The sequence below is a fragment of the Saccopteryx bilineata genome, chromosome 3 (assembly GCF_036850765.1).
Source record: "Saccopteryx bilineata isolate mSacBil1 chromosome 3, mSacBil1_pri_phased_curated, whole genome shotgun sequence".
Lineage (NCBI taxonomy): Eukaryota > Metazoa > Chordata > Mammalia > Chiroptera > Emballonuridae > Saccopteryx > Saccopteryx bilineata.
Genome location: NC_089492.1, coordinates 245205899 through 245350077, shown reverse-complemented (window position 1 = coordinate 245350077; position 144179 = coordinate 245205899). Strand labels below are relative to the sequence as shown.

General features: G+C 45.1%; 2 protein-coding genes and 1 non-coding gene across 3 annotated transcripts; 2 read left to right on the top strand and 1 right to left on the bottom strand.

Moving 5' to 3' along the window:
- Positions 1-11287: 11287 nt before the first annotated feature.
- Positions 11288-11363, top strand: TRNAA-CGC (transfer RNA alanine (anticodon CGC)). Its single transcript has one exon. It is a non-coding gene; the product is annotated as a tRNA-Ala (tRNA).
- Positions 11364-26787: 15424 nt separating this feature from the next.
- C8A (complement C8 alpha chain) lies at positions 26788-89127 on the top strand. The gene is made up of 11 exons (XM_066269079.1): positions 26788-26973; positions 39660-39762; positions 44522-44666; positions 46025-46172; positions 49889-50078; positions 53612-53812; positions 55820-56060; positions 79443-79574; positions 80710-80867; positions 84917-85139; positions 88711-89127. The coding sequence occupies exons 1-11, from the start codon at positions 26897-26899 to the stop codon at positions 88860-88862; spliced, it is 1770 nt and encodes a 589-aa protein (XP_066125176.1). The 5' UTR covers positions 26788-26896; the 3' UTR covers positions 88863-89127.
- Positions 89128-99333: 10206 nt separating this feature from the next.
- C8B (complement C8 beta chain) lies at positions 99334-138231 on the bottom strand. The gene is made up of 12 exons (XM_066269078.1): positions 138042-138231; positions 132425-132581; positions 128710-128851; positions 126606-126747; positions 123920-124052; positions 121531-121728; positions 117694-117934; positions 115996-116124; positions 112408-112571; positions 104917-105070; positions 102372-102440; positions 99334-100196 (listed from the first exon to the last, which is right to left on the bottom strand). Exons 1-12 carry the CDS (start codon positions 138131-138133, stop codon positions 100045-100047), a joined length of 1773 nt encoding a protein of 590 aa, XP_066125175.1. The 5' UTR covers positions 138134-138231; the 3' UTR covers positions 99334-100044.
- Between the last annotated feature and the right edge of the window lie 5948 nt (positions 138232-144179).

Below are 144179 nucleotides of genomic sequence, written 5' to 3'. Positions count from 1 at the left end.
TTTTATCCTGGAGGGGGAGGGGTCTGTCTCTGCCCAGAAGGTGAAGAGAGGGCTCACAGTGGGAGCAAGGCTTGATCTTAGTTCTAAAATCATCAAAGATGGTGCAACTCAGGGGAGAAGACAGCTTGTGCAAAGATCTGCCTTCCAGAGTAAAGTCTCCAACGTAGACCTTTTAGTGGGAGAAGCGTTTTAAAAAGCTTGGGTCTCTGCTTCCTGGAGTGACTGTGGCTACCCCGAAAGCAGCCCCACTGAATGCACATCCTCCCCTGCTCTCGTGTCTCTTGCCCAGCCCTCCAGCTAGGTCATCAGATCATCCAAGCGGCCAGCAGCTCAGGCTCCACAGCGGAGAGCTGGCGAGACAGCTTGTAGGGAGGTGAAATGTGGCCAGGCCCCTGGTGACAGATCTCAGTCAACTCTGAATGACAGTGTGGATGGGACAAGCTGTTGGGCTTTGTTCAAGTTACAAAATGAGAGCCTTTTGTCATTGAAATAAAGGACTTTCTGAGAAGACCATGGCATGTGTCAAAGAGATCTTGTTCCCCACTGTTTCCAGAGCAGACGGGAGGGTTCCCCTGTCCTCCCAGAGGATGCTGCTTCATTCAGGCCAGGTCAAGGTATTTATTCAAAGGCATTTGTCACTGTGGCATTTAATCACCTATGAAAATATTTGTTGAATTAAATTACTTCATGTGATGCTCATAGCCACATAGTGAAGGAGGCAGGGCACTTAATAAATCCCCATTTTACAGATGAGAGAAGAACAGCTCAAAGAAGGACTTGAAAGGATTTGATCAGAACTAGAATTTGGGGGTAAGGCCTGTAGGGGAGGAGAAGGGAAGTGGGAAGTGTAAAAAAGACTGTTACAAGCAAGGAACTTTGAACCTGGAAGCTCCATGCTTGACCTGGGCGCCCAGCTCACCAAGACCTGGGCTTTCTTGTGGCTTCCACCTACATCCTGTCCATGACCACATCCATGTCTCTAGCCCTTGGCTTATTCAAACAGCGTTTACCTAATCTCTGCTAGGGGTTAGTTTATTAGACCAAGACATACAGTGAAGAACAAAACGCATACTGTCTCCACCATCACAGAACCTGCAGTTAGCGAGTCAGGCATTAAACAGGTGAATCGTTACATGACTACTTATACCCATAAGTGCTATGAAAAAAAAAAAAAAGACAGGGAATAAATTAACAAGGGACCCTGCTTTGTAGAAGGCAGTTAAGGAGTCTAGGTCATACCTGAATTCCAGACCCATTCACTCATTTATTCACCCTACAAATATTTATCGAGCATTATGCATCGTGTTGAATCAGGCACTGTTGTGTATGTTGATTCATAGATCCAACTACCTGCTGTACTGCTTGCTCACATGGGTGTTCCATGGACACCTCACCCTCAAAAAGGCCATAACTGAGCTAATAACCTGACCCTCTGGACCTACGCAAGTGGCTCATCCACTTTTCCAAGCAGAGATCTTAGATATTTCTGACTCCCACCAATCTTTCATGTCTCAGATGCAACTGACAGTGCCTCATTCAATAACATCCAGCAAAACCTCTGTGCCCACGCCTGCGTTAGGCCCCTGATCTCCTCTGGCACAGAAAAACATACAGTCACTACCATCAGGGGCTTACAGTGTAGTTTCACCTTAGGAAATGACTAGACTACTCAGAAATAAGCTCTTCCATTAAGTTGCTTCTCTCTGTCCCCTCTATAATAGGGGCTGGAAGTTGAAGCTAATGGGGCTCCTACATCCAATCTCCCACCTCACACCAAAAGAGCCTTCTTATCCGAGTGATCTTCCCACAGAAAAATCTGACCCTCTAATGCCACAGGGCAAGTCCAGAGCCTTTCTCAGGACACGTAGGATCTTCTGATTTTGTCCTCAGGTCCTGTCACTCGGCCCCCTATCCACCTGCTGCATGGAGTTTCTTCCTTTATGGGCTCACAGTGCCATTTTTTCCTCTGGATACTTGTTTATCCCATTTTCTCTACCTGGAATGCTGTTGCCAGCCCACCTCCTATCCACCTGGGCATTCCTTCTTCACCTCCCACAGCTAGGGCAGTTGACGCCGGCCTGCAGCCTGTCCTGATGACCACAGGCAGGTGACTTACTCAGTCTTCTGTTCTCCCAGTTCCCTCATCATTTATCCCATAACCCGACTGTGACTATATAACTGGTCCTGTTTATATCCAGGTGATAACATCTCTGAGTTTTCTACAAAGTTATCACAGTTCCTGGGATTCCTGAGGATCTTCCCAAAGGGCTCTCCAGGAGCCCACCAAACAGGCCGTCAGCTGGAGTCACCACGTGGCACTCACCATGGCCTTCCTTTCCAGCCCTGGCTCCTCCTCGCGATGTCTAGGGCCCACGAGATGTTGGAGGAGCCTCTCTACTGCCAACATCCAGGGTGCCCATCATGACAACACTGGTGTCCTTCAGTTTACCTTGCATGAGACATGGTATGAAGACCTTTCTTCTGCATACACTCATTTTCTACTCAGTACAACTGTGAGGTAGGCACTAAATCCCCTTTTCCAAAGAGAAAGCTGAGACTCAGACAAGTCACACAGATCAAGGTCACCAGGCTAGAAAGTGTGTGACCTGGGATTACCCCCCGGCCTTCCTCACCCAGAACATGTGTTCTTAAGTGCTATGCATGGACCACAGATAGAGCCTCTGGGCTTTGGTGCAGCCCATCAACCTGCCTTTGTCCCTCTGTCCATGTGCCTGTCTCCTGCATGTAGACAGTGGGGCCTTCGAGGGCAGGAGTTGGTTCTTACTCATCCTTATCTTCTATATTCAACTCAGGCTAGACCTGCAATAAATGTTTCCTCAATAAATGTGCTACCTTTCAGGTGAGCTTCCATTACTGTGTACTGTTTCCCGTTCTCCCGGTAGTGCTAAGCTTCTTCTCAACAGCTAGTCAGCCTCATTTACAGCTAAGCCCAGGAGAGGTCAAGGTGATCTGAGAGATGTGAGGGGCAGAAAGGTGGGCTGCATTTTCCTCTTTACTGCAACAGAAGCTCTAATTTCTGGCCATTCCCAGATCCCTTCCAAGTGTATTCATTTGGCCTCCAGACCATGGAAATAAAACAATGTTCTGGGCAGCATTGAGGACACCATCCAGCCGTGCGCTGGCCTCATGCACCGGGGAGCACTTTAGCAGCCGGGCTAATACTCGCATCTTCTACTTTGGCCACAAATGTGAATCTTCCTTTTATCTGCAAATTGCACTGGGCTCCGGGAATAACTGTAAATTGACCTGGCTCTGGCTTAAGTCACATATCGGACCCAAAGAGTGGAAAGATAATGAATCCTTCACCATTGTGCGGTAGGTCCCGGCCAACAGGCTTGATTATTTTGGATTCTGCAACGGTTCTAACCTCGATGACCTCACTCCATACCCAATGTCTTCACCATCTGTCAGTGACGCACATGCCCAGCCAGGCCTGAGTGTGGCTCAACTTGAACAAGGGGTTTGGGGTTGGGAATTCAGCTAAGAAAAGTGGATAGGGCTCGAAAAAAGATCTATTTTGGCCATAGAAGAGAAAAGAGATTGCTAGGAAGTGCCATGGAAGTGTCTTAGAGAGTGGAAATAAAAGAACTACGTAAGAGCAGTAAACATGTTGTCTGTTTACCCAACCATTCTCAGCTACTGGCCGGCGAGAGCTGATCATCAGGCAGGGGCCAGGTAGGAAAGCCGACCTCGACACATTTGAAAACTGAAGGGATTTAATACAAAGGGATTGGTTAATACCTGGGACGGCAGAGCTAGGGGACCAAAGTGGGGGCTATCAGGAAACCCAGAGAGTAGCAACAGTTGGAAGCCACAAGGCTGGAGGGACAAAGAGAAGGTGATGTTATCAGGACCCAGGAGCTAGAGCCACTCAGAGGAAACTACAACCACGGAGAGACAGGAATGGCCGCTGGCACGTATACTTCTGGAGGCTTCTACAGCAAGGAGGAAGCTCCCCGGCTTCTCCCCTTCTCCCACCCTTCAGTCTCCTTTCTGCACCTCCCTCTCTGGCTAAACCCACCGCCTGACACAGGAGCCTGAGCCATGCAGTCTGCAGGGGTCAGACACGGACCACACAGAAGAGAGCAGGACCAGGGGGGAGAATGGAACGGTGGGCAATCTCTCCTAGGCCAAGCACAGTGATAAATAAAAATATAGCAAGAGAACAAATAAGTGCTAGCATAGCCTTTTTTTTTTATGCTCCAAGATCAAAGAGAACAACAAATGCCTTCTTGTGCAGGAGAAGGGTCAGAAAAACTGGCAGAGATGAGAGATGAGTGGAGTCTGAGTGAGGTGTGAAAGTGTGAAATGAAAGCAGGGACTGGGCACTTCAGAAGAGGCAACAGCATGAATGGAGCCATAGCTGCTGGAGGGGTCTCAGCACTGCCAGGGCCAGGGCGTGGAGAGCCCTGCAGGAGTGCAGGGCGTGAGGGCAGGGAAGCAGCCCCCCAGAGGAAGCAGCAGGATGGAGGGGAGGCTCAGGGCCTGGGAGGCATGCTGAGGGGTTCACATTTAGCTTGCTGTCCCGGAGAATCCTGCTGTTGGGTAGTTAAACAAGGGCAGGTCCTCTCTGTTGTAGAGAAAAGAGTAAATAATTCCCCGGGATCCTCTCTTCTATTATACAAATTTAACACTCATGTGTCCTCTTGAGTGTTCACTCTTTACCATTTATTCAACAACATTTTGGGAATTCTCCATTGAAAATTGTCTTTAGATCCCAAGTTATGTTATTTGAAAAGACAAGTGATATTTGTTTTGGAAGATAGACTCAGCCCCCCACCCTCCCACCCCACCCCCATTTCTTGGAAAACTTAACCAGGGATTGGTAATCAAATCAGATGCATAATAGAATTTGAGCTATGGCTACATCATTGGGATATGAATATCACCCTCTAGGTGAAAACTCAGAAGAGTAGTTCTCATTCAGCTATCTAAGCAGTCCATTTAAAAATCAGTTGCATAGGCCCTGACTGGTGGCTCAGTGGATCGAGCATTGGCCTGGTGTATGAACATCCTGGGTTTGATTCCCGGTCAGAGCACACAAGAGAAGTGACTATCTGCTCTGCTTCTCTCCCGGACCCTCTCCCCCTTCTCTCCCTCTTCATCTCCCGCAGCCAGTGCCTTGATTGGTTTAAGTGTCAACTCCAGGCACTGAGGATGGCTCATTGGTCCTAGCGTGTCAGCCTTAGGCACTAAAAGTAGCTCAATACTTGAGCATCAGTCCCAGAAGGGATTGCAGGGTAAACCCTGGTCAGAGCACATGCAGGGTCTGTCTCACTATTTCCCCTTCTCTCACTTAAAACAATTTTAAAAATAAAAATCAGTTGCATAATTGTATGATTAAGCATCATATAATTCACTTTAGGCACATGAAGAGTATGTAGAGTTAATTAAAAAACCAGTCCCTCCCATTTGTGTAGCATCTTATGCTTTTAAAACACTTGCACAAAATCAAAGGGAAATAAAGAGAGGAGAAGAAAGAAGAGCAAGAAATTATTCTTAAGAGACTTTTTTTTTAACACTGCACTGTCAAGAGAGACAAGAAGTCAATATCTGTGTATATTTTAAGAAGTTGATCATATCTGAGAATATTTTAGGAGACTCATTGTTAGGAGTTAGGAAGTTGAAAACTATAATGTCCAGTTAACTTACAGATCTCAGAAAGGTTGGGTGGTTACTTTGAGTGATCACAAAATAACATTTATTATCTATTTCTACAACTTGTTTTTGCTTCAAGGAAAATACCATTATAGCACACCCTTTTAGTAGCCTATTTAGCATTCATTTTTCTCCTGATCTTTCATTCTCCTACTTAAAACATTCTTTTAAGTTTTTTTTATTTACTTTAGAGAGAAAGAAAGGGGGTGAGAGACAGACAGAAATATTGATCTGTTCCTATATGTGCCCTAACCAGGGATCAAACCCACAACCTTTATGTATCAAACAACTCTGTAACTAACTGAGCTATCTGGCCAGGGCCCAAATCTTTTTTTTTAAAAGTGTGCTTTCATTCTTTCCCCACAATCCTATGTAATTTAAGGAAAGTTGAGTCCACCCCTAGCTCCAGATATGGGTCCTGATTGGCAAGTCATCAGCATATGCTCTCCACCTCAACAAAGTGATTGGTTAAGGAGTGAGCATGTGATCTAAGCTAGTCCAATCAGAAGAATCAGAGGATTCCTTCTTAGAACACTGGACTGAGATTGCCTCTTACTGTCAAAACAGTCTAGGAACATACAGTAGCAGAGCTGTCAGCTATTTGAATATTAGGGGTGTTAGTTTCAAAACGAAGCTTACCAGGGAGAAGAGCAGTGGAGACCAGAGGAAGAACCTGTGTCCTTGAGCTTCTGGATGGATTAATCCAGCCCTAAGGCTTTATCTACACTTGGAGCTTCTAGCTATGGGAGCCAATAAAATCCTCATTTGGCTTGCTGGTTGGAGTTGGGTCTTCTTTTTCTTGCAATAGAAACCTGTGTGATAACAATAAAAATACCCCTTCGGAATGAAAATATAGCTTATGCGAGACACGATTGCTTTTTAACCAGCATTTATTGAACTCAGCGTCTGTGCCAAATGTTTTCACACACATTATTTCATTAAATCTTCATATATCATCCTTATTTTTAGTTGAGGAAACTGGCTCAACGAGGTGAACAGAACTGCCTCAACAGTCAGGGTAATTAATGCTAGTGCTATGAAAACAATTGCCCTCAAACTTCAGTGGCTCACATATATGTTTATTTTTTACATCACAGTTTGATGAGAACCAGATGGCTCTCCTGGGTGAGTGTCCTTTAAGTGATGACTTACGGATTTGGCTCATTTCCTTTGTGTGACCCTGACATCTTGCATTATTTCATTTCCATTGGTGTGCCCACAGAGACAGAAAGTGTGTGAAAAAAATCACTAGGGCTGCTTTTGGGTAAGGTCCGGGAGTGCCATAGATAATATCTCTGCTCACATCCCACTGGCCAGAACTCATTACATGGCTCCCAATTGCAAGGAAGGCTGGGACACAGAGTCTTCCAGTGTTACTACCTGTCCCCCTTGTGGAGCGCCATCTCAGGACGCTGCGACCACAGCTTGTCAGTGGGGCCAGGATGCTAAGCTAACATTGTATTTCCATGGCCTTCCATTTCTCCTGTTTCTCTCTCCCCCGCAGATCCCCCAGCCCTATATACACTTACGTTTTGTTAATCCCCTCGGTAATCAGTTACCCTGCTTATGTAAAGGTCAATTTGTATTTTTTCCCCTCGGTATTTTCTTAAGAAAAGAAGAAACTCAGTTTCCCTGACATTAGGTAAACCACAGAAGCTGTTACTACCTCTGAGAAGTGTTCCCTGCATAATAATGCATATGAGGGATTGATCAGTTACTTATCCCCAAAGCTGATGGACTTTATAGGGAGAAGTACTCTGGAATGCAGACATGACTGTGAAGCATAAATCAAATTTCTCTGTGTACTTAGAGGAGAAAGAATTATTCAAATGCTGCGTCTGCAGCTTGAGGTCCATTTACTGAGCCTGCAATCCTGCACAATGGCCACCAGGAGGAGTGCTCGGCCCATCCCTACACAGGTATTTTTAGAGGCTGCTTCTAGCCTCCAGGAAGAAGCCTAAGAAATTAAAGACTGATATATATATTTTTTTCAAACCAGACCAACTTATAAATTATTTGTGAGTCCAATAAAAGGCAATTATCAACATTTCCTACTATTTCAAGAGTAATATATTCTATGTTAGAAAAAGATTCAATTTATTCTGTGGCTATGATTCAGACAATGGAAATTGGAAGGAACCACAACCAAAGAAAAAAGACTGTAATCCTGTGTAAATCTCTCTTTAAAACGTAAATCAGAGGATATGAATTCTGGCCCTGGTGGGCATGAGATACTTGCCCTGAGGCAGTGAGGAATTTGATGGGCTTGGGAAGGTAGCTGGAGGAGAGAGAGAGAGAGAGAGAGAGAGAGAGAGAGAGAGAGAGAGTGTGTCCATCCACACAACCACAGTGAATATTACTCATTCTTTCCAAGAACATGGGAGGTAAACTAAAATAATGTTGTCCAAGCTATTAAATAATGAACGTTATAGAATTAATTAGGAAGTAATAGTTTTATTACTTGCAACTCTAAAGACATACAATACCATAAAGCTCAGAAGATCCTGGTTTTCATAACCAGAATGTTGTGTTAAAAAGAGCCGCTGCTCTCCCCAACCAGTCCAGTGAGCAACACTCTTTTGCTAAAGCAACAGCCTGGTGTAATGGGACAAGTGTAGTTTTTGGCTCCAGAGAGAGCCTGAACCTTGCCCCCATGAGGCCACATAACTGAGACTCTGGGCAACTTCCCCTCTCTGATCTTCCGTTTTCCCCACACCCGTCTCACAGAATGGATGTAAAGATGAAATGAAGTCGTTTACATCAGTACCTAGCACGTCATGCGGTAGTCAATAAATACGAACTTTCTTTGGTAAGTTCTCTTGTTTCCTTAAGGATGGCAATGAATAAACCGGAACTGAGTCTGGTTCTGTGTTTCCACAGTTCTGAGCCCTTGGGTGTGGGTTCCTGAGGATGTGCTTTGAGGCCATGGCAGAAATGAGCACTGGCTGAAGGCGAGCCCACCTGGTGTGAGGGTTCTCTCACGGATCCCTTAGCTCTGAAAGGGGCAGGCTGTGGAGTAGGGGTGTGCTCTCCCAAGTTCTCAGCACTCACCTGAGCCGGGAAGTGCTTTCTCCAGGAGCTGGGACAAAGCAGTGGAGAGCGGGTTGAGAACACATACACCCCGCACTCTCCAGCAGCTGCAGTGTCTGCTTAGAACCCTTCCCCTGACTGTGGGAACAGCAGAACTGCAGGAGCTGATAAGGGTGACAGCTTCAGCTTGTACCTGGGGAACTTGGAAGTGCAAGGCGTCGGGCTTGGAAGGAGGGTGGGCTGCTGTCATCTTGCAGGTTGCCAGGACTCTGAGGGTCAGATCAGCGCAGAACTGAAAGAAAGCTGATGATGCTAGAAAGACCACTGTCAAGCCACATGGTGAGCCCAACATCAGCTCTCCATTGACAGAAGTGGACCTGGACACTCACCTCTGCTCACTCCTATCGCTCCTGGGCTCAACCCTGTTTGTGACCGGGCTCAAGTCTAAGAGCACGTGCTCATCACTGCCTCTTAGTCTTAGTTCCCTTCAACACCCCCTCCTGAGGCTCTCGGTCTTTCTTTGCGTCCTGGGAGGCTGACGCACACAGACTGCACCACCTGGATGGGTCCCAGCACCCTCCTCATGGTCCTGTACACATTGGGCTCCAGTCATAACCTTTCTTCCCCTTGGTCTCCCAACTAGTAGGGGTATAATGGCTTCCTACTCTTGCTAACCTCTGGGTACCACATCGCCCCTTGTCAGCTCCCTCAACCCTGTCCTTCATGAGCAGTCCTGTTGTTAAAAATCTCTCCTTTTGAATTACCCAGGGTAAAGTCTGTTTATTACCAGGACCCTGACACATATCATTCCTTTGTAAACATTCATTTATATATTATCTTGTCCTGGAAAGAAACTTATAAGGGTATATAAGATATTAAATCGCTAAAATTAAATGTGGGGGGAAAAACCCCATGGGAATAAAGGCATACCTTGGAAGCAAAAGCTAAGAAAAGCGCATCGCATCATAATCACTCCACTTGGTTATTGGCAGGCCATCCATGTAGCCCTTGTTTTCCAGATATCCACAGATAAAGTATAGCATCTATTTAAGTTCGGTCTATAAAATACAAATAAGCCGATTACCCTGCACAAATACAAGTGTGCAGAGAGGAGGACTTTAACAGCCTTCTCTTAGTTGTCATGAAAAGAGACTTATGCACAAAGCACAAGAAAAGGAAGGAGGAGGAGAGGGTGTCACTGTAAGGATGGCCTTAGCAGAGGGGAGGTCCCAGGAATCTAAGAGCAGGAACCAGAGTGTGGTTGCCTCTGTGAGGCAGTAAAAGTTCGGCTCCAGACAATTTACTTAATCTCTCTGATCAGTTTCTACAACACTTGTCTTGCAGAATGGATGTAAAGATGAAATGAAGTGGTTTACACGAGTACATAGCCTACCATGGGGTGGTCAATAAATATTAACTTTCTTTGGTAAGTTCTCTTGTTTCCTTAACAGTGGCAACAAATCCATTTGAACTGAGTCTGGTTCTGCATTTTCACAAATTCTGAGCGCATGGGCCCAGATTCCTGAGGATTTGCTTTGAAGCCACAGGCAGAAACGACAAGTGGGTGACGGCACCAGAGGGCAGCCGGCGACAGGGCACCTCCAGGGACCCCAGCTGAAGAGTTTGCAGAATCTCCATCCTAGTGTTGCCATTAGCACAGCTGCGTGATCGCCAAGCACTGGCTTCTCTCTGCTTCCCTTCCCACCAACAACTGGCTTCTCCACGTGGCTCTGGTCTTCCCCAGGGCTCCTGCGTGTACGGGTTTCCGCACTGTTGCCACTTCCATTTGCAAATCACACCCATGTATTCAGCCACTCTGTTCTACCTCATAGACTTTCTCTGGGCATTCAACCAGCCTCAGTGTCTGCTACCAACAACTGGAACTGTCCTCACGTCTTTCAATTCAGGATCCCCAGAATGCAAGCGTGATTGGCCACGTCATAGCTGGCCTTCGGTCAGGTGTCCCCACCGACTGCAGTTGGGGGCTGTCAAGGAGTCACATGCTGAACAGTATCCCTTAGAAGAGGATGGTGGACAAACCCAACACTGTACATTATATTTGCTCTTCATAAAATATTGTGGATGATTTTTGAATGTCTATTGATTCTGGTCCATTGAAGCCCCTGGGAGTCTCTAGCCTGGTTTGATGCTCTGTAAGGAATTCTCCTGCTGATGGGCTCTGGCCCTGACAGCAGGACCCAGAGGGCAGGGGAAATATGGCCTGAGCCCCAACCACAGGCCCTTCAGTTTGGTTAGGTTACTGGTTCCCACGCCAGCTGAGAGTGAACTCAAGGGTGCAAGGCAAATGCTGGTAAGGACAGAGCAAGACCCTGGCTTGCCCTGCACTGACTCAGGACAGGGGGAAGGTGAACTATGAATGGAGAGCCTGGGCCAGGCACGCACGCCCTGTCACTTAGCTGATCTGCATAGCACGCTCCTCTAAAATCGGACAGCCATCAGATGGGAACTTTTCTCAGCATTTACAATGGTTAAAGATGGCACAAATGAAATTCTAATTCTGCCACTTAGTAGCTGTGTGATCTTGGGCAAATTATTTCACTATTAAATGTGTTTCTGGGCCCTGGCTGGTTGGCTCAGCGGTAGAGCGTCGGCCTCGCGTGCGGGGGACCCGGGTTCGATTCCCGGCCAGGGCACATAGGAGAAGTGCCCATTTGCTTCTCCATCCCCCCCCTCCTTCCTCTCTATCTCTCTCTTCCCCTCCCGCAGCCAAGGCTCCATTGGAGCAAAGATGGCCCGGGCGCTGGGGATGGCTCCTTGGCCTTTGCCCCAGGCGCTAGAGTGGCTCTGGTTGCAGCAGAGCGACACCCCGAAGGGGCAGAGCATCGCCCCCTGGTGGGCAGAGCGTCGCCCCTAGTGGGCGTGCCGGGTGGATCCCGGTCGGGCGCATGCGGGAGTCTGTCTGACTATCTCTCCCTTTTTCCAGCTTCAGAAAAAATACAAAATAAAAATAAATAAATAAATAAATAAATAAATAAATGTGTTTCTGCATATATGAAATGTAGGCAGTAAGATCTACCTTTTGGGGCTAGAGCATGAAATACTTTGATATTATGATAAGTCCTTGAAGACTAAGCTCTCAAAAACAGATACAGTAGTAATTTTTATGATTATAATTATTGATGGAGCTGCTGACCTGTTTTCTAATATTTTCAATAAAATTTGGGCTCTCAATGACTTGAGAGGAAAGTAATCTTTTTTTTTTTAAGTGAGAGGAAGTGAGACCAACTCTTGCATGTGCTCCAACTGGGATCCACCTGGCAACCCCCATCTGGGGTGGATGCTGGAGTCAACACAGCTCTCCTCAGCACCTGAGGCTGACAAGCTCAGACCAACTGAAGTATCTTCAGCACCTGGGGCTGACACTCAAACCAACTGAGCCACTGGCTTTGAGCAGGGAAGAGGGAGAGAAGGGGGAGGGGGAGAGAAGCAGACGGTCGCTTCTCATGTGTGCCCTGATCGGGAATTGAACCCAGATCATCCATACACTGGGCTGATGCTCTTTCCACTGAGCTAACTGACCAGGTCTAACAGTAATCTTCCAAACCAACATGGGGAACTGTGCCATCTCTGACAAGGCAGCCACAGCATCATTAGGCAGACAGGGCTGGCTGGGCACTTCACTCAGCTCTGTTGGTGTGGGTTGAATAATCTACTGCTTGCATTAAAAAAAAGTAGCAGTACAAGAAAAGATAGTTCTCCCCAGAGGCAGAGCAGGCTAGAAAGCCTTTCCTTGTGTAGAGACACAGAGATGGCTCTGTCCATCATAGCATTACCCTCCTCTGAAAGCCAGGAGGATGTGAGGGAAAGCGCAGGCAACCTTAACCTCGGATTCCAGCCACCTTTTCTCAAGACAGCCCTCCCGCCAGAATCAGAGGTCCTTTGTTAAGTGAGAATGTGAGCCAGAACTCACTGAATTCCTTCTGCAGTGTCTAGGGAGGGCTGCAGGGGGCGGGCGGCTAAAGACCTCTCCTGTCCCGGGTGGGAAGAGACTGTCCCTTCCGCCCAGGGGACCATTGCTCCAGCCGGAAGGCGGGGAGCTCCCCCCTGGTCTTGTGTCTGGCGCAGGCCGCTGGATTATCTGCAAGAGTGATTGGAGCCTGTATCGGGAAGTCCGCGAGGCTGTAAAATCGTTTCCCTGAGGCACTCCAGCACCCAATTTGGAGATGAGTGAGGATTTACATGATTCAAAGGAATGCTTCTTTCCAGCATCGGGGCTCAGTCACTCGTGAAGGAGGAATTTGTGAGCAAAGCTTACTGGCTGTGGCTAGAGCTTTGTTCTTGTCTGGAGGGGCTGCAGAAGTGACGGTGAGACGGGCCGGATCTTAAGGAGAGTAAAGGAAACAGTCCTCAGGAGTAGGCTGTGTCTGCTTCAGTGTGACCCTAGGGAGCCTTCTCTATGGGGTCAGGGGGGTGAGCAAAGGAAGCTCTCCCACCTCTAAGCCCTCAATGTAAGAGACACTGAATGTATTGAATATTTATTTTGGGCCAGGTACTATGTGAAGTCATTTACTTAATACGTCCTCATTAGAGCCTCACAACAAATTTATGAGGTTGGTATTTCTGTCCTTATCTCACAAATGAGGAAATTGAGGCTCAGGGAGGTTAAGTGATGAGCCCAAAGTCATGCAGCCAGAAAGTTACTCAGCCGACCCACTGCCCTAGGGGCCACACCCTGAAGTTACACCTAGAACTCAAACCTGGACGCATTTATTATCTCCAAATAAGCGTCATGCAACCTGAAGACAGAGTTAGCGGGTGTACTTGCTTTGAGCTCACAGCCCATGCAGGGTCTTGCTAGAAAAAGGCTAACAGGTGGTCAGGAAGCTAGAGAGCAGTTGTCTCTGACTCACTGCCCCATGGTTTAGTGACAGGAGGGGATTGGAGACGTTTTCTAGATTGAATCCGAACTCATGCTCACCCCCTTATGAGGGATGGGATCTCAGGCAAGGCATTTACCGTTTAAGAGCACCGGTTTCTTTGTCTGTTTAAGTGGATTGCTGAAATGACTCTCACTGTAATGGCCTTGTGGTAGAGTAAAGGCTTCACAGATGTCAGTTCCCCTCTTCCAAGTATGTATTGCTATGTCACGAACCACCCCAAACACAACGGTGTAAAACTGCAACAATTATTGAGTTTGCTCACGGCTCTGAAATTTGGTCAGGGCTCAGAAGGGACGTCTCGTCCTTGTTACATGCAGCATTGGCTGGTGGCTCATCTGGGGACTATCTTCCAAGATGGCTCACTCCCAGAGCCGGCAAGGCTGCTGTCAGCCGCTCTCCACGTGGGTCGCTCCACAGCGTGGCTTGGGTTTCCTCAGAGAATGGTAGCTCGGCGTAAAGACCTGACGTCCCAAAGGACAGGAAGTGAAAGCTGTCAAGTTATTAAGCCCCGGACTTGAACCACTTCTGTCATATTCTATCCGTCAAGCAGTCCCAGAGTCCAGATTCAAGGGCCAGGGCCACAGAACTGCCCTGTTAATGGAAAGAGTATCAACAAGTTTTGGGGTCATGTTTTAAAATGGCCATGCCACAGTCTGCCCTCCGGCTACAAATTAGTTATATAGTAGTTTTATATATTGTACTGGAAGATGGCATAGCACAAGGTATTTGATAACAGAGAGTTAAATTTGAAATGCAACATCTGCCAATAAATTGGGCATGATAATATTTATTTCACAGGGTGGATGCAAGACTTGAAGTATATGAAAGGGATTTGTGAACTGTGAAGTTTTATGAACAAATAATGTGTATGTTTGTTTCTTTTCTTAATGCCCATGGGCTGTTCCCCCGTCAAGGCCCCAGCATCAGCAGTGTAGGGTCCCCTTTCCCTGGGGCTGGTGACAGTTTGGTCTCTGTGGCAAAACTAGGAGAGGGAGCTGCTGGTTGGACATTAGTCAAAAGTCATTAGATGTTTCCTTTCCTTTTATGCTTGCCTTTGTCCTGGAGTCACCAGATTGCATCGACATGGGATTGCGTGCACATCAGTAATCCAGCTCTCTTGGTCCAGGGTAGATATCCGGAATGGGTGAGCAGACTAATCTGGACTGGGGCCAAGAGGTCAGAGCACCAGACCTGGTAACATGGTTTCTGTCTCTGGGAGACAATGATGAAGCAGAATGAGTATGCTTTTAGAATCAGGAAGACCAGGGTTCAGTTCCTGGCACTGTTTCTTCTTGACTGAGTGATGTGGAGAAAGTTCTTTCCCTCACTGACTCCTCAGCTATCTCATCCGATAGATGGGGAGATAATCATCCCAGGTGACAGAGTTGTGAGAAGGCACTGAGGTGACACATGTAAAAGCTCTTTTAAAAAAAAAATTTTTTTTTTTTCATTTTTCCGAAGCTGGAAATGGGGAGGCAGTCAGACAGACTCCTGCATGCGCCCGACCGGGATCCACCCGGCACGCCCACCAGGGGGTGATGCTCTGCCCCTCTGGGGCGTCGCTTTGCTGCATCCAGAGCCATTCCAGTGCCTGAGGCAGAGGCCACAGAGCCATCCCCAGCGCCCGGGCCATCTTTGCTCCAGTGGAGCCTTGGCTGCGGGAGGGGAAGAGAGAGACAGAGAGGAAGGAGGGGGGGAGGGATGGAGAAGCAAATGGGCGCCTCTCCTGTGTGCCCTGGCCGGGAATCGAACCCAGGTCCCCTGTACGCCAGGCCGACGCTCTACCACTGAGCCAACCGGCCAGGGCTTGTAAAAAGCTCTTTTTAAAGCCCAATGCAGGGGTCGTGCCCAACAGATGTTGCTTTATTATTATTGGAAGAATGTGACATAGTAAAATCCACCTACTCTGCTGGTGTGAGGATTGGATAAATCACGGGCAGAACGCTTCCATAGAGCTGGGCTCGTAGGAGTGCTCAGGAAATGTTCGTCTCTTCTGCTGCCGCCCTTAGTAATTTTAATTGTAGCAGTAACAGCATTGATCACATGTCTAAATTCCTAAGATTTCTTGAAAATCTCTGTAGGCTTGAAGACAATATTTAAATTATGCATCTATAGATTCAAATTCCATTTGAAAGATTTCTCCTGACAAAGCCAGGTACGTAAGCCATAGGTTGGCATGAAGCAAGGAAAAGAAAACAGAGCCCAGCGCCCAGACTTCAGCGGGGGTCCAGGGGAGGGCTGCACAATGCAATTTCCATTCTGCAAATGACACCACTTTTTTTAGGCAGAGAGAAATACTAAGTTGGGTAGAATTATTAAATAATTGGAACTAGGGGTATAAGCCATATAGGATTTTACTTATTTTCTAGTCACTGTCTTCAGATAAGCTCTGTTCAAATCCACTTTCTCACAGCTTCTTGGTAAATGCACTGCTTTTTGGTTGCTTCTAGCAATTAGGTTATATCAAGTCATTGTTTTAACTTTCTTGTCCCAACCATACTGCTCTTTGGTCCCTCCTCTCTTGGTCCGCAGCATGTCTCCTGCCTTCAGGATCCAGGAGAGAAGCAGGCACCAGTCTCTATGTTTTTCTAAATTCCTAAATGCCAAGGGCCCCTCTCTCAAGAACTCTCTTGCTATATTCCCATCCAGATCACCATGGCCCTGGGCTGAGACTTCAGATTCTACAACTCTACAGCAGACCGGGAAATAAAATGCCGTATCATATAGCTGTTGTTACATAATGCTGCATAACAACTACCCCCAAACTCAGTGACTTAAACCACATTTTCTCCCTCACAGATCTGTGTCAGGTTAAGCAGGCAAAGCAGCCACAGTGTGTCTGGATCGAGCTGAGCAGCTCCAGTTCAACCTGAAGCTGCTTAGCTCGTTGAGTTGTTCAGCCTGCATGTCTCTTCTCTGGCACTAGTGGGCCACCGAGAGCACATTCTTCTCACGGCACTAACAGAGGTCGAAAAGGCATCTCTGAGTGTTATGGCCCCATCCAACTATGTCCAAAGGCAGGACGGGAGACGAGGATTCTCCTTGCATACCTTCCCCATTTCCCCAGGGTCAACAGGCTTCCTCAGAAGCTACCCACGGGTCTCTCTGCAGCTCACCTGCCAGAACTGGGTCCCCTGTGCATCTTCAGTCCCTGGGGAAGGGGAAGAAATCACCATCATGGACTTAGAAAATGTTTGTTGAGTGAACAGATTCTTTTTTTTTTTTTTTTTTTTTTTGTATTTTTCTGAAGCTGGAAACGGGGAGAGACAGTCAGACAGACTCCCGCATGCGCCCGACCGGGATCCACCCGGCACGCCCACCGGGGCGACGCTCTGCCCACCAGGGGGCGATGCTCTGCCCTTCTGGGGCCTCGCTCAGTTGTGACCAGAGCCACTCTAGCACCTGGGGCAGAGGCCAAGGAGCCATCCCCAGTGTCCGGGCCATCTTTGCTCCAATGGAGCCTCGGCTGCGGGAAGGGAAGAGAGAGACAGAGAGGAAGGAGAGGGGGAGGGGTGGAGAAGCAGATGGGCGCTTCTCCTGCGTGCCCTGGCCGGGAATCAAACCCGGGACTTCTGCACGCCAGGCCGATGCTCTACCACTGAGCCAACCAGCCAGGGCGAGTGAACAAGATTCTTATAGAAATGAATAATCCACCTTTAGGTTCCAACATCACTTTTAGAAATAGCAAAATGCATACCCAGTTTTGGGAAAATGACAAAAAAAAATTAGTAGAAGAGGAGACAGAAAAATTCAATGTCACATTTTGTTGCTGACTCAGCTACTTGAATGCATTGTCTGATTTTAGTAACACAGAGGATTAATATACACAGAGCTTGAAGGATACATCAGTGCTTCCCTAATAATGGGGGTTTTTATTTCATAGTCAATAAAATACAGGTGTTGCAGTGAGAAGCTTAATAATAATTATCATATGTTATAATTAGCTAATACTAATAATTAGCTCTTACTAATATTTAAGTAGTATAACCTAAGTCCCAGGCACATCTCTAAGTGTTTTACATATATATATTCATTGTATGGGCTGCTCATGAAGACTGAGGTGACCGCCTGCCCTCAATGAATCATATACATCCTGGTATAGATAGCCTTGAGTGGTCCCCTCCAACACTGATCCCGGGCCTGGCCATGAAACTTGCTTTGTCAATGGGACATTAGCCAGCATAAGACAAGCAGAAGCATTCTCTTGTCAGTGGCTGGGCTGGAAAGTAGCCTGGGATAGACTACAGCATGATGGGAGGACATGCAGAGAGGAACCTTGAAAGGTAAGAGGCCATCATACATGGTCCAGCCCTGATTGTGCCTTCAGCTGAATATAGCCCGTGGGTGACCTTCTACAGAATCCTGAGAAATAATAAATCAAAGTTGTCTTCAGTCACTGAGTATGGGGCTAGTTTGCTATGCAGCAAGAGAGGTGGAAAGATTTGGTACAACATGTGTATGCAAATTCCTTGGACACTTTACATGAAGAACTTTCTTTTCCTTTCCTACTATTTGTGATCAGCCATAAAAGCTAAGAGGATGATGATGAGTATCCTATGATTCATTCATTCATTCCACAAATGTTTAGAGTGCCTGCTGTGTCCCAGGCAGTGTTCTGGGCTCCAGGGATGTCCCAGTGAAGACGGCCCTGCCTTTGTGATGTGTAGTTTATGACATGAACTCTTCACCCTGCGATGCCCTATACAAAGCTTAGTAGAGCTCCTCCAACTACATCATTTGTTCTCTTCACAATTACTATATATCTGCCCCTCATCTACATATGACTTCGATGTGCTTGTAATTCCAAAGACAGGGAGCATACGTAGACTTCAAAGTCAGACTAAGTTGGCCTGAAACCCTCTCTCCTTCTTCCTTCCTTCTTCTGGTCTCAGTTTCCTCATCTCTGAACTAGGTAAAATAATTCTCGTCTATAATTAAAAATAAAATTTAAAATACAATGTAAAAAAGGTATTTGCATCTAACGTTCCTGTAATGTTTACAAGCCAAGCACAGGTGCTCGTAAATGTTAGCATTCTTCCCTCTGCCCCATCGCGGGGAAACCTCTGTCCAGTTTCAGTCAGAGGGCTATTCCTGGGCATCAAGTCCGTCCCCCTCCTGTTTTCTAGGCCTCCAATGCTGATGAGAATTTTAAACCTACTCTCCTGCGTGCTCTCCACCTGCCCTGAATCTCTGACCCTTTGCCCAGCACAGCTGAGCCTGTGATCCCTGACGCTGTCCGCTCGCCCACAGAGCTTTGCCAAAGGCTCTTCTGGGCATTATCTCAATTACTCTTTCCAGCAGGCCTGCAAGGTGGGTGTTCTCAGCCTCATTTTACAGTTGAGATACCTGAGGCTCAGAGAGCTGAAGTGACTTTGGCAAGGTTACAAAGAAAATGAGTGGCTGAACGTGCTGTGACACTCGGGAGCCCTATGTCCTGCCGTAGGCCCTTCCTAGCTTCTTTGCACGCCTCCCTTCTGCTCCCCCTGCTCCCACCATGCCCCATGCTTTGTCACAGAGAGGCTTGCGAAGGGAAACCCACAGCATTCTCAAGAAAGGGAGGCACACACGATTATTTTCTTGCAACTGGTGTACGCTGGAGCCATTAGTATTCACCCAGGAGCTGCTGAAATCCACTCAGCTGGAACCGAGACTGGCGAGAAGGGGACTGACCAAATTTGTTTACAGTAGGCTAATCCGGCTCTGTCTCTCACTCCACAGGGCTTGGCTTTATGAGTGGGGAGAAAGTCTAATTACAGACTGACAGCCCAGAGTGTCTCATGGGAAGACAAGTCCCGAATAAAAGTATTAAGAGAGACTTGAACAGTTGGAAATATATATATATAGGAAATTCATTTCCTAGACCTGTAATTCTAAGGGGATGCCTTAGATCAAGATGATAGAAGGATAAGATTTCAGAGTGGAGGAGGTCGTGGAGAATGAGCCAGCAGTTGGGCGTGGACCCTGAGATCTCGAGAAGTCATAACTGTCCCAAGGTCATGCAGTGCAGAGGTCTGACTGTGGAGCGCCTGAGTGCCCACCGCTTCCGCTGGCCCCACACGCCCCCCGCCCCCCGGTGTGTCAGGTGCACGGCGCTCCAGCCCCTGGGAGTCTGCCTCTAAGCTGGGTCTCAGCCTTCTCTGGTCCATCCTCCATGTGTCCCCCCGAGTGCAAACCACCAGTCTGATCAGGGGTTCTGCTGCTTCAACTTGTTCAGTAGCCCCTCCACATCCTTTGAGACAAAACCTAAATCTTAGTCTTGACCCAAGGAAAGCCCTTTGCTGTGGCCTTTTCCTGTCCTCTTGCCCTTCCTACTGGTTAGCTGCTTTATTCCCCAAATAGCCATGTCTCTTTGTACAATCGTGGTTTGGTGCGTGCCGTTTCCTCTATTTGGAATGCCTTTTCTTGCTCTCTCTGTCTAAAGAAACTGCTATCTGCCCACCCTGCCTCCTTCAAAGCCCAAGCACAGATAAGCAGCCTTTTCTGGATGCCCCCAGGGTGGCCCCTGCAGATCTGCATGGCAGTCCACCTGGGCTGGGCCCTGTGATGCCAGGAGCTGTGTTCGCATCTCTGAGAGTTTGCTGCCCACCACAGCACCTAGCCCAATCCTCAATGAAATGAGTGCAATCACTAATTGATCATGGCACGCAGTAACTTTGTGACCCAACAAGGAACAAGATGGGTTTTGTCAGCCTTCCAGAGCTTATGTTTTGACTGGTCAGTCTGTTGGATCACTGTGGGTTTGAGGCTTAAAAGACACAATAACTTTTAGAAGCCCCACTTAAGCAGTAAATACCAACAGACTGACAACATAAAGATGCCTAAAACACAGAAAAATGGCACACTCATTGGTCTGCTGCCTCAGTTTCCCAGTGACCCCACCTAACCCCCTCATCGACTCCTCAGATGGCACTGTGAGCACCAGCGTGAACAAGCCTTCACGTCACGGTCCCAGACCGGTGTTCCTGGAACAGAGGGCCATGTCAGAGAGGGCACGGAGTGAGAGGGGTACAAGGCAGAATACCCACTGTGTTTTTGCCTGGAAATGCCCATTAATTCAGGTAAATTCGCCATTTATTACTCATTAGGTATGCATGTGTCTAGATGTATGTGAAATACACGCATATGGAATTACCATCAAACCCATTACCCAGGAGGGGCAATTAAGGTGGAGTGATGCAATAACTTGTCTAAAGTTGCACAGTTGGTTAGTGGTGGTGCTGGGATTTCAACCCAGGCATGTTAAATGTAAAAGATACACTCTTCCTGCTGGACTGTGTAAAGCACAAGTATGGAGTACCTACCGTGCGTCAGCACTGGGGACACAAAGGTGATATGTAACACAGCCTCTGCCTTCAAGAAGCTGCCCATGGAGCGCGGGAACAGAAAGGGACCAGAGCTCTCAGTGTGGTGCTAGAGGAGAATGGAGGGGAGAATGCAGTGGGGGACGGAGGTTCCACAGACAGTTTAGAACCGCCTCACATGGTGTTCATACAAAGCCGACCTACTTCTTGTGGATTTCAGTGTGATTTTGAGTGTCTGTGCACACCGCAGTCCCTCGCTACCTGCATGTGGGGCCCAGGAGGTCGGTGGGGCTGGAGTCCCGTGGCCTGACTCTCACACAGCTGGGGCGCAGGGACCCTGGGCCAGTGCAGCCCTGCCGTCCACACATTCACAGAAATCACAGCCGAGATAAATCTCAAACCACCAAGCTGGAGGTCTTCCAGGGAGGGAGTACCTGCACCATGCTGTGAGTAGAGGCATCAGGCATCAGTGGCTCAATCGATGAAGCCTGGACAACTTGCTCAGGTGTAAAATGGGCTCTGGTTATATTGCAGCCACATTTCAAGAAGAATTTCCCAGAGGACCACCTGGATCTGGCCAGTGCTGCCTACAATGCTTAGTGCCTTCTTTGAACAAAGGTCTTTAATTTCTACGCTTATATAGAAATGAGCCAGATACTGACCCCCTTTCGTTCCACCCCTTCTGTGTACATGCAGAACTCCATGCAGTCGGCATGCACTAGCCCATCCTGGTAAAGCCTCAGACTGAGACCAATTACTTACACCAGCCCCATTTGATTTTCCGCCAAAAACCCACTGCTACTGTCTGTGGGCCACAGCCTGGGACTGACGAAAGCAATCAAGAGGAAACACAGACATCATAGACATGCAATCTTACCATCGAGAGAGGAGGTGGGGAAGGCAAGGCAGTGGATGGAGGATGCTCATCTACTGTCTGCAGACTTGGTGGTTTTGTGTTGAGTATTTTGCAGTCTTTTCCAGCAGGGAGTAAGGGAGTAGCCCTAAGACACACACACACACACACACACACACACACACACTCTTGCTCTGGAGAGATACCTCAAACAAACTCACAAAACTGCTCTGCTATCCATGTGGACTGCCAACAACTACGGTTCTTGGAGAAGCTTTCTTTGCCTTTGGCCATCAGGAGATTGGCCACGTCCAAGCTGAAGTTGCTACAATGAGTTGCTCCCAAACTTTTCAACCCTTGAGGTGCTGGCATGGTACTAAAGCCTGGGAAGACATGGAGAACTGGGCCCTTCACCACTTTGTCACCTGAGCCCCACAGCTGAAACCATTCTCTCATCTTCTGCTGGCAGCGTCCTCCCTCCAGGAGGCCCCCAAATAAGCCCAGGGCGACTGGACATGAACCTCCCACATTCTATCCTCCGCCATTGTTCTCTTTGCCAGGCCCCTTCTTTTTATGCTTACTCCCTCACTGTATTAGATGGAAGCACCCATGCTTATGAAGAAGACGAGTAGATACTGCGAAGGAGGAACAGGCAGCAGGGGAAATTGAAATAAATGAGTAACAACTGTTCAAAGTTCCTAAGGATAGATTTCCTTATTTAGTCTTCAGCTCTTCAATTCTAACCTGGTAGATATGGTTTTATCCATTTTACAGATAAAGAAACTGAGACGAGGAGACATAATTGGAGAGTGGCACTTTCTGACCCACAGCTGTGTTCTTTCCAGTCTAGCAAATTACCTCCCTTTACATTCGATTTGCAGAATTTTGATCTCCTCTGCACTGGGCAAGCTGCAGGCCCAGTACGGGGGAGATGTGGTGTTGAATACTGAAGGCTGTTCAGAGAGCACAGACCTGGATGTCCCTGCAGTGGCAGTCTGGGACAAAATGACACACGTTCTACTCTGAGGCCATAACTCACGGGCTGATTTAGATAGTGGAAAGCACATCCCTGAGACAAGCAATGCATTTTCCAAATGAATTGGCATTTTGCTGTCTCTTCTGTATGGTATTTTATAACTATCTGTCTTTGATAATAGAATGCTACAATTAAGGTGAAATCCATGTATGCAAACCTAAAAATGTTTTGGCATTTCCCATTCATCTTAGAACATCCTGGCTCAAAGCAGACAAATGCCCTAGCCCCTATTCCAAGACACACACACACACACACACACACACACACACACACCCTGCAGGCACATTTAGTCATAGAGGCATGGAATAATCCCATCTGATTTGGGTCCCTCTCTTTTGATTCTATCCTATGATTATCCTTTAATCACTTTATTTTGCTTTCTTTGTTCCCTGGAAATGATTTCATTCTCTGAGCTGAGGCATAACAGACAGACAATTGGACTTGGAGATTCAAGACCCAGGCTTTAGTTCCAATATACCACTTGGTAATATAGTAGTTGTGTGACCAGACCAAAAAATATCTCAGGTTTTGAAGGTGAACAGATTATAAATCCATGACTCTGAAACTCCCCAGCTATGTGATTGCAGGCAAATAACTTAACCACTCTGCAAGTCAATATCCTCATCTTCAAAATAGCTCTATTATTACTTACTGCCTTGCAAGATTACCGTGGAGACCTGGCCAGAGAGTTTGGTTGGTTAGAACATTGTCCCAAAGTGCAGAGGTTGCTGGTTCGATATCCAGTCAGGGCACATACAGGAATGTTTCTATGTTCCTGTCTCTCCATTTCTCTTTCTTTAAAGTCAATAAAATAAACATTAAAAAAAAGATTACTGTGAAGATTAAAAATTGTGTAATGGGGCAGGCATGGGGCCACCTGTGTGTCTTATCCCATTTTCTACCTTAGTCCCTATCTCTCTCTCAGGAGTCTCTTCATGATAATGACATTTATCTCACAAGGTTATTCTGAGGATTAAATGAGACACTACACCTGAAAATATTATGAAATAGTAAACTATTTTGATTGATTCATTTGCTAATTCACTCAATCAACAAATATTTCTTAGTAAAGATTCACTAGTAAGTGACATGGGTGTTTGTAAAGAAGAACCAGACGCGGAATTTACCCTAAAGAAACTGTCATTCTCAGGACACACCCTACTTCCTTAGGAAGACATAACATGAGGCAAAACCCAAAAGTGCTCGTAACGTGTTCATAAGGTTGAAGGTAACGGGGAGAGGCCTCCAGGACGGAGTCATCAGTCAAGGATCAGTGACAGACTTGCAGGTGAGAAGACACTGGGCAGGAGACTGGGAGACAAAGGTAAAGGGAGTCCAGGTGGAGAGTCCCACAGGAGCACCCACAGCCGAGAGGAAGTGTGAGGAAGGTCAGGGGAGCCGGACTGTACTGTGGGGGATCATCAGAGGGCTGTGGTCCATCAGGGTGCACAGAGGGGTTGGACTCGTTTATGGATGAATTTGGATTCCTCATTTTATAGACAATGGCAGCCACTGGAGGTTCCTGAGCAGGAGAGTGATGCTGTCAGAGGCAGCTTTTTTGAAGACGAATTCAGCAAAAAATGCCCAGAGAGATGTTTAGTGAGGGAAAACAGAGGCCCACTAGGAGTCTCTTTCAATCGCTTCGGAGAGCTGAGGCTCTGAAATGGATCAAAGGCAGTGAGAATGGAGGAGAGAAGCTTGGAAGGAAAATAGTGCAGAGGAAATATAATAGAATTTGTGACCATGTATAGCGGTGAAGGATGAGACAGGTGAGCAGAGGTTAAGAATGAGTGAGGATGCAGCAGAGAGCTTGGGTGAAGACAAAGACATCAGAGGAGTCTCAAGAACGAGCTGGGCTAAGAAGGAAGGCAACATAGCCTATGTGTAAACAAGGAGAAAGTCAATCCACCAGAATTACAAAGGCCAATGGCAGGGACCCAGACTTCTTGTGAGGCAGCGTTTCCCAACCTCACCACTACTGACATTCTGAGCCAGATAATCGTTTGTGGTGGGGGTTGTCCTGTGCATTGCAGGATGTTTAGCGGTGCCTTTGCCAGTGATGGGATTCAGCTGGTTCACATTGACACCTAACTTTTTGCTGGTTCGGCAGAATCGACACCTAACTTTTTGTTGAGTTTGGCGAACCAGTTGTTAAAATGGCACCTGTAATCAGGGTTCTCTCTAAGGTGGGCGCCTGGGCAGCCACCAATGTGGAAATCACAAATTTACATTCCTTACACTTTTTAATATTCCTCTGCACAACAGCGTATTCTAAGCGCCTGTAGTAATAATGTTTATTCCGTCCATAGGTGAAAAAAATTGCAAGTGAGGATGCCAGTCAAGAAGCAACATGGAAATATCTTAAATAAGTTTTATTGTTTTTTAGGTATTATTTAATATTTTTTCATTAATATTTTAAAACTCATAATCCAGTTTTGTGTACCTCTTTTATTGTTCTTTTTTTTTTCATGTCATTGAAATGAGTGGTAATTTTTTTTTTCTCTGAAGTTGGAAACAGGGAGGCAGTCAGACAGACTCCCGCATGTGCCCGACCGGGATCCACCCGGCACACCCACCAGGGGGCGATGCTCTGCCCACCAGGGGGCGATGCTCTGCCCAGCTGGGCCGTTGCTCTGTTGCAACCAGAGCCATTCTAGTGCCTGAGGCAGAGGTCATAGAGCCATCCCCAGCGCCCGGGCCAACTTTGCTCCAATGGAGCCTCGGCTGCAGGAGGGGAAGAGAGAGACAGAGAGGAAGGAGGGGGGGAGGGGTGGAGAAGCAGATGGACACCTCTCCTGTGTGCCCTGGCTGGGAATTGAACCTGGGACTCCTGCACGCCAGGCTGACGCTCTGCCACTGAGCCAACTGGCCAGGGCCTTTATTGTTCTTATTTAAAGTATTAAATGCATAGAATAATAAACTACCTTTTGGTATATTATTTTTTTTATATACTTAAAACGGTCATTAGGGCAGAGAATCAGTTGTTAAATTATTTAAATCTCACCACTGGTTTCTGCCTCTACACACTGAATGCAAGTAGCACCACTCCAGAGTTGTGACAACTGTAAATGTCTCTGGTCATTGCCAAATGTCCCCTGAGGGGCAAAATCATCCCCAGTTGAGACCACTGTTCTAGGGAGGGGTCTGTGTCCCATGAGAAAAGCAGTAGAACTGGTGGAGGATAACCTGAGCTCTACTCCCCAGGGGGTGGGGGGATCCTTGTATCAGGAACTTGGACCACAGATACGACAGTCAGGGAGGGTAGGAGGAAGTTGGCTAGGGAGTCTAGGGAATTGGTGGGAAAAGTGGGTTCCAGATGTGCCACCCCAAGCTGCTTGAAGGGTATCCAGATATAACACACCACACGACACCACATCTGCAGTGAAAGCATTATGAAAAATGCCCATCATGACTGGAAGATCAGAGAGTATAGGTAGGTATGGTACCATCAGTTCAGGTGTGTAGCTGTTACTATAATTCTAGAAACTGCTTCTGGAGATATCCACGTAAGGCATCTGGTCCCCTTAAGACATCAGTATATTGGATTCTAATGATATCCTAAGTCTGGATAAAGAGTGAAAAATCCATTGAATTATCTACATTTCTCGGGCTCTAGATGTTTGGCGGTACACTGTAGAACCTTCATGTAACTGTTAGCATTCTCTATGTTTTGCTGACTGTTTACGGCTTTACTAGCCTTTTTTCAGTTTTGCAAAACAAATTTATCTGATCTTACAAGTTCCAAGAACCACTAAAAAAGACCATGAGTTCTGGACCTGTATCTTAATTTGACTTATGCCTCCTTCTGAAAATAAGATCACTTTGCTAAGCTGGTATTGGTTAAATAAATATCTTCTGAGTATTGTTTTTCAAAAGGTCTGAAGGACAGTGGTCTTTGGTGTTCAGGGTTTTAGGGTGTTTGGCTAATCAATACCCTAGTTACTAATTAACCACTTCTGAATGAGAATCAAGGGAGTTCTATTAGTGTCAAACATTAGATCTTATGGATCCAGGCCTGTTGACATCTTTGACTCCAGCTCCCTGAAGAGATCATTTAATTCCTTCTAAGGATATAGGCTGGTGGATTCTGGATGAGATGTTTGCTGTGGCTTTCTTCATCTTGTTTTTAATGACTTGTCAGCCTGGGATAACCATACAGGAGAACGTGAACCGGTGAGTCGGCCACATGTCACTGCAAAATTTGTACATGGGGATTACCAGGTGGGGAAAGTAGACACTTGCCTGTGTGTTAGAGGCTATTTTAGGCTGGAATGTGACCTCTTTTCCTGCTATGACTAATCAAATGAAGGACCAGTGGACAGTGAGAAGAGTGTGCACTTGGAGTCGGATGGGCCTGTTTGCAAATCACAGGTGTCCTGTCTGGGAAATGAGCATAATAATGCCTCTTCTATAAGAGTTAATGAATAGGAAATCAGATCCTGGGTATATAATATACTTAGCTTAATATCTAATAGTTCTCTTGAGTAATGTGGTATAATTAACCTCTACTTATCTGTTTGTGAATCATAAGAATATCTGTCTCATAGCATTTGGGGAAGAATAAGATCAGGTAATCTACAGAAAATCATTTGGGAAAGGCAAGAGACTATCAAGATTTTCTAGACATGAATCTACCTTTTGCTGTGAGATAATGAATGGAGGTGATATTTTCAAACGTACGTTGCGCTTGGCCCAGACCACCTCCTTGAATTTTCTAACCTGGTCTCACGTATTTTTATATCTTCACATTAAGCATTTTGTGGTGCTTAAACAGCTCCTGATTTCACCTTTGGGAGCAGCCTCTATCTCCCAAGCATTGAAGATTGTAATTAGAGTTGTTTTATTCAGTCTTATTGGATGATTCCATTTTAAATCATTATTGCCTTTAAATGCTAGAGCAAGAGAGATTTTCTTTAAGTAACAGTTCAGAAGGGAGGAAGGCATTTTTATAAGTAGTTCATTTGCAACTTGTATTTAAAGCAAACACAATTTTGAACAAAATCAGAAAATTCATCTCTAATAATTAGAAGATAAAGGCAAGGGAACCGTGGTGAAGGAAGTCTCTGCTGAGATACTCTTAATTATAAAAGCTTATCATTGTAATCCTTTTTGAAAATGAATAAAGAGTCCTGATGTTTGATGAACTTATCAAATAAGACAGACCAGTGAAGAGGCAAATTTGAAGTCAAGGCAAAAGAGAACCAATTAAATACTTGACAAAGTGCTGAAGTAGGAAATCTTGAGGTCTTTGCGTCTACTGCTGGTGTGTCTAACCCTGGCTTTGAAAACAGAAAACCACGTGGTGAAATAAAGTTATGGGTCCAAATTCTGGCACAAGTATTTTGTATTTGTGTGACCCCAGGAAAAGGAAGTTTTCTGAGCTACAAAATGGGAGGAAAGTAAGAGGAAGAACGACATATGTGAAAAGTACTTAGAACGGTGCCGGATCCTGAGGAGACGTTTGCGAAAACTATTGCCAATGATGATTGTTACTGTCGTTTTGGGGCATTTACACTCTCTCTGATGGTTGATAAAAATTAGAAAAAAACTCATAATGTGCCAGTTGGCATGAATTTTTTTGCTCAGTCAGTGATTTCAAACATTTCAAAAGAAAATTTCACAAAGGCACTCCTTTTAGTTTTCCCCCAATTCAAATCTTACATCATCACTTTTGTTTTAAAATATTTTTCTAAAAAAATCCCATTTTTCTATTAAGCAAATGGTAAACCTGAGTTAATAAAAGTAAAAGTGTATCATTAAAATGTAGAAGAATATCATACTTTTTAATGTGAGGGTCCATAGAATAAAATTCTATTAACTATTCCAGATATGCTAGGTGCTATGGGGTGAACTACACCATAAGGTCCCTACCGTCAAGGAGTTTATAGTAGTGACAGAGTCAGCCAAGAAACAGGCAAACAAAACATTTCAGAAAAATCTGTGATAAATACTACGAAGGGAAAAGTAGGCTCCTTTGTTAGAGAATATCAGAGCCATCTGACCAGAGGATGGTTGGAGCGCAGCGCTCTGCATGGGTGGCGTTTAAGCTGAGCTATGAAGCAGAATAAGGAAACTATTCTACGAGCAGGGGAGAAGGGAGAGATCAGCAGCTATTACAACCCTACTGTGGAGAATGGCAAGTCATGTTCATGGACCTGAAGGATGGGAGGAGCATAAGAGCGGGGGACTGTGCCAGGAGAGGATGTCAGATAGGTGGGCAGAGGCCAGACCACAGAGCACCTAGAGCACTATGATGAGGAATTAGTGTTTCAGTCTATGTGTAGTAAAAGCAAACAAACAAATACTGGATGGTCTATAAGAGAGGGGTAAGGGGTAAGTAGAAGGTCTTAGCTCACTGGAGGCCACAGCAATGATCTGGGTGAGAGATAAGAGTGCCTTAAATTAGGACAGGGGCAGCCCAGGGAGATGGGAGGGAAGATCACTGAGATACATTTTGAAGGGAATATGGACAGAAATTTTTCAAAAACTGGATGTGAGGGTTAGGGGAAGGAAGAAATGAAAACCACTGCTAGGTAACTGGCTTGGGCAACAGTGTGTTACGGTGGTTCACTTTCTGATGTAGGTAAAATTGAGAGAGGAGCTGATGAAAAGGAGAAAATTAACAGTTTATATTTGGAGCCATTAAGTCGGGCATGCCTAAGAGACCCCAAATGGAGATATAAAATGGGCAATCGGATAGACAAAACGGGATTTCAGAGGAGTGGTCCAAGTTGAAGGTCTACATTTAGGAGGCAGTAATAGAGATGATATGTGAAGCTCAGAAAATTGATCTCACTTTCTCAAGAGTGAGAAAAGCAGAAGGAGAAAAGAAGAAGTCAAGATTGCACCCCGAGGAATCCCAGTGTTTAGAAAAGTCAGAGGACTGACCACTGATTAGGAAGAGAGCAGAGGAGTGTGGTGTGAAAGAAGTCCAAGACAGCTGTTGGGCAAACAAGTGTGTCAGGCTTGCTCGCTGTATATAAAAAGTATATACTTTGCCAGATTGGTGCGTGAGCAGGGGCAGCACCATGTGTGTAGTCTATGTGAGGCTGCGGGTGCTTGCCCTCAGGGCAACAGATTGTAGATTGCAGATTGCCTGCTGCCACTGGGAGGGGCCATAGTTTGCCGGAGAAGGGGTCATGCCCCCCCCTCCCCCGTCTCGCCTGTTTTGCTTGTGAGTCTAGAGAGAGGGAAGCAGTTTTTCCTGTCTGCTTGCTCGTTCACTGTTGTGAGATTCTAATAAACGGAATGGTCCACTACCCTCCGGCCCCACTGTTCCTTTATCCTCTGCCCAAATCCAAAGGGAACCTGCCCGGCCAAGGCCCCCAGCCTTACAACAGGAAAGATTTTTAAGGAAACAATGGTAAACAGAGGGCAAGTAAGACCGCCGCAGAAAACCTCCCACTGGATTCAGTAACAGGGAGGTTGTTGGAGATTCAGCACTTTCAAAGTCAAATTTAAAATACTTCAGCTTCACAATGTACCATATTTCCCCATGTATAGGACACTCCCATGTATAAGATACACCTAAATTTTGGGGCCCCAAATTAAAAAAAATGTATTACATAAAATGATTGAACTCAAGTTTTATTCATCATAAAATTCATACAACTCCTCATCACTGTCAAAACTCCCATCCATTTAGCTCAGTGGTAGTAAACCTGGTCCTTACCGCCCCCTAGTGGGCGCTCCAGCTTTCATGTTGGGTGGTAGCAGAGCAACCAAAGTATAAATAAAAAGATAGATTTAACTATAGTAAGTTATTTTATAAAGATTTATTCTGCCAAACTTAGCGAAAATCTGACATAAAGTACTTGGTAAGTAATTATTATTATATGCTTTAACTTGCTGTAACTCTGCTTTATAAATTTTATAAAGTAAAGTTACTTCCCTACTTTATAAATCACCATTACTATGGAACAGGTGGGTGGTTAGAAAATTTTACTACTAACGAATACAAAAGTGGGCGGTAGATATAAAAAGGTTGACTACCCCTGCATTAGCTTGTCCTCATTTGTGTTTGATGACAAATCACTGTCTTCAACAATGAGCGCAAAAACAAGTGTGAAAAAGTGGGAAATGCAAGTAAAAAAACTACAACCACTGTATATAAGACGCACCCAGCTTTTAAACCTCAAATTTTTTGAAAAAATTTACATCTTATACATGGGGATATATGGTAATTTCCATGAAAATGAATGGTAATGGCTCAAGATTATATAATTGGTGACAATCAGCTTGGAATACAAGCTGAGCTAACTGATTAGGTGCCCCCTGGCAGTAATCAGGGTTAGGACTTCTGACCTTCTAGTTGAGGATTGGTAGCTAATTAATTATTTTGTGATCTAAATTGCTGAAGTGGCCACAATCTGGGGTGGAGCATTGGACTTGCAAGTTGTATGTTCATCTCCAGGTTTTATGCCCTCTGCCCAATATCCCACCATATTAAGAAGGCAGATGGGAAGCATCTCACCAGCCACAGCCCTATAAAGAGCAGACATTCAATACATTCCGACAAAGATGGAGAGGTTTGATGAGCACATACGGGATTGAGAAGGTTAGAGATAAGAAACTAACTTGTATGTTAGACTTACGCTTAGGGCTTTTATATACATGATTTCACTCCATGTTCTAAACACTTTCAGGAATCTTTATTTCCCAGTTATTGAGCTATAAGAAAACTGAAGATCAGTAAGTAGCAGAAACTGGATTTAAATTCATGTTTGTTGGACTCTAAACCCCTTTCTGTTTTATCAGTGTTTCTTCAACTGTGTGACATAGTCTTACAGATGTTACATGAAAAAAGTGACATGTCAAAAAGTTCAGTAAATGCTGGGTGTTGGTCAAATAAGTTTTAAATATGACATTTATGTTTGCCCGCTTATAGTTTGCATTGTGTGTGGGGGACAGGCTATAAGCAGGCCGGGTCATTGTAGCCTAAGGCTTAGTTTTAAAACTAAGCTTTCCCCCACACCCTTGACTGATTGCATGATGTGGGGTGGTGCATTCTCATGAGGAATCCCATTATGCCTCAGATAAGTGACTTTGTATCAGAGACTTCCTTGTTTGTATATTGGATTAAAAGTTTGGGTTTCTACACTATAAAGTGGGGCAGACCGGGAGCTTGCTCTCTCTCGAGTTCCTGAGATTAGCATTCGAGAGGAGAGCAGAGAAAGGCCATGTGGAGGAGGCCAGGAGAAGCAGCCAAGATGGTGGAGTGCTGAGGGAGAAGCCAGTTTGTGCAGAGTTTGTGCAGAGAGAAGGAGATGGGAAACAGAGGTGAATAAGTCTGGTGAGCTAGAAACCTTTGATTCTAGGAAACTTGGATAAGTCAGTAGCTTTGTGAGCACTGAATGAGTGGGTTTTGGAGCCCAGTGTGTGTTTTTACTTGCCTGCCAGGTACAAGCTAGGATTAAAGCTAATGGCCCACAAGTTCTTGGCTTCGTTGTTTCTTTACCGACTGTCCGAATCTAATGTGAACCTGCATGGGCCAGGAGGCTGTGATGGTGGCCGTGCCTACTGGCTTTACACTGGGTTAAGTAAATTAAACTTAAGAACTTCTCAGAGCCGTTAATATGTCGTTGGGTATTTTATATCTCCAAAAGTAGCATGATGGATGCAATTTATCCAAACATATTTGACCGGGAAACTTTCTGTTCCATCTCAGGTGTGTCTCTCAGGAGCTAGTGCTCCACAGAGTACACTTCCAGAAACCCTGCAGTTGTGCTATATAGACTTATGTGATTCTACAGAGGAAAAAACTAAAAGCCAGATAGTTAGATATATTGATAGTTGCTTAAGTAATTGAAACATTGATACAATTCTTTTGGAAAGCTGTTGGGCCATATGTGTCATAAGCTTTAAAATCACTTCTCCCCTTCAACTCAGCCATCCCATTCTACAGGATACATCTTCAATAAATAACAGAATACAGAAAAACTCAGAGCTCAATAATCTAATTATTTGATGTTAGGGGGGTGGAACAATCATCAGTAGTTTACATTTCTGCTGCAATACCAAGTGGTAAAGCAGGATACAAAATGCAATACTCAGGATGCCCTCAACTATGCTATGAATATAAAGAGTGAAAGGAAATATGGAAAAAAGATTAATGTCAGTAGGAACTGGGGCAATTTTTTTCTTTCACTATCTGTTCTGTGTTCTCTTTAACGAGAATGTATTGCTTTTATAATCAGCAAAAAGTAAACTATATTAAAAAATTCCTTGGAATGCTGAGAAAATGCTAGTCACATTGATATTGGCTAGAAGGTTGGAGCCCTGTAATGACTTAATGAATGGTCCTGTGTACCGTTTGTACTCTCGCTTCAGTGATAGCATTACTGTGTGTGCCTCTGTCTAGACATCATGTCACAAAGCTTTTAAAACTACAGCAACACAGTATTGCTCTTGCTTCCATCCATTAATACTGTTTCCTTCCATCCTGACATCGTAATGCAGTCTCTGTGGGCTTACAATGACATTATCTTGACAATTCTATAGTCAGATGCAGAATTAATGCCAGAGACATTTTCTGCTCCCAAACCTTCTCCCACCTTTTGATGATTAGAACCCTGTCTTCTCCGTGTTCCCATGCTTCAAACTTTCATTACTGCAATCTATCGGCAATATGACAGATGAACCAAACCGTGAGCCGTTTGAATATCTAGGTACCAGAATTATTTAATTGGAATCTAACTGAAAAGTAGACTCAAATAAATCTCAGAAAACTTCCCACTCTATTTTCTCAGATACTGTTCTCATTCTTTCCCATCTCTTCCTTTTCCTTCCTCTCTCCCTCCCTCTTTTTATTCCTCCCTCTTTTTATTCCTCCCTGCCCTCCTTCCTTCTTTTTTCCTTTCCTATTTATTGAGCACTTCCCTTGGGTCTGGCATCGTGACAGGTGCTGCGACTTCAGTAGCAAACACACAGACAGTACTTGCTCTCAAACTGATGGAGAAAACAGAAATTATACAAATATTACAAGCATAATTATTCAGTGTTGATTAGATGTGCGGAGCTTGACCAAATCACATGAAAGGAGGTATCTACATCGTCTGACTAGTGAGCAATGTTTCCCTAAAGAACTAATGTTCATGATGAGACTGAAAGAAATATAGGAGTTAACCAGGTAAAGAGGTAGACAGTTGGATTCATTCAGGATAGGCTTCTACACGTAGGTATATGATCAAGGGAACAGTGGAATCCCGAAATTTAGGATATAGTAAAGATTTTAAAATTACAAATCATGTTCTCAAAACTAGTTATAAATGAGAATAAAAATATGAGAGGATCTTGTTGACAGAGAGAAAGCTTAGGAGTCAAGAGAATGGAGACCTAATGAGGTCCAAACACAAGTGCAGTGGGAATCCTTGAGCACATAAGACAGATAAGAAGGCTGTAGAGCCCTCAAAGAACTATTCACAGATGACTCGTGAATTAATGATTTGGAGGAGAAGCTGTTTCAGAATGAGAATGTCTAGCATGTGACCATGATAGATAGAGAAGTGGGGAAAAAAAGCCATCAGTTGAGGAAAAGAAGCAACTGAGAGGGCAGATTGATGAATGCTCATTTGTAGGGATGAAGAGGTCTGCCAGAGCCATGAAAGGTATCAAAATAAAGGTTAATAGCAATGTGGCCCTGGCTAATGGCTCAGTGGATAGAGCATCAGCCCTGCATATGGACGTCTCAGGTTCGATTCTGGGTCAGGACACACAGGAAAAGCGACCATCTGCTTCTCTTCTCTCTCTCTCCACCTTCTCTCCCTCTTCCCCTCTTGCAGCCAGTGGCTTGACTGGTTCAAGCATGGCCCTGGGAGCTGAGGATAGCTCCATTGGAGCACATCAACCTCAGGCACTAAAAATAGCTTGGTACTAGAGCATCGGCCCCAGATGGGGTTGCCAGATGAATCCTGGTCAGGGCACATGCAGGAGTCTGCCTCACTGTCTCCACTCCTCTCACCTCAAAAAAAAAAAGGAATAATATAAACTGAGCACTGAAGTTTTTCTTTGAAGAGATAGTATGGGTACTGTTATATGTATACTACCATCAGTTTGTAGATCAGAATTTCTCTCAAAGTGTGATCTATAGGCCCCAGGGAGTCCCTAAGATCTTTTTGAGGGAGGAGGGTCTTGTGAATTCAAAACAATTTTACTATAATACTAAAACATTTGCCCTTTTCACTCTGCTTATATTTGTACTGATGGTACAAAAGTAATGGCAGGTTAAACTTCTTAGGCCTTGGTATGAATTAAGGGAGCAGCAACTAACTCACAGAAAAGAAATTGAGTTTTACTTTACAAAGTCCTTTTTGAAAGAAACAATAAAAATTATTAATTTTACTAAGCCTCCATCTTTGCACGTCAGTTAAATATTTTATGTGTCAAAATGGGAAAAAATGCATAAAGAACTGCAGCCGCACTGGAGTGTGGTGGTTGTCTTGTGAGAAAGCAATCATTGGAGTTGTAAGTAAAAGTAGCCACCTTTTCCCTGGAACATGGCTTTTACTCAGCAGGATAACTGTCCAACTGCAGTTATTCAGGCTTAGATATTTGACAGACTTTGGCCTAAAAATGAACAGAGTCTATTCCTTCAGTGAAACCAAATAACATTATTGTTTCCAATGATCGAATTGGAGCCTTCAAACAAAAATTAAAATTTTGGAAAACATATTCACTACTATAAGCTTGAGGATATCTCTAGCAATCTTAATAAATTTGACTTTTTATATTGTATAATAATGTGTTAATATTTTTGAAATATGCAGAATCAGTGAACCTTTATTTTTCAAATTTCCAATGCCTAATCACGTATGGGTGCCAGATCCATTCAAAGCATACAAAGATTAATGAATTTGAATGTAACAGGGCATGAAAAAATTCTTTGATGTGCTTTCAGATTCCACATTGCAACTAATATTTAAGGATTACTCCTTGTCAGGTTTTGGTGTAGTATAAAAGAAAAACATTCACAGTTATCTGGGAAAACTATTAAAACATTCCTCAACTATATAATTTTTCCAACTATATTAAAAAATGCTCAACCTTACTAATCATTAGAGACATGCAAATTAAACCCACAATGAGATATCAGTTCACACCAGTCAGAATGGCGCTCATCAACAAAACAACACAGAATAAGTGCTGGCGAGGATGTGGAGAAAAGGGAACCCTCCTGCACTGCTGGTGGGAATGCAGACTGGTGCAGCCACTGTGGAAAACAGTATGGAGATTCCTCAAGAAATTAAAAATCAAACTGCCTTTAGACCCAGCTATCCCACTTTTAGGAATATACCCCAAGAACACCATAGCACTGTTCCAAAAGGAAAAATGCACCCCCATGTTTATGGCAGCATTGTTCACAATAGCGAAGATCTGGAAACAGCCCAAGTGTCCGTCAGTGGACAAGTGGATTAAAAAGCTTTGGTACATATATAGTATGGAATACTACTCAGCCATAAGAAATGATGACATCAGATCATTTACAACAACATGGATGGGCCTTGATAACATTATACTGAGTGAAATAAGCAAATCAGAAAAAACTAAGAACTATATGCTTCCATACATAGGTGGGACATAAAAATGAGAACCAGAGACATGGACAAGAGTGTGATGGTTAGCCACTGTGGAAAACAGTATGGAGATTCATAAAAAAATTAGAAATGGAACTGCTCTTTGACCCAGCCATTTCACTTATAGAAATATATCCCAAGGACACCATATCACCAACTGAATAAAAGAAATGCACCCTCATGTTTATGGCAGCATTGTTCACAATAGTGAAGATCTGGAAACAGCCCAAATGTCCATCAGTGGACGAGTGGATTAAAAAGCTGTGGTACATATATACAATGGAATACTTTGGGGCTATGAAAAAGAAGAAAATCTTACCTTTTGCAACAATATGGAGGGACCTGGAAACTATTATGTTGAGTGAAATAAGCCAGGCAGAGAAAGAAAAATATCATATGACCTCACTCATTTGAGGAATCCAAGGAATAATGAGAACTGAGGAATGGAATTAAAACAGAGGAGAAATAAAAGGGACCAGAGGAAAAGAGGACAGAGGGAAGGGAGATGATAGGATGGGATAGACCTGAAGGGAAGGGGGGAGGGCATTGTAGGGAGGGGGAAGGGAGATGTTGAGGGGAATAGGGGGGAGAGGGGATGCATTTGGGGTGACCCTAAAATCTATGTAAACAAAATTAATTAAATTTAAAAAATGTTTTTAAAAAAAGAGTGTGATGGTTACTGGGGGGGGGGGAGGAAGAAGAGGGAGGGGTGGGGGGAGGGGAGGGGCACAAAGAAAACCAGATAGAAGGTGACGGAAGACAATTTGACTTTAGGTGAGGGGAATACAACATAATCAAATGTCTAACCTGGAGATGTTTTCTCTGAACCTGATGTACCCTGATTTATCAATGTCACCCCATTAAAATTTTTTTTAAAAAAGGTTGGATTTTTTTTTCATAGCGTTCAACCAAAGCGACATAAAGCAACATGTTGAATGAAGAAGCGGAAATGAGAAACTAGCTGCTTTCTATTAACCAGACATTAAAGATATTTGCAAAAATGGAAAACAATGACACTTTCTTTAGTATTGGAAATATATTTTTAACAAACTATGTTATATATGGTAACATGTAATGGGATGGGTTTGTTATAGTACTTTTAAACTGATAAATACATATTTTAAATTTTTCTCAGTTTTGATTTTGAGTTTTATGAATATCAGTAGTTCTAGCCAAAGTCTCTTTGGAGTCCTCAGTGACATGTTAGAGTGTAAAGGGAATCCAGGTTAGAGTGTCCTGGAACCCAAGTGTGAGAACTAGTGTTAGTCAGTTTTCTGACCAGCTCACGGCTCCCTGTCCACAGTTTCAGCCTAGGTGTCATTGTTCATCACGAGCAGCAGCTCTGATATAATTAGCATGAGATCTGAAGCACTCTTTTTTTAATCCTACACTAGGGAGATAGTTGTTCCACTCATCATAGAAGAGGCTGCCTGGTTCTCGAAGGTCATGGCAATTCTGGTGGGAACGGACAACCTTCCGACTTTGTCCAGTGGCTGACCAGGCTCTGAGTCTCTAGGAGCAGTGGTGACGCTATGGAAAGAGGGTCAGGCTTGGTGCCAGGTGGGCCTGAGAGGAACAGAAACTGGGCTCTGCCATCAAACCAACTAGTTCAACTTCTACTTGTCACCCTTGGGCTAAGACCTTAGAGGTTTACTTACCTTTTAGGAATCTTGACTTTCTTATATGCAAAATAGGACCCATAATATTTATCTCTTCAGATCATTATAGAGATTAAGTGAGAGAATTCATGTAATACTAAAATATAATTCTAGCATGTAATAATAAAAGCCAACCTTTAATAAACACTTCATAAGCATTTTAATGTGCTTTCAATAACCCTATTAGGTAATATTATTTTTTAACATAGTTCTATAAATGGGAGAGCTGTAGGTCAGAGAAGTTAAACAACTTGCTCAAGTTTTCAAGGTCAGTAGGTGTCTATGATTCAAACTTAGCCCCCTCCCCCTGGAGCCCACATACTTAAAAGAAAGCCCTAGGCTTTCTGCTACTCTTCAAAAATGTTAGTTAGCATTCTTCGATATTTGTCTCTCTATGAACAGGATTTATATAGACCTGAAAGAGAGATTTTATATAAACCCTTTACCATCATACATTACTGTATACACTAGAAGCACAATAAAATTTTCTTAAAAGTGTAATGACTGTAAGGGAAATGTGCACAGCTTTTTCCTTTGCTTGAATATTGCATCTCAAAATTGATACAGGGAGATGAAGAGTTCTGAAGATGGATGGTGGTGACGGTGGCAGAACAGTGTGAATGTACTTAATGGCCCTGAACTGTGCACTTAAAAATGGGGAAGATAGTAAATTTTATATCATGTGTGTTGTACCACAATAAAAGAAATTGAAAAAAAAGAAAGGGCAATAGGCCATGTATCTTTCATCTTAAAAACAGCACATGTAATTCTTAAGAAGAAAGATAAAATCACTCAAGTGTTGGAAGTATCCCTAGAGCCAAGCCTTCCGAGTAAGAATAACAGAGCATCGGCGGACGTCCCCTCCTCAACGTCCACTCCCACCTCCACATAACCTGCGGGTTGATATCTGGCCTTGAGTTCTGTTGCTATGGGTACCCAGTTGCCCAAATAAGTGGGCAAACTTTACAAATTAGAAAATTCAGCTTATGTTCAGCCCTTAAAAAAAAAAAAAAGGAAATCTTGCCATTTGTGACAACACCTGGATGAACCTGGAGGACATTATGCCAAATGCAAAAAGCCAGACAGAGAAAGAGAAGAGTGCATGATCACTCTTATGTGTGCAATCTAAAAAAGTTGAGCTCACAGAACCAGAGAGTAAGTGATAGACAGCAGGGGGTTACCAGGGGCTGAGGAGGGTGAATACGGGGAGAAGCTGGTCGGGGCACACAAACATTTGGGTATAGCATGAGGAAGTTCTGGGGATGCAATGCAGTGTGGTGACAATAGTTAATAATACTGTGTTGTGAACTTACCTGAAATTTGCTAAAAGAGTAGATATTAAGTGTTCTCACTGCCTTCAAAAAAAGGTAAGTGTAAGGTGATTAATGTGTTAATTCGTTGTGATAATTATTTTACAATGTATATGTATATCGAGCTATTACATTGTACACCAAAATAGATATAATTTTTCTCAACTGTATCTCAATAAAACTGGGAAAAATTCAGACTCTGTTTTCATGTTATTAAGATGCCTTCATATTAAAAAAACCATTTTGCATTTTTAATAACAAAGATTAAAATTATCATAATAAAAATGTTTAATTGAAGCGGAGGTCCTTCTTGTCTTTAGGAGAGGAAGCCGGGCTGCGCAGAACTCCGCCCCCCCGGCAGTCAGCTGCCGGCTGAGCGGCTGGTCGGCGTGGACAGACTGCTTTCAGTGCCAGGACAGAAAGGTGAGACGTTTGTGACCAGTTTGGGGGCATTTGGTATTTGAATTGTGTACTAGGCATTCAGATAGGCATAAGCAGCCAGGTCTATAAATATGGAGGTCTGGAGAGAAACTGAATCTATAAAGAGGTATTTGGAAGTCATGGTCATGTGGATGGTAGTATTTATTTTTTGCCTCTCCTGATTTTGTTTGTAAGGTGTTATTGGGTGAGGCTGTAAAAGATGTATGTGTTATGGTGTATTTGCAGAAAAGTGGTTATTTGGACAGGGCCACGCTGATCCCTGATGGCCTCTCTGGGTCCTAGCCAATCTATTACCTTCTAATGAGGGAATCTGGAGGGGCTAATGGCTTAGTGACAAAATGCCTAGCTGACCATGGCCTGTGGTGAGCTGAGATGAACCAGAGCCTGCCACAGAGGGTGTTCCTGAGGATTCCACATTCATAGACTAACAAGGCTAACACACCCAGTGAACAGATGTGTGCCTATCTTGCATGTCTAAGTGTTTTTTGAATGGTCCAAGATGGTGAGTAAACTCAGTGGTATACCAGGGAAGGGGGATGTTGAGACTCGCCACCACTGTTTTGGCAGAGAGGGACATTAAAATTCTACTTTGTTCAGAATCACTTTTATTTAATAATAAAATGCAGACCAGCTTCTATGCTGTTTCATTGCTGTTTTAAACCCTGTACAGACAGCACAGGCCTTTGCTGTATGCACCAAGGGCTTGGTCCATCCAGGCTCCCGCCCTCTGCACCCATGTACACTGCTGCCTGAACCTCGTCAAGTGAAAACGTTTAAGCTCTGAAATTAAGATTTAAATCCTGTCTTTGAATCATTTTTTTGCTATGTTTCTTTGGGCATATTTTTATCCTCTCCCTGTCTTCTATTCCTTATCTATAAATGAGAATAGGAATAGTGCTTACAATAGTTATTGTAAGCATTACATGAGTAATGCATGCAAAGTGCTTTTCATGGCATCTGGAACATGTTAGCTGTTTTTATAACTACTGTCTGTGCCCTCCTCTCCAACCCCACTCCCACTGCTTGAATCAAGTCCTGCCCTTCTCTTATGACAGCCTTTGCAGTCGGCCGATGGTCCTCCCTACTCCAGACCCACTCTTCAGTTAGGTGTGAAAGTGCCTGTGCCTGTTTGATGAACTGGTCAAAACCACAGCATGTTGGAAACACAATTTGGACCTGATTTATGCAACTTCAAAGCCTGAACTTCATTGTTCTGCCTCTCCCAGTTTTGAGATATGCCAAAGAATCCTAGACTTGCTCCTGTTTTCATCCTAGATAGGCCCCCAAATGCTCATCTTACTTTGAGATCCTGTATTAGTTCTCTGGGTACTGCTCTGACAAATTGCCACAAACAACAGCAGTGTATTCTCTGACAATTCTGGAAACCGGATGTCTGCAACAAGGGAGTCAACGGGGCACCCTCCCCATGAAGGCTCCAGGGGAGGATCTGTTCCTCGCCTCTTCCAGCTGCTGGTGGCTGTCCACCATCCTTGGCACATGGCTGCATAACTCTGTGGCCACACTGCTCCCTTCTCCTCTGTGTTTCTCCTCTGTGCATCCGTGCAAGACCTCTCTTGGCCTTATTCTCATAGGATGCTGTGATGGCATTCAGGGCCTACCTGGACCATCCATATCATCTCTTTTTTTCAAATAAAGTAGCACAACTTTCAAGGGTTAGGACTTGATATCTTTGCGTGACCATTAGTCAACCTATTATGTATCCCAAACTATATTTTTCTCATATGTTGCATTCAGATAGCATCTAGCACAGGTGAATGACTCACATGCTAAATCGGAATTGAATGACTTTCCTTAAGTAATCCTTAAAATAATTAAATCCTGTTATTTACGTGAAAGACACTCTGGTTTCTTTTTTTATTGACATGTTTCTTCCCCTCAAAATCACACAAAGATGTGCATTTCAGGAAAGAAACATCTACTAGCTAAAAAAGAAAATTATGTCTTAACAATCTCAACCACAGGCTACAGCACGGAGAAGTTCCTCAGGGAATGTCTGTACCAACCTTTTTGCAACACAATGTCTTCATTATTTGATAACAACCTAGAAAATAGGGAGCCGGTGGGAACCAACCTCAAGTTCGCATCATCATTCCCGGTATAGGAACCACAGGAAGGATAACGATGGCATTGAAAGTCACTATCCATTAAATAATGTCTACATACCAGGTGCTGTGCTAATGCTTCAAATAAATGGTCTTATTTGACTTTCACAGCCAACTGTACATGACAGATATCATCATCCCCTTTGCTTGGGTCGCCCATTGGGAAAGTGGCAGAGCCTAGATTTAAAACTTGATCAGTATGATTCTAAAAAGCCCACGTGCCTGACCACTTCACTCTATGGCCTCTCCCAGAACTGTATGTAGAATGATAATGATATTCACCTAATCCAATTCTCACTCAGTAATAAATCTTTCCAGAGCAGCCCAACAGTTGGCTACAAGGAGGATGATGATGTTGGTAACTATGACTGTTGACTGTATACCAGCAACCAGGCAAAGTGCTCATTTCTTTACATGTATTATCACTCATCTTCGCAACACTCTCAGACAGCTCTCATTTTGCAGATGAGAAAACTGAGGGCCTGAGACACTAAATAACTTACCCAGTGACACATGTATAGTAAATGGTAGAACGAGAATTTCAACCCAGTTTAAAATGGGATTCATAAGAGTATACAACTTTCCAAACTTTTGAGGATTTATGAGCTAAAGACTGGAAGAGTCTGACCAATAATAAGCACTCAATACATGGTAGCTACCAGCACCATTACATCATGTTGGCAACTGCAAGTCTTAGAACTCGGATGAGCTTTTTAAAGAGTAAAAAGAGAACTGGCTCTATGTTGGTGTGCTGAGCACTCCTTTGCTTACTCCATTGTGGGGCACACTGTGGGGAGAAAACAAAAACACCCTCATATTTGCAAATCAACCACTAACTCTAATCTCTTCCACAGAGTTTACTAATCTCTGCTATTGTTAACTGACAGGCAGAAAAGGCACACAGACAGGTGTGATCCCAGTTAGGGAGGTGGAAGTGGGCAAGGGGGGAGAGGCGGGGAAGCGGCCCGCTTGGCTCTCACCCGCCGGCTCACCAGGAAAGGACTGCATCAAGCAAGGCGATGATGGGGAGACCACGCCTGTTCCTGCGCACCAGTGACGCACCAGGCGAGGGGCCTCCTTGAACTGTCTCTCACAGACGAGTGTCATCACATCCACGTGACACAGCAGAAACCAGAAACCCAGAGAAGGTAGATGACTTGCTCAGGGGCAGTTGGTCAGTGACTCTGGGATCTAAACCCAAGTGGGTCTAATTCTCATGAGCACGCTCTTTCAAATGTAGGACACGGTGAAACAATCCTTAGTAATTGTTAGTGAAGTCAAGGAGGCCAACCACCTCGTTTTACAGATGTGGAAACTGAGGCACAGAGTACCAAGCACAGCAAGTAAGAAATAGGGTCAGGTCAGAAACCCGTATCTGTTGCCTTCCTATTGACTAATATTCTTGCAGGCGGGGCCCGAGGGTCTGATCCAGGGTAAGAGGCAGCAGAAATATGGGGCTACACATCGGCTTATTGCACATTCTCTGAGGAGCCCTCCAGACAGCACTGCATTGTTATCTATTTTATCTTCCCAACTGGACTCTAAGCTCCTTGAAGGCAGGGATGGGAACTAAGTATCTCCAGCATCCTCATGTCCTGCTCCCTCCTTCTCATGAAGCCGGAGAGCTCACAGACTGGTGTGCATTTTTACTCTTTCTGTCCTTCTTTTGCCCGTCTTTATTCATCTACTGTCAGAGCTGGACACAGGGCCTCAGATGATGTATCCAGAGTTCTCTTTGTCCATCTCTTGGATGGGCTTTTCTACAGAGTAGGCAAGATGACCACTCAATGCCCACAGTTTCCAGCAACTTCAGGAAGAAGAAACGGTCTTTTCCAATAGTTCTGGCAGAAAATCCTCAGAGGGGACGCTGATTGCCCTAAGTTTGAGCCATGAAACAACCTCTGAACCCACTGCAACTTGGCAGATCCAGATCTCTGGTTGCCCAGCCTGGTTCATACCCAGCCACCCCTGTGGCTAAGGGGATGAGGTCATCCCCTCTGAACCATATGAGACATGTCTCAAGGAAAGAGAGGATGCCATGACCAGAAAGAATGCTGCAAAGGAAAAGCAACAAATGTCTTCTAAAAGTGCCTCCTGTGAACCTGACTGTAGGTCAAGTGGACAAAGCCAAGTAAGACACGGCCCCTCCTCTCTCTCCCCTTACCCCCTACACCAGTGAGAAAGTTAACAAACAAGCAATCACAACTTTGTATGATACAACCTAGGAAGGGAGGAACGCACAGGAAACTGCAGACTATGCTCCTTAGTTAGGAAAGCCTTTCAGAGGAGCTAAACCACAACAAACCTTGAAAGGTGAATAGGAACTAACTAGTTGAAGAAGGAGGAGGAGGTTCTTCCCAGCAAGTAGGAAGACGCTAGCAACATCTCGTTCAAGCCTTTCATTTGTGCTTGGAGGCCTCATTCCGCATTCCAGCTGGTGGCTGTGCCTCCTCTGGTGGAACTTCACTCTGTATGAACACTGATCCCTTCCTCAAAAGACAGTCTTTCGGGCAGCTTTCCCTCAGTACAGTTATTCCCGACATTGAGCTGAGACCCGCTTGCGCAACTCTTGGTTGATTGATAGACAATGAATGTGTCTGGTTCAAAATCTGATTTAGTACCGACACCGGAGCCTGCTGCAGCCAAACAAGTTTGGGGGAACGATCTGCAGCGGGGATGTCTGGGATGAAATCAGCTGTCAGAGACCCGCAGCGTGTGTGAGGCAAGCACAGTGTGGACAGGATTTCCAGTGTAAAGAGTCAGGTGAGTAGCACTCGAGCGGGATAACAGATGTGCTTGTCAAACTTAACATGCAAAACACTTTCTAAGGAGCTTGTTAAAAGGCAGTATCCCTTAGAAATTGTCATTCTGGAGGTTTAAGATGGGGCCCAGGAATCCGCATTTTAAGCCAAGCTCACAGCCCAAGTAATTTTGATGTAAGTTTGTAGGAAAGTCTGTTGATTACATTTAGAAAAACAATATATAACTTGCTCATTCTTCTTTTCATGGAATAAATAATGATTGGGAACAGATTAGATGCCAGGCAGTATGCTACCTGCTGGTGATATAGAGATAAAAAAATAATATGACCAACCTCAAGGTACTCCTAGTCTCTCTGGGAGAGAGACCTACAAGGAGTTGATGACAATGTTGTGTGACAGCCAATAGAATGGGCATTAGTACGTGGTCCTATGGGACTGCCTAGCAGGGCGTACATACATCTGCTTTGGGGGATCAGAGCGGCTTCAAAATGATACTTGAACTGAGACTTAGAAAATAAAGAAGAGTTTCCAGGAAAAAGAATGTACAAAAGCACAGAGATTTAAGGACTCGCTATCAGTTCGGAATAATCGCAGGTCAGGCCTTTGGGAAGGGGTGGGGGGATAGGCCAGGGAGGTAATTGGGGGCCAGACTGTGGAATCTGAAAGAGGAATGGGCAGCCACCGGAAAATACAGTTCAGGGGGATGACAGGGCCAGATTGGCATTTTAGAAAGATCACTGGGCTGAAAAGTGGAGGCTCAATTTTAATTTTATTTATTTATTTATTTTTTATAGAGACAGAGAGAGATTCAGAGAGAGGGATAGACAGGGACAGACAGGGATAGAGAGATAAGAAGCATCAATCATTAGTTTTTCGTTGCGCGTTGCAACACCTTAGTTGTCCATTGATTGCTCTCTCATATGTGCCTTGACCACGGGCCTTCAGCAGACCAAGTAACCCCTTGCTCAAGCCAGCAACCTTGGGCTCAAGCCGGTGAGCTTTTGCTCAAACCAGATGAGCCCACGCTTAAGCTGGCGACCTCGGGGTCTCGAACCTGGATCTTCCGCATCCCAGTCCGACGCTCTATCCACTGCGCCACCGCCTGGTTAGGCTGGAGGCTCAATTTTAAAAGGGAGCCTGGGACAGGGCCTGAGTTGGGAGGCTGCAGGTGGGAGACAGTGAGGCTGCAGGGAGGCAAGAGGCAGGGAGGACAAAAAAAAAAAAAAAGGATGTAATCGGATGGAGAGAACTGAGGGCGATTCAGAGGTGGGGTGGATTTGGTGACCAGGCACGTGGGTCACGAGAGAGGGCGGGGCAATCTGGCAGCTCCAGGAGCAACCACAGCCTCTGCTCTCCCAGGGCGCTGCCTGAAACGCCACCTCGTGTGTAACGGAGACCAGGACTGCTTAGATATGTCTGACGAAGAGAACTGTGAAGATGTCAGGAGTTTTGAAGACGACTGCAGCCTGTATGAGCCGATTCCAGGATCAGAGAGGGCAGCCCATGGGTGAGTCACTGCCTTCTGGCTGTTTGGAAGCAGGGAATGTGAATACTATTCAATTGGGAATATTAGTGTTGGAGGCAGAGAGGGTTTTTTGGGGAAGATTCCTCCAGAGAGTGCTTCCTATGAGACAGTCGTCATTGTCCATCTAAGGTGGTGACTTAGTCCGAGGGGCTGTAACAAAATACCGTACACGCAGTGGCTCAGAAACAACAGGGATGTGTCTCTCACAGGTCAGGAGGTTGGAAGTCACCGTGGTCAGGTGAGGGTCTTGTTTCAGGTCTTGTATCCTCACGTACTGGAAGCGGTTAGGGAGTTCTGTGGGGTCTCTTTTCTTAGGGCACTAAACTCATTCATGAGAGTTTCATCCTCATAATCTAAGCACCTCCTTAAGGCCCCACCTCCTAACACTATCATAGTAGGGATTAGGAATTTAACATATGAAATTTGGGTGGGGGACACAGACATTCAGTCCATAAGAGGGCGCTTACCCAGTCCTGCCTCCATGACACCCTTGTTTTCCCCTCTATGTCTCCTACTGAGAGTCCTCCTCTCCTTTCTCCCCTGCCCATGCTATTGCTCACTCCTCTCACCCCAGTTCCATTGCCAAGGCCCATCTAAGAGGTTCCATGTCTTCCATGAATGCATCTCTGAGGTCTCAAGAGAATAGCTCTTCTCTGACCCAAGTGCACTTCCCGGGAGTCCTGTTCACATTCTGCATTGGGCTGTCGTTGCCGGGAGAACTGGGGATAGCAGAATAGCACAGTGCGAAGGAAATGGATTAGGTGACGTGGGGACAGGCCGTCTTTTACCAGTGCTCACTCCCGCCTCCCAGGCCAGTGTCTTTATCTGCTGAGATTCAGTCAACCTTGATTCTAACTTTCTTTATCATATACATCCTGCTCTGGTTCTGTTCCCTGAATGCTTCACACTCTTTTTTTATGAGACTTACTACATTTAATTTCTTCTTACTGAAATGTCCTTTCCCACGTTTCTAACCTGCCTAACTTCTCACACAGCATTATAAACTAGATTTTGTCCCCCTAAAATTTGTATGATGGAGCCCTAACCTCTGTGTGACTGTATTTGGAGACCCTGCCTTTAGGAGAGGTAATTCAGGCTCAGTGAGGTCTAAGGTGAGGCCATAATCCAATAGGACATATGTCTTTATAAAAAACCCCAGAGATCTCTCGCACAACATGCAGAGAAGAGGCCATGTGAGGTCCTAATGAGAAGGTGGCTGTTTGCAACCCAGGAAGAGGTCTCACCGAAAACCAATCCTGGCAGCACTTTGATCTTGGACACTTCCAATCTCCTTTACTGTGAAAAAAAGTTTATTACTTGAGTCACCCATTTTGTAATATTTTGTTATGACAGCTCGAACTAAGACACCTAGGCATCCCCTCCACCACCTACTCTTCTTGACACAACTTGACTTTCCTCTCTCATGGCTCCCAGAATCCTCTCTGCTTCCTGCCCTTGCAGCACTTATCCAACAGGGCTGGGGCATCTGTTACAATGTCCTTCTGCCCCTGCGAGGAGCCCCTCCCCGTCTCTGCTTCTCCGGCACCGGCGCAGGGCCACACTCACGGAGACAGGCAGGACTGTTAGTTCCCTCGCACTTTGACTTTGCCCTAGATCTTGTCCCTTAACTTGAAGGCGGACTTTTTGAAAGTGGAGGCTGCTTCTGACTCATCTCTTTTGATCAGCTGAGCCCCGATGTCAGAGCTTTTCCTATAATAGCCTCTCACTAAGTATTGGTTGAATTGGAACAAATCAATATGATCAACTCGATCTTTAGAGATGAGGGAACAGGGAGATGGAGTAATCATCACAAAGTGACCGGCCCTATTGCAGCCCATGCAGGGTCAGGGGAAGGTGCTGTGACATGCAGCTCTCGCTCATCACGGCCTAACTGCCCGAATATCACAGCTCACCTACCAGATGGGTTAGAACCCTGTCCATGCATGGAGATGCTCACTTAGGCAAAGATTGTAAAATTCCATTTTTGTTTTCAGACTAATAGTATCAGTTTGCTAGGGCTGCCGTAACAAAGCACCACATACTAGGTGGCTGTAGTTTATTTTCTCACTGTTCTGGAGGCTAGAAGTCTGGGCCAGGTGTCGGCGGGGTTGTTTCTTCTGCACTCTCTCCTTGGCTTGTTGATAGCCATCTTCTCTCTGTGTCATCTCATGGTCTTCCCTCTGTGTGTGTCTGGGTCAAACCTCTCCCTTTTTATTGGATTAGGGTTCTACCTAATGACCACATTTTAAAAGGGTTACCTCTATAAAGACTTTACAACCAAAATTCAGTCAAATTCTGAGGTTTTGGGGATTAGGATTTCAATCTATGAATGTTTGGCTGGGGATGCAATTCAGCCCCTTCCCCCAATAAAAGGGGGTTGTTGTAGATCCTGAAAGTGACTGTGGGGTGAACACAGGCAAAGCATAAAATATTGAGGTTTCACTTGAAAAATGATTATTTTCTTATTGGCCAAAAGATTGCAGACCATGACCTGATCCCACGTGGTACAATCAGGAGCATTTCAAACATGCGTCCTGATTGCTTTGCCCACACTAGACCCTGAAACCAGTTGGAAGGCTCCTTCTCCACTCCTGACAGCTGACATTTTGATGGTTTTCCTTTTTTTTTTTTTTTAACAGTTTTTCTATTTAAGGTGTTAGAGGCCTTTTCTGAAATCATATTTTTTTCTCACTGAAGCTTTCCCTAGTCTTTAAAATCTATTTGTTGTTACAGAAGTCACACGTTTGAGGTAAAACCTGTGTCTTCCTTCACCCTCCCTGCCCTGCGCCCACCCAGTCGCCCTCTTCCACTGCCCCCCTGAGAGCTGAGCCCTGCTCATGGTTGGTGTAGGTACATCCAGATCAGGGGAAAATGCATTGACAACATGCACTGTTAGGGAGGGAAGAATGTCAATAATATGTGCTGTGCATTATAGACTTAAGTATATTTTACATAAACAGGATTATATGATACTACATGTAGTTTATAACTGGCTTTTCTCACTTAATAACACATTTTGACGATTTCCCACATATTTCATATTATCTCTATGTACCATAATTTTCTATAACTATGTTATAGGTCAGGCAAAGTATGGCTTGAAGGCTGTTTTCAGCCTGCTGTTTGTTTTTGTAAATTAAGTCGTATTGGAACACAGCTTTTGCCCTACAAAGGCAGAGCTTAGACCATGATGGCGAACCTTTTTATAAAAACCGCCCACTTTTGCAGTGCTGGTCAACCTGGTCCCTCCTGCCCACTAGTGGGCATTCCAGCTTTCATGGTGGGCGGTAGCAGAGCAACCAAACAGCACTGCAATTTGTCTAAGGTCACACAGCTAGATGTGGCAGAGATGGGAGACGGGTTCAGACTATCTGGTTCTTATGCTTGGACTCTTGACAATTCTGCATATTCTTCTTTAATTTATTCAACAAGTGTTTAGGGGTGTCTCCCATGTGGGAGGACTGTCCTAGATGCTGAACAAAAGCTGTCTTGCTGCTCTGGTTAAAGAGAACCTCGTGGCCCAGGCCCAGCTCATCCATTGTTACCCAACATGACCTATAAGGTACTTTGAGGGCTCCACAGAACACGATTTGAGAAACCACTGCTTAGACGACCAGCTACAACATCTTCTAGATACTTTAGGCCACCTTGGCCTTTCCAGTGCTCTCTCCCAGAAGCTGCTTGCTTTTTCAATATAGGTATAACATCCTGACCCAGCAAGAAACTCTGAGTGTGTACGACGCCAAATATTATGGGGGCCAGTGTGAGACAGTGTACAATGGGGAATGGAGGGAACTTCGATACGACCCTGCCTGTGAGCAACTGTACTATGGAGATGATGAGAAGTACTTCCGGAAACCCTACAACTTCCTAATGTACCGCTTTGAAGTAAGTCTCCACAGGGGCACTCATAGGCCACAGTAGGGTGGGGGCAGAAAGGAGAGGCCTGTTGGTGGAAATAGATGCCTTGACTGGGAGACTTTATTTCTTGTAGAGCTTGCTGGTGGTGGCAGGTTCCTTTACACCTGTCCCACACGTTCTCAGTGGTAAAGGGTACTGAGAGTCAAGGGCAGGGCTAGGGAGCTGTGTAAGATGTGATCACCCACCTGCTAGATCTTGGCTCCATTCCAAAACCAAAAAATAGTTTTAGGCCCTATTCTCTGGGCCACTAGTCAGAACTATCTCAAGTTGTGGAGCCGTTAGAATATAAGAACAGTTAGACCTCTGTATTAGCAGGTCTGCATCTGTGGATTCAACCAAACATGGATCCAAAATATTTGAAAACATAAATGCTACATTGTTGCTGATGTATACTGTGTAGTTAGGCTACCTATGATGGCGACATCTGTATAGAACATGTACACACTTTTTTATTCTTTTTTTAAAAAGACAGAGAGAGAGTCAGAGAGAGGGATAGATAGGGACAGACAGACAGGAATGGAGAGAGATGAGAAGCATCAATCATCAGTTTTTCTGTTGTGACACCTTAGTTGTTCATTGATTGCTTTTCCATATGTGCCTTGACAGCGAGCCTTCAGCAGACTGAGTGAACCCTTGCTTGAGCCAGTGACCTTGGGTCCAAGCTGGTGAGCTTTTTGCTCAAGCCAGATGAGCCCACACTCAAGCTGGCGACCTCGGGGTCTCAAACCTGGGTCCTCCACATCCCAGTCTGACGCTCTATCCACTGCGCCACCGCCTGGTCAGGCCACTTTTTTATTCTTGTCATTATACTCTTAACAACACAGTATAACAAATATTTATATAACATTTAAATTGTATTAGGTATTATAAGTGATTTAAAGTATACTGATGATATACGTGGGACATATGCAAATGCTATGCCATTATAAAAGGGACTTGAGCACCTGTGGATCTTGGTATCCATGGGGTATTCGGAACCATCCCCCACAGACACCGATGAACAAATGTATATAGGACCTTGAGCAGCTCATTGCCGCTGCTTGGGCCCAGTTTCCTAAGCTGTAAAGTTGAGGGCAGGACAAGAGGTGGCTGGATAGGGTTCTGAGACCTATGCCCCGACCTTCCCAAGAGTGGCTCCCCACTGGTCTCCTTCATATCTGGGTATTCTGCATGGATGGTCTAATCATATTTAGGTAAAGATCATGTTAAACAGGTAAAACACAGTTTCAATTTTCTTAAAAGAGAAAGTTAACCAAAACATTTAGAGTTGGCTTAGCGTTCCAACACCTGACAATCAAAGTGGGTATTCTGCATATGATTTTGTTTAAAGAAAGGGCTCTGCTGTTCAACAGTGTTTGCAAACTGCTGCTGATCCAGGATTCTCTCCATCTCTAAAAGTCCTTGGTCTCCTGACCACTCAGGGCAGCACATGGCTCCTGACCAGCTCCAGAGCCTGCTCCTGACCTCTCACTTCTTCAGCACTCACCCTCTGGGGGAGACGTCCACACAGCGAACTGCCCTGCATGCTTACTATGTGGCAATCCTTCTACATCTGCACACATTCTTCCAGAACAGCATGATGGGGTCGATGTCATCATTTTCCCATTGTAGATGCTAAAAACCCAGAGAGTTAGAAGGATAAAGTGTCCAGCTCAAAGCTGTACTGCAGTAGGAGGCTAGGAGGCAGAGAAAAGATTCAAACCCAGATCCATCTGAACTAAGCCTGAACATGTCATTTAGAAGGGAGAATGAATTTTGTATTCATTATATCTATATAGTCAAACACATTACACACACATTACACACACACACACACACACATTCTATAGAGAGAGATAGTAGAATCCTAGGACTCTAAACAATTATCAAGTCGTATTCCCCCCTCCTCCAAGTTCCTCAAGAGAAAAATATTGACACAAGATAAATCCAGGCATATTAGGTCTGTGTTTAAGGAGTTGGCTTCTCCTACCCACTTCCACCTCTGCCATCAGGCCTAAGATAAGCCAAACTGGAAGACATGGGCAATGGGAGTCTCCTAACCTGGAGGACGGTCTAGACCAGTGGCAGTCAACCCGGTCCCTACCACCCCCTAGTGGGTGTTCCAGCTTTCATGGTGGGCGGTAGCGGAGCAACCAAAGTATAAATAAAAAGATAGATTTAACTATAGTAAGTTGTTTTATAAAGATTTATTCTGCCAAACTTAGTGAAAATCTGACATAAAGTACTTAGTAAATAATTATTATTATATGCTTTAACTTGCTGTAACTCTGCTTTATAAATTTTATAAAGTAAAGTTACTTCTGTACTTTATAAATCATCACTACTGTGGAACCAGTGGGCGGTTAGAAAATTTTACTACTAACAGAGATACAAAAGTGGGCGGTAGGTATAAAAAGGTTGACTCTCCCTGGTGTAGACGTTAGTCTACATATCCGGCAAGACAGTCTAGGCTGTGCTCTGGCAGCAGAGGATTCTGAAATCTCAGTGCTTTGAAGCAACAATGCCTTACTTACACTACTTGTCCATCCGAAGGTGGTCACAGACACTCAGGACCCAAACTAATAGAGATCCTATCTCACCAGATGCTCTTGTGATAGCTCAGTGAACCATGCATGTGCTCTAAAGCCTCGCTTCCATGGCTCAAGCAAGGCATAAGACCATGTCTCAGTTCAAGGTGGCAGAGAAGTGCACTCCTACTGTGTGCCTGGAATGAGATAACTGAACATTTGTGGGCAGCACTAAAGCATCCCTCTGCCTAGAATTATCATCATGTGCATGGCCTTCTTTGCCCCCTTCCTCCCTGGTTCACGCCCAAAAGTGGCTTTCTGTATCTCTATTGAATACATTGCAAAACCATGCAGTGACCTTCTGTACAGGAAGGATAACCCAGCAAAAAGGAAATCAGTGCTTAGAACTAGACAGATATAGCATTTTACCAGAATCATCCGTGTGTGTATTTAAATAAACATTTTAGCAGTACCACTAAACAGTAACTCTATACTGCTGTATTTTTGGTATCTTAGTATCAGTCTGATGCCTGGTTTATCCTTTTTAAAAGACTTATTTATAATAACCTGAAACTTTGTAGATATTTTACAAATCAAAGATTTTAAAAAAATGTACAGATTTTGCCTGACCGGTGGTGGTGCAGTGGATTGAGCGTCAGCCTGGGATACCAAGGCCCCAGTTCAAAACCTCAAGGTCACTGGCTTGAGTGTGGGATCACTGACATGGTTCCAAGAGGCTGGCTTGAGCCCAAGGTCACTGGTGTGAGCAAGGAGTCACTGGCTCGGCTTGAGCCGCCTGCCCTAGTCAAGGCACGTCTGAGAAGAAATAAATGAATAACTAAAGTGAAGCAACTACAAGTTGATGCTACTCATCTCCCTCTACCCCACATATCTCTCTAAATAAATAAATAAATGAATAAATGAATAAATATTAAGTATAAATAGAAAAAACTGTATGTGCACAAAGCAAACATCTATTTTTTTTCTTTTCAGGCCCTGGCAGACTCTAGTTTCTCCTCAGAGTCCTATGATGATACCAATGAACTTTTTTCAAAACTAAGAAATGACCTATCTCTGTCAGGTGGGTTGACCGTTGGCGCAGGTCCTGCTGGCAGCCCTGTAACAGTGAATGTGGGTGTATCCGGGTCACATGCCTCTTCGATCTTGAATGAGTTAAGCAAGTATAACGAGAAGGTATTAAAACATAATGCCTCTGTCACACAGTGTTCCATAATCTATATTGAACACCCTCACCTTAATTGCATTAAAAAGTACAGTGGTAATTGAACCTTCATTTGCTTGTGTAATTGGAAGTGTCTGATCAGTGGTAATCACGTTTGTTTTCCTTATTACACTTTTGTACACAGAATCATCACAAAGGGAATACAATCCAGCCATGAGACTAGACCCCTTCTCACTTCACCCCATCCTTTTACATGGTTACCTGGAGCATAGAGGGAAATACTTAGAATGGTAATGTCTTAAAGAGAAACAGCCAGACCCTCTTAACTAGACTTGGAAGAATTCTAAAGCAAACCTTACTTTTCCAAATAGATCAGAGGGGTTGGCATGCTGAATCGGTTTTTCATTTATTCATCAAACTTTCACTACCTGCTATCTATTGTCCTGAGGAATCAGGCAGTGCTTACCCGAGGGAAAAGTATCTACCTAAACTGAGACCTAAAAACTAGTTCAAGGGCTCCAGAGGAAGGGAGGCAGAAAGGGTGATTAGGCTTGGGGAACAGCAGCACAAAGGCCGGGAGATGAGACTATGCCTCACAGATTTGGGATTGAAAGTACTTTCGGCAGCGGAAGCACAGGGGTAGGAAGGCAAAGTAGGGAGTGATGATGAGGAAGAGGTAATTAAGAGCCAGAGAAATATTTATTGAACTGGGGATATAGTAGGGGCCTCAAGAAATTATTTAGAATGATGAAAATACAGTTACAAAAGTTATCTTACCAAATATGAATCAGATTCAGGAGCTATGCCACAAATTAGCTATTGATCTGAGGGGGAAAGTATTGTTCTATTATCTGGATATCACATATTAATGTGGACTTTTCTAAAAGCAGGTGACCTCTTTGACTGTCACTTTGGATCAAGGTTTACATTATGACCCTCTTCCTTTTAAAACATTATCCTGGTCCTGGCTTTCTTCTTCTGATGATGATGATAATGATTATATACCAGGGTCCTGCTTTTATACTGAATAGTCTAACAATCACTAACTACAACATCAACTGCATGAGGGCAGGGACTTATCTCAGTCAAGATTATATCCATTGCACCTAGCATAGTGCAAGTGCATATAGGTACTATTAGATATTCGTTCAGTAAATTAAATAACTAAATAATCTTGGCAATTTGCCATGTCATTGAAAAGATTTTCTTTTTCTATTTTCTTTTTTAATTCAGTGAGAGGAGGGGAGGCAGAGAGAGAGAGGCTCCTGCATGTGCCCTACCAGGGTCCACTAGGCAAGCCCATTAGCGGGCAATGCTCTACCTATCTGGGGTACTGCAACTCAGCAACTGAGTTCTTCTTAGCACCTAAACTTGAGGCCATGGAACCATCCTCAGTGCCCAGGACCAACTTGCCCCAGTAGAGTCATGGCTGCAGGAGGAGAAGAGAGAGAAAGAGAAACGAGAGGGGGAAAGAGAAAAGCAGGTGGGCGCTTCTCCTGTGTGTCCTGACTGGGAATTGAACCCAGGACATCCACAAGCCAGGCTGACACTCTACCACTGAGCAAACCAGCCAGGGCTGAAAATATTTCTAAGCATAATTTGTATCAGATACCTAATACTTGTGTAGGAGGTTGCATAATGCAACACTTTAATTAGAGCAGGGAGAAATGTGGAGATGACAATGGACTGGGGATACAGTAGAGGTGAGGAGCACAGAGAAGCACAGCATAGTAAGTAATCCAGGTGAGCATTGATGAGAACTTGACCTGCACAGTGGCAGTGAAGAGAGATGAAGTCAGTCATGGGAAAAGAAGTCAGGAACACCCTGGTGTCTAATATGTGCTTGTAAAATATACTAATAATCCATTATAGGTATTTATGTTTATGTATTTATCAGTAAATACATATGTATTTCCCACAGGTACTGAATGATGACCTTTTGCATCATATCATACATTTAAAATGCATACTGTCTTTGTTCTTTTCCCTCATTCTATGGCGGTTGTGGCTGTTGGCAGAAATACAGCTTCATGAGAATTTTCACAAAGGTGCAGACAGCTCATTTTAAGATGAGGAGAGACAATATTATGCTTGATGAAGGCATGCTGCAGTCACTAATGGAGCTTCCGGAACAGTACAATTACGGCATGTATGCCAAGTTCATCAATGACTATGGCACCCATTACATAACGTCTGGATCAATGGGTGGCATTTATGAGTATTTTCTGGTGCTCAACAAAGAGAAAATGGAATCAATAGGTGAGTAGAAGCTTTATGTACACAGTGGTCAGTGCTGATACCAGAACATGGTTTGCAGTTTCCTGAGCACTTACTATGAGCCCAGCATGATCTCATTTAGTCCTCATGACAACCTTATAAGTTATTGGTATTATTTACAGGGGACTAAGGTCTAGAGCAGTGGTCCTCAACCTTTTTTGGGCCATGGACCGGTTTAATGTCAGAAAATATTCTCACGGACTGGCCTTTAGGGTGGGATAGATAAATGTATCACGTGACTGAGACAAGCGTCAAGAGTGAGTCTTAGAAGGATGTAACAGAGGAAATCTGGTCATTTTTAAAAAATAAAACATTGTTCAGACTTAAATATAAATAAAACGGAAATAATGTAAGTTATTTATTCTTTCTCTGAGGACTGGTACCAAATGGCCCACAGACCAGTACCGGTCCGCGGCCCGGGGGTTGGGGACCGCTGGTCTAGTGGGTGAAATGACTTGCTAATTATGCACTACAAGCATGACTTTAACTTGTCTGGCTCCCTAAAAGTATGTGTTTTCTATTTCACCATGGCTAGCTCTTTAGTAATAATCTGGGATTTTGTTATTCAAAACATTAAAATTTATTTTAAATGTAGATTCTTGGTCAATGTCAGTCATCAGTGACACCAGAAAACTGGAGGCATCCCAGATTCCTCCTCCTCTTTCACCCCTGTCGATCTCTGAGACCCTCAGTTCTCTGCCCGGACAGCTCTGGTCCATCTGTGGTTCTCCACATTTACTCCTACACTGGTGGGCTGGGGTCTCATCTTTCACTCATTACTGCAGAGGCTCCAAGTGGTTTTTAGGGGATCAGCCCTTCCAATCCATTCTCAGCTGTTACTATCAGAAGAATCTTTCTACTTCACAGATCTAATGATATCACTTTCTTGCCTAATATCCTGAATGGCTAAGAATAAAGTCTAAACTTCCTGGCATGACATCAGCATGGTCTCCCTACAAACTGCTAGAACAGCGGTTCTCAAAGTGTGGACTCCAGCTGGCAGCATTAGCATCACCAGGGAACCTGTTAGAAATGCAAATTCTCAGGCTCCCATACCAAGCCTACTAAATTAGAAACTCTGGGAATGGGCTCAGAACTCTGTTATGACTAGCCCTTCAGGGCATTCTGATGCTTACTAGTTTGAGACCATAGATCTAATTAATGAATGAGTAGAAGGGTGAGAGATCTATCCATGCTTTCAAGGTCAAATTCCCAGTTTCAAGAATTTGTCCTGACTGCACCATCCCAGACTGGCCACTTCTTTTCTTCAACACATTCTTATAAATTTCACACAGTTTGGTCTTTAAAATATATGATATATACAATGTTTCCAATGTTAATACTTTTTCTTTATCTAGATTGCAAGATCTTTAAAACCAACCAAGTATCATGTCTGATGATTTTCTGTCTCTTTAGCACTCAGCACAGGACTTAGTATGTAGTAAGTGTGCAAAAACAAAAACAAGACAGAGTTTGAAAGGGACATTCGTTTAGATTCCTGGCTAAGCTCATTCATTAGTTCAGCCATACATCCATATATTCATCCTTTCATAATTCACATGTTTATTGAGTATCTCTTATGTGTTTGTGCTAAGGATACAATGGTGAGCAAATCTAAATATGGTTCCTACCCTCTTGTAGCATAGTAGTCTTCTAACTACTTGGGTACAACCCCATAATAGATAGTTCTTGAAATCAATGCATGGATCACAAACAACATTTTGAACAAGGATAGAATAGAAAATATCACAGGGTGTTGTAGGCAGTGAAGGTAAGTTATTGCCTCAAGAAACTTTTTCCAGTTAAATATAGACATGGATATGTGTGCAGAGTCATGATACAAAATAAATAATTTAGTATGAGTCAGTGTAAAAAAAAGAGTTTAAAAAACTTAATTCAAGTGAGTCTTTTGAGAATCATTCAAAAACATGAGGAAGGAAAAAGAGCTGACATTTGTTGAGTACCTACCGGGTTCTAGTTGCTTTTGTGTATATTCTCATTTAATTTTCTTGACAACACATGGAGGTTGATGTTACAACAGTTTTAACCCAGAAATACTGATGCTTCAGGGAGGTTAATTACTTTGCCCAGAGCTGCATAAATCTGGCATCAGAGCCCGGAACCCATGGTCTTTCCACCATGTGGTCACGGTAAAGCCTTTCATATAGGCTCCCATCTTTGGTGTTGGATTACTAATTAATTGCCTGGGGTATCTCATAGCCCCTCCTCTTTAAAATCTGTGAGGCAGAAATGGGCTTCCGATGTGATTAATATTCAAAAGGAGCCCACCAACAAATTGTCCCAGGGATAATTACCTCAGCTCTGTTTATAGAAAACCATATGTCGGTAATAGCACAATTTGCTATTTGTGAAGAGCTGATTTTCTATAAATCTGGAAAGTTAGTGTTGCTTTTCTATAAATATGGAAATGTGCTAATCATCACCTCATCTGCTGGAGACCACTAATAAATCAGAATGTCATTTACATATTAACCTACAAAGAACAAAAACATCTACCTTCTTTTTCTTTGACAAATGGAATCACGCATACCTGTTCACCATGTTTGATGTTTGTCTGGTTTCTCTTTGTCTCTTCCTCATCGCCCCTCTCTCTCTCTCTCACTCCCTTTCTTTCTCAGTGCCTTCCTCTATCTCTGTCAACCTGTTTCTCTGTCTTTCCTTTGTGTCACTGTCATTCTCTCTGTGTATCTTTAATCTATATAACTAGGAATATTTATATTCTATTAAGTGCTTATTTCTAATAAACTCCCCATGTGGTATATACATTCATGCCCTCAAAGAGCTGGGCTTAGTGTGGAAAGATTTAAGTGAACACACTGGCTGGTTTGCTCTCGGGGCATATTTTGTCCTTGGTTTGCATCAGATGCTCCTCAGGTTTGTCCCAGGAGACGCACAAAGCTGTTTGCTCTAGCATGTTCTTTAGATAAAATGCTTCTCCCCCCAAAACAGTATGAAACCATGCATCAAAAATCAAGTGAAGTCTTGGATGTTGGAGAGATGATGTTAAATTTCAGTGGGACCCGGACTTTCCTCCAGGGCTGTGGCTGACACTTCAGCAGGACTCGGGCTGACTTTGGGCCAAATTTCTGGATTCTGATTTTTCCCCCTTTTGCCTTGCTTCTTTGGAGATCTTACTCAGGGGTGGGATTTGGCTGGTTCGCACCAGTTCGGCAGAACCAATACCTAGTTTTTGATTGAGTTCGGTGAACCAGTTGTTAAAATAGCACTTGTAATCAGCGTTCTCTCTAAGGTGGGTGACTGGGCAGCCGCCCAATGCAGAAATTACAAATTTACATTCCTTACTTCATGTTTTATTGGGGTTTTTTTTGTCAGGTATTATTTAATATTTTTTATTGACATTTTAAAACTCTTTCTTATAACATAATCTAGTTTTGTGTACCTCTTTTATTATTATTTAAGTATTTAATGCATGAAATAATAAACTACCTTTTGCTATATCATTTTTTTATACTTAAAACAGTCATTAGAGAACCGGTTGATAAATTATTTGAATCCCACCACTGATCTTACCAGTTGTTTCTGTATCAAGGTATGACAAAGAGAATAATGTATTCACTACTCTGGCTTCTCTAGAGTCTGGCCCCGTCACAGAGCTGATAATTTACCCTGGGCAGGTCAAGTATTTGAGTGACATTGCTCTGGTCAGGTGTGTTTCCTGCCCCCCTTGGCACATGCTGTGCTGTCAGCATCCAGTGCTCTTCCCGGTCTTGCCAACTCATCCTGACAGATTCAACTCGTCCTTGCCCGTTGTATGGGCATCTCCACCTCTATGAAACCTGCCCTGACAACCCTCTGCCCCTTGTCCTATAGTTTTGTTTCTTAATACATTCATTCTTTCAACCATGGTTATTAAATTTGTATTATGTGCCAGGTGAACAAAATCAATATGTTTTTGTCCTCGCAAAGCTCATGATCTAGTACAGGAAACCAAATGAACGGCCCCAAATCCAGATGTCACCTTGGTTCCTCCTTTGCTTCCTGTTCCTCGTCAGTGATATCTGTCAACTTTATTTCTAAAGTATATGTGGCATCTGTCCTCCCATCTCTATATCAGGCGTCCCCAAACTACGGCCCGCATACGGTCCCCTGAAGCCATTTATCCGGCCCCACCACACTTCCGGAAGGGGCACCTCTTTCATTGGTGGTCAGTGTACTGGAGTACTGTGTCTGGCAGCCCTCCAACGATCTGAGGGACAGTGAACTGGCCCCCTGTGTAAAAAGTTTGGGGACCCCTGAAACTAGTCCAGCCTGGCCTCATATCCCACCTGGACACTCTGAGAGTATGATGGCTTCCCTTTCCTTCCTTCTTTCCCTCCCCCATTCTTCTTTTACCATCCTTCCTTCCCTCTCTCCTTCCTTCCTCTTGTCTTTCCTTCCTTCCCACCTTCCTTCCTTCTTTTCTTCCTTTCTCATTGTTTCTGTCCTGTTCCTTTAACATTCTAACATCCTAAGCTTATTTTAGCCTTCAGGCTCAGTATTAGCTATCTTCTCTGTCCAAGCTACCTTTTCCCTCCGCTGTTCGACTAGCTGTATTCCCGTTACTTAGATATCAAATCAAAAGCACCTCTTCAGAGAGGCCTTTCCTGACCATGTAGTCAAGTCCTTCTTGGCTATAGCACTCTATTTTAATTATCAGAAAATCACCGTTTATTCAAGAGTTAACAAGTTCGTGTACTTATTTGTTTATTGTCACTCTCCTCTTTCTAGAATGCATGTCCCATGAGAGCAGAGACCTCATTTCTTTTGTTCATTGCCATATGTTCATCTCCTTTACATAATGGTTGTACTAGTTTACATTCCCTCCAGCAGTGAATTCCTTTTTCACCATAGTCTCTCTAACACTTGTTATTACCTGTCTTGTTGATAACAGTCAACCTAACAGGTGTAAGATGATATCTCATTGTGGTTTTGATTTGCATTTCTCTAATAGCTAGCAAAGATGAGCAGCTTTTTTTTTTTTGTGGCAGAGACAGAGAGAGTCAGAGAGAGGAACAGATATGGATAGACAGACAGGAAGGAAGAGAGATGAGAAACATCAATTCTTCATTGTGGCTCTTTAGTTATTTATTGATTGATTTCTCATATGTGCCTTGACCGGGGGCTACAGCAGACCGAGTGATCCCTTGCTTGAGCCAGCGACCTTGGGCTCAAGCTGGTGAGCCTTGCTCAAACCAGATGAGCCCGTACTCAAGCTGTCAACCTTGGGGTCTAGAACCTGGATCCTCAGCGTCCCAGTCTGAGGCTCTATCCACTGCACCACCACCTGGTCAGGTGATGAGCAGCTTTTTATATATTTATTTACTATTTGTATGTCTTCTTGGGAGAAGTGTCTGTTCAGGTCCTATCCCCATTTTTTAATTGGATTGTTTGCTTGTCTGTTGTTGAGCTGTGCAAGTTCTTTATATATTTTGAATATTAACCCCTTATCAGAGTTGTTGTTTGTGAATATCATCTCCCATTTGGTTGGCTTCCTTTTTGTTTTGTTGTTGGTTTCTTTTGCTGTGCAAAAGCTTTTAAGTTAGATATAGTCCCAGTCATTTATTTTTGCCTTGACTTTCCTCGTCTTTGGGGTCAAATTTATAAAAATGTTCTCCATGGCCAAGGTCCATAAGTTTAGTATCTATGTTTTCTTTTATGTAGTTTATTGTTTCAGATCTTATGTTTAGGTCTTTGATTCGTTTTGCATTAATTTTTGTGCATGGGGACAAGGTATAGTCAAATTTCATTTTTTTTTTTTTGTGGTTTTCCAATTTTCCCAGCACCATTTATTGAAGAGGCTTTTTTCCCTCCATTGTGTGTTTTTACAGCTCCTTTGTCAAAGATTATTTGTCAGTATCTATGTGGTTTTCTTATATTTCTGGGCTCTCAATTCTGACCTATTGGTTTGTATGTCTGTTTTTATGCCAATAACATGCTGTTTTAATTATTGTGCCTCTGTAGTATAATTTGAAGTCAGGTAATGTGATATTTTCAGCTCCATTTTTTTCCCTCTGGATTGCTTTTTGGCTATTTGGGGTTTATGGTGTCATACAAATATGGTGATTTTTGGTTCTATTTCTTTTAAATTTTTATGACATTTAAATATATATAAATTTATATATATATATAAATATATATAAATATATATATTTTATATATTTAAATGTATTTATTTACTTAGTTAATTTTGGTAAGAACATTAAAGTTCTATTCTTTAGGAAACTTCAATTATACAATCCAGTGTTACTAACTATACTCACTATGCGTGCTGTACATTAGATCCTCAGACCTCACTCATCTTATGGCTGAAAGTTTGTACTGTTTTGCAATGTCTCCTTATTTCTCTGAACCCCCAGCTCCTGGCAACCACTCTTCTACTCTTGGTTTCCATACATTTGACTTTTTTTTTTTTAGGTTCCATATGTAAGTGATACCGTGCAGTATTTGTCCTTCCTTGGCTTATTTCATTTAGCATGATGCCCTCCAGGTTCATCCATGTTGCTACAAATGGCAAGATTTCTTTATTTTTTAAGGCTGAATAATATTCCATTACATACCTACGCTGCATTTTCTTTCTCCATCTGTCAACTTCAGCGGTTTCTATACTTGGCTATTGTGAATAATTCTATGAACATGAGTGCAGACATCTTTCTGAGATAATGAGTCTGTTTCCTTTGGATATCCACCCGGAAGGGGGATTGCTATGTTCACTTTCCTGAGGAGCCTCCATACTATTGTCCATAGTGGTTGTACCAGTTTAGATTCCAGCAACAGGGGCGCAAGTGTTCCTTTTTCTCTACATCCTTGCCAACATTAATGATCACTTATCTCTTTGATAATAGACATCCTAACAGGTGTGAGGTGGTATCTCGTTGTGGTTTTAACTTCTGTTTCCCTGATGATTTATAATGGTAAGCCCCTTTTAATGTACCTGTTGGCCACTTGACATCTTCTTAGTCTTCCTATGATTTTGTGCGAGACGACAGGTGTTTTTACTTCTACAGGTGAAGGACCCAAGGCTGAAAAGTCCTGTCTTTAGTAAGTGAAAAATACATGAGGCAGTCTGAATTATAGTCCAGGCAACCTTCCTTTTTATCTCAGCTGCCATTGTCAGGACTCAAAACCTGGGAAAATTTTTTACTTCTTCCCTATATATCTTGTTAGTCACCTCCTCAGTATCTACTCTCTGTCTCTTTCTGTCCATTCCCCTGACCACTGCTCACCATGCTGTGTCCTGCTCAGAGAAAAGGATCAGAGGCTATATGGGTATTCTGTAAAAATTTTTGGGACAAAGATGGTAGTGGTCTGAACACCACCCACCCCTCTATTTTTGCTAACATAGATAGGTCCTGACACATTTATTTAAGCTTCTGTGCTCTTGGCCTCGCAAAATACAACATAAAATAGAGTTTCCTATCAGTTAAAAGTCTGATAGGATGCTGCTATCAGGAATGCTGTAACGGAAACCATGCATGAAATAGAAACTAAACTCACAGTCCTCGAGACTTCAGAGGTTCACAATTCTGTAGTTTTTGGCTGTATTAAAAGGGCTTCACAAAGACCTTTCAGAAAATGGCTTCTATCGATGCTTTTCTTGTGAGGGAAATTAGTTGCACTGGGGACCCCATAAGTGCCTGCAAGCCATGTGGTTGTGAGAAGAACTAACTTTTACTGAGATATCTGTACTTTTCATGTAGACTCTGCCATTTAAAATTAATACTCCACATCTCTGGGTCTCATTTTCCCCAGAACTAATATATGGATAATAAGCTACTTTAAAAGGCTATAATGAGACTTAACCAAGATGATACTTATAAAAAACACTGTGAAAGTAAACCACTGTGTAAACAGTAGTTACTATTATAGATTATGGTTTTAGGTGTGGGCATGGTACTGAAGTCATTTCATCAGGATCCTGTGATAGTGAGGCATCCAGACTTTAGAGTCCGATGCAGTTGGGGGGTGGGGTAGGGTGGAAATCTTGGTTCTACCGTTTAGTAGGTGCATGACCTTGACCAGAGTACTTAATTTCTCTGACCTTGTTTCTTTAAGACCTAAATATGATGATAACAAGAGTTTATTTGAGAATAATGCCAAGTACATTTTGCATGAAGAAACAGGTATTTCTTCCCTTTAGTGCAGGGTATTAGTATAGCAATAGTGGTTAAAACATGGATTCTGTCACTAGCTCTATAATCATGGACACATTATTTAATTATTTTAATTCTCAATTTCCTCATCTGTTAAGCTGGAGACATTAATGACATTTACCTTGCAGAGTGGTTGTTGGGAATAAGTGAACTTATCCGCAGAAAACATGGAGGGCAATGCTCAGACTCTATTAAGCATTCAATAAATATCAATTGTTGAAAAAGGTTTGAATCAGATAGCCTGGATCGAATCTCATCTCCACCATTTACCAGCCACGTGACACTTAGGAGAGCTAGTTAACCTCTCTTGCTTCAGTTTCCTGTTCTTCTAAATGAGACCATGACAATACATACTTCACACGATTGTTGTGAATATAAAATGAATTAATCTCTGTGAGCATGTGGCCCAGTGCCTGGCATGTAATAAGAGTTAAAAAATGGTACTTATTATTGCTGTGCTATGTTGGTGTTATTAATACCACAGGTTTATTAGTCCCAGCTTTCCAGTTAACTCTATAATATTAACTCTCCTCTCATCTGTAAAGTGAGCATAATAAGATGACCCATCTCACAGAGATCTGCAATTGGTCAGCTCTGAAACATTGTTCAAGTGGAAAGGAAATCATTATCATCCTGCCCAGCCCACTGTGGCCAATGCTTCTGCGGTAGACTTGGAGCCCCAGCAATCATGCCTCCTTCTCCACCTGCCCATATTTTGATCAAGGTCATTCATTTCTGTCTTGAGAGATTCATCCAGGTTTGGAGGAACTGCTCTTCCCATTCATCAAGGTCACTTTGAATTCTTATCACTATCTTTCAACTCGGTGTTAACAACTCTGCCCAAATCTGTGCCTGCCTTCCATCATTCCTCCCCTTGATAGATGCCAGAAAACTGTGACCCTGGGAAAGACCCTTGCAGCGAGGGCACAGTACATTCAGCCTAATTGTCACCTTTCAGCGAGAGTCCTTGAACCAGCTGGTCTATCACCTAACACACAGTAGAAAAAGCCACAGGGACACAAAATCTCTCCAAAGTTTATGTTAATTACACTTCTACACTCTCTTCTTCTTCCTTCTCTTCCTTTGTTCATTCATTCATTTAGCTTTTCGTGCAAGAAACACTTAGTGTGTAAGCACCATCTAGACACCAACGTGGTTCCTCTCACTGAGGGTTTAAGGCAAGTAATGGGGTTTTTCATTGTCATAATCATCTGGATTATGGTTAGGGATGATTTATCACATGGATAGCCAAGTTGGTTACTACCTAAAATGAAGTAACAATTTATTTATTTTTTATTCATTGTACTTAAGAGTGAACATAAATATTTGGCTTTCATAAAATATATTTACATATACTAACTCCTAATATTGGTAAAGTATAATATATTCACATCTGGTATTCAAGAAGGTCTTTACAATAGCCTAGGAGAAATTGGATTATTTTTCCCAATTTTATAGACAGATAGCTGAAGTCCAAAGAGCTAAGTAAACTGCTCAACATGATTCAGTTAGAATCAATGTCTTGTGATGTACAGTTTGTGTGTTTCCCAAGTATTTATCAGCCTACACATTTACTCACACATTACATCCTTCATTCTGATACTATATACCAGAGGCTTAGGCCCAGTGGTGGGATTCAAATAATTTAACAACTGGTTCTCTGCCCTAATGACCATTTTAAGTATAAAAATATATATACTAAAAGGTAGTTTATTATTTCATGCATTTAGTACTTAAATAAGAACAATAAAAGAGGTACATAAAACTAGCTTATGTTATAAGAAAGAGTTTTAAAATATTAACAAAAAATATTAATGTAATATACATTTTCTTTATTTTATTGATACTTAATGAAAATTTCTAGGCTGAATTAATAAATGGCATAGGCTATGCCCATTAAATATGATTGAATAATGTGTATGACAAACCTGTTTGTCATGGGAAAGCAGTGAGCATTCTTCCACGGATTCCAAAATGGGTGAAAAGATACCCTTGAAATCTATATTGCTACTGGTTCACTGTGTCCTAGCTTCCTATTGGTTTCACTATTTGGGAACACCAGCACACTCATAATATTTTGGGGAATTTGGGGTATAACATAAAGCTGACACAAATGACAGCTTGTCACCCCCGGGGTTGTTTGGCACTTTTTCTCTTTATATTATATGATTGTTTACTGAAGTAATAACTGTGAGGTAATTAGAATGTAGTATTTCATCAAAGATATAATGAGTTTTATGAAATAAATAATAAATATTACAAGCATAGTTCCATCAAATATTTTCACCTATAGACGGAATGAACATTACTACAGGTGCTTAGAATATGCTGTTGTGCAGATGAATGTTAAAAAAGGAAGGAATGGCCCTGGCTGGTTGGCTCAGTGGTAGAGCATCAGCCTGGCGTATGGAAGTCCCAGATTCGATTCCCGGCCAGGGCACACAGGAGAAGCACCCATCTGCTTCTCCACCCTCCCTCCTCTCCTTTCTCTCTATCTCTCTCTTCCCCTCCCGCAGCCAAGGGTCCATTGGAGCAAAGTTGGCCTGGGCACTGAGGATGGCTCCATGGCCTCTGCATCAGGTGCTAGAATGGCTCTGGCTACAGCAGAGCAACATCCCAGATGGGTCAGAGCATCGCCCTCTAGTGGGTATGCCAGGTGGATTCCGGTCAGGTGCATGCAGGAATCTGTCTGTCTCCCTGCTTCTCACTACAGAAACATACAAAAAAAAAAAAGAAGAGGAAGAAATGTAAATCTGTGATTTCCACATTGGGTGGCTGCCCAGGCCCCCATCTTATAGAGAACCCTGCTTACAAGTGCTATTTTAATAACCAGTTTGCCGAACTCAACAAAAAAATTAGGTATAAGTTCTGCTGAACCAGTGTGAACCGTTGGATCCCACCACTACTTAGATCCCAGCAGTGGTGGTTAAGGCAGCCAACATTTACTTAGCATTTTACTATGTGGCAGACACTGGATAAAGCACTTTAAATGCACTATCTCATTTAATCCTCTGGAAAGAACTTTGAAGAGGATACTAGGATCCCCAATTTACAAATGAAGAAATGAAGTTTTGCAATGTTAAGTAACTTGCCCAAAGTCACATTGCTATTAATTGGAGGAGCCAGGGGTCAAACTCAAGAACCTATGATTTTAACAAACATGCTACATCTCAGAGATGTTTACCTAGGATTTTTCAAACTTCAGGCCACAGCCCATTAGTAGATTATAAATGAAATCCAGTGGGTCATGACCAGCATTTAACAAAATGAAACACGATATGATAGGATGAAAATATGAATTGCATCACACCAATATGGTCAAGTATTGAAACTTATTTCAGCTGGATATGTGTGGGCTGGATCATGATATAAAATATATTGCTTACTTTTGAGAGTAGTCAAAAAAGTATTAAAAATACTGTCTTAACCAACTGCACTCGCTGATTATATGTATTGAATCACTTTAAATGCAGGAAAATCAGCGATAGCCATATGGAGGGCATTAGGAAGTGTACTATTAGTTGGGATTGTAATGAATTGTTTTCAGAGAACCAATAGGATATGTATATATACACTCCATGTATAGGTAAAGAGATTTACTTTAAGAAACTGGCTCAGACAATTATGACGTCTGACAAGTCTCAAGATCTGCAGTCAGCTGGCTTGGGACACATGTTTCAGTTCATGTTCCAAAGCAGGAAAAAAGCCATGGTTCAATTTTAAAGGCAGTCAAGTAGGAAACATCCTCCCTTACTCAGGGAAGGGTAAGCCTTTTTGTTTGATTTGGGACTTCACCTGATTGGGTGAAGCCCACTCACATTAGGGGAGCAATCTGCTTTACTATTGATTTTACTGTTGATCTCATAAAAAAAAAAAAAAAAAAAAAAACACCCTTACAGGGCACGCAGGATGATGTTGGACCAACCAGCTGGACAAAATCATGGTCCATTCAAATTGATACATAAAATTAACCACAGGAAGGTAGGCAAGGGAGAAAGCTAGAGGCAGATCTAAGTAGTAACTGTCAAGACAGGTGTAGGACATCTCATACAATGAACCAGTTTATGCAAATAGGGTGAAAGAGCAAGGTTCACTGACTCTCACCCTGTGGCGGCAGCAGCTCAGTCTTTCCATGTACACGATCCCATTGAGCCTCTTGGCAGTGCTCCGAGCTGTGTTTGACGGCTGTCCCTATTTCACAAATAGGATGAAACAGGCACTGAGGGGGAAATGGCGTGGCCCAGGTGACACCACTGGTTGCAAGCAGAGTGAGGTTTGAAGTGAGGACTTGTAATTCCCAGCTCAGTGCTTCTCGCGGTGCATTGGATACCACTTGTGGTACACTTTCTCTTCTCTTTAGAAAACACTACACTGCTTGTGATCACCTTGAACATGGTTAAAGCCAGGTTTTAAAAGTAATTAAGGGAATCTCATATTCAATGGGCATCCCTAACTACATTTTGGGTCATTTTGAGCCATGGATTGGGAAATGTCACTGGGAGAACTGTGAAAGGTAAAACTGACCAGGAGCCCTGGCCGGTTAGCTCAGGTAGTTAAGAGCGTTGTCCCGAAACACCAATGCTGTGGATTTAGTCCCCAGTCAGAGTGCATACGGAAGCGACCGATGAATGCCCGGCTAAGTGCAAGAACAGATGCAGGCTTTTCTCTATCTCTCTAAAATCAATCAATTGAGAAAGAAAAAGGTAAAACTGACCAGCTTGTGACCAGTGTGGTGGTTAGAGATAGTCCCAGAGCCAGGAGAAAGCCTGGTGCTCTAGCACCCATGCCATTGAAAGAGGCGGGCCTCAGAGACTTGTGGGCCGGAAGAAGGGTCTACGCCGGAGAGAGCAGGTGGTTTTAGTAGCAAATGCTACTGAGACTGCTGAGTTGAGGGTTATGCCACCAGATAGGGGCTCAGCCAGGAAGTGCTATGATCAATCAGTGATGCCTGTCAGAGGCAGGAGATCAGGGAACAATGGCCTCTGGGCTGTGTATTTCCTATCCATTTATGAGAAGGACACAGAAGCAGCCCAGACGATTAAGCGGTGTATGGAGAGTAACTGGGGTGGGACCGACGTATAATTCAAATCCCTCAAATTTCTCATATTTTCCATCACATTTATATATATTTAAATATTTGTTCCCTTGTTACCTAAAGTAGGAGGCAGAAAACAATCTCTGAGGAAAACCCTTTTCAAAATCACCTAATTCCCATCCACCCACTCATCCAGTGACTATTCACTGAGAACACATGATTTCTGGGGACACAGGGATGAAACACACAGATCCCAGCCCTGGAGAAACACGTGGTGAGTTGGAAGCTCAGAATAATGCAATGTGACAAATGCTTGCATAGAAATAAATACAGTAGAAGCACAAAGGAGGGATCAACCACCTTGCTTCCCTCCCCATTTTCTAGACTCCAAAGGCATTCAAACCGGCTCTTCCGCAATCAGTAGGAGTAGGAGCTTGTCTGGTGCAGGAGGGAGCTGGGGCTTTCTAAGCAGAGAGAGTTTTGGGAGAGTGGCTGAGGCAGCACATGGGTGAGGGTGAGGAGTAGGAGACAAGTGCCCAGGTTCACCCCAAGGTCAGACTCTGTTGTGCCCGGGCTTGCCCCTTGGCCAGCGCATATGCGAGAGCAACCCTGTGGCTGGGTGGCGGCAGGAAGAGTGATGGTATCAGTAACCTAGAAGTGGAGTCAGTGCTGGCCGCCAAGGAGCCACAGAGAGGATGACACGCTACAGGATGGCAAGCCGCTGGAGCTGTGCAAAGGTGCGCATGAAGACGGGAGGGTCCTGGCCAGAAGCGGATTAAGGTCGATTGAGGCCCTAGGCACAGAAGGTAATATTGGGCCTCTTACATTAGAAAAAAGTGTCAAGTTGGGGTTTTGCAGGGCCCTTCAGAAGTCAGGGCCCAGGGCGCATGCCTGGTGTGCCCGCCACTAAATCCGCCTCTGGTCCCGGCCACTGGTCAAGAGGGCCAGCATTCAGTGAGCACGTGCTGGCCCTGCTCAGCCCTCCAACTGGTCAAGAGGGCCAGCATTCAGTGAGCACGTGCTGGCCCTGCTCAGCCCTCCAGCCCCATTGCTCAACACTAGGCTCAATACTGAGCTACTTGCTGGTTCTTCCACTTAATTGTACTCACTTTCCCCTTGGGGCACTACAATAAGGAACATGTTGCTCTCCCTCTACATGGAATTAAGTTCTCCTCCCCTCTCCCTCTCTTCTTCATCTGGCTAATGCTGCCTTATCCTTGGCCTCTACATAGATAGGATTCTTCCAGGCAGTCTTCCTGTCTCCCCGGTCCTAGGCTGGGAGCCAGTTTTAGGTGCTTCAGTGCACTCGGGTTTAGCTCTACGCATCACACTTCTGCGACGGCCTGTGCCGTCACGCAGCTTGTTACTGGTGTGCTCCCAGTTCTACCCAGAGGCTGGGGTCGCCCACAGTAGAGGCTCAGTGTCTCCCTAGCAGGTTCAGAACCCAAGCCTGCATATGTTGGGCATCCTATGGAGCTTTCCTGCAGAATCAAGGTTGGATTCTTAAAGAGATTGGACAGTGAGGTGAGCAGGCACCTGATTGTGAAGGACCTTATATTCATGGCTAAGTCTGAGCTGGCCCAGCAGGTCTTTTGCTGTGCCTGCTAAACAGCCAGTCACCCTGAACAGACAGGCGCTAGAGTCTAACAGGCTCCAGGCTTTATCCCCAGTTACCATGACAACCAGGCTTCACAGAGATGGATGGTATTGATTGACTGACAGGCTCCTGGTGTCTTGGCTCTGTCCCCACTCCCCTTAAGTCATTTGCATACACACAGAATTCAGAGACACTCACTACCATCCTTCTGATTTTTGTCTTGGTTTTAAATTCCACCTTTATCATTCAAAACAGCCTCAGCCTTAAAGGAGAAAAGGTGTGATGTCAGATATACTCCCAGAGTTACCCTGAGCTCTCTCTCCCATAAGTGACACAATGGGTCATGGAGAAGATGGGCTTTGGACACATACTTTGGTTCAATCCCAGTCCTACTATTTACTTATTGTATAATGGTGGGCACATGACTTAAACTATCTAAGCCTCTACTCATCTCTAAAATGGGAATAACTGTACCTGCCTATGGAGTGATGTATATGACTGTCAAGTGACATGGAAAAGCTTCACTTAGCACTTAGTGATCCTTATGAAATGTGGGTGTTCCCTGGCTCTCCTTCACTCACGGTTGATGAGCTCATACTGCGGACACATGAAGAAAATGTGTTTTACACACTTCTCAGCCTCCCTCATTCTCTAAGTTTCCAGATTCAGAATCAGGAATAAAGAGCCCCATCTAGTAGGCTGCAGCATTTCTGCAACAGCAATGATAGCAGTATTGGACCATTATTACTATAATAGTTCTGAGCCAGGCACTGTCCCCAGCACTGTCCATGGCAAGGCTTAAATCATTTAACTCCCCTCATTTAACTCCCCAGTGAGGTAGACGCTATCAAAAACCCCATCTTATGATGAGAAAACTGTGGCATAGAGAGGTTAAATGATTTGCTCAGATAGTAAGTGAGCATGGTGAATTCCAGCTCAGGCTGTCTCCATTTCAGAGCCTGGCCCCCAACTCTACTACCTCTTGTCATGACAGAAATCATCTCTAAGTGCCAGGGTCTCTGAAGAGAGCCCCCGGTCAGGCAGGTGGGGGACCTGAGATTGCATTCCCAACATTGCCCATCGGGAGTGTGGGTTCTGTCTCTGAGCTGCTTTGTGAAATGAGGTGGTCATGGAATGAGGGGCTGGGTAAGGCCTCGGCTATTCATGCCATGTGGTGAACATCCCTCTCAGAGTAGCACTAATGTGAAGAAATGGGATGTGCACCGAGTTTGGGTGTAGCCTGCCTGACATCAAACCTTTATTCTCACACTTTGTAATCATGGAATTGGGCAGGTTGTCTAACTATAATAACTAAGATCTGTTGACATTCTATTATGTCAGACACTGTTCTTAGGGACTTATGTGTAGAAAGTATTATCACCCCTGTCTTACAAATGGGAGAAAATGAGGCCCAGAAAGGTGCAGTAACTTCCCCCAAGCCACACTAGAAGTGAATGGTAGAACTCTGACTCCAGAGTTCACACTTTTAACCCCACATAACTGCTGCCTTTTGCAACTCATAAGCCTGTAAAATGGGTAAGTCCTTCTGGCCCTGTAAGATTGTGGCAAGCCTCCAATGAGATAACGCAGATGAAAGTGTTTTAAAACTATTAACTCTTAATCAAGCATGAGATATTACAAAGATGTGATTTGTATTGTCAACCAAAAGAAGACCTGTGACTCTCCAACATTTTAGAGGTGTTGTCGAGATCGTTGGCATCAGCCCGTCCCTGAGCACTCCTGAAGGCTTGGCACATGCCAGGCTCTATGCTGAGCCTTGTAAACCCAAGAGATGACTTTATAAGTTTGTGGTACAATGGGAAGACCAGACCAAGACATTGACAATTACTAGCACATACTAAATACTACGCTGGAGGCAAGCTTCAGATACGCTGGTGGCTCTGTGGGGCCCACAAAGGGATATTGTGGGGACACAGACAGGGCCCTCAGGAGAGAGGGAAGGTTTTCTAGAGCTGAGTGGAGAAACTCAATGAAAGAAGTATGGGGGACTTTGTAGTCAGAGGGAACAGCACATGCAAAGGTACAGAGGTGCTTGTGCTATCATTTCCAGGTGGTTGGGGAAAAGCATGGCTTTGAATGGATGAGCAGAAGCCCAGAGAGAGCAGATAAATTAGCTAACACTTCCCAGCTCATCCAACCACAGACTCCAGTCATCTTTCCCAATGTTAAGACATGAACTAGACCAGATGATTCTTCCTTTCCATGCTGAGGCTGTCTTTGGGCTCAACCAATGTAGCAAAACAACACAGCAGATAAATCACAGCATCCAGAATGGCATTTGTTTGTTGCAGAGAGATAAATAATGCATTACACCTGCTGGTTTCCACCTGATGCTTTTAATCTAAGGGATGACAGAAACGAGCTGCGTTCTGCCACCTCGGAAGTCAAGCTGCCTGGTTCTGCCTCTGCGCGCCTCCGCAGCGGCGTGAGGACAACTCCCGCACCTCATCACAGCCATGGCCAGGTGGGAAACAAGCCGCAGACGGGGTGGCCAGAGGCGGTCCTCTAGGCTCCTGGCCTGCCAGGCAGGCCCAGCAGCTCCTCTTGGGACCTGCCGTAAGTGGGAAGTGACACAGGGATCTCCCAGTACTTCTTTGACTGATTTGCCTCTCTTTTTTTTTTTTTTTCCACTCTTGAGTTTAGTCATATTGGCCTCTCTGAGCAGAATCTCGCTGCTGGGGACACAAGGCCTTCTCGTGGTCTCCCTACACACTCAATGTCTTCCTTGCTTTGTCTGGCCAGTCCCTACTCATCCTTTCAGACTTGCCTCTGGAATCCTCCCTCCGGTCCCCAAGGAGAGCTGTCTTGACCCTGCTGCCTCTGTCAGTCCTCATCACACAGTACACACTTGTCTGGTGACTTGTCTGCCGTAAGCTCACTGAGAGCAAGCACTCCCCTTGATCCTCTGTTTTCCAGATGTCTGGCACACAGAGAGAAACCACCAAGGACATATCAAAGTTGTCTCACATGTTCTTCGGGTGTTCTAGTGTGTTCTTAAAGGTGAAAAAAACTTGATTTTAGAGGAGACCTTAAAAGACCACTGGTCAGTTCCTCAAACCCTTCCCCTGTGCCTCTCAAAGGCACACAGCCAGCCTCTGCTTGATGCCCTCCAAGTATGGGGAGCTCCCTGCCTTAGGAAACAACTCGAATCTCCTTGGCCTCTGACCGTCATGACAATCTATCTTATGTTGAGTCTAAATCCATGTTTCCGGAGCTTCTGTCCTTTTGGTCCTTGCTCTTTCCCATGTGACCACACAAAAAGCCTAGTTCCTCTTCTTGAAGACAACTCTCTGGAGCTGAATCCAGGTCCACTGGTCCCTCCTAGAGAGAGATCTTTCCTCCCTTGTTCACGTGAACATCCCCCACCCCTTCAGACATTCCCAAAAGGAAATGGCTTTGAATTTCCTCACCCTCTTCATCGGTTTTTAAAAAATGTTTATTGATTTTAGAGAGTCAGGAAAGGAGAGAGAGAGAGAGAGAGAGAGAGAGAGAGAGAGAGAGGAACATCAATCTGTTCTTGTATGTGCTCTGCCTGGGGATCAAACTAGCAACCTCTGTGCTTCGGGACGATGCTCTAACCAATTGAGCCATCTGGTCAGGGTACCTTCATCATCCTTATGCTTATTCTTCTCCAATCAGTCTCTACTTTTTTTTTTAACAAGAATTTAAATGTATACTATCTTATTGTTAATTCCAGGGACAATGTTGCACAGATATCTAGGACTTACTCATCTTGCAAAACTTAAACTTTATGTCTGCTGATCAGCAACCCTTATTCCACATCCCTCAGGCTCTGGCACCTACCATTCTCCTCTCTGATTCAATGAGTGTGACTATTTTACATACCTCATCTAAGTGGAATTGGGACACACTTGTCCTTCTGTGCCTGGCCCATTTCACGTAACAAAGTGTCCTCAGGTTTGGCCATGTTGTTGCATATGGCCACATTTCCTTCTTTTTTAAGGCTGAATAATGTCCAATAAATGTCCTTTTTCTTACTTCCTTTTAAAAGTGTGGCTCTCAGAACTTTCCTCCAGGCTCTGAGCTTTTCTAACCTGCGTAGAGAGAGATTACCCCTCCTTTACTTTACTGCTTGTGATATTCACCTGGTTTCATTACTCAACTGAGGTGCAAGTTATCTAAAATGATGGCCTTGTCTTTTTCTCTGCTGTGGTTCCTATTCCTTACTGAGCTCGTGCACTGGTATTTTGTCTCCAGGGCAGGATATTACTACTTTCCCAAGTGAAATGCATTTTTCTATGCTTAGTCTGTCTGTCCATCCAGCTTCCTGAGGCCTTTTTGGATCCTGATTTTTTATCTGAATTATCCTTGGTTTTTCCCAGTGTCTTTTTCTAGGTAAGCTACAATAAGCCTTCCACGAAGTCCATATCATTGACAAAGGCTTTGGCGAGATAGAGCAGAGGCCAGCGCTCTGCAGCAGGCCACCAGGGGGTCTCTGTAGGACCATGGGACTCAAGGTCTGGTCCCAGGTACCCTGCATGGGAATCACCTGTAATGAATCACATTTGAAATACAGATCACTGATTACTCAGAAATACAGACTCAGCATTGACAGAGGCAGGGCCCAGGAACCTGTATTTTTAATAAGCACTCAGATGATCTCAATGTGGAGCCAGGCTTAGGAATCATCAACTCCAGAGTTCAATGTGTTCAAAAGCCAGTGCGATCTGGTCCAAAGCTGACATCTAAAGTGTCGAGCCTGCTGAGATGGGGGCAGAGCCCTGACAGAGCATTGCCTGGTTTTATAAACACAGTGAATCCAGCTAGCTACACGCCCATCTGGACAAGTGCTACACGATTGCTCCAGACCTTTCTCTCCTTCCCTCACCGCTGCCCCCTCTGCTCTTGGCTTCCTCTCTCTGGTTCTGTCTTAGATTTTGGAACTACCTTTGAGCTCCTCTGCCCCTACTCCAGCTCACTGGTCCTGCATTTCCACGGGCGCTCTGCAGACAGCTCGGGTTTGGCCTCCCCCATGGCTTCCAGAGAGACTCCTCTTGTAGCCCTGGTATTCTGAAACAAGCAATTCTCGGATATAAATTAGTCTACATTTAATATGTTGTCCACACCTGCTGGCTTCTCCAGGCTACCTAATTATTCCTATTAATTTTGTTCTCACCCTGTCTACATTGCCCAACACACAATGTGCCACTGGGGCTGGTACACAGTAGGTACTTACTAGATCTTTTGTCTGCCAGCAGAGTTCTGTAGTCTGATGCAATAACTGAAATTAGTGACAATACCCCAGGCTTCTAGACAAGACAGACTTGAGTTTGACTCTGAACCCCCACCGTGTTTTAGCTGTATGGCCTCACACAAGATAATTAACCTTTATGAATGTAGGGCATCACAACTAAAAACGAGAAGTGAGGGCTAGGTGTCTAAGGACACTTTTACCTCTCACACTGTATCGTGAAGTCACAGACCCGCCCTTTCGGACTGGCACCTACTTCAGGGTCCTTGGAAAGTAATTCTTTGCAGTTGAGCAGTGCTTTTCAAATCAAGCTGCTGGGTTCTCCTCCCCGCAGCACAGGGGCGGGCTGTCAGCGACCCTCATGAGCATAATCGCTTCGCAGGCGACCTGCAGCCCCATGAATCAGCCAGTCCTGTCGCTTTAATTCGGCAGCACTCCACCACTCACCTAAGTAATCACTCTGGCGCCTGCCCATGAATTCCTTTCATCCACTTTTGTTTATCTCTGTTGAAGCATTTTTTAATCAAAACAATTAAATATGCTAAATCTTCCCCAATTAGTAATGCATTAAAAATTAAAAGTGCTTGAACAGAAATGGTAGAAGAAGCCCTTTGCCGGGCTCTGAGTGCTGGTACTTAAAACATCCCTTCCCCCCGGCGCTGTCAGCGCGGAGTTACTCAGAAACTCGCATGCGCGGAGTCACAGTGGGCTGCAGCCAGAGGGGCCTTGGGGACACTCCAGTCCAACAGCTTCTCTCCACCAGATGGGAGCTGAGGCCCAGTGAGATCATGGGTCCCTTCTGAGCTCATCTAGGGTGTCAGTGACTGGAAATTTGTTTTGTTCTGTTTTGCTTTCTTTTAAAATACAATGTGTGTATATTTAAGGTCTACAACATGACAATTTGATATATGGATACAAAGTGAAGTGATTACTACAGTCAAGCTAATTCACGTGTTTTCTCACATAGCCACCTTTAGTGTGGGTGTGAGGGAGACTACTCTCTCTGCGGATTTCCCGTTTGTTCCCTTTGACCAGCATTTATCTCCTCCTCTTGGTTCCTGGCCACGACTATTCTCTCTCTCTCTCTCTCTCTCTCTCTCTCTCTCTGTGTACATATGACTTTTTTAGATTTCACATGTAAGTGAGATCATGCAGTCTTTTTCTTTTTATGTCTGGCTTATTCCACTTAGTACAATGTTCAGGTTCATTCAGGTTGCTGTCAATGATAGGGCCTTTTTTATTTTTTAAGGCTGAATAATATTCAATTACATACATGTATACACATTCACAATTTTTTATCCATTCATCTGAGTGACTGAGGTTTGAATTCGGGATTTCTGATATCTACGATTCTTTCTACCAGAAGCCCTTACAAAGGACTCAGGGCATTCATTTACTCACTCATTTTTCTCATTCGTCAGTCATTATGCTGAAAATAGTTGCTGAACTCCTCCTCCATGCAGGCACCACACTGCTGTGCTGACGAGAGTGGTCAATGAACTTGAACTCACAGAGTTTGCAGTTTAATGGGATGCAGGCAGGTAAAGTTTGTTGCTGAGCACTCCCTTGAAAACACTCAATCTAATACTCAGCTCAACTGAATTATAGCCCTGATTTTTCCTTTGTAGTTGTTAGAATAATATAATAACTGGTAGTAACCATTATATAGTTGCAATTATTTGAAAGTAATAATATTTCAAAAATACAAACTCCACTTCACAACCTTGGGAACACCTTGGCTGCAGAAAGAGTGGAACTGCAGCAATGGCCACTGCCTTGCTTCAAACGGCTTCTCTAGCCATAGATTGCCAGGCTGAACGGAGGATGGAAGCCCAGGTCTATTCATTTACAGGCTACGGATCAGGGCAAAATGGCCTACTGCTTTGAGAATCAGGCTGCTCATCTGCTAAATGCAAGTTCCTCAGTGGGACAGATACAGAGATGGAGACACGTACGGAGACTGCTGCAGTGGGACTCACGGTTCTGCTGGGGCCGGAAGGCAGGCACACTCCCCTTGGCAATGTCTCCATCCTCTAACTGAACTCCAGTCTCTCTGAGGTACAAGGAGAACCTGGGCAAAAAGGATTGTTCAGGTGCAAGAAAAGCACATCGGTAGCTATGAAGAAAGAGGAACATATCCCGATCCAAAAAATGCTTCATGGAGTAAATGACGTTTGAGTCGACTTAGGAAAGATGGAGAAAGGGACAGGGGAAGGGGCAACCCGTGCAAGATTGCAAGGTGGAAATGGGCTAGGCACCGTGCAAGGCACCGGGGTGGAGGGGGTCGATGAGACTCGCTGCCCCCTGGAGGCCCACAGGAGCACGTGCAAAGGAAACAAAACTAGCATTTTTGAGAAACTGGTATGTGCAACACATAGTCCTTCTTATTTCGGGAATTATTGGGGCTGGAACCATACAGAAGAGAACACTGACATTGGGTTAAAAAACTTTTTCCCCCCTTATTTATTTTATTTAAAAAATGAAATCTAATGGAGTAACATTTCTCAGTAAGGGTACATAGGTTTCAGATAAGCATCTCTACCACATTTGAACTATTGATTGTGTTGTGTGCCCTTCACCCAAAGTCAAATCATTTTCTGTCACCATATATTTGTCCCTCTTTACTCCCCTCCCCCAGGTAACTACTTCAGTTTTATCTACGTCCATGAGTCTCAGTTTTATATCCCATCTATGTGTGAAATCATATAGTTTTTAGGCTTTTTCTGATTTATTTGTTTCATTTAGTATAATATTCTCAAGGTCCATCCATGTTGTTGTAAATGGGAATATGTCATAATTTCTTATGGCTGAGTAGTATTCCATAGTATATATGTACCACATCTTCTTATCCAGTCCTCTATCAAGGGACACTTTGGTTGTTTCCATGTCTTGGCCACTGTGAATAATGCTGTGATGAACATGTGGGTACATGTGTCTTTGAGTACTACTGGTTTTGAGATTTTGAGGACAGATACCCAGTAGAAGGATTGCTGGATCATATGGTAGTTCTAGTCTTAATTTTTTGAGGTAATACCATACTTTCTTCCAGAACGTCTGTACCAGTTTAAATTCCTACCAACAGTGAATGAGGGTTCCATCCTCTCCACAGCCTCTCCAACACTTGCTATTACCTGTCTTGTTGATAATAGCCAATCTAACAGGTATGAGGTTGTATCTCATTGCAGTTTTGATTTGCATTTCTCTAATGGCTAACACAGATCTCTTATACTCCAAAACCAAAGTTAGCCTTTGCTACTATGAGATGGTTGTATCATATTTAAAGTCTTTTAGCATCTTAGCATTTTGCATTTTTGTGTCCCTGCTGCAGGTGTTACGAGTATAGATATCAAGAACTGCTTTGGAGGATCTGTGGGCATTGGTTATGATTTTTCATCCAGCACAAGAATTGAAGGAGGTTTATCTGGAGAAAAGTGTAAAAGTCATGGAGGTGGCAAAGAAAGTAAGTATTTAGTAAAGAGTCTCCCAAAAATAAAAGCTAGACTTTTCCTTGGACATATAATCAGGGCATGGCAACTATTCCCTGCCCCCACCCCAAATGATTTCATTCCATCAGTGGTCAATCTGCATGGCTGCTAAATACACCAAGCCAGTGACATATACTGGTTCTAATTTTGAACCCACCATGGGTTAAGTTCACCTTAGAAATACATGACTTTATAAGGTACCCACTCCTAGATTTCAAGCCCTAGACAAAGATCTAAGACCTGGGATGAAAGAAATGTACAGACAGAACCTGGAAAATAGATTATTGAGATTAAATCCCATTAGTATATAGTCCAAAGGGAGGAAAGATGTCCTTCAGAGCGGAGAATTTGGTTACCATGTCCAAGCTCAAAGAATAATTATTGGAGTATGAGAATATTTGGTGGCATTTCCTAAACAAGTCAACATGAGCGTTCATGTATTCATGCATGCATTCATTCATTCATCAAACATGTATTGAGTTTTTTTTTTCAGGTGGGAGACAACAACAAACACAGGGATGATGAAACAGTTTATAGTGTGGTGGATGAGGTAGATACAAAACAGGTTCAATTTACTCTCATTTCATGAGGCTACTCATACCTCATGACCTTAAGTCAAATCGCCTCTTCTCTCTGATGCCCTCCCCTCCTTTTTCCAGCTCCCAGCAAACAGTCATTCATTTTTCTTCCTGACCAGTCCCCCACCCTACTGTAGATCTGACCACACGCCTTTCTCTGTACCCTGACTGAGCCCCACAGAATCATTCACTGTTTAACTGAATTTGGCATGTAGCAGGCACTGAAGAAGCATTTGACATGTTCACGAATGAATGAATAAATGAATTATCATCTGTTTTCCTACCCTCTTCCTCCTCCACATTGGCTAGGCTGTCCTCCCCTTGTTTTCTCTAACCCAGAGGATGGGTCTATTTCCTACATCTCAGCCTTTCTCTTCTGCTTTGTCCTGTTAGTTAGCCAAGCGAGGTAGAAGAATGGAAAACAACTCTAAGAACAGCACATGAACTTTGTCTTAAACCTCATTAGTGCAATTTGTGAATCCATCCTTTGTCTTTTTCGGGAAATGGGCTAATGCAATTATCCTCTTGATAGCTTCCAAAGAAGAGTTCGCAGCTGTGAAGGACATCATTTCTCGGGTGCGAGGTGGCAGTGCTGGCTGGGGTCTTGGCTTGGCATACAACTCGAGCATCATTTCGTATCGTTCCTGGGGGAGGTCATTAAAGTATAATCCTGCTGTTATTGATTTTGAGGTAAGTCTTTTTGCAGTTGAAGAAACTCTACGTCCACAAGGAATGAAAGTGAAACAGACCAGATCATTTCATATTTCTCATTATGAGCCCATCGAAGAACAAGATGAAATGTTAACGGCACACTGACCTGGTAGTCCTCCCCACGCCTGACTCTAGGGAGTGTGTGACTTTAGACCTAGGCTGCAGGGAAGCTGAGATCAAAATCAGAATAGCTGGTCAGTGCCTAGTTTCACACTAGTAGCCCCAGGATTTCTTCAGGATTGGGTGACATTTAAAAAAATAATAATTTGTATTATATTTAGCCATATCAGACTTAAACACATCTGTTAAATTGGGGGTTGGCAAACATTTTCTGTAAAAAAGCAGATAGTAAATATTTTAAGCTTTGTGGGCCACGTACCATTTCTATTATACAAGTTTTTCTTCTTTTTTTTTTTTATAACCTTCTAAAAATATAAAAACCATTCTTATCTCAAAGGCCATACCAAAATGAGCTGTGGGTTGAATGTGGTCCCAAGCTCTAACTATATTTGCTGCCCCTGTTCAAATGATTTTATCTCTTCACCACATTGAACCCCTACCGAAAATGTGACTCTCCCCCATTGAAAAGATGAGGACACTGAGGCACCAAGTGCTGGAGTGCTTTAAGGTAACAGAGCTCATATGTAGCAGGACCTGGATCTCAGACTTTTGTATTTTGTGTCCACTTCTCATTTCCTTCGATCCTAGTACATTTCTTTAAGCCATGGTTATCAACCACTGGGGGCAATTTTGTTCCCATGGGGAAATTTGGCAATGTCTAAAGACATTTTGACTCTCCTAACTGGGAGGGTACTACTGGCATCAAGGGAGTAGAGGCCAGGGATCCTGCTAAACATCCCACAATGCAAAGCACGGTCCCCACCACAAAGAAATACTGAGTCCCAAGCAGCACTAGTGCTGACATTGAGAAATCCTGCCTTAAATCCCTAACCTCACAAAGGGAGTAAAATTATATTCAAACTGCAAATAAGTAATAGTTCTACCAGTTGTCAAACTTTTTCTATTCATATGCAAAGGTTATCCATTAAAGAAAAGAGTTATATTTTGGTTTTTTAAATATTGTTTTCCTGCCTACTTTCTTCTGAACATTGCCAATTTTCTATACATATCTAAAATTCCAGGTATGAATGCATTCCTCCTCTTAAAATATATACCTATAGTTAAACCTAAAAGTCTATTGTAACACTCGGCTATCTAGAAAGAAAATGGTTAGATGAATTAATTCCGATTTTATTTCTTCTCCAATAAGTAAGGGACCATTTTTACACACCTGTAATTCATATAGGGTCTGAAAATTGCTATCATCAAGGTATTAGTGATTTGGGCAAAAACTGTAAATTTAGTATCAGGAGTAATATATAAAGTTTCACAAGCAAGAGGTGAATTATGTGTTTGCCTTGAGCAAAACTTCTAAGGGGAAGATTCATCCATGATTTGGAGAAGACTGAATGCTATCTTTTGGGAAAGAGTGCCTGGGTTTGGGGTGAGAAACATATATTTTGGTTCATGCCTCAGCAACTTTTTGATGTGTAACCTTTGACAAGTTACTTCATTTTTTGAGCCCTATTTTCCTGCTCTATCACATGGGGATAACAGAAAGTGGTCACAAGGTTAGGGAGGAGAAGCAGGTATTTAGTGTCAGTTGAGGAAACAGGTTCATGGAGATTAAGCGAGCTGGCCAAAGCTCATGTCTAGTACTTGAGCCATGTCTGACTGGCTTTGACACCCACAATCACAACCATCTTACCCCAGAATAGACTGGGTTCAGTGCAGTAAGCTTCTGTTGGGTTGTAGGGCAAGGAAATGACGTGGCTAGATGTGTTCTTTAAAAAGAGAATGCTCACAGAAGTCTGAAGGATGAATCGAAGGGGAGAGAGGCTGGGACAAGGGGACCAGTTAGGGGCTGAGATGTGGGCATAGCTATTCACTTGCATACCCCCAGAACTTAGCAGTGCTTATTTATGGTAGGTACTTACATTGAATGAATATAGGAATCATGTGATGTTATGATGCTGTGTTAGGTTACATATTGGTATGTGTTACGTGTTATGTTATTTTGTGTTGCCATATCACACCACTTGCCTTCTCTGAATCTATTGTCTCATCTATAAAATGGGAACAAGATCATTGCCAATATCTTTTCAAGCTCTCACATTCTAAGGTTCATCCTCTCCACCCCTCATTCCTCCTCTGTGTCCCCTCGGCACTAAGGAGTGCTCCCTTTCCTCTTAGTCAGGGCTCTGGGGGGAGCAGTGAGAGATGCAGGACGTGGGTGAAGCTTCACCGGAAGGTCAAAGGGAAGTTGCCCAGGGTTCCTAGGCTTTCTACGGAACTAAGAGTCAACTTAACCAGGGCCACAGGGCAGCCCATTTTTCACTGACTTCTTAACAACAGAGTCATATTCCCTGAACTTCCAGTAAGTAGAGTTCTTCCCTTGGCTGGAGGCCCAGCCGGTCCTGCCATGGCCAGCCTGATGACCTCAGCCGTAGCCCCGACCACAGGCCAAGTTCTGTTTGCCACAGGTCCTTCTGTACACATTTCCAGGAACCCACTCAAGGCTATCGCGACACCCCCTTTGACTCTGATTCTAGGGAAGTGAGAATGCTCTGGTGTGGCTCGGTCCTCTCTCCGAATTTCTCGGTAACCTTGCCAAATGACTCTATCTTAGGCCTCAGGTGACCGTCCTATGAAATGAGAGATCTGGAAAAGTACTTTCACTTTATGATTGTGTGTTAAAATATATAGCATTATTAAGCATGCTGAAGGTAACCACATGTACACGGAATTTGAATATTATAGCCCTTTTCTGAAACTGTCATCACCTCTAGCGAATAAAAATGGTGCTTCACTTTTACATTGTTCTTCCCTTTTGCAACAGTATCTCATATTCATTGCTTCTTCAGATCCCCCTCTAGAAAACAGGTTATAGTCCCATTTTGTAGATAAGGAGGCTCGGGTGTAGAGAGGAGCAGTTGAGAGTTCTAGGCCACAGAGCTAGGAGGTGAACAGCCTTTGTCCAGCTTTTCCTACGTGGCAGGCTGTCCCCATCCATCGACTTTCACCCTGACGACAAACCCGGAAGGTAGGCTCTTGTTCTCACTTTACAGATGAGGAAGGAGGCTCAGGAGTAACGCACCTGAGGTCACACGGCCGGAACAGTGGCGCTGGGACTGGAAGCCAGATGTCCTGCCTCCAGCTGCCATGCTGTCTACATCTATGACAGTACCTCCCGACCAGGAGGGGTCAATTTTGTCCGCCAGGGGACAAATGGCAATGTCAGGACACAGTTCTGGTTTGCACAACTAGAAGGTGCTACTGGCATCTTGAGGGTAAAAGCCAGAGATACTGCTAGACATTCAATAACGCACAGGAATTGCAACAAAGAATTATCCAGCTGGAAAATCAATAGTGCCGAGGTTGAGAAACCCTGGACTACAGTCATTCCGGGAATGGGTTGCCTCAAATGTTAATGACGCCCACCCACGCTTACCCATACATGTACTCACCACCCTTAGACTATTAAGGGATGTGCTTAGCAATGATAACATACTGTAACTACTTATTAGTACTTTAATTCATATAGTCAAGGTTGACAACACACACACACACACACACACACCCACCCTTTACACTCTTCCTAATTCCTAAAAGTGCTAGAGGAGACAGACGACTTGGCACAAATGGTTTTTGAGCTCCCCTCTTCCTCTGAGATTAGAGAACCACAACTTTCATAGGTTAGTAGGTTCGTGACTCTTGCCCTTAACTGCATGACCCCAAGCTGGTCACACCAACACTGCTGTGCCTCCGCTTCTTCCTCTGCGGCTGGGCACTTAACTCCTGTGTCACAGAGTGGCTGCAGGAGCGGGTGCAGTGGGAGGATGTGGAGCGTCAGTCAGGCTCTGTGCCTGTCACACAGCAGGCCTTCCAGGAGCTTGAGGGACAGTTCCTGGGCTCCGGGACACTGGACCGAGCCCAGGGAGGCCCTTCTGTTCTCTCTGTGCCCACAGATGCAGCCTATCCACGAGCTGCTGCAACACACGACCCTGGGGCCCCTGGAGGTCAAGCGCCAGAACCTGCGCCGGGCCCTGGACGAGTACCTGAAGGAATTCAACCCCTGCCAATGCGGGCCCTGCTTCAACAACGGGGTGCCCGTCCTCGAGGGCACCAGCTGCAAGTGTCAGTGTCCCCTGGGTCGCAAGGGTCTTGCCTGTGAGAGAATGGAGAAAGAGGGTAAGTCTTCTGCAAGCTCACTCGTGTTCAAGCCTCACCAGCTCGGAGAGGCCAGTGCAGAGGGGCTTCGGGGTTCCCAGTCTCTCCCTCTGGTGCCCGCTTGGCCACGACCCTGGGAACCCGCATGCTGGGCTTTATGGCTGACCCCACACTGAATGGGTCTTATCCTTTCTCTCTGCCATTAAGATCCTCTCTGAGAACTGTTTGATACCTGGGTGCCTACGGACAATAGGATTACATTTTGGAGGTCTACCTTAGTTTCCCAGGGCTGCCATAACAAGTTTCCTTAAGCTCGGTTGGTGGCTTAGAGCAACAGAAATGCGTTGTCTCATACTTTTGGAACTTAGAAGTCCAATATTGAGGTCTGTCGGCCAGAGTGGCTTTTGGAGGCGGGGAGGGAGAATGTGTCCCCTGCCTCTGCCCCGGCTTCTGGCTGGCAATCTGGCATTCTTAGGCCGGCAGAGGCCTTCCAGTCCCTGCCTGTCTTCACATGGTGCTCTCCACTCGCTAAGAACACTAGTCATTCTATTAGCCCCTCACCCCACCCCAGTCCAGCCACAACTCATTTTTAACTTAATTTAACCTGCTAAGACTCTATTTCCAAATCAAGTCACATTGGCAGGTAATGAGGGTTTGAACCTGAACATATCTTGTAAGGGGGCACAATTCAACTACTAGAAGAGTTAAGTATTTGTCATTCCAATGCAAGAAGTTATAACTAAAAAAAAAACCAGGCTGGGGCAGGGAAGGTTTGGACATATATACCTGCACCAAGACCTGATGATGCCAGGGACAAAGGTTCTCAAACAGGGGGTGACAATCCACATCCTCTGCAAATGAACAGGTCTGGAGACCTGCTGTGAATCCCAGCTGTTTCACTAACTTACTGTGAGCCTCTGGCTAATCACTTCTTTTATTCTGAGGCCCATCTTTCTCATTTAAGTTGTCTTTGAGCTTCAAGAATCTCTCTGCATGCTCCAGGCCCCAAGCTTTCAATTGTGCATGCATACAAAACTGCTCAGATGGTCCACAGAATGATGGTAAAAAACAAACAAACATATACACACACAAAAAAAAACATTTGGGCTACCAAATCAGTGTATCAATAAAGGTTTTAAAAAAAGCCAGAATGGGTATATCTAAGGTACTACTGCTGGGCCGTAAAACAAACTGTTCAGGCACAGGGGAGATGGGATGGAGCCTGGTTTCTAGTTGAGGTGGTGGTGGGTTATAATTTCCCCATTGGGAGGCAGGATGGCACGGCTCTGGTGTCAGATGGGCCTTTGAAACTCAATGCCGCCAATTTTCATCCGGGAACCCCCTGTAAAATGGAGTATCAGTATGTTCATCACAGGCTGTGCTGAGGATTAAACTAGCTAAAGCGTGTGGCAGGCTCTGTTATAATATGAGGAAGAGAGAGCTCCGTGGGGGGAGGGGCTGTCCTGAGGAGGCTGCTTGTCCGAATGCCCCCTGTGCTGGCCGGAGGGAGCACAGAGTAAGGCACACAAGCTGCCAGGGTTCCTGCAGGAGGAATCCTGAGAGGGATGAGTCACAGTGGCGAGTGTATTCCGGAGTCTTTAGGAAGAAAATGCAAAGAATATAAAACCAAGCAGACCAATGACCAGGGCCAAGCCTGGTACAGTTTCCTCATGCAGTCTGGGAAAAGGTACTGCCTGACAAGTGGGGAAATGGAAGAACACAGAAAAACCACTCGGGGCCAACACGGCACAGCAGAGTGTGGATGGGGACTCTGCCCCATCGGCCAGGCTGCTTTCCCAGAGGGAACAAATGTCAGTGAGTAGAAAGAACTCACCCCTATTCTGTGCCGGGCACTCGCACACTTCGTGTGCACGAACCATTTATCCCCCCAAGGATGTTATGAGATAAATTTTACAAATGAGCAAACTAGGGCAGCAGGAAGATGAGGTAACTAGCTCAAAGCCATCTAGCTGAGGAATGTCAGAGCCAGGATTCAGATCCAAGGTGTCAGATGTTAGGACCCGAGTTTTTAACTGCTGCATTCTACTGATGTAGATCCTAAGAGTCAGGAGTTTTTGGGGAATGAGGGCAGAGATTCTGAAATGATTATCATTTCTGGAGTGTAGGGAGGAAGTGTATGTCCCAGTTCACAGTATCTGCCTAGTTTGGCTTAAAGGGAAAAACATGAGCCCTGCTTGGGTAAGGATACTTATAGCACATCAAGGGCCCTCAGAACCAGTGACCGACTTGGATCCCTGTCCACACAGCGTGGAGGCAGAGTAGGGAGTGCAAACTACCCCGACAGGCATGCCTTTTCAGTGGCCTAATGCTGGGCTCAGAGCTGGTCCATGCCGAGTCATATATACACACAGCGGGCACTGGAGAAGGGGGACATGGTGCCAATGATGTGGGGATAGTGGCAGGGCACAAAGGGATGGGTCCTCCCCCTTCCAGCCCCATTCTTCCTGAACGGTTACATTCAGTCAGCTGTAGGAAGCTTATGGCGTTCCATTGACCATGTTCCAGTGGGATGTGGACATCAGTCTGAACTTTCAACCTGACAGATCAATCTGGCAAAAAAACAAACAAACAAACAAATCTAAGGTTGGGAGTCAGCCACATAGAGACCAATTGACGCAGGTTCCTCAGAATTTTCCCAGCAAACCTTTGCCTGTGGGGACAGAGTCACAGAGGTGGGAGAAAGGAACATGGAGAAGCCTGCTGTGGCTGCACCACCAGGGAGTATAATTGCAGAGCCGGCAGGAACGTGCAGATAATCTAATCCAATAATATTCACACTGGGATCCGAAGAAACGAAGTGAAAGGGGCTGCCCCAGGGGAGCAGGGCCATCCAGACAGACACCCCGGCTTCAAACAGGACAGCTTCACCCTCATCTGACTTCCATGTTGGGGCCCATGCAAGATTTCATTTTAGAAAAATAAACAATAATAAAAAAATGATGGAAACCCCCCCCCACTGGAGTAGTCCATCCTTTCCATTTTATGGAGGTGAAAGCTCAGGCCGGGAGAGGAGGTGAGCTGGCCCGGAGGCACAGAGCAGGAGGAGGGGCAGCCCCAGGCTGGGCGGGTTGTGTGAGCTGGGCTTCCGGACACAGGGTCCACACGTGTGCTCTGATGCTCTGGGCAGAGGACCTGTCAGCCGCCCTGGCCCGTCGTCAGAGTCTGAAGCGTTCTGATTTATTTGCAAGCCCTCATTGACAAGCCCAGCAATCCTCTCAGCAGGGGTGTGCATGAGTCCCCAGCGGGCCTCTGCTTCCTGCTGCTCACACCCTCCAGTGCCTGTGTCTGTCTTTCCGAGGGCATGCCTCCCTGCCTTGCTCAGCTATCCATCTTCCATGGAAACACAGGCTCCAATTTCATGAGATGGTCTCCCATGGGCCTCTTCTCACTCCAGCCAGAGTTTCAAATTAAGTGTGAGGCAGCGAGCATAGGTCTTGGTTGGCTACCCCAAGGCATTTCCCCAAGGAGGGGTTGCAGGCAACTCTAGGGCACCGGGTAATCCTCCCTCCGTACTGTCTGCGCTCCTCCTTGGATGCTAACCGCCTTCTCCCCTGGGAAATGATCTGTGCAGGGGCCGCCGCAGAGGGCCGCTGGAGCTGCTGGAGCTCCTGGTCTGCTTGCGCCGCGGGCACTCAGGCAAGGAGGAGAGAGTGCAACAACCCACCACCCAAGAACGGAGGCACCTCGTGTCCAGGGCGAGCAGTGCAGAGCCAGGCTTGCTGAGGGCCTCTGGGCACACGCAACAGATGTCACCACCTGCAATGACCACTGGAGAGCAACTTCTTACAGCTGAGAGAAAATGCCAATCAACGTGGATTTTATCCTTGTCCTGCCAGATCCCAGGCCTAAGACCAGGCTGTGTCATCTACAAGCAACTGTTCCTTCGCCGCAAAAGTTAGCCCTCCATCCAATAACTAGGTGTTGAGTGTTAACCAGAGTCTTGGTTCAGTTCACAGCACTTTGGATTATCCAAAAAAAAAAGGAGAAATCTCAACCCATGTCTTAGAGGGACTTTTATAATGTTGGAGGTTAAGCGTACAAAGCAGGCAGATCAATGGCCAAAACCAAAGGATGATGAGAATTATCTCAGTTGTTTGATAATATTTGTTCATTAATAGAGTAATTATTAATTAGTAGAATAAGCAGTCACAGTAAAATAAAGATTGACTTGAGTTCCTTCAATTTTTCCTCATTTTGACTCATCTCCTGGTACTCCTTTCAATTAATGTCTTGTTTGCTTAAGTTCTCACCACAATATCATGTTTCTCCCAATTATTTTCTCACACTTTCTGTCACTGCATTCTTCACAATTAGCAATTATATATTGGGACTCATAACTCCTTTGACTATTTAGGACCCCTCTCCCCACCCTGAAGGCAGGGATTAGCTTTGTTTGGCTCAGCACTGTATCCCAAGAGGCCAGGGCTGTGCTGTGCGTTGGGAGAGACCTGGCAAACATCCATGGATGAAGTGAGGGGCTGAGCTCTAGAGACTGTCCAAAGATGGGACCCATACTGGTCCGGTTCCCAGAGTGGAGCACAAATCGAAGGAGCCATCAATAATGATCAGTGGCGCTTTCCTGACACACCTGGGGACAGGCAGCCTGTCCGGGTTCCACAGCGCTCCGGTCATGCCTCAAGGACTTGTCTGTTTACCCATGTTTCTCCTAGGGGCTGTGAGCTCCTTAAAGGTAGAATTTGTATTCCCAGTCAGTACAAGAAACATCTGTTGACTCACACACACACACACAATACAATTAGAAGGGGTTTTAGGGAAAAACAGGAAATTGCTGAGTTAATGCCCAAATACATGGCACATAAAACAAGTGCCACAGGAGGCCAGGTAGCAGAGAGAGACCACTCTTTCCATGTGGATTTTATATATGGAATGGGGCTTGATCCAGATCTCGAAGGGTTTTTGAATTAGGCAAAGGGGGAGGAGACCTTTAAGATAAGGAATTCAGCATGTAACTACGTTTGAAGTTAAGAAGGCTACTGGGGGGTGTGTAGGTGGGTGTGCTGGGAATGGAGAGTGGGGAGGATGTTGAGTGTAAATAAAGTCAGTTATATAAAATACTTAAAACTGGCCTGTCACAGGCAAAATTATTGGCATCACCCTTAATATTATTATTGTTCCTATTATTAATTAAAACTTTGAGTTTAAAAGTTTATTTCTGAACTCTTTAGATCTTCTATCTGAAGAAAGATAAAAAGACTTCCTTATTGCTTCTCAGCTGTCATTAATTTACTCTTTAAGTTAATTTACATTAATAATAAATTTCCATTCCTTATTTAATGGGGGGGGGAGGGTAGTTACAAGGTAGAATATGATGGGAGGCCAGACTAGCCAGGCCAAGTGTGCAATTTACAGATGACATTCAAGCTTGATCCAGAAGTGGTCATTCTCCGTCTTGGTTGCACATGAGAATCACCAGAGGAGTTTTTAAAACCCTGCTGTCCAAAGGCTATAAGCCAGACCAGTGAAGTCCGAATCTTTGGGGGTAGGAGCCATCAGTAGTTTTAAAAGCTCTCCTACGTGATTCCAATGAAGCCAAGGCTGAGGACCTCTGAGAGTCTAGGAGTCATTACATGTTAAAGGGAATGGGGTATGTCAGTGGTCCCCAACCCCCGGGCCGCGGACTGGTACCGGTCTGTGGGCCATTTGGTACTGGTCTGCAGAGAAAGAATAAATAACATATTATTTCTGTTTTATTTATATTTAAGTCTGAACGATGTTTTATTTTTAAAAAATGACCAGATTCCCTCTGTTACATCCGTCTAAGACTCACTTTTGACGCTTGTCTCGGTCACGTGATACATTTATCCGTCCCACCCTAAAGGCCGGTCCGTGAAAATATTTTCTGACATTAAACCGGTCCGTGGCCCAAAGAACGTTGGGGACCACTGGGGTATGTGATCAAATAAATGAGCAGTAAGGTTTCTGTGTGTGTGTTTATCTAGTCTTATCAAGGACCTCTGAAGATCTGTTCTATGAGGCCCATTTTACAGCTAAGATACCTTGAGTCTCAGTGAGGCTGAGCCTCATGGGTCACCGATCTGGTCAGCCGGCCAAGCTTTGAAGGTAGTCCTTCAAGTGCATGCTCCCCTACCTTTGCTCTGTGCTGTCTACTAGTGGAGGCACTAGGAAGATGGTGTGCAGGGCACAAGGGAGATGGAAGAAACCAGAGGCAAGCAAGTCCCATAGGAGCTAATGTGCAGTGATCTAAGTGGGAGATGAGAACGTTGGAATTAAGCAGTTGCTTGGATGGCCTGTGAGCCGAGACCACCAGGGAGCAATGCCACCTATCTGTCATTTGAGCAGGAGAACCAAGGCCAATGCCTGTTCCCCTCCTCTGGAGATGCTGCATCCCCCAGCAGTTCTAGAAATTAAAAGACAGCAGCAGCGGCACTTTCGGAAGCAGCAGCCCTTCACCGATCTGTGCCTTTCCCTCTTCAAGAACGCCCGGCTCTCTCTGAGCAAAAGGCAAAAAGCTCGTCAAATGTGTTCTCCCTCAGGTCCTTCCAGAAGAGCTATAATCTAAGGTTTTATAGGTAGCAGATGTAAAAACATGGTTTAAAGATATAATCTTCAGCTTGACAAGGCGTCTTTTGAAAAGTAAATTAATGACAGAATGAAAAGCAATAAGGAGATGCTTTTTCCTCTCTTTTTCTTTGAGATAGAGGCAGATCTAAAGCATTCAGCGCTCAATGAATCTCTTCTGAACTACATGCCTTCAGGGTAGAGAAAATGGACAGAGAGAAAAGGTAGGCTTCAAAACTCACATTGCAGCAATGAGAGATGGCAGAGTGACAAGGTCAGGAGCCGTGAGAGGAAGGGGCTGAGTAAGGGATTATAGCAAAGGGCGCTTCTTTTCAGCAAGGCTGCGACCCCCTCACTCGGAAACAGCCGAGCTCTTGCGCCAGGCCCTGTACTGGGTGCTGGAGGTACAGGAATGAATCAGACGTCATCCTGACCCTGGAAGAAGGTTTGGTCTGGGGAAGGTCTGCACTGTGGCAGCAGGTCCCCCACCAGCAGCACACCCGGGGCCTGGAGGAGGAGGAGAGGATGGTCAGAGGATTCAGGGAAGTGAGCAGGAGTTAGACAAGCAAAGGGAGGTGAGAGAGGGCAGGATGGGACAGAGAAAATAGCATGGGCAAAGTCGCAGAGGTAGGAAACCATGAGGAGGGCTGGGAGTAGATACTGCTTAGTCCCCGGGTCTGGATGGACACTGGCCATTCTCAGGCTGGGGCAGCTGAGTTTGGACCTTGGGTTTGGTCACAGGGCCTTTCCTTGAGGGCAGCGGTGCTTGGTCCAAGGGAGACCGCACAACCATTGTTATCAAGCCCGAGCATTTTGAACTGGCTTCACAAGGTTCTCTCTGACCTGACACAATGTACTGCCCCATCTTTATCTTCCATTTCAGAATCTATGAGCCAATTGTACTCAGAATCAAAGCCCTGTAATAACTTGCCCTTGGTTTGCTCTCTGTTTCCTTCCATTTACTCTTCCCTCAGTCATGCTGCTCTAACCACTCAAGTCTTTGTGATGTTCCTCACATGTGCCAAGCTCTCTCATGCCCCAGGACATTTGCACTTGCTGTCCCCTCTGCCTGAAATGCTCAACTCCTAAATAAGCTCACCCAAGACTTATTTCCTTGTTTCATTCAAGTCTCTGCTCAAATATTAGTCCTCTAAACTTTACCCTCATTTATTATTTTCTGTGTATGGCACATATCATGCCTAAGATACTTATAGATTTGCCTCACCTCCAGGGAATACCTTCCCCATTAACATGCAAGCTTTTTCATGACTAGATCTCCAATACCTAGAATAATATTTGGCCTTAATAGGGTTCTGATGCTATTTGTTGAATGAATGAGCTATTTCCAATTTAGTTTCCTAAATAGGTTGGGCTTTTTGTCCCCTCTGGGCCTTTGCACATGCTACCCAGGAGCACCCCTCCTGCCAGCTCACACTTTCTCCTGTCTCTTCCCCAGCAGTCTTCAGGGTATTGGTCTAGTGACCCCTCCCATACTGCATCAGGTGTTACCCCCCTCACCTGGCTCTATAGTCTAGCACTTTACATACCCCATCTCTGAAGCCTACTTGCCTGGCCCCCACCCAGTGACTTCCTGCAAGGTGGATGGGAATTCGGATTTAATTTTGGAGCCCCCCAGCACCTAGCATCATGTGTGGAGCTTCCCAGTAAAAGTCTATTGAATGCTGTTCTCTCTCTGACCCCTTTGTGCTAGAGCAGCAATTTTCAACCTTTTCCATCTCATGGCACACATAAACTAATTACTAAAATTCTGCAGCATATCAAGTATATATTTTTTGCTGATTTGACAAAAAAAAATAGGTATAGTTTTGATTCATTCACACTAATGGCTATTGTTGTGTTCACTGTTGTCATTTTATCTGACCATGTAAGGCAAAAGAGGTCAGTGCCCCTGACTAAATGGTTAGGTGTTTCATGTTTTATGAATTCTTATGGTGCGCCAGGGTTCCGTGGCACACTGGTTGAAAATTGCTGTGCTAGAGTCAGAGGCTCCAATACAGGTCTTGCCTGGAGTGTGCAGGAATTTGTGAAAGAGAACCGCGTGGAAGAAGATGTTTTCACGGATGGACTCCTGGATCCTGCAGCCCTCCTCGTGCGCCAGCGGAGAGCCCACCCGGTCCTAGAGGCAGCACTCCCATAAAAGAGAGCTGCCTTCCCTGCTTTGTGTAGGAAGGCCCATCAAATCGAGTTTAAAATTCTGCATTCATGGCCTTGGCATTCCCCTCCCAACCTCTGGGAGAGATAAAGGAAAATATGTTTCCCTTCTATATTAACAGCTTAAAATGTGAGATAAATCCTCCCATCCTAACCTATTTTTAACAAATGGACTCTGCTGTCCATTGGTATGATACATGTCTGAAGGATCTATTTATCCATTCTATTTCTTTAGAGATAGCAGCTAAGAAGTTTTATCTATTATTTGTCTCCCTCCCCCACGCCCATTTTCCTAACCAAGCCCGTGGAGCAAGCAGTTGATGGATGGATGGCGTGGGGATAAAAGGCGCCGGAACCAGATCGTTTTCAGGATATGAACAAACTGGCTTATTAACAAGGAGGCCCGTCTGGCAGGAGGTGGTGGGGGACGGAGGAGTGGATACCAGACAATGGTCAGTGATGGATGAAGGAACACCTGGGGTTGCAAGGTGTAGACGTGAGATAACTGTGGACGCAGCCACTGATAACGGGAGCACCCGGCTCGGAGCAGCCTCCTGCACAGGGGGCAATGCCAGACCAGCCTCTCGACCGGCTTTGACAGTCCTCCCCACTACAAACGCAATCCCTGTTTCTTCTTTTCTTTTTGCAAAATGTATTCTTACGATGCTGGGCAGGGTTAAAAAAAAAAAAAAAGGGCAGCTATCAGGCAGGGCTGGTGGTTTAGCGCCCAAGAATAGGAAGGCAGTTCAGCATCCACCATGTGCCAGGCACTTTGGGAAGATGGCGATCCCTTTACATATATGTCATTCATTCCTTACACGTGTGCCATTTAGAGCACTGCCACATTTTCTGATGAGGAAGCTGAGGCACAGAGAAGATAAATGACGTTTCAGGGTCGCTCAGCTAGGAAGTGGTGGTATTGGGTCCAGAGGCGGGTTAAGGTCGGTTGAGGTCCCAGGTGCAGAAGAAAATATTGGGCCCCTTACATCAGAAAAAAATGTCAAGTTGGGGTTTTGCAGGGCCTTTCAGAAGTCGGGGCCCAGGGTGTGTGCCCAGTGTGCCCACTGTTATATCCGCCTCTGGTTGGGTCTTATTCCTTTGTTTGTCTGCCCCAAAGCCCTCTGATTGGCCCTGTTTCTCCACTACTGAATACCATACTGGGGGCCTTTCTCTGCCTCTTCTGTGCAGGCGGGCTGGTGGGCAGGCCCCCACTGTGCAGCGCAGCAGTGAATGTGCTCCTGCCGCAGTGGGCAGACGGGGAGCAGGGCACCAGCAGCCCTCGGACTCGGGCAGTCCTGCCTCCTGCAAGCTGTGTGGTCCTGGACAAATCGCTTAGTCTCTCCGAGGCTTCTGTCAGAGGCAGATAATAAATCCTCCCTCTTGTCGTCATTGAGAGGATTAAGTGGGATTAGGTATGTGCAAGTTCTTTGTAACTAGTAATGCCCTCTGCAAATATTAGTTATTATGCTGTTACATTTTTCCTAATAACCCAGAGCCTGCGATATAAAAAGCCCTCCCTGTCCTTTATTAAGACATCTCCTCGGTGCTGAGCTATTCTATGTCTTTCTTGTTCTCATGTGCTGTAGTGGGTTTCACTCTGAAATATCTTTAAAGCAGTTTTCAATGACTTTAAAAAAACAAATAAACCAACCATTGCTCTTGTTGATGTTTTGAGAATCCCTAGAAACAACAATGTCAACGACACAGCTAAGTACAGCGGGCTGGCTCTGTCCCCAGTGCACTTCTGAGTACAGTAGTTCACGTAATGCTCACAGAATCCCAAGAGGTTGCGACTGTCACCATCCCCAGCTCACAGATGAGGAAACAGAGGCACAGATGAGTATATAACTTGAATAAGACCACAAAACTAGTCAGTCACGGAGCCAGGCCGTGTCACAGAGGCCAGAGTCTGCACCAGAGCACACACTTGGAAGCACCCCGCCCTCTAGCCAGCCTTTCCGATCTGCCTGAGAGGCTGTGCGGTCCCCGGGGTCACTCAGTCAAGCTCTCAGTTCCTTACTTCCTTAATATCGGAATCTGGCCAAACGTTTGAGAGAGACAACTCAGGGAGAAACCAACCACACAGAAAACTCTGATTGCACATTCAGTAAACAGGGAATTGTGAAGACTTCGATGTCCGGTTCCAGTGTGTGCCTGTGAAGTGGACTTCTGCATGGGCTACAGTGAACCTGTGATGAGACAATGAAAGTGGAGGCAGACTATTGGAAGACAATTTTATAAGCGACTCTTTATTTCCTGGCCCCACCACATCCTGGGCAGGGCTCTTACCCATGTCCGGTTTTGGTTTCTTCATTAACCAGCAAATGTGCCTCCCAGGCTTTCTCCAGGGCCATGATGGCGGACTTTTTCACTCTTTCCCTCTGTCAAGTTTCCCAGAAGATTTCTGGTGGTCCCCAGTGGGTGTTACCAGCACTCCTCAACAAGTATTCTCAGCCCCTCTCTGACATCAGCTTTCTGCCTCTCTCATTTGATGCTTTGTTGGCCATGCTGTCCATGAACTTGAATGAAGGCGCCTCCGCTGGCCTCTGGCGGGCAGGTTGCTGCTATATCAGGCTTCTGTACCCCAAACTTCTTGAGGCCACCCCACCACCACGTGCCACCAATGCACTAAAGTTTCCCACTGTCCTGAGAAGTTTCTGCCCTCAACTCCACACACATCTTTTCCATTAGTTCATTAATTCATGCAATAACTATTCACTGCTGCCTGATTGTTCCAGGCACTGTACCGGGTCCCGGGGATACAGAGGGCAGCAGGCAGACACTGTCCCTGCCTTCATGGACACTATATTTGAGAAGGAGTTTGAGATGACAACTGAGGAGTTTGAGATGACAAGTGAGTAAATTATAATACAAGGTCTGCAAAGCCTGGAAACATCGGTAAATAGATGGATCATCATTGGGGCATCTTCAATCAGTAAAACAAAATATTTCTCTATCAAAATGCTAATCATGGAAGTCCCCAGAGAGACCTGGCTGGTGTCCTAAGGGCTTTCTGTCCCTTAGAGGCTAGAAAACGCTCATTCGCTCTTTGTGTTTTTACAAAGTGTCCGGGAGCAGGCCACAGCCCTCTTCCTGAGAAAGAAGATGGAGTTTTCCTCTGGATTCCCTGCCAGCAGCTGCCATTTCTTGGGTCTCCCTGCACCCCAACACCCTCTCACCTCGATTCCTACAGTCAGTTCATTCACAGTAAGGATCAGGTATCCCTCTGAAACTTTCTATGCATGTCACCTGGTAACTGCATTAATACCTACCCCATCAAATCCAGAGAAAGATTAAATGAGATAATGTAGGCTACAAGACTTCACCAGCTGAAAAGCACTCTATAATTGGCAGCTATTATCATAATTATAATAATTATTATTTCCACAGAAGTTACGTTATTAGCCGAAGGTCATACAGGAGGAAGCATAGATACAGAGTACCCTGCCCGCTCCCCATCCCCCCACAGCAAGCACACAGTGGAGCTCATAGTAAGTTCAGAGATTCATGCTTTTGGATGTAAAACTCTCCCACATCCGGGTATTCTGTGCTTGTTCAGCCTCCAGGACCACTGCCAAAGCCCTGCCTACACTGTGCCCCATGGACCCTGCAGCCGCAACACGGGTACACTGTGCAAATGACAGTCGCCAAGGTTTTCCAAAAGCACAGTTCGCATTTATTTTGTTTAATTCTTACATTATGTTTGAGCCTCCTCTTAAATGCATTTGTTTGCGAAAAGAGCCACGAGGGAAAGTTCAGCCCACAAATAGGAATATAATTATTGCACAGGTTAGCAGCGCCTGGGCGTCACCCGGGTTTTCACCGGTGCTCCGCAATTCAATTGTCTCTCCTTCAAGACCAAATTTAATAGGATAAACAATTTCTGCTAAACGCAATAAACGTGAACCTGGGCTGTCATCTCCATAATCAACTCAAATTTCCCATTAGAAGCGGTAGCTGTGATTGAGATTCATAATTTAATTTGGCAGTGCTGACATCAATGTGCTGGTGTCGGCTTCACGGAGCCTCCCATCAACCGAGGACAGAACCGCTCTTACCTATCTCTGGGGAATCTTAAAAGAAGATAGATTATAACTCAAGAAAATTATACAGCCCCGGTATAATGAAAGAGATAAAACATTATTGGATTAGCCTGTTGAAATAACAGCAGACAGCAAAGAAATAATATTAAGCCAAAAAAAGGCCCAGACCCGTCAGCTCAGTTGCAGGGGACACGAGGAGGCAGAAAGGCAGATAGAGCCACCACACTTGCGGCAACACCGCCAGCAGCAAAAGTCAGCTCCTTCCAGGCCAGACTGGTGGGTGGTAGTGCCCCAGGCTTTCGGGTCATGGACATGTCAAGGTCCCAGGCCTCAGCACTGAGCCCAGTAGGAAACTCAAAGCAGATGATGCAGCCAAAAGAAAAAAAAAAAAAGGGGGGGGGGACTGATTGAAAACGAATAGGACGAACCAATTTACCTTCCATCAACTTGCTTTTTCCAACCGATTTACTTTCAACAAATTCACATAAAGTTCTGGAATCAGACCGAATGTACCCAAAAGCAAAGAAAATATTATGGCATATTTTAATAACCTAGATTGGAATAAAGGAGAGCAATAAAGAGTAAATGATCACTTGATTCAATCTAGGGAGTAAAAACTTTTTGGTTTTTAGTAACCCGAAGGTCAACCACCTTCTTATTCTTCTCTTCATGTGACTCCCTCCCCCAAACGGGATCTGCACAAAAGCACGAGTGAGCAAAAGCAAATGTACAGCGGTAAAGGAGGCTCACATTGCACACAGCCCCACAGCCGTCAACTTGGACTCTCCTTGATGTTTCCTCTTCCAGCCAACACAACCTTCCCTCTATTTTTTTCTCTTCTATTTTAAACTGTCTCTCATTCAACTATCTGTTTACCTGGCTCTTATCTCCAACACAGGATCTTCTCTGGGTACCCACTCATGTCACAGCAATTCAGCTCTGCCCCAGAACACCTGCTTGCAACACACACAACCACATCCTTCCTATGCTCTGCATCCAAGGGAGCTGAGGAACCAGAATTCACGCTCCTCAGGATGCATGGGAGATTTGTCAGTAACACACATGCAGCAAATTATCCTATCCTTTACTGCATAAAATATTATTTGTTGGCCCTGGCCAGTTGGCTCAGGGTAGAGCGTTGGCCTGGTGTGTGGAAGTCCCGGGTTTGATTCTTGGTCAGGGCACACAGGAGAAGCAACCATCTTCTTTTCCAACCCTTCCCCTCCCCTTCTCTCTCTGTCTCTCTCTCTTCAGCCATGGCTTGAATGCTACCAGTGAGTTGACCTCAGGCGCCAAAATAACTCAGTTTTCCAAACAATGCAGCAGATGGGCAGAGAGAGCATCGCCCTGTAGGGGGCCTGTCAGATGGATCCCGGTCAGGGCTCATGTGGGAGTCTGTCTGTCTCTTACTTAATAAAATAAATAAATAAAATAAAATATTCTTTGTTAATCAAATGCCCAAATTTATTGAGAGGAAGGGAGCATCCTATTCTTGAGCTTTAAACCCTGGAGCCCAAGTGCCCAGGTTTGCAGCCCAGCTGTGCCTTTTCCCAACTGTGTAACCTTGAACAAGTCACTTAACTGATCTAAGCCTCACTTCCCTTGCCTGTTGAATAAAGCTAATATATAGCATCCACCTTATAATGTTGTCATGAGGGTGGAATGAATTAACAAACTGATGAATTAAGCACTGCGACTGGTACAAAGTAATCAATAAATATTCACTGTCATTGTGATTGAATGAGTCAGTATACCCCTCAAGGGAGGATCAACTTAATATCTATTCATTACTTCATTTTTGGACACCTGGTCGGCCAGTTACTGCCAGACAGTAGGACTTCAAAGTGACTAACTCCCCACACAGTTCTTGGCTGGTAGTAAATGTGAGTAAAAGGAAACTGTAGAGATGAGGGAAGTGAGAATTACCAAGATGCTTATGCCCTTAAGGAACCTACAATTATTGTTTAACTCCTATGTGTTCCAATCAATGTGCATTTCACAAATCTTTATTTTAAACATCCTGAATGTCACTGCCCTTGTCCCCTGGGCTGGCCCCAGGTGGGAGCTAGTGTGGGGGTGAACTGCCTGAGCTCCTAGGGTTCAGGTCTCACTGTGTACAGCCTACAGTAATGTCATCAGCACTCCCTTCCTTAACAGGTGAGTGTTTCTGAAGAAGGGCCCACGCAGGAGCTGCCCCCATTTTGAGGAGGTGGATTGTTGCACTGCCTTTGTCTTGTTTTTTGTCCTCCAGAACATGAAGACCAGTTTGACCAGCAATTCCACCGCCCATCAATGGGGACATCTATAAGAAAGAAGGTCAAGGAACATTAATCGACCCTTATTACACTATGGTGCCCTATAGGTGACATGAGATATATAATTTGAATCTCTGATCTTCTCTTCCAGTCAACTGTCTTTCTTTCAGGCTATTGTTCTCACTGTGCTTCCTTTAACCACAGGGCCTTTGCATGTGCTTTCCCCCCTGCTCAGAACAGTCTATGCATCTAGTCGGTTCTTATTCACCCTTCAGACCTCAGTTTGTTATTCCTACAGGAAAAACTTCCCTGACTCCCAACTCCCTAGCAGTTCTTCATATTTGAAACTCTTAGAACATTTTTATAGCAGTTACAATTAATACTTTAAATATATTTCTGGAACAATTCAAATAATGTTGGCCTTTCTTTCTAAAAGGGAATCTCCATGATGACAAACACTATATCTGATTTGCTCACCACGGAATCCCAGCACCTAAGCTAGCACACAGGAGGCCCTTAATGAATATTTGAGGAATGAATGGTTTCCAGCTTAGACACTTCTCTGCTATGGGATGCTGGGTGGTTTACTTCTCAAGGTATAAAATAGGAGCTGCATTATCTACTGCGAGCCTTGTGTGTGTTACATGGGTAATAACACTCTGTGCTTCCTCCCTGATACTTGCCTTTCCCCAGAGGATTTCTTGGTTGATGAGACTGGCAAATAATCAATTATATCCACCATGATATATCATGCGTCTGGCTGAGCCTCTTAACTCACAGTGTAATTCTGGGCACACTGCTTAGTATCTCTGGGCCTCTCCATTTGTAAAATGAGAAGGCTGGAGCAGTTTTCCAAGGTCTCTTCCAACCAGTGAAACCCTGTGACTATATGCCACATCGGTCCCACGCTGCCTGGCAGAGCACCGCATGGGCCTAGCGGAAACGTGGGGAAGGAGAGAGTGAAGAACCCTGAGCAGGGCACTGGGGAGGGGACAGTGCAGGTAGGAGCCAAGATCGAAGACGGGAGAGTCAGACCCACTAGGCCTGAACCTGGGTTCCTACACTTACTGTGAACATTTGGCAAGTTAGTTCATAGCCCATTAAACCTCAGTTTCTTCATCTTTAAAATGAGGATATTGAAGTATCTATTTTATGAGGTTGCTGTGAGGATTTAAAGATTTTATATGTGTAAAATACAAAATATGTGAAGTAGATGTAAAATTAATATATGTAAAACAAAAACGGATTTAATATAGGTTAGCACCATTTACTTAGCTCTAATATAAACTAACCAATATTTATGTGGCTCTTACAATGTGTTCAGCATCATTCTATGTGCTTCATATGTCTGATTAGAGACTCCAGATAACTCTGTGAGATAGTGACTATCATTGTCTCCATTTTACAGATGAAGAAACTGAGGAACGAAGAGGTGAAGTAAGTTGCTCAAGGTCACAGTTATTAAATGATAGCGATGGAATTTGAACCCAGCTGAGTCCAAGCACTCAGCAAAGTGCCTAATAAATGTTTATTGTTTCTATTTGATGGGCCATTTCCTTTTTTAATGGTATCACCAAAGAGTTGCAGAAAGGAAAACAAAGGGAAGGAGAAGTAGGGGGTTGAGGACTCTTAGATAATAAACTGGCCAAAGAATCTGAGAGCTGGAAGGGAACTTAATGATGATTTTGTCTTTTCATTTGTTACTTCAACACGTATCACTGAGCAGCCCTGTGCTGGGACAGTGGGGACACAGAGATAAATAGACCATCCCTACTCACAGACACAGGGGAAACAGACACACAGAACCCAAAATCATGTTCCAAGAGCTACAATAAATATATGTTCAAAGTTCTACAGGAGTGCAAAGGAGGAATCAACTAATTCTACTTGGGAAGAGGGAGGAGTTAGAAGACTTGTTACAGAACAAGGAACGTCTACCCTGGATCTTGAGGGCTGAAAAGGAGTTCACTAAATAATAAAAGAGAAAAAGGTAAATATTCCAGAATGATCCAAAGAGATGACCTGCAAATGGCATTGGTAACAAGAAATACTCTCAGTTGTGAAAATAATGAAATATACTGTCAGGAGCCAGGATGAACCTCAAGTTTCATAGCGTCCAGCTCCCCACCAGACACCCCCAGCTTGCTCTTGCTCTTTTGAATTGTTCTCTGGATTTCCCCAGAGTTTTCTCCCCCCAACCCCAACTCCCAAAGACTTCTTACTTTTCCGTAAGGTGACCTCACAGGCTTGGCCTCGAAATCCACTGGGACAGATGCATTCACAGAGCGATCCTGAGAGAACAGAGCATAGGGAAGGTGAACTAGAACCACGTGTACACAGACTCTGGGAGGTCAGTTCCCCACGTCACTGCTTTTCCATTAGGTGAAAAGAGGGCAGACATGTAGTTGGAAGGTTCAAAATAAGAAAGTTCAGTGCCAAGAATATCTACTCCTTCCTTGAGGGTTCTTTGGTCCTAGAAAAAAACATATGTAGCCTGACCTGTGATGGCACAGTGGATAAAGTGTCACCCTGGAATGCTGAGGTCACCGGTTCGAAACCCTGGGCTTGCCTGATCAAGGCACATATGGGAGTTGATGCTTCCTGCTCCTCTTCCTCTTCTTCTCTCTCTCTCTTTCTCTTTCTCTCTACCCTCTCTCTCTAAAAATGAATAAATAAAATCTAAAAAAAAACAAAAACAAAACCATATTTATTGCTATCATGAGAAAATTTTTGGAGTTGTTGAGGAATATTACACATGAGCAGAAATTTGACCTAACCTTAGGTGTTCAGAGTTAGAAATTACATTTGTGGTCAGTGAACTTATTACCTTTAGATGTCTCATCCTACCTCTGGCCAGTTCTAACACTTTACTTTGCAAATGATTCCTTATGTTCATCTGTCACATGTCACCCTGGAGCTTCTCTCATCGGATCACGCTGCCTCTCTTCACAGTACCGTCCCTCATAAATCAGGCCCTGCGAGCATCCTATCTTCACAGTCTCCCTCACCTCCGGGGTACAACCTCAGGGGGGCTCCCAGTTTCTAGGTCCAAATTTTACAAGAGGCCAGGGGCATATCATCATTTCCAATCTAAACCTTGAGCTGATGAGCTGATTTCCTTCCTGCTGAGTGGACCCTCCCGCAGGTGTCCCCGGCCGGCCCGAGGGCAGAGCCTCCGGCCCCAGGCTCTCGCTCCTGTCTGCTCTGCTCAGATCATCCTGCCCACGGGCTAGACACACATTTCAGTCTCAGCTGGCAGCTGGGACCTTCCTCCTGAGAACAGTTCCCCGTGTCCCCATCTGGAGAGCTCGCTCCATCCATGTGCTGGGTTCTGCTGACTGCAGCTGGCTCCCTAGGCTGAGATCTGCTGGAACAGTTGCTCCAGATGCCGTATTCTGGCCTCAGGCTGGACTGGGCACTTCTCAGAGTTTTGCTAGCTCACCATAAGAGGAGCATAAGATCCCAGGCCTCAGGCTTTCCCAGGTTTATCTTGTCCACTGCAGTGACCCCAGTGTGACCCTTCAACTTAGAAATCAAGTTCTAGCGGCCCATCCTTCCACCACTCCCCAGTCCCCCCATCTTCTCACCATGTCGAGGTCAGGAAATGCATAAACGGTTTCCTCTTCTCAGCCCAGGCAGGACCCCTTCTTTGGCCCGAAAGATTCCCTGAGTCCATCCTCACTCCTTGTTACAGACCACACAGCCTCAGCCTGCTCCCGTCACCCCGTGTCCCCTGTGGCTGGAACCCAGGTACCCTGACAGCCAGAGCAATGTGTCCTAGTTGTCTACATTCTGACCCCTTGGGAGCTAGACTAACGCTTCTCCTCCCGGTTGGTACATTTCAATGTAACTCCTTTGTCAGGTCAAGCTCTCCTGCTCGTCTACAAGCTCCATGAAATCCTCGATCCCGTCTGCATTGAATTCAGCAGTAGACTAGCCTCTCAGACCTGACCCCACAGTGGAATCATCTGGTAGGGGTTTTCAAAGGCCAAACCCACGGATTCAGTTTAACTGCTTTGGGCAGAGGCCCGCGGCTGTATCTGAGAAAAGCTCCCCGGGCCAGTCTCAGGTGTAGTGTGGGCTGGGCTCTGCCGCCTCAGAGGAATGGTGCGTTCTGCCGTGAGCTGCACCTGGGCCCGATCCAGGAGAGGTGGGGACTGCAGCAGTTGTGAGCCACACCCAGGCTGCAGGTTAGAGCTACCTGGAGAGGGTTCCACCATCATGCTAAGGGGCCATGCTCCAGAGATACATCGTGATTCAGGTTGGGGGCCAACAGCATCAGTAGTTCTGGAGGTCTAAAGAACGGGCCTGCTTTGTTCTACTGTGCTTCGTTTTATTGCCCTTCATGGGTGTTTTTTTTTTTTCTTTTTTCTTTTTTTTAACAAATGGAAGGCAATACTCTCCACCAGCAAAAAGATTAAGACTCTCTTCACTCCAATACCCACTGTATTACGGTGGTCTGAACCAAGCCTGCATTGTCTCTGAGGTCGGCCCCTAGTTCTAATGCCACCTTAGTTTGAAGAAGCTCAGCTTTAGGATGTCCCAAATGAGATATTACTGAATACCTTCCCCTCCCCACCCTTGAGATAATGGGAAGAGCTTCAGGACAGACCTTGGGGCCTGAGGCGGAGAACCGTGGATTGACCTAGAAACTCTTCCTGAGGGACTCTGGGAGGGGGTGTGGCTTTGATAACACGTCCTGGCCCCAGAGCCAGCCCCTCCAGATGACAGTGTCCACAGGGGACACCAGCGGCCCCGGAACGGTACCTCTCAGGACAGGGACTCCATTGCCTTGGCAGGGCGCACAGACGCAGGAGCTGACTTCTTTCTGGAACTCCTCCAGGGCCCGCTTCATGTTCTGCTTCACGGTGCTGGAGTAAGCGAAGTCTGTGGAGGTCACCAGGTTATACAGAGGCTCTGCCTGGGATGGGAGGGAAGGCGTGTATGTCAACAGAAAACATTCATCAAATAGAGGCAGAAAGCAAGGCTCCGGAGGAATGGCAACGGGTCAGAGACCAAAAGTGAATCCATATGGAATTGGATAAATGCCACGGCATGTAGATGGCTGCCCCATCGTCTCTCTGCCCCATGCCACCCAATATCCACAAATAAGCTCATTCAAGTTCAGGTCAACCAGTCCTTCCTGAATACCTCCTAAGTGCCAGGGACTCAGCACAAATAAGGAATATAATAAAATCCCCACCTGCAAAAACTCAATCTACATTTAGAGACAAACATACGAAGGGATGAAGGGATACTTACAGCGCAGTGGCGACAGGTAGCAGGGGAAACTTGCCACGGATAGAGAGGAGCAGGTGGTTAATCTGTCTTGGGGGGGGGGCGATTTTTAAGCAGCTCTTGAAAAGTATTAAAGGAACCTTGTCCTAACATCACTCCCCCTTAAATCTATCCAAAGCATTCACATCATGCAGCAGCCACTATCAGGAAGCCTTTCCTGAACTCCAAAGCTCACAGAACACCTTCCCACCATGAAGTGCTCAGAATACTCTGTACTATTCATCCAGTACAAATGTTTTTGCTCTTTTGTGGCCATTAACTTTTATGTGTTGGATTCTCTCTTGTGCTCTCCTTTTTTTTTTTTTCTTCTGAGAAATCAAGGCTACGAACTGCTCAGCTCTGTCTCCAGGATCCAGCCCTGAGCCTAGTGAGAGCAGCTGATGAAGTGTATAAAATGCAAAGGGGATTGAAATTGTAGAGCGCACCACCAGGGCAGTAGCAGCAGTCATGGAGAATAGGTTGTAGAGAGAACCAGAGAAGCAGAAAGAGCGATGCTGGCTGTTCAGAGCGCATGGCAGTGCTTGAGAATCAGAAGCCACATATGAAAGTAGTGATGTTTGGTAGGTCAGGAAAAACCAGAGGCCAAGTTACAACTGTTCAGTCTCTTGGCTCTAGTTTTAGCTCCTGGGCCAGGTTCCTCTCCAGATTTTGTTAGTGATCCTGCCCTAATCCAGCCCTGGAGAATTTAGGGTCTGTCTAAATGCAGGCAATCATGCCTAATAGAAGCCTCCAGTGAGAAGAAAATTACTTCCATTTCTTAATGCATCTGATGCTGACCTTCGCCCCAGTGGCAGAGCAAGGCCCCTTGGTGGTCCCATTGTCTCACTGTTTTGTGGTCAATGAATTGATCCAGAGGCTGTTTGCAGAACCTTCCAGCCTGCTGGTCCTCCCATGGGGGAGGGTTGGGAGGGGCTGGGGGGTGGGTTTGCTGTATATCAGTGACCAGCTCTTTCAACAGCCAGCGATCCCTACATAGTACCCTGAAAGGCTGCCTTTAACCACCCAGGCATTTTCCTACCAGCACAGAAATTTGCTCCAGGAGAGAGAGCAAGTCAGAGGCAGGAGTGGAATAAGTCTTCCCAGTTCTTGTGCTGTGGCTTACAAATATGATCCCACTTGATTCTGGTTGGTAGCAAGTATCAGTTCTGTTTGCAGGTGAGGTTAAGTAACTTGAACAAAGTCAAGTAATTCATAAAATAACCTAGCCAGAATTCTAACCTAAAGCCTTTGTTTTTCCTACTAGTTCATGATGATTACGGATGAAAATGGCTTGACTGTGTCTGTTTCTAACCTCTGTCCCCAGGGTTCTCCAAATTTTGCAGACTTTGGTGGAGTTCTGAGCAGCAACAACTCCTCAGAACTTCATGCACCCTTTTTAAACTAAGTTAATATGACACATCTCTCTGTGCTTTGGTTTGCTGGCCCTCTTTTCTAGTCTTTTCTTCTTCTTCCTCCGTCTCTCTTTCCCTCCCTTCTTTCCTCCCTGCGATTCTTTCTCTCTCTTTCCCAAATACACAGTCCTAACTATTCACACCTGCTCTTATAAAAATTGTATCTATCGCACTGCTGCAAAGAGATCATGGGTGCTATCTATTAAGCGCCATGCAAGTCTCTGTAACAGACTCTGGTGGTTGACATTTTTAATGATAACAAATCATTATTGGCATGGGTAGCATTTAATAGGTGCTGAACTAAATACTTCACATGCCTGATCTAACTTAACCTTCACAACAATCACTATAAGCCAGGCTGTCTTCTGTATTCCCATTTTACAGGTGAAAAGGCTAAGGCACAGAACAGTTAAAGCGATCACCCAGAGTCACACAGTAAAAGTAACAGGAAAGGATTTGAACTGCTGCCTTTGTGGTCTGTATCCTTGCAGTATATATTTTTGGATAGGTAGATGGACAAACATTTACATCAAATCGGTGGCCTAAGACCAGTATAATTTTATATCACACTTTTTCACTTAACATCACATTATGAGAATAAAATGATTTTTTAGGGCTACACAGTCTCCTGTTCTATGAATGAACTAAAACATATTCAGCTCTTGCCCTGTTATTAAATCTTTAGGCTGTTTCCTTTTTTATCCTTCTCTTTTGCTATAACAAAAAATATAAAATGAGGCATGTTTTTATACATATATCTTCACCAACTTTTAAATTATTTCTTTACTGCTTCTGCATTTAGGGTTATTGAATCAAAAGCTACGAGCGTTGCAGAGTTTGGGATCTACATGGTTAAATTATTTTCCTAAAGGCTGCACCGATTCCCAGTCTATCTCATTTTATAGACGCGCCCATCTCATCACTCTTGATGGACATTAAGTAATATAGATTTTTAATCACTGCCAATTTGATAGGTAAAAAATAAAATATTGCTTTGTTACTTTAATTTTTAATTCCTAGAGAAGTTGAAAATTTCGCATATTTATTCATCATCTGATGTCTTCTGAATGTTGTCTATTTTTTTGAGATGCATCTATCTTATAAATTGCATCATTTCTTACACATTTAGAATTTCATTTGTGGGAGAATTATTTTGTCGGTGTGTAACTTGCCATTGAATTATGTTCCTGGTTTCCTTATTTGAAATTCAGACTTTGTCTGTCAGGGTGCTGTCCAGCCGTCCAGGTGCAGCATTACCTTACCAGGCGGGGCTAGCCCAGCGCTGGACTGTAAGCCTTCTCTTGGTCAGAGGAATTTGCTTTCAGAGAATCTGTGACACCGCTGCTTTAGAGAGGCGTGATAGCCGTTATCATTTTTACCAATATATCAGTGTCTTTTCTTTCTGGGCAGGTGGCAGGGCTGCAATTCCCTGCCATCCTTAAGGACAGGTTTGCCATGTGTTTTGAGCAGTGCAAGGTGAGCAGAAGGAGTGTCCTTTGCAGGTGGAAGCTTTTGGAGCAGAGCGAGGTGCCTTTCCCTATTCCCTCACCACTGCTGTGGTGATCTTGGGAGCGCACACCCAGATAAAGTCTCCATTGCCTGGATCCCTGAGTGATGCTGAGAAAAGCTCCCGGCCACAGGATACTGTTGAACATGTCACCGAGATTTGGGGGGTTGTCAAACTGCAGCATAAGCTAGGCTCTCCTGACATCTCTGTGGGCACCACTCACGACTACACTTCTTCCTCTTATCCTGGGCAATAGCCACGCTCCATACAATGGCTTCCATCAGTCTGGATCTCAGACCACAACCTAGCTACCCTGACTGCTATAGAAATGTATGTGGCTGACAGGTTTGGTGACTGGGGTTGCCAATTACATACAGAGTCCCTAGTTAAAACTGAATTTCAGATAAACAATAAATAATTTTTTAGTATAAGTGTGTCCCATAAAATACTGAAGAGATGCTTATACTAAAAATTATCTCTTATTTGTCTGAAATTCAAATTTAATTTGACATCCTACATTTGCACTTGCTAAATCTGGCCAACCTTTGCTTCCTTTAGTATCTCAAAATGTCTTTGGTATTTTTCATCCATTAAGGCCCATTGCATTGGGCCACAAGCCTTTTCCTTCCAGACCTCGCAGTTGTCACTCCATCATCTTCAGGCAGTTAGTGTTGTAAAGAGTTCTAAGACCAGTCTGATTTTATTTGTACAGGACATATTTGTTTCTAAAAGTAGGGGAAAAAAAATCACCATTATGTGTTTCAGTATAGCTTTCCCCCACCCCAGTACTTTCGCCTACTTTTCAATGAGTTGTTCACGTTTCGTGATCAGCTCAGGGAAATTTCCCTCATTGTGCATTTGATTAGTGCGTCTTCACATTTAAGCCTGTCTCTTTCTCAGGAAAAAAACCCCGAGTGTTAGATTTCCGCTCTGTGCTCTCTGCCCAGCATACTTCCTTGATGGCGTTGTTTCAGTCCCATTGTCTTCGCTCCTACTGGCTAAGACCATTTCTATGGCACCTTCTACATCGCTGACTCGATCTTCTGCAATGTCAATTCTGGTCTTTATAGTTTCCAACATTGGTTTTCATTCTGTAGGTTTTTGGTTTCCAATATTCAGCTGCTTCCCTTTGCGTCTGATCAGTGTTGGAACGCCTCAGCTTCTCATTTTTATTTCACAAATACCCTCATTTTCCCAAATTTTGTTATAATCACAAAGCAAGTGCATTCTAAATGTTCTTGTTTTTCTCTATTTTAGACATATACTCATCTTCTGCATCTTGAGTGCCACTCAATCTTTTGTGTTCAGATTTCTCTTTAAATGCCCATTACTTTGTCTTAACTCTCCTTTGAACAAAGAGCCATCTCTCTGTGTCTACAGTTTATTGGTAAATAGTGTAAATAGGCTCTTCTGTGGTTTCTTCCTGCCTACCTGATCCTCCAGGAATCATGTTTCAGATCACGATCTTTGACACAAGTTTAAGAACACAAGCCGTGGCCAACACTTGTGTCTAGGAATGGCTTATGTGGAGGGCTCTGCTGTCCTAGAAAGCAATTGCTGCTCCGGATACCTGCTGACTCTGCAGAGAAGAATTAGTCAGAGATCATGTGAAGTCACCTTCACCTGCAGCTTTCTCTTGCCAGAAACTGCTTGAAGGAGTGAGATGCCCAGACGTGTTTTCAACTGGGGGTAGGAATGCACAGAGGAAGTGCATGAAAACCTTCAACAATCCCGTATCCTTCACTCCTGAGGACATCTCTGCTTCTCTAATCTCTTCCCCTTTTCCAGCTAATCAGCCCTTCAGAGCCTAATCTTGATAGTGGGCATGACTTTCCACTACATGCCATCTGTGCTGAGAAACCTCTGTGCCTTCAGGAAAGGGCCACACGTCTGTGGTTGGTGGGTGGCCGGCCTGTTTGAGATGCTCAGCATGCTAACATGCCCCCACCCATGCCACATCCCATATCATATCATGAGCTTGGCATCTCGACATTCCCAATGCCCAGGCTGGCATATCCAACCTACTGAGGTAGCTAATCAGGACAATCCATTAATTATCAGTTTTAAATAAAAGATTCAGGTAAGAGATCAGTAAAATGTAAGTACTAGGGACTTATTTTTCCATTTTACCCTGAACTCTATTTTCTCCCATGCCCATACGTGACACCAACCAATGTCACCATGCCACGGGCCAATCCCAGATTTCTCTGGCGCTGCCTGAAATTTATCCTTCTCAATGCTTGCCTACATGTCACTACTAAATAAGTGGTAGAGGAGAGGATTTGAATGGCAGCCTTCTTGTTCTGCGGAAACTATGCATTTGACATACAAATAAAGACACTGTGGGAAGCTGCCAGGGTTGGGACCTGCAGAGCCTCCTGTTGGAGCTCCAGGCGCTCAGCTCCGCTCCTTTGCTGCAAGAGTGAATCTCCAGAGGCTGGAGACTGGACCATCAATGACTGCACAGTGCTGGCAAGAAGGGGACAGTGTAATATGATATATGACATGGACACTATCCTGAAGGCCCCACAGGCAAAGACCTACCACTGCTGATGTGTATGACAGTCCCGTTCTAGCAAATGTCTTTTTAGTTTAAGTTTGCAAAACTGCTCTTGTTTGGATGACAGGTGGTTGGGATCATTATTTTTTAAACATCAAACCCACAGGAAAGCCTGGAGAGGAGGGAAAAGGGGCAAGTCTCGGGTCTGGTCATACTGGAGATTCCCAAGCAGCCACAACCTCTGTGACCTTGATTTTTATCAAACACAAAATGGAGACAAGCATCCTTAATTTTCAGACTTGTAGGGATTAAATGAAATAACACTGCTAAAGCCCCTGGCTGAGTGTCATGAATAAAGTAGGCGCCCAAAAGATGTTAGTGATTACCATGATGTATTATCCTGTCCTGGAAGATAGTTATGCCTGGATGGGTCTTGCTATTCAGCATAGACTGTATTTTCCATCCTCACACCTCCCTCTATTTTCCTCCAGTGCCTTAGTTCCGATCACATTGCAGGAACACAGCAGCCATTTGTTGGTTGGCTGAATGAATAATATTTAAATCAGGGGTCCCCAAACTACAGCCCGCGGGCCACATGCGGCCCCCTGAGGCCATTTATCTGGCCCCCGCCGCACTTCTGAAGGGGCACCTCTTTCATAGGTGGTCAGTGGAGGAGCATAGTTCCCATTGAAATACTGGTCAGTTTGTTGATTTAAATTTACTTGTTTGTTATTTTAAATATTGTATTTCTTCCTGTTTTGTTTTTTTACTTTAAAATAAGATATGTGCAGTGTGCATAGGGATTTGTTCATAGTTTTTTTTATAGTCCGGTCCTCCAACGGTCTGAGGGACAGTGAACTGGCCCCTGTGTAAAAAGTTTGGGGACCCCTGATTTAAATGAACAAATAGCTAAATGAGTAATTCTCTGATGAAATGAAAACAATATTGATTTAAGAAGGCTTGGATTAAAAGCTGATTGTTCGTTTTCTTCAGCAACTTGGGCACCCAAGTGAGAGGGAGTCAGGGGTCTCTAGCGGGTTACATTGTAATTGGTTCACTCCAGAAATATTTTTTACTATAGGGTTTGTGCCTCAAGATTAAGGCCAGGGCCTGACCAGGCGGTGGCACAGTGGATAGAGTGTTGGACTGGGATGCGGAGGACCCAGGTTCGAGACCCTGAGGTCACCAGCTTGAGTGCGGGCTCTTCTGGTTTGAGCAAAGCTCACCAGCTTGGACCCAAGGTTGCTGGCTCAAGCAAGGAGTTACTCAGTCTGCTGAAGGCCCAGGGTCAAGGCAAATATGAGAAAGCAATCAATGAACAACTAAGGTGTTGCAGCTAAAAACTGATGATTGATGCTTCTCATCTCTCTCCGTTCCTGTCTATCCCTCTCTCTGACTCTCTCTCTGTTAAAAAAAAAAAAAAAAAGAAAGAAAGAAAAGAAAAAGATTAAGGCCTAGGTCTTACTGAGCTTTGTATCCTATTCCCTGACTCATACTAGCCCCTCATAGCTGTTGTCTGAATAGAGGGAAGGGGAGAGGGTAGAGCAGCTGCTCAGCTGTACCTTAATTTTGACGATGTCCGGGTTGTACTGCACTGCATCGCCCCACTCCTGCATCAGGTCCGCTGTCGGCAGCTCGCTGTATGCCAAGGAGGTGATGTACTCGCTTGCTCCACCTCGCACACGGACCACCAAGTCCTGTACCATGCTGTCTTTCTTGTTTCTGTCTGAGATAGATACAAAAAAGACCTGGAATGTCAGGGAATCTCCTTTTTCACCTTAGAATTTACTGCAGCCCAACTAACAACTTGCTTTTTCCTGGAGAAGTGGGTAGACAGGATACATCCCTGCCAGCCAGGGAGTCACATTGCAAGGGGCAAAAGCATATATGATGCAAGTTGGGGCAGAACAAGAGGGACATTTATTTTGAACATTTATAAATGCCAGTCACTAAGTGAGTCAATGGAAGATTGATATTAGATTGATCAATAGATAGACCCATACATAGGAATAGATTCATAGTTCATAGGTAAATAGATTACTTATCATTTATGTGTCACTCACTAATCTAAGTGCTGTACATATATTCACTCAATCGCCAGTAGAAACTAAGTAGTCCTTACTCTGCAGATAAGTAATTTGAGGCACTGGGGGTGAAAGAATTTATGCAGCTATCCCTGCTCAAGCTCTAAGCCATATCACTTCTTTGTGTGAAATGACAGCACTGGGAAAATTTGTAAAGGCTGGGCTCTGTATGAACATATACCTATGAAAGGCTGTCCACTATAAAGTGATTATTATTTTGAATTTTCTTGGAGTTTCCCAGAAAGCTCTCAGTCATATCAGTGAGTCACTCCCATTCTAATCTATGTGCCCATGCCCAAAATAACTGATGTAAAGTGACTGCTCAACACTGAGCCTGCGACCTGAACAGCATAGGAAGGGGGCCTTGCATGCCGCTGGGAGGAGTGTAAACTGGTACGACCATTTTAGAAAACAGTGTGGCACTATGTAGTCTAGATAGAAAATGATTTGACTTTGGGCAATGTGCATACAATGCAATCAACAGTTCAAATTCTATAAAGATGTTCACCTGAAACCTACGCACTGTTATTGATCAATGTATCCCCATTAAATTTAATTTCTAAATAAAAGAAAGAAAGAAAGAAAGAAAGAGAAAAAGGAAGAAAGAGAGAAAGAAAGAGAAAGGGAAGGAAGGAAGGAAGAAAGGAAGGGAGGAAGGAAGGAAGGAAGGAAGGAAGGAAGGAAGGAAGGAAGGAAGGAAGGAAGGAAGGAAACAGCTGGGCACTATCTAGTCTAAAAAAAAGTACATACTTGACAACTAAACAATTCCAGTTCCGGGTGTAACCCCTGGAGAGACGCTTGTCCATGTGGACCAGATGAGTGTGTGAGAATGTTCAGAGCAGCATTGGTTCTCAGTGTATGAAGTAGGAAATGAGCCAAATTCAACAGTAGGATGGACAAAGTGTTGTAATCATACAAGAGAATAGTATGTAGTGATGGAAAGAGACTAATTATAGTTATACACAAGAACATGATGTTGAGTAAAAAAAAAAACAACAAACCCCACAGAACTGAAAAGATTACATATCATCCATATGCACTTCAAAAACAAACAACACTGGTCCGGGCAGGCTGTCTGAGGGAACAGAATGTCGTCCCCTGTGCCATCGTGCCAGGTTCACTCCTTGGTCAGGGCATACATGAGAAGCCACCATTCACTTCTTTTCCCCTCCCTCTCCCCCTTCTCTTTCTCCTCCCTTCTCCCAGCCAGTGGCTCAATTGGTTCGAGTGTCAGCCCCAGGCACTGAGGATAGCTCGATTGATTCAAACATTGGCCCCAGACAAGGGTTGCCAGGTGGATCCCAGTTGGGGCGCATGCAGGAGTCTGTCTAAAAAAAACCCAAAAACAAAAACACCCAAAATAAGCAACACTGAGCCATATTGGTCAGTGACACATTGGGATAGTACACATATTAAGAAAGGAAGACCACATTTAACATGGAAGTCAGAATGGTGTTATCTTTTAAAAAAAAAAAGGGAGGTGTTGTGATTGGCAAGGGTTTGTGGGGTTCTGAGCAATGGTCTATCTAGTGACCTGGATGGGGGTTTACTTTACCAGTCATCTTTAAAGAGCACCTATGTTTTATGTATGCCTGAACATGTAGGATGCATCTTCCAACCCAGCCGCACCAAAATGAACAAATAAATAAAGTCAACGACACATCAGTCATAGTGCACGAGATTGATCTAGACTAGCAGTTTGTTGTTTTGTTTTGACTATGGAAGTCTTTCTTCACATAAGCTTAGTAAATAAGGCAGGCAAAGTGTAGGAGACTGCAAGCTGACAGAGTCCTTGCAGTTCAGATTTGTGGGGGACAGAGGTGTGGGGGGCTGGCAGTAAGCTGACAGGGTCCTTGCTGCCCATCCCCCCACCTCACTCGCTTGATTAAGTTGCTAAAGGCTAAGCTCTTCCCCACACTTCTGATTGTTTGATTAAGTTGGTAAAAGCAATTTACATGCCCTTCCCCACACCTCCATGTTAGCTGTGATGCGGATGGTTTCTACTATTCCATCCCCCCTGTCCCTCCAAGAGACTGCAGGCAGTTTTCTTTTTACTCTTTTGTTTTGTAAAGTTAAGCTGTTATGCATGGTGGGGGTTTTCTGCACTTGGGAGAATTCTTGGTTTGCCTCAGAAATGTGACTTTGTATCAGAGATCTCTTTGATTTGCTAATGGCTTTGCTCTCTGCACTATTAATAAAGCATTTTGGGGGTGGAGATTCACTCTTGCAAGCCATCAGCTTGGCAATGGGTCCTCCTGACCCCATCCTTTTTCTTCCTGTCTTTATTTTCGAATCCTCCCCCGTTCCCACTCGAGACCTGCAAAATTATGAGTCGTGCTGGTTCACGACAACAAAGGATCACTGCTTGAGCTGCAGAGGGGTTGGGGATTGGAGTCTTGGTCATCAGCCTCTCTTTCCTACTCCATTCGCTGTGTTGATTCCCAGCTCCCTTGGATGTCCTTCAAGTTTCTTGCTCCTAAGACACTGGCTCTATACCTTGGCTTTAACGTGTACCTCCAGTCTGGTCTCTCCTGCCATGTGGGCTCTGCTCTATGACTTGTGGCTTTGCCTGCTCTTCTAGTCTCTGTAAAGCCCACCATCTTAGGTAAGGACTAGCCTCCTCACCTGCCTTTCCCAACCCCAGCATTCTACCTCTAGCCAGGTCAACTCCCACTCAGCCCCTGGACTAATTTTCCATTGTTAGGTATTTTTTTCCTGCCTAAAACACAATCCTGATGCTTTATTCCTCCAGTGGCAATTCAAATGATCCTTCCCTTAGGGAGCTGCCCGACTTCCTGATTGGGTCTGGTGTTTATCACTACCTCGTCATTGCTTCCTTGTTTGCCTACTTCATCTGAGCACCATGAGGGTAGAAATAAAATTTCATTCATTTTTGTATGCCCAGCACATAGTTAGGGCTGGGTAAATTTTTATTGAATGAATTATTCTTATTTTAATTGAAATGCCTTGGAATATCCAGTATTTAATTTAAAGAAAGACGAGGTCCTGGAAGTGCTAGAGAGGGAACCATGATAAGCACAGAAGCCACGTGCCCCTGCCACTCACCTTTTATTTCCTTCAGAATACCCTTGCATTTGGCCAGTGACACTCCGACCTTGACGTAGACTTCTTCAATGGCACCACCAATTCTAAAACCTCCTTTTGCACAGCCATGAACATCCTTAAGAGAATAATCTGAAAGAAGCAAAGAGGCTCATGACCAAAAGGTAATCCACCCTTTTTTTTTTTTCATCAGAGGCCGTGCCCTGGCTGGATGTCATGGGGCCATGCAGGGACTTGGGTTCAAATAAACACACCAGGCCAGCCTGATGACAAGAAATGTGGGCAGCTACTGCACAGGATGGAGGCCTCATAAGAGAGCAGTGTCGGCTTCTCCTCTCAGCCCCCTCCAAGGCTCTGAGGGGTTTCGCCCTCGCCGAAGAGGGGACATGCTCAGAGTCGTTTTCTAAAAATGTGCTTCCTCATCAAGTCTCTCGGGATTGCGTAGGCTGTTGCAATCTGTTTCCCTTCCCCTGACCCACCCTCTTCTAATCTTTGATGTAGTAGATAGAGCTTGTTAATTGATTAATTGAGGCAATGCTTAGAAAGGGTCTGGTACACTACCTGGCATGAGCCCCTTCATAATAGCTCTTATAATTCTGGTATTAGTAAGTTTTACAATAAAAAGGGCTTCTCTGGTCAGGAAAGTGTAACCAATGTTGTATCAGAAAAGGGAGGTGAAGAGGTCATTTCCTGGCAGTAGGCTTGTTTTGGGGGCTACAGCTGATGGGACTTGCTAATAGGTTGAAAGAAAAGCCTGACCAGGCAAGCGGTGATGCAGAGAATAGAGCAGTGGACTGGGATGCAGAGGACCCAGGTTCGAAACCCTGAGGTTGCTGGCTTGAGCATGGGCTCACCAGCTTGAATGCGGGGTAGCTGGCTTGAGCGTGGGATCACAGACATGACCCCATGGTTGCTGGCTTGAGCCCAAGGTCTCTGACTTGAGCACGGGGTCACTTGCTCTGCTGTAGCTCCCCCCATCACACCCCCCACCACACCCCAGTCATAGCACATATGAGAAAGCAGTGGAAGAACTAAGGAGCCGCAACGAAGTATTGATGCTTTTTATCTCTCTCCCTTACTGTCCGTCTGTCCCTATCTGTCCTTCTCTCTGTCTCTGTCTCTGTCACAAAAGAAAAGAAAAGAAAAGAAAAGAAAAGAAAAGAAAAGAGAAGAAAATGATCAAGGTTGACTCCTAGGTTTTTAGCCTGAGCCACCACTTGGACAATGAAATGATTCTGAGATGTGGATGGCCGTGGAAGAGGCTCACGGGGAAAGCGAGGCACACATTCCTTTGGGGGGCACATTAACTTTTTGATGGTTTTAGACATTCAAGTGGAGATCTCATGGAGGCATTTTGACATAAGCTCTTGGTTGCAGAGAAGAGACCCAGGATGGATCTATAAACTGGGAGTTAGTTACCTGCCTGTTAAAGGCATTTAAAGCCATGACATTAGATGCTATTGTCTAGAGAGAATATTTATAGAAAAGAGGCCTACAGGGACAGAGGGCTGGGCGGGGGACCAACATCAACACGTTTAAAAAAAGAAGAAGGAGGAATCTGAGAAACAAAGTATAGCCAGGGAGGGAGGAGGAACACAACTTAAAGCTCTTCTCCTGGCTACTAATGGAAGCCTCTGCCCATCAACACAGGCAGCTCACTTGTGCCCCATCAGGAAAGCCATGGTCCCTTGGGCCACATACCTCCTTTCTCCATGGCCTCTTGGTTCAAAACAAGCGTGTATTCGTAGATGCCCCCGAGCACGGCCTCGGTGATGTAGTGGGTCCCGAAATCTCGGAAGAGATCTCTGTACTCCCCGTAGGCGTATTCCAGGGGCAGCTGCCTGACTCGCTGAAGGAAATCGTGATGGAGCACGAGGTTCCGGGATTTCAGCTTATAATGCGCCACTTCAAGGTCAGAGCGTGCATGCAGAAATTTGTTTCTCTAAATGAAATACCAACATGGGAAAACCCAGACCTTTAGAGTTAGGAATCTGGAACGAGAAGATGAACTTTACAAATTCCATTTGATGTTCTTGTCCTGGGGTCATCGCTCTGATGATTCCTTTAGGGTACCTGAGGGAAGACGGCCTCTCTGACAAGCTCTCGTGTCTCATAAATATCCCGATGTCCTTTTCAGCTTGGAAGAGCTAGCTCTTTGCTCACCTCCTTAATGTAGCAAGTGAGGAATGAGAAGGGGAGGTAACCGGACACAGACATGGCAGGGGCAGTGTGGGCATGTGGGACAACCCCGAAGGGACACAGGGTTTGCTGACCGCAAAGGCAACTTCTTTATGTTTGTCTGGGGGGAAAAATCCACTGAAGAAAAAATAAAAGTAAAAGCAGTGCTTTAAGAAGGCTAGACATTGTAGTGCATGGCAAGACACAGCAAGCCATAGCTGGCACACCAAATCGATGCCCGGCTTTGGAAATGAAGTTTTATTGGAATACAGCCAAGCCCACGTGTTTACCCCCAAAGTTGCTGTCATACTACGGTGGCGGAGTTGAGTAGTTGCAACAGAGCCCATACAGCTCCACAAAGCCTAGTGTACTTACAATCTGGCCCTTTACAGAAAGTGTGGTGCCCCTGGTGTGTGAGATCATCTGGAAGGTAGTGATGCTGGATGGAGCACAGACATCCAGGAAGTGTTACCATAACCCGAGGTGAGAGTTCCCACACTGTGGTGGGCGCAGAGGGAAAGGTAAGAAGGTGGGAAGTGTCCATGAGGTACCTTCTGCCTCAATCTTAAAACTTCAGCCATCCTGACCTATGAGCTCTGTATAAAGCCATGCCAGCTGGGGGTGTGCCCAGCACCCAGACCCCTCACGGGTGTCTGCCGGACTCTCCCCCCTGCTAGTCTTGGCCCACTGACTCAGGGCTCTCTTCCTTCTTCCTCACCCTCTCAACCTAAGCAGTCAAGAGGTGCTATGCTCTTGATCTTTCTCAGTATTTTAGGCTCCATCTCTTGCTTGGTTATTATAAAAGCTTTCCCTTGCCTGACCTGTGGTGGTGCAGTAGATGGGGCGTCAACCTAGAACACTTAGGTCGCACACAGGTTTGGGGCCCTGGCCTTGCCCAGTCAAGGCACATACAGGAGTTGATGTTTCCTGCTCCTCCCTTCTTCTCTCTCTCTCTCTCTCTCTCTCTTCTCTGTAAAATGAATAAATAAAATCTTTTTAAAAAATTTTAAAAAAATAAACAAAGGCTTTCCCACTAATCTCACTCCTTTTTCTAGCCTGCCTTCAATGCTCCCATCAGAACTGACCTCCTTTACGTCCTGATAGTATTACTGTAATGCCGCTCTGGGCTTAAAACAAACCCATGCTTTGGCTCGCTCTTGCCTGCAGAATAAAATCAACTCCCCTCCTTTGAATTCAAAAGCTCCCCACTCTGTCCACCAAGAGCCTCTCTGGCTTCAGCTTCTGCAACCATGCTATTTCCCATCCCCCACACCATATACCAAGCATCATCGAACTTCTCACTGTTCCTCAAACCTGCCCTTTTATTTCATAATATAACTTGTCACATGCTGTTCCTTCTGCTGTTCTTTCCGTCCCTCTCCTGCCTGACACACACCTGCTCGTATTTATATATATTTGAAATCCTTGTTTCACTGTTGTCACCTATTTGACACCATCTCTAAATTTATTATACACATATTCTACTTTTCATGGTTGCACTGCACTTTGTTTGTATTTTAGTACTAGCATATACTGGTCTGTATAACAACTGATATTAAAACATTAAGAATAAGTTACCTACATACACACACATTTACCTCTCCTACTAGACTGTGAGTTTGAAGGCAAGAATCATGCTATACACGGGTGGGTAAGAGTAGGTTTACAGCTGTGAGTACATGAAACACAGAGTTTATTCTTGTATTATATAGTTTTTCATAGGAACAACTGTAAACCTACTTTTGCCCACTCTTGTATTTGTCTTTAGGTTCCAAGTCTCTAGGTTAGTGCCTGGCATTACGTAACCACTCTGTAAGTCGCTATGTGAATCGGGGGGGGGGGGGGGGGAGGAGAAAGAGAAAAGGAGAGAGACAAGAAAAAAGGGAGGGAGTAAGTGAAAGGCACCCTTCATTTTCTCTCTTGTCAAAGTAAGTTCCTTTTAAGCAGTTCTATCCTTCATCGCCATATTCTGATCTTGAGCCCCTACAAAATACCATCCTCAATCTAAAGATTTAAAAGAACTAGCCTCTCCTGCCAAGGAGCTCACAGTCTAGAAGGTGAGGAAAAGTAAACAAAGATCATTTTAGCTTAAGAAGTGTTTGCTACTCAGGCTCTCCAGGCAGATATCTCAGCAGCAGAGGTCCTCCTGAGCCCCTTGCCATTTCTTTCTTCTTATGTACATCGCCGTCGACGCTCAGCCCCGGTCTCCCCCAGGTACCTCTCAGATCCACTTTCTGCTGTGTCGCTCGCGTCCGCGTTGAAAACCCGCAGAGGAAAGCACACCTCTCTCACTCTTGAATTCAAGGTTCCTCAAGCCTGCCTGTGACCTGTCTTTCAGTATCACATCCACTATCACTCCCCACTTCAGTAACTCCTCTTCCAGCAAGTCCTGGGCTTTGACCTTCCCCTTACGGGCAATAGGAGGCAGGCACGATCAGATTAGCATCATGGGGACATTTTTCTGGCATTGCAGAAGTTTGAAGGGGCAAGTCAGAAGACAGGAGACCGCATAGCGAGCAGAGCAAGAGAAGAAAGAGCCTGGGCCAGTTAAGATACAAGCAGGGATTTAAAAATATTGAAGAGTAATACTGGATGTTTTGGTGGCCAATGAAGGTGGAACTGAAAAGAGAACCAAGTATGATTGTGAAATTCTTAGCCTGGAAGAGCAGTAGAAAAAGAATGGTATTTTACACAGAAAGTTTAGGAGGAAGAACTCGCTTTGAGGTGTCAGCAAGGTAGCCAGGTTTTGAGGGTGCTGGTCAGAACTCAGCAGAAGGGTGAGAAGCAGTGATGAAGGCTGATGGCTTGTCCCCACAGAAAAGGGAGGTGAGAGAGGTCACCCAGGCTGGCTACAGAGTAAAAAGAGAAGATGTCCCAAATTAAACAAAGACAGGTGAGGATATTAGAACCCTGAAAGGAGGCTGATTAGGGGCAGAAAGAATATAGAAGCAACAGCTACCTGATGGGAGGTCAACCCACCAAATGCCTGCAAGAAGTCAGAGAAGAGGTCTCGGATGACTTTCTGGAGAGGAACGTCAGATGAATGTGTGAGATGGAAGTCCATTTACCGAGATGATTTGGTCAGGCAAAGCTACAATCTGACATTAATGAAAACCAAGGGGAAAATCATATTGAAAATGAGAGTAAGTCATCTGAGAACACCACTGCCTGGACTTCTAAATAGTAAGTCAACATAAGACCATGCTATTTGTGTATGTGTGTGTATATATGGAATGGTGTTCACGGTAACAGACATATAATTGGTTTTTAGGACAAGTAGAAATGTGGGACAGAGACACATCGGTGGGCAGGACAAGGCAATAATCCATAGAAATCGAAGAGCAACAAAAGGCTACTTACTGTATGAGAGAATCGTTTGGTTCTGCTAACAAAACGCTGGTGGTTATTATTTCCCATGTCAATGCCAAATTCAAATATTCCAGGTACTGAGAAACCAAAGCTGAAACTGAATGCCTTGGATTCTGCCTTCACAACATTATGTTCAAAGTCTGAATACGATTCATACTCAGTCAGCACAAATTCATATTTGCCTTGGGTCTAAAGGAAGAAAAAAGAAAACAGGCCTTATTTTATTTGACTCACGTCAATTCATTACAAGTTAACAAACATCTGCGGGACTCTTACGGTCAAGTGCTAGCCCAGGTTCCCTGGATACAGGGAACTCAGAGCCAGCTCAGCACCAGGCCCAGGTCCCTGGTCCAGTAGGAGAGACAGAGGTGTTCGATCCTGTGGTACTGAAGAGGTATCAGAGGACGCTTTGGGCTGTGGACTCAGAGCAGGCAAAGGCACGAGGTGGGGAAGGGCAGGATGTATTTACAAACTGCAAGGGTGTTAGTGTGGTGGTATCAGAAGATATGAGAGCAGGGAGAGAGAGATGGGAGAGGAGCTGCTGGCATACAAATGCTGAGGCTTCTGGGAGACTTGCTCTGAAGTTGGACTTAGTCCAATGATGAGCCAACAGAGGAAGCAGCTGAGCCTGGGAAGATCCGGAGGACAACTCAGGGGTTGCACTGGTGGGGAGGAGCTCGGGGTCAGAGAGACAAGCCAATGAGGAGGCTGTGAGAGGAATGCAGTGACAGGTCATGAGGGTCTGATCAAAGGGCGTGCAGTGGGGATGGAGAGACGGGCAGGAGAATGCTCCAGAGAGAACACAGAAGAGCCATGTGCTGGAAAGTCAGCACGGATGGTCCTGCACACAGGGCAGCTGCAAGGTCCTGCTGCGGTGCCCTGGAGGGGCCAGCCCCAAGATGACTCCACCCCCAACCCGTCAGCTTCTGATGCTGGTGCTTCCATAACCCCTCAGCTGCCAAGAGAGAAGCAGACGTGATTCCGCTTAGGGCCAGGAATCAGCTGCCCGAGGGGGAATGTGTTACTGTCCTTTTCAAGTTGGGTAACCTTGGACGTCCGACTTAACCTCTCCGTGCCTCAGTTTCTTCCTGTGTAAAATGGAGACGATCATGGCTGTCCCTTTTAGCTTGTTCCAAGGGTTGAGCATATACGGATAAAACACTGTACAGTGAGTGCCTGGCTCAGTGTGCAAAAAATGCAGGCTATGAAGGGAGGAGGCTTTAAGATACGTAGGATGGGGCAAAAGTAGGTTTATAGTTGTTCTTATGGAAAATAATACAATAAATACAAATAATACAAGAATAAAGTCTGTATTTTGCATACTCACAGGTAGAAACCGACTCTCACCCCACCCTGTGTGCCTGCCGCGTTAGGAGCTTCTTTAGCCTGGCTGATAAACGGGCATTCTAAGATACTCCAAGGAAAGCCAGGTTGTGGGGATGGCACTGGCCCCTTGGGGGACGCTGTGTTTGTCCTAGGCTCATTTTTTCTTCTTTGTCCAATAGGTATGTGTGGGGACAAAGGGTGTAGGAAGAGAGGAGGAGGAGGTAGGCAGCTGCCCAACCTCCAGGACTGCACAGTTTTAGAAGTGGAAACACTATCCAGGTTAGCAAGTCCAGCCCCCTCATTTTACAAATGGGAAACCGAGGCCCAGAGTGAAAAGGGGGCTTATGCTAAAGGAAAAATGGGACCCGAGGCAGAGCCAGGCCTTGAACCCCAGGTCTTAAGTATATGCGACTTACAGCAGCAGAGTCTATTCTAAACCCTGCTCTCTGTGAGATTGCTCTTAAGCATGTATGTCAGTCAAGACAGGCTTCTATGGGGAGAGCATTTAACAACTTCAAATGCTTAGAACAATGCCAGATTTTAAGAGGCAAGGACTTGGTCGACACCAAGCGTTCGCGTCATTCATCCAGGTCCCGTGTGTGCTGAGCACTGACACATGAATTTGCAGTCATCTTCTTGTGTGCAGGGTAGAACCCTTGCAACTCCCGACTTACAGACAGGAAAAGAGAGGCTCGGAGCAACTGGGATTACACCGATGGTAAATCACAGAGCCACCAAGTCTGCAAGACTCCACATCCTAAGCGATACTTCTGTCTTCCTGGTCACTTTTGATATTACTGTTAGTGTAAATCAGCCACTACAACTATGGCTGTCCCTGTATGTAGCATGTCAGCCTTGCCACATGTCGTGAGAAAGGAAGCACCCATTTTGCCCATGAAGAACTGAAGCTCAAAGAGATGAAGTCGGGAGTGACCCCCGCCCCGCTCCTGGCTCGCCCAGTAGCAGGCTGTAGGCCTGGCCTCCACTCCGTGCTAGCGGGCTCCCCTTTGACTGCTCGCTGCCCTGCCGTGCCTTCTTCCTGGCCGTCACATACCTGTGGGGTGTAGCTTTCCACATTGTGCGGCTTCCTAAACCTCGTGTTCAGTATGTAGTGGGGGGAGCACCCACCGCCGTAATACCTGTGGTCGAGAACCGGGCCCTCCAAACTGTTTGTGAACAAATTAACCCTGCAGGGGAGGTACGGAGAGGAAGAAGAGGTACAGGTAAGCAGCAGGTTGTGTAATTTCAACTGGTAGACCTACCAGACGGCAGATGAACCTACAGAATTTCTTGGCATGGCATCGAAGACCCTTGACATCTGGGAGAGACCAGCTTTCCAGCTTTAGCTGTGGCCAGAGCCAACACAACCGCATACCCTCATCCCCAGCCTCTGGGAGAGCGCTCTTCCTCCAGTGTACTTTGCTCCTCCTCTTCGGTGTAAGCGCTGTTCCTTCTGCCTAGGATGCCCTTCCAGCCAGTCGCTGCTTCCCCCCACCCTCCTTCTCTTTCAAGATTAGGCTCTGTTGTTGTCTGTCGTGGGAAGCCTTCACTGACGCTTGGACCAAGTGGGGTCAGAGGCCCTGCTATGACTTGTGCTTGTCCCACTTGTGCATGTATTGTTCCATACATTACAGTTGCCTTACAGGACAGTCAAGCGTGGTCAGAACACACACTCTGGAGCCAGAGGCCAGGGGAACATTCCTGCTCTGCCATTTACGAGTTAAGGGGCCTTGGGCACACTTGTTAACTTCTCTAACCCTCAGTCTCCTCAGCTATAAAATGGGAACAAGAATACCTAGATAACAGGGTTGTTGGGAGGAGTCCAAGGGTCATATTTGTTAAGTGTTTAGAACACTGCTTGATTCATGACAAATGCCTGTTATTATTACATGTCTGTTGTCCCCACTGGATGGGGTGCCCCTGGAGGATGGATGGGGGCTTTCTTCTGAATTTCTGTATGACTCACATCACAAGACACTAAAATAATTACCATTTACTGAGGGTCCAACCGGAAACAGATACAGTCATGGTGGCTCAATGCAACACCTTATTCAGTGTCCCGGAAGCCCTGAGCGGTAGATGGCATTGTGTTCATTTAGAAGGGATGAAAATCCGCCTCTACTGGACATTATTGCTTACTGCCTCCGAAGGCAGGCCTCTGTCTGCACCAGTTCTGACTGCTACCGAAAGTTCCCTCTTTCTTTCTTTTTTTTTTTTTTTTTTTTTTTTTGGATGAAAAGGGCTCTGTCTCTTTTCAGCTTCTACTGCCTCTTTTCAGTTCTGTTCCTAACAGAATCACCTTGGGCTCTCTTCTGAATGGCAGAGTTTCATGTATCACAAAAATGTGTATTTATTTATTTTATTTAACAAATACAGTGCAGCGCTTACTTTGTAGCGCACTGTCAAAATCAGGTTATACATATTGACTCATTTAATCCTTATGAGATCGGGATTATTATTATTATACTCATTTTACAGATGAGGAAAGTAAGTCACAGAGAGGGTTATTGACCTGTCCAAGGTCTCACTTTCCGGAGCAACTGGTGGGGCCAGGATTCCAAGTCAGAGAGTCTAGTTCACGAACAGAGCTGGCATTCTTCCCACCACACCAGCTGCTTCTCATGTATTAGTTTATTACAATCACATTAATGTGTTCAGTCCTCCCAGAACTTGAAAGAAGGGTATTACTGACATTCTTCTCCAAGTGACAAACCTAAAGTCTTCCACAGATAAGTGCTGCACCTGAGGTTCTGTAGCAGCGAGCTCACACCTTGGCCACCTCCGCTTGGATTCCACAGCTGGCTCTGAATGTCTGCTCTGTCCCCTGGGGCAGCTGTGGGACCCTGGGGACTGTCTTAACTTTTCCAGGCCTTGGTTTCCTTACCGAGGAGGTGGGGATTATAATAACTAGCTTATAAGGTGACCCTGAGATGATGTCTTCCCCATGGGAGTCTCTCTCTCTCTCTCCCTCTCTCTCTCTCTCTCTCTCTCTCATTACAGCCTTTCAGGATAAGTTCTGATTTTTGTTTAGGAAGACAGTGAATTCCATTCAGTCGCTGCTCTCCTCCCCACACTGCACCACACACGGTGCTCTCTAAGGCATGTGAGGGGACACGAGGGAGACTCTCACTCCCCGTGGGAGGCTGAGCAGCTGCAGACATGGCAGGCACACAGGGCAGACACCCAGCCAGTTTGGTCCCTTCTGGCCTTGCTCCTCTGACCTCAACTGAGGACTGGACCAACTCAGAGATCCCAGAAGCTTGAAAGCCAGACTGATGGCAGTCCATCCTGGAAATCCACTCCTCCACTATCCCTCAGGTGCTCTGCTCGGGGCCAGACCCCACACTGGGGCTCAGGGAACAGAGACAGACAAACCCTCCTTCACGACGTGGCAGTGGGACCCGGGTGAGGCTCAGACAACACCTCACACAGGTGAGGAGTTAAATGAACAGCTATTCCCGGTCCCACAGAGACAGACACACTGTGGTCTCCACGCACAACTCCGTGGCTGGTGCTCCTCACTCAGCCCTCCCTGTGGCCCGTGGGCGTCCACGGGACGTGCTACTGGAGCTCCTGGGCACGGTGCTCAGGGAGCAGCCACGAGCCCCAGCTATGGCTGCGGTCTTTGTTAGAAAGGAAGAAAGAAGCAACTCTGCCCATATCAGCTACTTTAGAATTACATTTCATTCTAGAATTTTGTTTGGTACCTCCCTTTCTACACAAGAAACACAGCAACTTACCCACTGGCCAGGTTGCCAATGGCCCAGTATTGCTCCATCTCCTGCTGGCACTTTTTAAAAATCCTTCTACAGTTTGCCTCATCGGACTGGTCCCCACAGTCATTATCCCCATTGCAAAGAAGCCTGCGGTTGACACACCTCCCTGGGATAGAAAAAGGGTGTCGGGCACAGTTACGCGCATGTCAGAGGGAAATGAACACACACTGAGCACCTGCGGTAGGCCAGGCGCTCTCTAGGACTGGAATACTCTACTTCCTTTGGACGGGTGTCCCGGTGGGTTGCTAATGACATTTACACTGTACTCCTCCGAAGAGGCCAGAGTTGCATTTCTGAAAGCACTTGGAGAGGATTAAGGGAGGGGGAGGGAAAAGGAAAGTGTCTGATGGGCAGAGGTTAAGTGGCCAGACAGGAAGTCTGGCCTTGTCTCTCTCCCTGAGGCCGGGTCAGACAGGTGGGTTTGGTGGGTCCTGCAAGTTGCACCCACTGTGTGGCCTTACATATGTTACCCAATGCCCTGCCTCAATTTACTCATCTGTAAAATAGGAAAGTCACCATACTTACCCCCTCTGCTTGTTCGGAACTTAAATGAGCAAATAGAACAGTGCTGATTCATGGCACATGCCCGATAAATGTTGTTATTACTATAATTAGTGTTTCTGTGGGCCAAGTGCACATTGCCAGTAAATATTTGCTGCAGGATTGGAGCCTATAATGGTCTAATCACAATTCCCTCCACTAAACCACACTGCCTTCAACACAATAGCCATTTGGCCTATTTTCGAACTATACAAGTAGTTGGATTATAATTTTGAAATTATTTGCAGCACTTGACTAACTAGCCTTCCTTTATTATTTGGATATTCTCGGGGGATAAAGCCCATAATCCAGGTGACCCTGTGTCCTAGATATGTCTGGTCACTTTTGACCAATGTTCTTGGGGTGTTAAAGGCAGAAGAATCACAATCTAGTTCTCAAACGTTCTTTAAAAGACATTTAAACAAAAGCCTGCCCAGAAAACCATTATGGCTTTGGTCACAATCATGGAACGCTGGCCATAATGAGTCCTTGGACACATCGTAAAAAAGTCTTTCAGATTTATTGAATGGAATTTTGCATTTTCAAGAAGCCCTTGAAATTGTTCTATGAGTCTCTAACTCTTGAAAGACCCCAAAGCACAGTCCACATGAGTACAGTTAAGATAGAAAGTTGTAGCTCCTACCTAGGTAATTTGGGCCAAAGTACTCTTATTTTTGCTGGACACTTAGAGAAATAGAGAGACATGTGTTTGCTTGAATGAACCAGATGAACGAGCTGAAAAGATGAGTGTTTGTTTAGTCCTGCAGCTGACGATTGGTCACTGGTGCACTCCTTCCTTCCTTCTGTCTGTCCATCCAGATGTCCTTTTTTCCCTTCCTTAAGTCAAAAATGTTTTACTGACTATATCTCTCATGCATTAGTGGTTATGCTACAGTTGGTGATGAAGAGATACAGAAGGCAGAAACGATCTCTTCAAAGATTTTTTCAGAGAGAAATTATGCCAACCACCCTTATTTAACTGTTTCAGGCTTTGCCGCTGAGGAGCCAGCTGAGCCTGCAGCCTGAAAGGAGCTTTCACACCCATCGTGTAACTTAATCCTTATAACAAACTGGTAAGGTGTTGGGAACATTTCTTTTGATTTTCTGTTGAGAGAACCAACATGCAGAGGGGTTAAGTGACTTCTAGGTCACAAAGTCAAAATGAGACTTAAGATTTCTGATTCCAGCCCACATCCTTTTGGTGAAGGTGATGTGAACTCCCAAACTTCTAATTGCAGCCTTCCCACCTACCTGCTGCATGAGCTTCGCCAAATGACTCCTCCGTCTCTCCATTTCTTAATGTGTAAAATGGGGATAATAGTAACATCAACTTCATGGGAATGTTTTCATGAAATAATACATGTAAAAGCATGTAAAAGGAGGTAGAGATTTAAAGACAAAGAGGCCTCCTGGCCTGACACATGACCCTGATTGATCTGGAGCCCTCGACAATGGCCGGTGCCACCATCATCACATGCCGCTGCCTAATTTGCTAGCTTTTCGCTCCCACTCCTGTGCCCCTTTATACCTGTTTGTGCACACACAAAGCCTTCACAGCGCACTTGACTTCTGCATGGTGCGTTTGTAACACAGTCTTCGGCTTCCTTGTCAGAGAATCTGCATGGATCCCCGTGGAACTGAGCGGGTCGGAGCAAGATGGCATGTCTGTACTGGAGTGGGGAGATTCAAGGTGAGCTGAGGGAAGAGCCTCAGGGACCTTGCTTATGGATCTACGTTGCGACTGGCTGCTTGCCTATCTCTACGACCCCGGGAGCTCTCCAAGGGTAGGGACCTTGTTTGATCTCTGCATCTGCAGTGATTGGTAAGGATTTGCAGCATGTGGGGCAGGTAGTAAGTAGATTGACGTGGCCAGTTCAATGACACGAAGCCCTAGCCTCTCAGCCTGATTACTCCAATCAGCTGACTCAAGTGTTCACATTTACTCAGTATCTTACAAATGCAAAAACATACACTTGGGAGCCACAACAACTGATACTTTCTTGTTATGTGCTGTGGTGGGACAAGTTACTTAACCTCTCTAATCTCAGTCTACTGATCTTTAAAATGGAGGTAACGCCCTGGCCGGTTGGCTCAGCAGTAGAGCGTCGGCCTGGCGTGCGGGGGACCTGGGTTCGATTCCTGGCCAGGGCACATAGGAGAAGCGCCCATTTGCTTCTCCATCCCCAACCCCCTCCTTCCTCTCTGTCTCTCTCTTCCCCTCCCGCAGCTGAGGCTCCATTGGAGCAAAGATGGCCCCGGCGCAGGGGATGGCTCCTTGGCCTCTGCCCCTAGAGTGGCTAGCGCTAGAGTGGCTCTGGTCGCGGCAGAGTGACGCCCCGTAGGGGCAGAGCATCGCCCCCTGGTGGGCAGAGCATCGCCCCTGGTGGGCGTGCCGGGTGGATCCCGGTCGGGCGCATGCGGGAGTCTGTCTGACTGTCTCTCCCCATTTCCAGCTTCAGAAAAATACAAAAAAAAAAAAAAAAAAATGGAGGTAACGAACTACATAAAGGTATGGATTCAATAATATATGATGCACATATAAAATCTTGTGTTGTCTGGCACACAGTGGGCACTCCTCGTACTTATTTTCCTTTTTTATTATTACTAACTTTTAGCAGTCGATCTTTCTCTATCGCTACCTTCCAGCTTGTTTGTTCCAAGAATATTGATTAAATTTGCAAAATATTGATTGAGCCACCCAATGGTTAAAAAAAAAGTGGGTGCTATTTATGCTTGTTTTTTGTTTGTTTGTTTATCATATCATGCCCTCTGGGCATTCCTCCAGGAGGTCACAGATGGCGGGGGTGGTGAGGGTGGGCACCAGGCAGCGACAATGCAGGGAGACGGTCCATGGTGAAGGAAGGACAGAGGGCTCTGCAAACGCAGGGGGCATCCCCAATGCACACTTAAGTGATGGGAAAGTGACATCTATACCAAGACTCAGAGGATGAACAGAAATGTCAGGCAAGCGCGGAGAGCTGGTATGAGGAGGGGCGAGGAGAGCAGCCCAGGTGGGACACTGCTGTGCCACAGCTGAGATTCTAGGTACTCGGATGTGCTTGGGCCTGGAAACAAAACTCATCATGGAGAGAAGAGTTGCGGGAGGGGGAGAGGCGAGAGATGAAGGGAGACAGAGCCGGTAGCAGTCGTGTGGTGCCTTCCAGCCTCAGTGAGGTTGGATTTAGTATTTTATTACGGGGCAATGAGAAGCCTACAAGGGAACGAAGTGATATGGTTTGGTTGGCTTCCAAATGCTAGCAGCAGTCAAGATATTGGGGCAACAGAAGGGGGCAAATCGGGCAAGCAGTCCCTTTGCAGGGTGACATGTTAACCAGCCACCATTATTCATTGTATACTGTCTGGAAATGCGAAAGAGAAAAACAGTCAACTATTCTGCAGAGGGTCTTTCTTCCTAGAAAGCAGAGGCTGCAGGACAGGGATCAGCTCTGCAAGGAAGACTGTCCAGAGACTAACTCCAGCCACTGAAGACAAAATTAGTTTGAGGAGTGTGGAAGTGAGGGAGGGACAGACCTGTCCCAATTCCAGCTTGAAAGGTTCTGATGAACCCTCAGCCAGTGACCCTGCTGACAGTGACGATGTCCAGCTGAGCCGAGCGTGTGGCAAACTGAAGAGCTCTGGATGGCTGGGTGAACGGATGACTCGTGCTGAGTCTCCCAGGTTTATGGTGCAGACGAAGCAATTATCCAGATAATCGGATCAATGTTGATAACTTCAGCCGTAAAAACTACTTTGGGAACCAAATGAGCCTGCTTGGCTCTCTGCATTGATCCAATTAAGGATCCTGGGCCTACTTCCACAGCCTTGTTGAGGTCCTAACCCATGGCTGGGTTGGTTTCCCAAGGAGCTGGGGAGATGGCGGCTGTTCTCGGACACACCTGCTGCTCTCAGAGCTGGGGGTCTGGACAAGGCAGCCTGAGGGCAGATGCCGCAGAGTCCGTGTTTTGATGGGTAAAACCCAGAGGCGGTTTTAACGGAGGGTGCACCAGGCACGCGCCCTGGGCCCCGACTTCTGAAGGGCCCCACAAAACCCCAACTTTACACTTTTTTCTAATGACACCAAGTTTGGTTTTATATGTGCACATTTAACATTAATAGTACATAATATCTTTTATTTATTTTAAAATATGGCTAACATGTATTTTTATTTTTCCTGTCTCTCTCTTTTTTTTAAGGGGCCCAATATTTTCTTCTGCACCCAGGGCCTCATCTGACCTTAATCCACCTCTGGTAGAACACTAGACAGGAAGCCAGTGACCTGAGTTCAAGTCCTGCATTTGCTACTAGATGAACCTGAGAACTCTCTTACCTGCTCTGAGTCTCTGTTTACCTATCTGCTTAACAGAGTGGAGTAACTATTCTCCCTTCTTTACAGAGATATCAGGAAATATAATGAGCTCAAACAACACATATTTATGGAACTCCTACCAGGTGCTGGAAATTGTCCTACACACTGAAGATAAAGAATTGAGTAAACCTTTAACAGCTCATAGTTTAATGGAAAGCTAAGTAATAAAAGAAAAGTAAATGGTAAACACCTGGCTCCCTGGGGAAGAGGCAGCTGTCACAGCTCATCAAAGGTGCTTATGGAATGGTACGTGGGACTGAGAAATCAGGGAAGGCTCCTCAAAAGAAGTGGCCCTTGAGCTGAGTTTCAAATTGTGAGTAGGTGTTAGCCAGTAGAGTAAGTGGGACAGGTCACTCCTGCCAGAGAAAGCAGCATGGACAAAGGCACAGAGAGAGGGTGACATGGTCAGAGAAATACAATATTCAGTGTGCTGAGTGGGGGACATTCTGTGGAAATGTAGGCCAGGTCAAGGTCATGGAGAGCCTCTTATACCATAAGTGTGGACTTGATTCTAAGGGTCATGGGTAGGCTTTGAATGAATTCAGGCTGGGAAGAAGACAGGCCAGACTTGCATTTTGATGCCTCCCTCTGGTTGCATGAGGAAAGATGGACGAAAAGGCAAGGTTGGAGGCAGGAAACCTACTTAAGGATCTGGTAACACGAGCAAGGACACAGATGTTTAGAGGAAAACTGAAACATCAAAGAAAGGATTTAATGGCTACCTGGAAGCACAGAAGAATAGGATTCACTAATTAAATCAGCCGACATTTACTGAGGTCCTACTATGGGCCAGGCACTGTTGGTAGTGCCTCAGTCAATCTTGCTGAAGGTTAGGGCTCCTGGAAGCTTAGAGCTCACACAAGGCCCAGGTACTTACCCTCTTCTTCTGACAAGGATCACACTTGGTCCAGGAGGACCAGCTGGACAGTTCACAATCAATAGGCATCACCGAGACATCCACACTCCGGGTCTGCCTGCTCTTGGCATTGCTCTCGTTAACTGCATTTGACTCAAGAGAGAATGGTCTTTCCCCTCTAAAAGGTCATAATGAGATAAGAGTCAAGTATCAGAAGGGAGTTAAGTATACATACAACCACCTATCCATCCATTCAATAAATATATATTTGCTCTCTTATGCAAGGCTATTAGTTTATCATTCAAATATAGGTTAATTCATCTAGGAAATATTTACTGAACACCCAACTGAGTGCCTGATATTATGGCTAGCTGTGGTCGAAAGTGTAGTGAACTCAGATCAGAAGACAGTCCATCAGCAGCTGGGTCATCTAGAACTAGTTTTGCAACCTGTGTGAGATTCACTTTTCCCTCTTATATTAATGAGATAATCACACCCAGCTCAGAAGGCTATTTCTAGGATCAAATGTATGTGAAAACACGGTATAAATTCTAAAGTGCTATAGATACATACAATCACGCTGGATGTCTGATCTTAAGCAATTCTCTCCCCATTTTGGATCCTCTGTTTTAGCCCCTGGAAAATGAGAAGTTTGGACCAGATGGTCCTTAGGGTGCCCCTCACATTAACAGTCTATGAAACATTTGCTGAAAACAAACCACACTCAGGGTCCTGTGACAGGGGATACAGAGAGCTATACCACACAGGTTCTGCCTCTGGAACTCAGAGTTTGTCTTAAATAGGAAAAGGGAAGCATGCCTCCTGTATTAGCTCTTTCAGAATTTACCCAGTAGGCAAGGTTTTTAATGATCCAAGTTCCATGGCCAGAGCTGTGCTCTGAGGACGGCACTGTGACCACAGTGTGGAGGCAGCACAGGGTGGGGAGAGTCTGGAGGCAGGAAGAGCAGAGAGGTGGCTCTTGCAGGCGACCCAATGAGTCCTGTGAGCCTGAAATATGGCAGTGTCAGGGGACAGAGAGTGGAGGACAGATGTGTGAGACATTTCTCTGGTGGAATGGATCAAGAGTGATGGGTAATTGGATGGGATATGGGTTAGAGAGGAAGGGGTTTAAATTGATGCTGGTTTCCAGTCTGAGTGTGTGGGTGGGTGGGGTCCCAGGAGTGAAGGAGCTTAACGGGGAAGATGCGGATGAAGCATGCTGAGTCCCGCGTGCCCACGGAACACCTGTGGGTTTTTGGTAACTGGCTCCGGCATGGTTTTAGAACTCAGGAGAGAGATCTGCACTAGAGACACAGCACAAATCTGATTGTGGAAAGCTGTGAGAGAGGATATGACTTTTTTTGCAAGGAGAAGCACGTCAAGGGTAAGCTTTCAGGGAGTGTCAGCATCACCAGGCTACGAGGACAGACTGTGCCTGGCCAGTCCTGGTGCGGAGAGGATGCAGAGGTGATGGAGGGTGGGGAGCAGTCTGGGAGTAAGGGGGCACAGGCAGGTGGAGCCCTGCCGCCGGCACAGGGGAGGGAGATGGCTGAGAGTCCTGCAGCTGCTCTGCAGTGTCCTGCCGTCTGACCCGAGGCTCGCCTGACTCAGGAGTCTGTGCTGCGTCCATTGCCCCATGCTGCCTGGCAGGGAACTGGGCCAGCGTCCACTCCACCAATCCCCTCTGTCTCCAGGCCTCTGTCCTCCCTCCGTCCAAGATTGAGTCATTAGGAAGAGAATCACAGAGTTTCCACCATCTCACACACACGGTATATCACTCCTGATAAGGTCATTAACCAATACATTCGCACTTGGCAAAAGTCCTAAAAAGAAGATAATATTAACTACAGCGAAATCCATCTCCATGACCACCCCGGAGACCAGCAAAAATCAATTGCCTAGTAAAGTTGGATCTTTAAGGAAAGGTCAAAGACTCCACTGGAAACCACAGGTGGATGCTTTGAAAATGGTTACTTGAGGCAGGATGCCGCACACCAGCGGGGAGCGGGGGAGGGGACCCTGCAGAATGTGCGCTCTCTACTAATCTGCCCAGGTTTGACAAAACAATATTGTCTGTGATTTGGCTGCTTCTAAGTATGTATTTGACAGCGCTGCAGGGCATCCTCTTTCTGTTTCAACTAAGGAACACTTACATTATGTTTTTTAGCAACTTTCAACCCAATTTCAGACTACCGTTGAGACTGAGTTGATAAGTAATGTGCACACAAGCTATTAAGAGTCACAATTATTTTCTTCTTGGAGAATGGAAAGCATGTTTATGGGCACAATGATCACTTATGGAAGGAACTTGGTAAAAAGTAGTTAGAACCAGCAGATCGCTCGTTTTTGCAGCCAATTTTCATTATGGAGGTGGCACTATAAGAAGTAATCGGCTGAATAAATAGTATGTTTGTAAATTACAGTGGCTAAGATGTGGGTGGTTTGTGAGTACTACAACATGCAAATCTGAAAGAAAGGCGAGCATTAAACTGCATCTTCAATCCCTGGGAATAGCTTGGAGCCAAGAATGGGCCAGGCCAGCCAGGGCCTCAGAGTATGGTCACAACACGTGCTGTTCACGCCCATGCATTTCTACAGCAAAAAACCATACATGGACATTTAGACTAACTGACTTGACTTCTGTCATTCAAAATCCTCTACTTTTTTTTTTTTTTTTTCTGAATTTGGAAACAGGGAGAGACAGTCAGACAGACTCCCGCATGTGCCCGACCGGGATCCACCTGGCACGCCCACCAGGGGCGACGCTCTGCCCCTCCTGGACTTCGCTCTACCGCGACCAGAGCCACTCTAGCGCCTGGGGCAGAGGCCAAGGAGCCATCCCCAGCGCCCGGGCCATCTTTGCTCCAATGGAGCCTTGGCTGCGGGAGGGGAAGAGAGAGACAGAGAGAAAGGAGGGGAGAGGGTGGAGAAGCAAATGGGCGCTTCTCCTATGTGCCCTGGCTGGGAATCGAACCCGGGTCCCCCGCACGCCAGGCCGACGTTCTACTGCTGAGCCAACCAGCCAGGGCCAAAATCCTCTACGTTTTTAATGATGAAAATTGAACATGCCCAGAGAAGTACAGAAAACAAAATAATAATCACTCGTGTACCCATAACTGATAATTGCTGACGTTTAGGTATACTTCAAGTTTTTTTTTAAATAAAAACTGACCCTACACTTTTAATCCGAGTTTTATACTTGTCCTAGTTCTATTTCCTCTTCTTCTCTGAAGAAGGAAACATTGTATTTGGTATGTATCCTACTAGTCATTTAAATATTATATATATACATACATATATATGTATACACACAATACATAGCTTTGCTTCTGTATACTTCACTCTCACTGTACATATTTTTCTGCAGCTTGCTCTTGTCAGCATTGTGTTTCTGATGCTTATCCACACTGATTCATAGAGATCTAGTTCCTTCCTTTTACCTAGATGCTCCATCTTAGGGCAAATATTGCATTCAATTTAGTCTTTTTCTTTCTGAAGGACATTTATATTTCCCCAGTGTTTTGCAGTTGCAAGTAATGTTGCAGTAAACACCTTCTACCCGTCCTGGGAATACATCCCTCCACGTACACACTGGCAAGGGTGTGCATTTCCTTGTGGTGTGTGGAGTGCTGTCGCCAGCATTAGGACTGATTGCACTGGGTGCCTGTCTCCCACGCTTTTCCTAACAGGAGTCTCAGATCCAAATAAAGGTGGACCCTCAAGCACAGCAGGATTAGGTCGGCAGTAAATTGTGAGCCATCAGCGAGTATGGATGGTGTGCGCCAGTGTGTTTTGACTTTCCACAGAAATGCCCCAACACAACAACTCTCCTGTCACACACAATTTGTTAGGCAGCTGCCTCCCTTTTGTAAATAGTATCTTTCTTCTTTGCTGGTAGGGGCAGAGCTGGGTGGCAGACTTTCAATCACTCTTCTCTTTGTCGTTGGTTGTGGTTGACGTGAAATTAGAAGCAATGTCTCAAGGCAACAAATGTGTGGCCCAGAGATAGAGAACTGGCACGGGAGTCCAGCATGTCAGATCCACATGCGGGTAGCGGGTATAACGCCCGAGTGAAAGACACGGTTACACACGGGCTCTGGGTCCAGGAAAAAACCTGGACTTGAGTCCATATTATGTATTCAGTGAGTAACCTTAACATCCTCTCTCCAAATCTCAGCTTCTTTCTCTGTAAACTGTAAGCAACAACACTTACCACAAATAGCTGTGAGGATTGCGGTGATGTATCTTGTGCACAGAGTGGCAATGACTAAAGAATAGGTCATATGACAGTGTGACGGTTCTGTCATCTGCCTTGATGACAAGAGTAAGTGGAAATGAAGACCTTTCTTAGATGATCTGCAGGAGGTCAGGTTTTGCACTCTCTGTTCCAGATCTGCAGGCTATTCTACATCACGTATGGAGATCCAATACCTGCTGTGTTCAGGACTGCCCCGTGGGAACCAGGGGTGGAAGCCAGAGCACTAACCTGGATTCAGGTAAAGGTTGTGAGACTCCCGAAATAGGGGCGAATCTCTTCTTTCTCACAATCAGTTCCTCCTCTACAGTGCAAGGAGAGACAACACCCACCTCATGACATTGCCACAGAGGGTAAAGAAAGGTTCCCACCCTGCACTTGACTCACACCCTTGCCCTCCCACTTCTCACTGCTGAGTGAAGTCCCTGATGTATATAAATGTGATCGTGTCACCCCTTTGCTTGGAACCCCTCAATGGTTCCCCATCGCCTAGACCATGAGGTACAAGCTGCTTCTTTTTTGTAAATTGAATTTTTTCAGATGACATGGGTTAAGAACACTATATAGGTTTCAGGGAAACAGTTCTATAGGACATCATCTGTATATTGTATTGCGTGTTCGCCACCCCAAATCAGGTCTCCTTCCATCACCTTCTATCCCCCTATACCCTCTGCTATAAGGTACAAGCTTCTTCACCAGTACTCTAGTGACCCCTCAACTCCGCCAACCTAACTCCTACTCCACCTCTAGTGGCCCACCCTGGTCTGTGCTCAAGGCTACTGAAGTAGACTTGCAGCTTCAGGAATAAGCCAGACTACCTCTCCTTTCAGTCATTTAGAATTTAACTGCTGGTAACATCTAGAGAGAGAGAGAGAGAGAGAGAGAGAGAGAGAGTGTGTGTGTGTGTGTGTGTGAGAGAGAGAGAGAGAGAGAGAGAGATGGGGGGCGGGGGGAGAGAAAGTTTGAAAAAAAAACCCAAATTTGAATTGATGAGAAGGTAAAGTAGGTCACTCTCATATAATAAATCATTGATAGGAATTGCCTCTTTTTTTTTTTTTCACATATCACAAACCTTTTTTTGCATAACAAATCACACCAAGGCTTTGTTCAGAACACAGAACAAGTAGCCTTTTCTTCTTAGCATGACAAAAATACATTTAAACATGTCAGTTTCTTATGGGAACACTTGTTGAAGTTGGGCGCTGAGTTCCACAATAATTTGAAGAGAGTTGCTGATATTTTATCAGATGTATGCAAATCACTTCAAGAGATGATCCTCCTTCAATAGGTACACAACCAAGAGACAGAGACGGTCAGCATTGTGTGGGCTTTATATTCCCGGTCATACTAATGATCAGGGGATCATTTGTCACTCTCACTCACCTGGAGCCAGGCACACTGAGACAAGCCAGGGCAGCAGAGAGGAGAAGGAGCTCTGTGCACGCCCTCCGCGCCCACGTCCCGGACGTCTTCATTATCTCCGTGACAGCGGACCCTGTGCGGCGCCTGGGTCCATGAAGAGCGGGTTCCGGAGTGCTGCCGTCAGCTTCCGTCCCCACTGAGCAAACAGCTCAGCAGAGTAAACAGAGCCAGTGCAGTGACAGGGCACCCCTTAGACTTTGCACAGACCGAAATTTTACCCATCGCTCTGGAAAGCAATGAGAGGGATAACAAAATCCCACAGCAGTTTGGTTATTATTCCTAAGTAACAGGCTTGTAGGTGAGCCGCCGAGAGGATAGGCTCTTAGAGGGGCAATAAGGACTGGGGGCTCTAAATCCAGGCTGCCTGGGTTCAAATCCTTTCTTTTTAAAAATACCACTTACATAGTAGTTAGGCAATCACATCCTTTACCAAGTGCTCCTCCCCCCGATATTTCCGGTACCCACCGGCACCATACATGGTGATTACGATGTTATTGTTTATACTCTCTATGCTGCGTTTCCATCCCTATGGCTGTTTTGTAACTACTAATTCGTATTTCTCAACCTCTTCACCTTTCCAGCCAGTCCCCCAGCCCCCTGCCCCTCTGCCGAGCATCAGTCTGTTCTCTGTTATCTATCGGTCTGTTTCTGTTTCCGTTGTTTATATTGTTTTTTAGGTTTCACACATAAGTAAAATCACACGGTCCTTGCTTTTCTCTGACTGACTTATTTAACTTAGCATGATATCCTCTAGTTCCATCCACGTTGGTGCCAATGGTAAGATTTCATTCTTTTTTATGGCTGAATTATACATTCTGTTGTGTCTACATGCCATGGCGTATTGTTCATTGAATCCTTTCTTTGCCACTTACTAGCTTTGCGACCTTGAGCAAGTTATTTTCCTTCTATGCTTCAATTTCCTCAGCTGAAACACGATGAGGATTGAGTAAGTTAACATACCTAAAGTGCCTGGAACAGGCCTGTGAGGGGCACTCAGACCCCTATTATTACTAGGTGGAACGCAGAGCTTGGGTTCAGGCCGTTTTAATTTCCACTTTTGCCTTTTTCTAGTATATGATTCTGAGCAAGTTGGCAAGAAACTGTAGAGTTCTGGAGTCCATCTACTTGAGTTAAAATTCTCTCTGTATGTTTCACCAGCTGTGTGACCTGAGGCATATTATCAACCTCTCTGAGCCCAACTTTCATCATCTATAAAACAGTGATAGCAATAGTATCCACCTTATGGGACTGTCATGAAGGTTAGATAAATCTAGATATTTAGGACACTTTGAACAGAGCCTGGCACATGCTCCGTGTTCTCTCTGTAAGTGACTGTCTCTGATTCAGTCCCTTGTATGTAAAACTGAGAGTTGGGAGGGTCAGATAAGATACTCAACGTGAAAATGTTTCACAGATAAGCATTATAAAAATGATAGGCATAAGATATTAATTTACCAAATATGTGTTGTTGTTATATAGCTTACATGAAAGTTTATTGTATCGAGAGAGAAACCGACCCTGACCTTGTTGGGAAGTGTAGTAAATGATTGGTATTAGATGAATTTAACCTTAGTCTCCAATGTTTGCCAGTCACCCTAAGAGTCACAGGTGAGGTGATGGTAGTACACAAAAGGGACTCAATAAGTGCCCTTACCTTCACCCATCACCTGTCTCCCAATAAAGGTGCAGGAGACCTGCTGTCTTTCCCTTGGGTTGAACACAGCAAAGACAGGTGACACTCAAGTATGGTGAGTCATAGAATCGTTTAGAAGTCCTCTTATAGTCAGAGAGATGAGCTACATTCTTTAGTCAAGTATCAAAGCCAAGAAGAATGCTTCTCCTCCATCTTTCCATCATTCTGAATACTTCACCGATTACCCTGTCATTTCTGTGTGGCCTCAAACCATTAAACTGGATTTAAAGAAGATGTCACACTAAGGCTCTCTTGAAATGGCATAATCCAAGAAAATGTTCATGTCTAGACCTCTTGAAGCAATTCCCAGATGACTGTGACCAGATACGGGATGGGTACCCTCCCATTTTTGGTCACAGTGTGGACACCCAATGTCGGACCTGACTCCACCTTGGAGACGGTACAGGCTCTGCCCATGTGAGGAGTGCGGGAGCCTGGTGTGAAGAAGCAGGGAGCAAACTCAATGGCAGAATGCATGCGGCCAAGGCTCCAACTGACCCTCCCTGAACGCCATCACTGACTCCTCAGAATCAACACATTCAAGTCCAAACTGCACTCACCCGGCACTTATGAAACCGATCTGCCATCCAGAAAGGGCTGTATGAACATGGTGGGTGGCAGTCAGTGACAGGCCTCTGAGGGGCAAGCAGCAGGCCACTTGGGGAAGGGCGCTAGACAGAGAACACAGACTGGGTTTGACTTCCTTAAACAGGCTAATTTCTCAAGATTCTGTTTTCTCATCTGTCCAACAGGGATAAGAACATTAATGCCCACTCTGTAAGGTTGTTTTGAGGTTTGAATGTATCAAACAGTAAGCTCTCATTTCCTGCACAGGTTGGCCCACTGTTGGGTGCCAGTCTGCTCCCCAATCTGGGCCCATCTGCCAGAGTGCTGGGCTGTGTCTGGGAAGGGGATGGATGGGAAGTCACAGAGGGCAGGAGTCCCTTCACATTAATTGCCCCAGAACTGAGGACACAAGGTCTTCTGTCAGACCATCCTGGGTGCATTCCAGTTATCATTAGCCCCAGCGCAAGGCACCATCTCACTGTTGTCCCAAAGGATGCAGTGACCTGAACTTTGACACAATTGATTGCAGTAGTTAATCATTTGTAAACAAGCAGAAAATTGCATTTCAAGAAAGATTCATGCCCTCTCTCATGCCTGCCTGTATTTAAGAGAAGCCGTGTCCTTCCAAGATATGTCTCCCCTTCCACCTTCTCAACCTGAGAAACTCAGGAGGAAACTGCAAATTTTAGAGGGCAGTTATATGAATAAGTCATATGCTTTCTCACCTTCAGATATTTTGTACAGTCTGTCCCCCCCCCCTCCGCCCAGAATATGTGCCATTTAGCTAAATATGACTCATTATTTAGGTTTCATACTAATGTCATTTTCTCAAGGAAGCTTTCCAGATCAACTCTCCTGAGGGGTTACACTGGTTCCAGGCTCCAATAGGTCTCCTGGAAGCGCAACCTCATAGCGCCCCCTGGTGGTTACAGGTGCCACTCACCTGAGGTCATGCCAGGAGGATGGCCACCTTAAGATGCAGTGCTAATACACACATTGTTCAAGTTCTCAGCAATTTAATGGTTTTCCCCATACATCATCTTGTTTGATCTTGACAATAATCCAACAAACTAGGTATCATCTTCCATGCCTCTGGGATGGGGTTCCACACTTGGTTCCTCAGCTACTAAATAGCAAATCTATGATCAGGTACAAGGTTTGTTAGTTAGCTTGGCTCCCAAACTCTTCTTTTGGTAATTCCGAGATGTTACCCCCTCTTAGGAAGTTCCAGGGCTGTTTTTAGGTTGAGTACAACCTCCCCATTCCTCTGGTCTATCTGCTCTGACTAAAGAATGTAGCTCATTTCTCTGACTATAAGAGGACTTCTAAAATAATCATGTATCTGTAGGCCATTAAATTGTATGTAGCTCTAGATCAATGGATCGCCAAACAGCCTGTTGTTTCTTTAGCCTTTGATAACTAATTTTCTAGTCTCCACCCAGTTCCGTAGTCACAGCCAATGCCACATGGTTTAGCTTTTTGTTACAGCAGCAGTGTACTCCTGGTACCTACTTTTGTATTAGTTAGCTGCATAACAAATGATCCTCCAACTTAGTAGCTTAAAACAAAAGTTTTAGCTCACAATTCATTGGATCATCAAGTAGGTCTGGGCTAAGCTGGGTGGCTGTGCTGGTCTTGCCTGGATTCACTCATGCAACCTCAGCAGCAGATGCCCTTACCTGCTTGCGGACGCATCCTGTCTGCCTGAAGGTGCTGGTTGTCGGCTGAAGCGATGGGCTAACTGGGCCACAGGTCTCCAAGCAGACAAACTCAGGCTTTTTCATGTTCATGGTGATCTCATGCTTCTAAGAGCAGCAAGAAAGAACAGGTCCCAATTTACAAGTGCTTCTTCAGTCTCTGTTGCATTAAAAAGTCAGGGAGCTGCCTGGTTGGCCTGAGAAACCTTGATATCTCACTGGCCGAGGCAATGGCCGAGCCCACAGTCGACAGATGAAGACATAGATTGTACCTATTGGTCGGAGGAAAAGCAGAGTCACTTAGCGAAGGGGTATGCAGGTGAGGGTGGAATGAATTTTCGGTTTGCCAGAGATCTGTGCCGCTTCCAGGCTGATGCAGTTCAGAGCCAGTGTGCCTTCTCTATTCCTCTTCTCTCCTGGTAATCAGGAAATGTGTACTGAGGTGACAGTGTCTTCTGGTGGAGGGAGCCCACACCCCTGACTCCCTGGGTGAAGAAGAGCCCCTGGTGACCCTCAAAGAACCTGATATAAGTAAGAATTAAACTTCTGTTGTGCTATGCCATTGATATTTGGGGGTTTATATGTAACTGCAGCTACAGTTACCCTACCCTAACTGACACACTCCTACATTATGTACAAAGTTTGGTGTGTATGCATTTTTTTTTAACTGGGGAAAAGTCCATAGCTTTTCTCAGATTCTCAAAAGAATCAGAGATCTAAAAGAAGTCTCCCCCCCCCCAAAAAAAAGCAAAAAGGAAAAAGTCCCTCAAGAGATATAATTTTTTTTAGCTCACAAAATTATCTGTTGTCCCTTTGAATGCAGTAGGGAGTAGTCTGAAATATTGGAGGCATCAGACAGGCCTAGATTAGCATTTCATTTCTCCCATTTATTGGTTCATATCCTGAAAAAATCCCTTAAGCCCTCAGAGCGGTGGGTTTCTCTAGTTTAAAATGCTGGCTTGTTGAAATGATGCTTCAGTAATCATTTATTGAGAGTCTACTAGATCCCAGACACAATGTTAGGTGCCTGGGTATAAAGATGTATATGTAATAGACCTTCTGTATCAGAGCTGACGACCTGGTGAGAGGGGCAGATACATAATTACAAAAGGGCTGCCCAGTGTGAAGAGTTCAGTCATTGAGGTCTGCAGAGTGTAGTTTGGATGTAGCCAAGTGTGTGAGCATGTGTGTGTGGCTGCTGGGGACGATTTCTTGGAAGTGACATTAGAGCTGGCTGGCCCTTATGGAGTAGGAAGGGGTTAGCAGGCCAAAGAGACAAAGGGAGGGCATGAGGCATGACGGCTGAAGCCAACAAAAGCAAGATCTCCAGGTGATCAATCGCACAGTATTTGTGGGGAACTGTTAGCCATTCCGAGTCGCTGGAGCACAGTCAGCACGAGTAGCGCGAAGAAATGAAACTGGAGAGGAGAAGGACCCATATCACCTAGGGACTCACAGGCGGTGCTAACGATACAGGTTTTATTCTAAGTGCAGGGGGGACTATCAGAAGGTATTGGATGTAGGTAGCATGCAGAGCGCATTCCCAGCAGCTGTGAGAACACTCCAGCATCTGAAACCCTCCTAGGCACACCCAGGAGGGAGCTCACCCACTGTAAGGAAGTGACTCAGTGTCAACCAGGCAGCTCCCTGACCTTTTCAGCCTTTAGCTGTGGAAACACGCTGTAACACCCTATAGTCTGAACCTGTGTATATAAGCCAGCTTACTTCCTGAATAAATCGGATCTGCATCACTGAACCTGGTCCCCGGAGTCAGGTCTCAGCATCTCTGTCATCCTCACCCCTGGTGGGCCTTGTCTACATACTGGCACCTGGACAGGGACCTAACTGGCATCCAAGGGACGGGTGAGTGACTCTCTGCAATGGGAAACCTTCTCCCCCCCCACTCCCAAGCCCCGAAAACTCGAGCCCTGCATGCTCTATTGCAGAGTAGGCGAGTTAAAGTTAGTAAAAAGGATATTTGTACCTACTGGTAAATCCTCTCAGGTTTCAACCCTTGGCTCCAGGACGTGCCTCTTTGGGACCCCGACACTTGGGCTTGAACTTTCTGACTCATTTGTTTGGCCGAAGTACATGAAGGACAAACCTTCCCTCTCGGTCTCACTCCTGCCCTACTAGCCATCT

What these genes read in the sequence shown, in the direction of transcription:
- C8A (XM_066269079.1), top strand. Translation starts at nt 26,897, where the DNA reads ATGTTTGCTGTGGCTTTCTTCATCTTGTTTTTAATGACTTGTCAGCCT. An exon ending in AGAGAAAATGGAATCAATAG is followed by an intron (nt 56,061 to 79,442) that starts GTGAGTAGAAGC and finishes TCCCTGCTGCAG; the next exon opens with GTGTTACGAGTATAGATATC. An exon ending in CTGCTGTTATTGATTTTGAG is followed by an intron (nt 80,868 to 84,916) that starts GTAAGTCTTTTT and finishes CTGTGCCCACAG; the next exon opens with ATGCAGCCTATCCACGAGCT.
- C8B (XM_066269078.1), bottom strand. Translation starts at nt 138,133, where the DNA reads ATGAAGACGTCCGGGACGTGGGCGCGGAGGGCGTGCACAGAGCTCCTT. An exon ending in TGGAAAGCTACACCCCACAG is followed by an intron (nt 121,729 to 123,919) that starts GTATGTGACGGC and finishes TTCTTCCTTTAG; the next exon opens with ACCCAAGGCAAATATGAATT. An exon ending in TGGAGTCCCTGTCCTGAGAG is followed by an intron (nt 102,441 to 104,916) that starts GTACCGTTCCGG and finishes CTGTTCTCTCAG; the next exon opens with GATCGCTCTGTGAATGCATC.